Raw genomic sequence first — 144,179 nt, 5'->3', positions numbered from 1 at the left:
GATCTCATGATGCTTTTTTATGACAAGATATACTTATCATGAGCCCTCAAGACCAGTCTGCTTCACACCCACAAAAATATAAGACCACTTGTTTCAAATACAAAAACATTTCATACACATAAAAAAGAGCAATTTCTCGTTGAATATGGAACATTATTCCCCAATGGCACCGGGAAGTAAATGAAGGCTGCTCACTCAAGGCCAGAGAGAGGATTCTAATTAGAATTTCAGCCCCTGACACTGGGGAATCCATTCACTCCACTAGCTGCCCAAGGCTACAGAGTTGGATCTCCTCGCTGCTCTGCAGGACCCTGGAGAGAAAAGACCAAGTTGCTATCTGGACATTTAAGCAAGTCCCATTCTTCTACTGATCAAAGCAGCATGGGCTTCATTAACCAGTAAGCCACACTCCCAGCTGTTTTTGTTCGGGTGGTTGGATTTTCTCGGGTAGTTTTTACTAGGTTACCCCAAGCAAAAATATGAAGTTGCTTCAAGCCTTTCTCATCTGCAATTCCTTCATTAATGCCACCTTTATTCTCCTCCCTAAGTGCACAGGGTCTCTACACTGACCCCCACACTGGCCAGGGATCTCCTCAGAAGCCCCCCACTAAGACATTCCTTGGGCCTTCCCTTGTCTGTATTAATCATTCATTCCCGCTGGAACAGTATTAGGCTTTCTGAATCAATCTTAACACATGATCTTAATTGTACTACTTAAAACTACACTAGATATATAAGGGATCTTTGAGGACTTTCAATCGCTAGCTAGCACTTTGACCTCAATTTTCTTTTTTTTCTGTTTGGCCCACCCAGTGGTTCAGCATCTGACTGTTGGTTTTGGCTGTGGTCATGATCTCATGGATTGTGAGATCCAGCCCTGGGCCTGGCTTCCCACTCAGTGGGGAGTTTGCTTGAGATTCTCTCCCTCTACCCCTACCCCCACTCACACTCACGTGCTCTCTCTCTCTAAAACAGACAAATCTTAAAAAAAAAAGTGAGCAAGAACATGGAAAAGAGTCTTCTTTTCTCTTTGTGAAATATATTAAACATGCAGATAAGAAAAGAATATAATGAACTCTTATGTACTTAATACCTTGCTTTATCAAATATTAACATTATCCCACATTTGCTTCAGAATTACCTGTTTTAGAAAATATTACAGAAAGAGTTAAGCCCCACCCCCTTCGTCTACTTACTTTCCTCTAAAATAAATCTCGTCATGAATGGTTCTATGTATTTATTCCATATTTTAACCATAGACATTATTTGATAATGCTTTATGGTTAAATCTTCCTATAAGTGGAATCATACTGTATACATCATTCCACAAAGAGTATTTTCACTCAATGTTGTTTTTTAAATTTATCCATGCTTACAGATGTACCTCTAGTTTACTCATCTTAGTTGTGGTATAGCATTCATTCAGGTGACTAAACCATAATTTATTTATTCTTTCTCCACTTGGTAAACATTTAGATTGAATGTTACAAGGGACATTCTATATGTTTCTGTTTTCACACACATACAAGAGTTTTTCTGCCATATACAGAGCAGCAGACTTGCTGAGTCAGAGAGTCTGTTCCTCTTTATTTAATAGATATTACCAAATTGATGTCCACAGTGGTTGTATCAATTCACACTCCCACCAGTTTCAAGTTACCATTGCTCTGTAACCTTTTCATAGGACATAAGATTATATTAATCTTTGCTGATGAGCATAAAAGGGTACCTCACAGTATTTCTGAACCATGCTTCTTACAGAAAGTGATCATGACTATCTCAGCACAACTGTATGACATATATAAATTCTGCTTGTATTTTCCAACTACATCTTATATGTGTAATGACATACTTTGAGGAAAAAAAGGAGTAAATCATTTTAAATAGGGTGCGTACTCAAAATCCAGAATACGTGTTTGTTTGCAAACATGCATGCCATTCTGTAAAAACTGGCCACCTAGAAGGAATAAATAAATTGATGTTTCATCAACTCACAGTACGAGTTTATCCAAGCATAAGACCTACATGAAAATAAAACCTGGAAGGTCTTCGAGAATTAGCTTTCGTGGCCTGTAGACTCTTAATGGTAACATCAGATTAAGTCAACTTCCGTGGCACCTACATTTCAGTCATTAAGTCTAACTTCTGAGTTGGGACTTGGTTTCCTACTTACTGAGGTAAAACTATCCATATGGCTGGTATAAGAGGCAGGTGCTTTTTTTTTTCCTTTTTCTTACCACATCTCAATACGTTAAAAATATTTCACATATATTGGGCATGTAAAATGTGCCACACCCCAGGGCAAGCACTGCATCTGAATTATTTCCCTTAATCTTCATAACTATAAACATGGTACTATTATCATCCTTATTCTAGAATTAACAAAACTGAGAGTCTGAAAGATTAGGTGAAATCACAGAGCTTATAAATGACGTAAGTGTCTGGTTCTTCCTGATTGAGAAGTCTTAGATATATTCACAACTATACCAATCAGCCCAATTCAAAATTGAGACACCTATATAACTATTTTTGGAAAAGTGCTTCTTCATGTTAGAAATGCAAGCTTTTTCTCTTTCTATTCTACTTCTACCCTCAAAGACAAAACAATCCTATATGCATTCGAAGACAACTCTCATATCTCCCCGATCTTCTCTTCCCCAAGTAAGACACTCTTACATCTTTCCACTGTTTTTGTCTTTATGTTGCCCGCCTTTATATCCCAACTACGATCCTCTGGGTGAGCCTCAGATGTGGCCCCCCTCTGAAAGTATGATGCTCAGAACATATTGCGACAGCATATGTCCAAGGAATATCCAGTACAATGGATTCATCAGCTGCCTCATTCTGTACCTTTTACTCTCCTAAATGCTGCCCTAAATCATACTGGCCTTTTTGGCAATCATAGCACATTGTTGACTCATTCTGAGATCATGCCAACAATAATTCCCAAGGGATTTTTAACTGTGTATTTCTATAAACCCATGTCTTTCTTAACCTGCATTTTAACAGTTTTTTTTTTTATCCAAATGTAGGCTATTACAGTTGCACCCATTAAGCCTTATTTGGTGCAGTCTGCTGAGATTATTTTGGTTCCTGATTCTTTAGGTTTACTGGCATTCACTCTGACTGTACATGATCTGTATGCTATCTTTGTCTTCATCAAATTCGTGGATTAAAATCTACTCAGTGGTCTCAATAACAAGCTTTGTGCTGCATTCACAAAAATATTTCTTCAAACTCACACTGATCTCTTCTAAAAGTCATCCCGAGTCATAGGGTTTGATCCTTTGACTGTGTAAGTCATCTAAATGTATTAGCATCAACCTCACATTTCTTCCTCTTGACAACAAGGATATCATTAAAAACTCTGTCAAATGTCTTTCCAAATTTCAGATAAGCTGGATCTATTTTTCCTGTAACCTTGACAAGGAAAAAAAAAAGAAATGGAGCTATTTGGTGATAATATATTCTCGATGACCCTATATTAGATATATTTTATGGTGCCCCTTTATAATAACTCTTTCACCTGCCTTATAAGTAATAAGTTCTAGAGTTTTGCTTGGTATCTAAAATCAACTTACTGGTTAATAGATTATGGAATTCACTTCTCTTTTTCTCTTTGACAGAAAATGAATTTCACTTCCAGGACTGATGTAGTAAGTTGTGGCAGGTCAGTGATTCTTCTTGCAACTAGAGGAAAAAAAGCAAATAAATTACAGAAATTGTCCATTTAAAAATATCAGGAAGGAGTGGAACCAATGAGGACTAGAACTAAAATTTCAGAATCCAACGAGCTTTTCCTAGGAGAGTTGACAATCATCAGCCATTTTCTTTCCTGGGGTCATTTAACAATTCCAAAATAGACATGAGGATCGAGTCTGGCCCTTGGAGAGAGATTCTACCGAGGAAAAAAGAAAGAAGTTGTGAATTTAGAGGCTTTACAGGTGCTGGCTAACCTGTATTAAAAACTAGAGAAGCCCTCGATACAAGGTTAGTTTTTGCAAAGGGTCAGCTCTTGAGTTCTGAGAGAGCATGCGAAACTGGAGGGGCTAAGTTGGAAAGGCAAAGTAAAATCTTTCACAATTGCTTGATTCCTTGGATAAAAAATATCACAAGAGTGTATTTTATGACTTGTTTTGTTGCCTTTCAGACATTTACCAGATTTTGAAGCTATACAGGGCAAGAACCTAAAGAGCTATGCTCAAAACCTCCAATGGTCAGAATTGAATCCTCCTAATATGTTAACACCAAGGACACAAAGACCCACAAACAATCTAACTGGGGATAAACCAGAGGTAAACTAGATCTTAGAAAAACTCTAACCCAGTCCTAACACAGATCATCCATGACTAGATGCGCCCTTCAAACTATTTACCTAACAGAATAAAGTGAGAACCTTCTTTAATGGAAAACAGCATCATCTACAACCTCCATGGTTCTTTTACTCACGTTGTCATACTATAAAAATTTGCTAGGTACATAAGGAGTCAGAAAAACATAACCCCCATTCAAAAGAAAAAACATAAAACAGAAGATAATTCAGATATTAGCCACAATAAGCAAATTTAAAACACTTTTATGAGGCAATCAACAAAATGCAAAGGTGACCTACAGAAAGGGAGAAAATATTTGCAAACCACATTTCTGATAAGAGATCAATATGCAAAATATATAAAGAACTCAGAGAACTCAATAATAAAAAAGCAATCCAACTAAAAAATGGGCAGAGGAACTAAATAGATATTTTTTTTCCCAAAGAAGACATATAAATGGCCAACAGGTACATGAGAAGATGTTTGACATCACTGATCATCAGGGAAATGAAAATCAAAACCACAATGAGACCTCACCTCACACCTGTTAGGACTGCTGTCATCAAGAAGACAAGGGATAACAAGTGTTGATGAGGATGAGTAGAAAAAAGAATCCTAGTGCACTGCTGAAGGGAATGCAAATTGATGTAGTCACTATGGAACACAGTTTGGAAGTTTCTCAAAAATTTAAAAATATAACTACCATATGCTCCAGCAATCCTACCTCTGGGTATATATCCAATGGAAATGAAAGCAGCATCTCAAAGAGATATTTGTAGCATTATTCACAGTAGTTGAGATATGGAAACAAGGTGTCTGTCAATGGATGAATGGATAAAGAAAACATGAGATACACACACACACACACACACACACACACACACACACACAGGAATATTATTCAGCAATGAGAAAAAAAGGAAATCCTGCCATTTGTGACAATATGGATGGACAGTGAGGGCATTATACTAAGTGAACTAAGTCAAAGAAAGATAACTACTGTATGATCTCACTTATATGTGGAATCTAAAAATAATGAACTTACAGACATAGTAGAATGGTGGTTACTAGTGGCTGGGGGGAAGGAAGAGGGATGGAGAGATGTTTGTTAAAGGGTAAATATTTCCAACTGGATGAATAAGTTCTGGGAATGTAATGCACAGCACTGTGATTACAGTTAACAATAATGTATTATATACTTGAAAATTGTTAAGAGAGTAAATCTTAAATGTTTTTATCACAAAAAATAATGATATTTATATGATATGCTAGAGGTATTAGCTAGTGCTGTGGTGGCAGTCATTTTGCAATATATAAATAAATGTATCAAGGGGAACTTGGGTGGCTCAGTCAGTTATGCATCTGCCTTCAGCTCAGGTCATGATCCCAGGGTCCTGGGATGGAGCCCCATGTCAGGCTCCCTGCTCAGCGGGGAGTCTGCTTTTCCCTCCCCCTCTGCCCCTCCCCCCACTTATGCTCTTACTTGTGCTCTCTCTCAAATAAATAAAATCTTTAAAAAAATAATTAAAAAATAAATGTATCAAATCAACATGTTTTATATCTTAAACTTACAAAATGTTATGTGTCAATTACATCCCAATAAAGCTAGAAAAAAATTTTTAACCTTTCATGGAAATGTGAAAGAATATAAAGAAGAGACAGATAAAACTGAGAAAAATATGAAGAATTTGAATAATTAGGCACAACTGAATTAAATCGCCAAAGAGACAAGTAGACACATTTTTCTAGAACTAAAAAATACCCTACCTGATATTTATATCTCGTTGGTGCTGAATACCACATGAGGAAGATATTAATGAATTACAAGACAAATCAATAGAAAAAATCCAAAGTGAAAAGAGAAAGAAAGAAAATAGCAGAAAGAAAACAGGGGAAGAGGAACATAAAAGTAAGAGTGGGAATCAGTAAAAAAAAAAAAAAAAGAGAGAGAGAGAGAAAGCAAGCAAAAGTCCCAAAAAGAGAGGAGAGCAAGAATGGGGGGGGGGGAATAGCTGTAAACATTGAAAACTGATGAAAAATATCACCCACAGATTCCAAAAAAACCACACTAAATCCAAAGCAGGATAAATGCTTTAAAAATCCATAATTAGGCACAACTGAATTAAATCGCCAAAAATCAAAGACAAAGAAAAATTCTAAAAGCAGGCAGAGAATTGATCTATAAATTCAATGGTATTCTCATTAAAATTCCAGTAGGATTTTGGTGCTAAATTTTATATGAAGATGTAAAAGACATATAATAACCAACCTAAGTGTTGGTTTTTTTTTTAAAGGACAAAGTTTGAGGACTTACACTACCCAATTTTAAAGCTTGCTATTAAAGCTATATTAAGACAGTGTGGCACTGGCAAAAAAGAGACATATAGACCAATGGAACAGAACTGAGAATTCAATAATAAACACTTGCATTTATGGCCAATTGCTTTTCAACAATAGGAAAAGGATAATATTTTCAACAAATGACACTAGGATAACTGGATATTCATATGCAAAAAAATTAAAAGAACTTAGACCTTAGACATTTACACAGAAAGGAGAAAATACAGGAAAAAAATTAAATACCAGTGACCTTAGGGTAGGCAATGAATTTTTTGATATGACACCAGAACATGAGCCAAAAAGAAAAAATTGAAAAACTTGACTTTATAAAGTTAAAAAAAAATTTTGCACTTCAAAAAATACCATCAATAAAATGAAAATATCAAACACAGACTCAGAGGAAATATTTCTAAATTATATATCTGATAAACAGCTTGTATGTAGAAAAATATGAAGACCATCTGCAACTAAGTAATAAGACATACAATCCAATTTTAAAAGGAGCAAAACCATGAATTAACATTTAACCAAGAGAGACATACAAATGACCGGTAATAATATGAAAACGTTTTCAAGATCAATAGTTATTAGGAAAATTCAAACTATAACCACAATGAGACACTATAATACACTCACTAGAGTAGTTATACTCAAAAGGAGATCATACCAAGTGTTGCTGAGGATATAGAGAAACTGGCAGCCTCATACAGTGCTAGTAGGAGTGCAAAATTGTACAGCTCCTTCAGAAAACTGTTTGGCAATTTCTTAAAAAGCTAAAATTGTTTGGTAGTTTCTTAAAAAGCTGAACATAAACTTACCATATGACTCAGCAATTCCACTCTTAGAAATCTACCCAAGAGAAATGAAAACATGTCCACAAAGAAACCTGTATGTGAATGTTCATAACAACATTATTTATAATAGCACGAACTAGAATATCCATCAAGTAGTGAATGGATAGAAGGAGGAGTTAAGATGGCGGAGGAGTAGGAGACTCCTTTTTCAGCCGGTCCCCCAAGTCGAGCTGGATAGGTACCAGACCAGCCTAAACAACCATGGAACCAGCCTGGGACGCAGGAAGACGCATCTGGATCTCTACAAATGAACATCTCCAGCGCTGAGTACTGAGATACGAAGCGGGGAGCCCTGAAACTGCGCACAGATATCGGAAGATAAACGGAAGGGGGAGGGAGCCGCCGCGTTCGGGCGCCGGGAAGCGGTAGCCACCTGCACGGGGGAGCGGGTGAACTCGCACGGGGGAGCGGGTGAACCCGGCACCCGCAAGAAAACAGACTGGGACCGTGAGCGGGGAGCGCGCGCCACCAGACTTCTCACGGAACACCGGTGTGCTCACTGGAAGCAGACTGAGACCGGTAGCTCCAGAGCGCGGGGGTGGCTGGCGGTGTTAGAGACACAAAGGACAGAGGCGCGCCGGCCCTGGAAGTGAGGGCTGGGACGCCGGGTGTCTCGCAGAACTCCGAACTCCAGTGTGCTCAGTGGAAGCAGACTGAGACTGGGAGCTCCGGAGCGCTCCGGGGCGGGTGGCGGCTGGCGGTGTTAGAAACACAAAGGACAGAGAAGCGCCAGCCCTGGAAGTGAGGGCTGGGACGCCGGGTGTGGGGCACACATCCCAGGACGCTGCAGGGTTGAGCAGCACCAACAAAAACAGAGTTAAAGTGGCCAGAACATCAGTGGAGAACGGTCCACGAGCCCTCTGTTCTGAGACAGAGGCTGAGATTCGGCCGCTGCTGCTCTGACTCTCAGAAGAGGCACAGTAAGCCGCCAGGGAAAGCCGCCAGAGAACAAAAGCCTGGAAATACCGGCTCAGGGAGTGCCCATCCCCATCCCCCCTCGCAGGGGACACAGAGACTCTACCCACACAGGGTTGCCTGAGTATTGGCGCGGCAGGCCCCTCCCCCAGAACACACAAGGCAGGCTGAAAAATCAAGAAGCCCACATCCGGGGGCGCCTGGGTGGCGTAGTCATTAAGTGTCTGTCTTCGGCTCAGGGCGTGATCCCAGCGTTCCGGAAAGGAGTCCCTCATCGGGCTCCTCCACTGGGAGCCTGCTTCTTCCTCTCCCACTCACCTGCTTGTGTTCCATCTCTCGCTGGTTGTCTCTCTGCCACATAAATAAATAAAATCTTTAAAGAAGAAGCCCACATCCCTAAGATCACTATAAAACAAGGGCGCACGGCCTGGGTCCCGGTCAATAATTTGGGCTCTGGACAACCCCACAACCTCTCCTCATCAGAATGACGAGAAGGAGAAGTCCCCCCCAGCAAAGAAAAGACAATGAGTCTGTGGCCTCTGCCACAGAACTAATGGATATGGATGTAACCAAATTATCAGAAATGGAAGTCAGAGTAACAATGGTCAAGAAGATCTGTAGACTTGAAAAAAGTATTAACAAAAATATTAATGAGAATATAGAAACTCTAAGGGTGGAAATGAGAGCGAATCTGGCAGAAATTAAAAATTCTATGAGCCAACTGCAGTCAAAACTAGAGGCTCTGACGGCCAGGGTAAATGAGGCAGAGGAACATATTAGCGAATTGGAGGATGGGTTAGTAGAAGAAAAAACTAAAATAGAAGCTGGACTTAAAAGAATCCATGCCCACGGGGCGACTGGGTGGCACAGCTGTTAAGCGTCTGCCTTCAGCTCAGGGCGTGATCCCGGCATTCTGGGATCAAGCCCCACATCAAGCTCCTCCGCTATGAGCCTGCTTCTTCCTCTCCCACTCCCCCTGCTTGTGTTCTCTCTCTCGTTGGCTGTCTCTCTCTCTTTTAAATAAATAAATAAATAAAATCTTTAAAAAAAAGAAAAAAAAAATCCACGCCCACGAATGTAGGTTATGGGAGATTACTAACTCAATGAAATGATCCAATGTCAGAATCATCGGCATCCCCGAGGGGGTGGAGAAAAACAGAGGTGTAGAAGAGATATTTGAACAAATTGTAGCTGAAAACTTCCCTAGTCTAGCAAGGGAAACAAACATTCGTATCCAAGAGGCAGAGAGGACCCCTCCCAAGCTCAACCATGACAAACCTACACCACGTCACGTCATAGGGCAATTCGCAAATATTAGATCCAAGGATACAGTATTGAAAGCAGCCAGGACTGGAGGAGATAATGCTAAGTGAAATAAGTCAAGCAGAGAAAGACAACTATCATATGATTTCTCTCATCTATGGAACATAAGAACTAGAATGATCACTAGGGGAAGAAAGGGATAAAGAAATGGGGGGGGTAATCAGAAGGGGGAATGAAACATGAGAGACTATGGACTATGAGAAACAAACTGAGGGCTACAGAGGGGAGGGGGGTGGGGGAATGGGATAGGCCGGTGATGGGTAGTAAGGAGGGCACATATTGCATGGTGCACTGGGTGTTATACACAACTAATGAATCATCGAGCCTTACATCGAAAACCGGGGATGTACTGTATGGTGACTAACATAATATAATAAAAAATCATTATAAAAAAAAAAAAAATGAAAGCGGCCAGGGCAAAGAAATTTCTCACATACCAGGGCAAAGGTATCACAATTACGTCAGACCTGTCTACGCAGACCTGGAATGAAAGAAAGGGTTGGGGGGCATTTTTAAAGCTCTTTCAGAGAAAAACATGCAGCCAAGGATCCTTTATGAAGCAAGGCTGTCATTCAGAATTGATGGAGAAATAAAAACCTTCCAGAATCGCCAGTCATTAACCAATTTCGTAACCACGAAACCAGCCCTACAGCAGATATTAAGGGGGGTTCTATAAAGGTAAAAAGGCCCCAAGAGTGATAAAGAACAGAAAGTCACAACCGATACAAACAAAGACTTTACTGGCAACATGACATCATTAAAATCATATCTCTCAATAATCACTCTCAATGCAAATGGCTTGAATGCTCCCATAAAACACCACAGGGTTGCAGATTGGATAAAAAGAAATGACCCATCTATTTGCTGTCTACAAGAGACTCATTTTGAACCCAAAGATACATTCAGACTGACAGTAAAGGGATGGAGTACCATCTTTCACACAAATGGACCTCAAAAGAAAGCTGGGGTAGCAATTCTCGTACCAGATAGATTGGATTTTAAACTAAAGCTTATAGTTAGAGACACAGAAGGGCACTATATTATTCTTAAAGGATGTATCCAACAAGTGGAGATGACAATTATAAATATATATGCCCCCAACAGGGGAGCAGCAAGATACACAAGCCAACTCTTAACCAGCATAAAGAGACATATAAATAAAAATACATTAATAGTAGGGGACCTCAACACCCCACTATCAGAAATAGACAGAACACCCTGGCAAAAACTAAGCAAAGAATCAAAGGCTTTAAATGCCATACTCGACGAGTTGGACCTCATAGATATATATAGAACACTACACCCCAGAACCACAGAATACTCATTCTATTCTAATGCCCATGGAACATTCTCAAGAATAGACCATGTTCTGGGACACAAAACAGGTCTCAACCGATACCAAAAGATTGAAATTATCCCCTGCATATTCTCAGACCACAATGCTCTGAAATTGGAACTCAACCACAAGGAAAAATTTGGAAGAAACTCAAACACTTGGAGACTAAGAACCATCCTGCTCAGGAATGACTCGATAAACCAGGAAATCAAAAATCAAATTAAACAATTTATGGAGACCAACGAGAATGAAAACACAACTGTCCAAAACCTATGGGATACTGCAAAGGCAGTCCTAAGGGGGAAGTACATAGCCATCCAAGCCTCACTCAAAAGAATAGAAAAATCTAAAATGCAGTTTTTATATTCTCACCTCAAGAAGCTGGAACAGCAACAGAGGGACAGGCCTAATCCACGCACGAGGAAGCAGTTGACCAAGATTAGAGCAGAAATCAATGAATTAGAAACCAGAAGTACAGTAGAGCAGATCAACAGGACTAGAAGCTGGTTCTTTGAGAGAATCAATAAAATTGACAGACCACTGGCAAGACTTATCCAAAAGAAAAGAGAAAGGACCCAAATCAATGAAATTATGAATGAAAAAGGAGAGGTCACAACCAACACCAAGGAAATTGGAAGGATTATTAGAAACTTTTATCAACAGCTATATGTCAATAAATTAAGCAATCTGGACGAGATGGAGGCCTTCCTGGAAACCTATAAACTACCAAGACTGAAACAGGAAGAAATTGATTTTAATCTTAAACAGGCCAATTAATTATGAAGAGATTGAGTCAGTGATAAACAACCTTCCAAATAACAAAACTCCAGGCCCGGACGGTTTTCCTGGGGAATTCTACCAAACATTCAAAGAAGAAATAATACCTATTCTCCTAAAGCTATTTCAAAATATAGAAACAGAAGGAAAGCTACCAAACTCATTCTATGAGGCCAATATTACCTTGATCCCCAAACCAGGCAAAGACCCCCTCAAAAAGGAGAATTACAGACCGATTTCCCTAATGAATATGGACGCCAAAATCCTCAACAAGATCCTGGCTAATAGAATCCAACAGTACATTAAAAGGATTATCCATCATGACCAAGTGGGATGCATCCCTGGGATGCAAGCGTGGTTCAGTATTCGCAAATCGATCAGCGTGATAAATCATATCAACAAGAAAAGTCTCAGGAACCATATGATCCTCTAAATTGATGCAGAAAAAGCATTTGACAAAATACAGCATCCTTTCCTGATTAAAACCATTCAAAGTGTAGGAATAGAGGGTACATTTCTCAATCTCATAAAAGCCATCTATGAAAAGCCTACTGCAAATATTATTCTCAATGGGGTAAAGCTAGAAGACTTTCCCTTAAGATCAGGAACACGACAAGGATGCCCACTCTCGCCACTATTATTCAACATAGTACTAGAAGTCCTTGCAACAGCAATCAGACAACAAAAAGGGATAAAAGGTATCCAAATCAGCAAGGAAGAAGTCAAAATGTCTCTCTTCACAGATGACATGATACTCTATATGGAAAACCCAAAAGAAGCCACTCCCAAACTATTAGAAGTTATAGAGCAATTCAGTAATGTGGCGGGATACAAAATCAATGCTCAGAAATCAGTTGCATTTCTATACACGAATAATGAGACTGAAGAAAGAGAAATTAGGGAATCCATCCCATTTACAATAGCACCAAAAACCATACGTTACCTTGGAATTAACTTAACCAGAGACGTAAAGGACCTATATTCTAGAAACTATAAATCACTCTTGAAAAACATTGAGGAAGACATAAAAAGATGGAAAGATATTCCATGCTCATGGATCGGAAGAATTAACATAGTTAAAATGTCCATGCTACCCAGAGCAATCTACACTTTCAATGCTATCCCGATCAAAATACCGATGACATTTTTCAAAGAACTGGAACAAATAGTCCTTAAATATGTATGGAACCAGAAAAGGCCCCGAATCGCCAAGGAACTGTTGAAAAAGAAAAACAAAGCTGGGGGCATCACAATGCCGGATTTCGAGCTGTACTACAAAGCTGTGATCACAAAGACAGCATGGTACTGGCACAAAAACAGACACATAGACCAATGGAACAGAACAGAGAACCCAGAAATGGACCCTCGGCTCTTCGGGCAACTAATCTTTGATAAAGCAGGAAAAAACATCCAGTGGAAAAAAGACAGTCTCTTCAATAAATGGTGCTGGGAAAATGGACAGCTACATGCAAAAGAATGAAACTTGACCACTCTCTCACACCATACACAAAAATAAACTCCAAATGATGAAAGACCTCGATGTGAGACAGGAATCCGTCAAAATCCATCAAAATCCTCGATGTGAGACAGGAATCCGTCAAAATCAAAAAGAACATAGGCAGCAACCTCTACGACATCGGCCAAAGCAACCTTTTTCATGACACATCTCCAAAGGCAAGAGAAACAAAAGATAAAATGAACTTATGGGACTTCATCAAGATAAAAAGCTTCTACAAAGCCAAGGAAACAGTCAAAAAAACTAAGAGGCAGCCCACGGAATGGGAGAATATATTTGCAAATGACACTACAGATAAAAGACTGGTATCCAAGATCTATAAAGAACTTCTAAAACTCAATACACGAGAAACAAATAAACAAATCAAAAAATGGGCAAAAGATATGAACAGACACTTTTCCAATGAAGACATACAAAGGGCTAACAGACACATGAAAAAATGTTCAAAATCATTAGCCATCAGGGAAATTCAAATCAAAACCACACTAAGATACCACCTTAAGCCAGTTAGAATGGCAAAAATAGACAAGGCAAGAAACAACAATTGTTGGAGAGGATGTGGAGAAAGGGGATCCCTCCTACATTGTTAGTGGGAATGCAAGTTGGTACAGCCACTCTGGAAAACAGTGTGGAGGTCCTTTAAAAAGTTAAAAATTGAGCTACCCTATGACCCAGCCATTGCACTACTGGGTATTTACACCAAGGATACAGACGTAGTGAAGAGAAGGGCCATATGCACCCCAATGTTCATAGCAGCATTGTCCACAATAGCTAAATCGTGGAAGGAACCGAGATGCCCTTCAACAGATGATTGGATTAAGAAGATGTGGTCCATATATACAATGGAATATTACTCAGCTATCAGAAAGAACAAATTCTCAATATTTGCTGCAACATGGACGGCACTAGAGGAGATAATGCTAAGTGAAATAAGTCAAGCAGAGAAAGACAAATATCATATGATTTCTCTCATCTATGGAACATAAGAACTAGGATGATCGGTAGGGGAAGAAAGGGATAAGGAAAGGGGGGGTAATCAGAAGGGGGAATGAAACATGAGAGACTATGGACTATGAGAAACAAACTGAGGGCCTCGGAGGGGAGGGGGGTGGGGCAATGGGATAGACTGGTGATGGGTAGTAAGGAGGGCACATATTGCATGGTGCACTGGGTGTTATACGCAACTAATGAATCATCGAACTTTATATCAGAAACCGGGGATGTACTGTATGGAGACTAACATAATATAATAAAAAATCATTAAAAAAAAAAAGTAGTGAATGGATAAACAAACCCTGGTATATCCACGCAATGGAATATTATTCAGTCCTAAAAAGGAATGAAATACTGTTACATGGATGAACCTCAAAAACATTATGCTAAGTGAAAGGAGCATGACATAAAAAAACTACATGTATAATTCTATTTACATGAAATATCCACCAAAAGCAAACAAACAAACAAATTATACAGACAAAAAGTAGCTCTGCAATTGCCTGGAACAGGAAGCAGGGATGAACTATATAAAATGGGACTTGACAGCAAAGGGCCTTAAAGGAAAATTTTTAAATAACAGAAAAGTTCTAAAACTGGATTGTGGTGATTAAGTGAATTCCGTAAATTGACTAAACCTACTGAACTGTAAACTTACAATTGGCGAATTTTGTAGTTATACCTCAATAATGCTGTAAAACAAAAGTGGTGAGTGTATTTGATAACTTTTGTTTTTTCTGAACTACTTACTGTATAATACAGGACCAAGCTAACAAGAAAACTCATTAGACGTAAAATCCTTCTTGTATAAAAAAGTAGGTATGTTTAAAATAGAAAACAAAGAGAAAGTTCTAAAAACAGAGAATAAAAAATGTATTACTTTTAAGTGAGCAAGAGAAAGGCTTCAGTTGACGTTGTAACAGGATCCATGGAAGCCAAGAGTTGATAGAATGACCTCTCAATATACAAGGAGGTGGGGAGGAAGGCAACCAGTCACCTTAAACTTTATGCATGCAAAAATGTAATTCAAAAATAAAGGTTAAAGAGTCAAAACTAATTTATATTGACAAAAATCAGACCAGTCCCCTATTCATAGAGAAGGAGAGAGAGAAGTGTGACATTAAGGGGCCATCAGAGAACTTTTTGGAGTGATGAAATTATTCTATTTTTTTATTAGGATGGTAGTTACATGGGTGTATATATTTTTCAAATTTATTGAACTATTCACCTTAAATGGATACAGTTTATTGTCCACAAATTATATATCAAAGAAGGTGACTAAAAGAGGGAAAAAATGAAGGTAAAATAAAGACATCAAAAGACAAACAAAAGCTGGGAAAAATCACCACCAATGGATTAGCACTGCAAAAACCCACTGAAAAGTTCTTCATGGTGGGAAAAAAAATTGATTCAAATAAAATCATGAAACTATAATCGGACATGAAGAGAATCATAAAGTTTAAATCTATAGGGTCAATATAAAATACATTGATCATTTAAACACAATAGTAATAGTTTTATGTAAATTTTTCATACATGTAGAAATAAAATATATGAGAACAATGCAAAAAGTATGGGAAGAGAATAGAGAAAAACTAATGTTAAAGCTCTTTCATGGTTTGAGGTACAAGGTACTATAATAAGCAAGAAAGCACATGGAAATTGCTAAGGTAGCCACTAAAAAGTACAAAGAATCGTAAAACTAATAAACTAAGAGAGGTAAAAAATGAAATGGTAAAAATAATAGCTGATTAGTACAGAAGAAGTTAGAGAGAATAAAAGGACAAAGAACAGATGGCAAAAACAGACATAAAATATCAAGACGATAGTCCTAAACATATCTTATCAGTGATTACAACAGTAAATGCAGTAAACAAACTGAGTTTAAAAGGAAAAATAAAAAATAAAACAACGTCCAAATACACGTTGTTATCAAGAGACACACTTAAAACATAAGGGTACAATTATACTGAAAGGAAAGAATGGGAACAAAATAAGCCACACAAGAACCAATCAGAAGAAAGTTGGTGTAGCTACCTTAATATCAAAATAGATTTTAAGAAATAAGTAACACTTTGCTATTTTAGATGAGATTTTTAAAAATCTACTAAGCTTGTTCTTTGTATATAGCAGTTATCTATGGACTTTTTGAATTAGGGGTCAGATGGTAAATGTTTTTAGGTTGGGGAGTCACATAGACTCTGCTGCAACTACTCAACTCTGCTATAAAACAGCCACAGAGACACAGAGAAAAATGGGTATGGCTGTGTTCCAATAAAACTTTATTGGCAAAAATTGGTGGCAGGCCAGATTTGGCCAACCCATGGGTTATAGTTTGTTAATCCCTACTATGTAAGAAGGCTATGGGTTTTAGTTCATTAAAGTTACATTTTTTGTCAGTCAAAAAAGAAGAAAAGAAAGAAGTAATGCTAGAGAAAAAGGGAGACTTTCATGATACAAGAAAATTAAAAAGGAAAGCATAATCCTCAATTTGTACACAGCTAACAGCACAGCTTACATGTATATTATTTAGCTTCAAAATACATAAAGACAAAAATTCAGCAAGAACATAAAAGATTTAAACAATATAATGAGCCAATTTGACCTAAGATAAGAAACAGATAATCTAACAATTAAAGAATAAATACTTTTCAAGTGACATCATCAAGGTGGTAGAGACCCCAGCCCCCACAACACACACACTAAGATCAACAATTAAACAGCTAACAATGAGCAAAAACGGAGCTCTGGACTCTACTCAAGAAACTTAGAGGACACAGTTGAATGAAAAATCTGAGAATAACCACGTAAAAAGAGGAGGACAGCTGCATTTTGCCTACAATAGCCCTTCCCCCAAGCCAGCATTGCTTAGCACCAAAAAGGAACTCCCCAGCTAAAAAAAAAAAAAAAAAAAAAAATCCTTTAACTGGGAGAGGAAGAGTAGAATGAACAATGAGCTTCCCCAGCCCTTTGGGGCACCATGCTTCAGTTTCACCCACCCAGACCAGAAAACCTGAGATGTATAGAACTATCTAAGAACCAGGAAGAAAGCAGAGACTACCAGTAGCAGCCATGAAGCAGGAGCAATCAAGGTTCACAGTGACCTGCTCTATAAACAAACACAGCAACTTTTGCCACTGAAAATCAACTGCCAGCACAGCTACCATGGACCCTCTGCAGATTTCACCAGCCAGGTATTCTCTTTTACTGATGTCAGCCTTCCTTATTCCCTCCCCACTCCCTCCCTCCAGCCCTCACTATAAATTCAGAACTGCCCCAGCAGCCAGCCCAGCCTCCTGTGGCTGCACAAGTACAGGAGATCATCCTAGACCCTGCAGCAACCCCCATCACTGTGCACACACTCAGCGCTAGCTGGCTGTGCATTTGCAAGTCACTGTCCTGATGCTCCTCACAGTGTTATGCCCAGCTATCAGTGCACCCATAGTTGGCCCCTGGCCCCTGCCTCCAGATAGGCACCTGTAGCTGGCCTCCACAGCACAGTATGTGCTGACCATAGGATCTGGCCATCACTGCTACTTGTTCTGGTCCCTACCTATGACCTGAAGGCACCACTAAGGAGCCCACAGCACTTATAGCCATGGCAGACACCACAGAACACTCACAAAGGACTACAGAGCTATTGATGCTGCAGACCCCAGTGGCCAGAGCTAAAGAGACATCATGCCTCCCAGACCCAGGGCCACCACAAACCCCCACACTGAATGTCCTGTGCCACTAGACCCCATATCACCACATGATCCCACGTGTTTCCACATATAAGTGAAAAATCTTCCCTTACCTAAGTGAGTCCTTGAGGTCTGGAAGACATGACTGCTTCTTCAAATGTGTAAAACACCTAAGCAAGACTGTAGGAATTATTAAGAATCAGAGAAGCATGACTTCACCAAAAAGAAGAGTATTAACTTACAGGAGCTGACCCCAAAGAAATGAAGCTGCAGGAAATGCCTGGTAAATAATTCAAAATAATTGTTCTACAGATGCTCAAAGAGCCACAAGAAAACAATTTAATGATATCAGGAAAATAATACAAGAACAAAATGAAAAGTTCAACAAAGATAGAGAAAACAGTGAAAAAAACAAATCTTGGAGCTAAAGAATACAGTGACTGAACAGAAGAATTCAATAGAGAGCTTCAAAAGAAGACCTGAAGAAGCAGAGGAAAAACAAGTGGGCTCAAAGACAGATCAATTGAAATTATCTAATCAGAGCAAAAAGTACAACAACAAAAACAAACAAACAAAGAACGAAAAAGAGTGAAGAAAGCCTACATGATCTATGGGATAACATCAGAACAAACATGTACAAATTATTGGACTTCCAGAAGGAAGAACAAGGCAAAAGGGGGCAGAAAGTCTATTTGAAGAAATATGACGGAGAACTTCCCCAAACTGGAAAAGGCACTAATACTTGACAGCACTAATCATCAGGGAAATGCAAATCAAAACCACCGTAAGAAATCACCTCACACATGTTAGAATGGCTATCATCAAAAAGACAAGGAGTAAGGGATGCTTTGGTGGCTCAGTTGGTTAAGCATCTGACTCCTGATTTCAGCTCAAGTGGCGATCTCAGGGTCCTGGGATCGAGCCCTGCATTGTCCTCCCCACTCAGCAGGGAGTCTGCTTGTTTTCCTCTCCTTATGCATCCCCCCACACAAATGCACACTCTCTAAATAAACAAATATATAAATAAATAAAATCTTCTTAAAAAGACAAGAAATAACATGTGCTTGAGAGGATGTGGAGAAAAGAAAACCCCTGTGAACTGTTGGTGGGAATGTAAATTCGTGCAGCCACTAGGGAAAACAGTGTAGAGATTCTTCAAAAATTTAAGAATAGAGCTACCATAAGATCCAGCAATCCCACTTCTAGGCATATAGCCAAAGAAAATCAAAACACAGTCTAGAAGAGATATCAGTATCCCCATGTTCACTGCAGCATTATTCATAATAGCCAAGAAAGATATCAGAACAACCTGTATCTATCAACCGGTAAATGGATAAAGAAGATGTGATATATACACAACGGAATATTAGCCATGAGAAAGAAGAAAATCCTGCCATTTGTGATAAGGATGGGCCTTGAGGGCATTATGCCAAGTGACAGAGTTAGACAAAGAAAGACAGATATTGCATGATATAACTCATACGTGGAATCTAAAAAAGCCAAATTTGTAGAAACAGGTAATAGAATGGTGGTTAGCAGGAGCTGTAGCATGGTGGAAATGGGGAGATCAAAGGGTTGGTCAAAGGGTACAAACTTCCGGTTATAAGATGCATAAGTTCTGGGGAACTAATATATAGCACGGTGATTATAGTTAATAATACTGTATTATATACTTGAAAGTTGCTAAGAGACCAGATCTTAAATGTTCTCACCACAAAAAAGAAGTGGTAATTATGTGACGTGATGCGGGCGTTTTAGCTAACACCATGCAGTATACAAGTGTAGCAAATCAGCAAGTTGGATACCTTAATTCACACGTTATGTGTCAGTTATACCTCAACAAAGCTGGATAAGGAATGAATGCTTTTCAAATGCACATGAATATTACCAAAATAGATACTGGGGCCAAAAGTGAGCCTTGACAAATCTGCAAAAAAATGAAATCATACCAAATATATTCTCTGAGCACAATGGAATTAAACTGAATGAAAATGAAATAGGGGCAAGTAGCATGTGTCATGCAGCTAAAGCAGTACTTATGGGAAAATTTTTGTTTTTAAATGGACATTTCTGGGGGAAAATTGAGAATGAATGATCTAAGCATCTAACTCAAGAATCTGGCTAAAGAATAGCAGTATTAAATGTATAAGAAGTAGAGGGAAGCAAATTAAAAAAAAAAAGCCACCAAAATCAGTAAGTGAAAGTAGACATACAACAGAGAAAACCAACAAAGTTGCTTCTTCGTAAAGATTAATAAAAGTAATACACACGTAGCAAGATCAGATTAGGAAAAAGAGAATACAAATCACCAATAGCAGTAATTAAAGAAGGGACGACTTCACTACAAATATCAGACATTAAAAGTGTAATAAGGAAATACTGAGAGCAACCTCATGTTAATAAATTTGACAATATAGATTAAATGGGCAAATTCTTTCAAAAATAATATCTACCAAAACTTATATAAATAATAAGAACTCTATTAGTTTGATATCTATTAACAAAATTGGTTACTTAGTAACCAAAAGTATACCCACAAAGAAAATTCCAGGCCCATAAGACATCACTGATTAATTCCATATTACATTTAAGGAAGAAATAATAATATTCCAATACATGCTTTCCAAAATCAGGAGGATAAACTCCCCAACCCAATTTATGAAACCAGCTTAACCCGATTCAAAATCTAACAAGAATCGGAAATGACAAGCTAATATCCCTCAGGAATATCAGTGAAATACCCTCTGTAAATTATTAGCAAAGTGAATCCAGCAACATATAAAACAGATAACACATCAGTATCAAGGGGGCCTTCCAAACTGTAGCCCTCTCTGTATGCTCTAGTCTCTGGCTTACTTCACTCTTTCCTACCAACCTTAGAGGTTGCAATTTCTAATTCTGGATTACCTCAATGTCACATTTTTTGCTTCTTTAGAACTCTAACACCTATGAAACCAGTTCTCTATGCTACACATCCTTTGTTTAAAATACTCATTATGGTCTGTTTCCTAACTAAATCCTGACGGATAAACAGTTAAAGAAGATATACTTTGTCTTTGACACTTGGCATATAATTCTCCCTCTACCCCAAATACTGTTTATTCTCTGTTCCCCAGCCGCCTCGTACACAGAGCTCATCAGCTAATACCTCCATCTCCCTTTGAACTCAGCCCCAATGGCATGTTCCCAGGGAGTCCTTCCTTCCTATACTCCCCAGCCCCCTGCGTGTGCCCCTATCATAACACTTACCAGACTGAATTACTCTTGGTTATTAACTTGTTAGTATGGAGTTTGTCTTTCTATAGATAAATAATAGATGGACAGACAGATATAGATATGGACAACCCTATATGTAATGTACATCTATAGAAAACATATTTAACAATATCATATGTTTATGTTACACATATTTACATATTATGTTATACATACATTATATAGAGATATATATCATGTATATAAAATAATTCTATTTATAATACTATATGCCAGGACACTTCAAAGTCCTTCAAGTACCCTGGCATTTAGTAGGGGACATGCTGTTGAATAAATAAATGTGTAGAAGGAAGAAAGGAAGACTTGGCCCCAATGCTAATCCTCAGCCCAGCGGAAATGGGATTCCCAAGCTGTAATAGTGAATACCTGGATTTATGAGTCATATGCTTTATAGAGCTAATTCTAACAGATAGCTGGCTTCTGGAGACACAGAATTATTAATTCATTAAAAACTGTATGTTAGCATTTGAAATGTGCCCATTCATTTCATGGAGTTTTGTGATAATGTTAAAATACCTACAAATATAAATTCTTAAAGTCCACAGTCACTGCCATGATTTCACAAGCAATAAAGTGAATGAGGTCGAAATTAATTTCTCCTCACCCAGCATAAATTGTTAATCCGTCTGGACAAATGGAGGGGCACTGGCTATTTCCCAGGCTGAGCTAATCCTCTCCTGTAGCACATGCGTTGACTTACCACTGCGAAATGTGATTCAGTGTAGTACATTGCCATGCACCTGCCAGGGATCATCAGATGAGTTCTCGGTCAGTGCCAGTAGCCAGACCACCCTCAACACATTTGCCTTGCCGCAGTGAGAGTACAGCTAGAAGGGCTTGGCAGCTGCTGGCTCAAAGCATGAAGCAAAAGAAATTTCTTGGCCCAGGCCAAATCCTTCTCTCCATGAAGTCCTCCATAGCCACCTCAACCCACTGACCCCACATACCCTTACCATCTGTACTGTTCCTTTAATGTGCAGATGCCCTTGGATTGTTATTTTCTTGTGGGTGCCTATTTGCTGCTCCCAAACCCACCCCACTCATCTCACCTTCCTCAAAGAGGAGTCTATTAAGCCATTAAAGACAAAAACTGATAAACGAATACAAAAGGGCCACCCACCATAAAGATGCTCCATAGAGATGACAGCAAAGGCAGAAAGTGAGAAAAGGTGGGGAAAGGCCCCAAACCAGGAGACATCACCTCTCCAATCCATCCCACCTACACATTTCAGACTCAGTACTTGTATCTTGGGCGTAGAAAATAAGTCCTATGAATCTTATGCCCAGTGCAAATCCGGTCTCACCCCTATTGTCTTTCACAGAAATCTCATAATACTTACTCATAATACATAATTCTTACTTAGTCATAATACTTACTGACATTATTGTGTCATGAGTTGTGCGTCTGCCCGTACTAGCTTTCTCCACTAAACTCAAAGCTTCATGAAGGCAGACTATGTGGGTATGCTACACTCCACAGGTCCGCACTACTTCCTGAATAAATGAATGGATGGGGGATCTAAATGAAAGTACTGTAAAATCTAAAATCTAAAAAAATCTGTAGGGGCGCCTGGGTGGTGCAATTGTTAAGCGTCTGCCTTCAGCTCAGGGCGTGATCCCAGCGTTCTGGGATCAAGCCCCACATCAGGCTCCTCTGCTAGGAGCCTGCTTCTTCCTCTCCCACTCCCCCTGCTGTGTTCCCTCTCTCACTGGCTGTCTCTGTCAAATAAATAAATAAAATCTTAAAAAAAAAAAAAAACTACTTTCTAAAAAAAAAAATAATAATAAATAAATAAATAAATCTGTAAATCTATTGAGGAGTTCTGAGAGGCTCATCAGGGCAGAGACGTGTTTGAGGGGCACGTTGAAGGAAACAGTTTTCCTTCCTAGCAACAAGACTGCCCAGGTTAAGGATGAGAGGGGAGAAGTCAAAGATTCAGCCACTTAAGGATTTTCCCAAACTTGAGACACATAAGGACTTAAAGCAGGGATATTTACATTTCTTTCTAGTTTACACAGCCCGGTTCACAGTATAACAAAAAAGGTAAGGAGATTCAGGACAGAAGCTCAAGTCAGGAATAAAGTGCATGTGGTTAGAACATTCCTGTATATTTTAAGGTCCTATATTTTGAGCAGGGAATATAGGAAACTTGACTATCTGAATGCATTTTAAGTTTCTTGAGGGCAGTAGCTCCATTTTACACTATATGGCCTTCCTTCAATCATTTTTTTCTTCAATTCACTTATTCCCATAAAAAGTTACATATTTATATAACATGTATAATATATATGTTTATATATACTATTATACATACACACACACACACACACACACACACACACACACACACACTCATTTCAACATAACTGAAGTACTTCAACTATCTAAAGCTCAAGGTATCTCTCCAGGTTCAGAAGTCACTTGTGCCTAAATGACCAAAGATGCTAGAGGAAGAAGTTGGCCAGCACTCAGACAGGAGATCCCCCAGGTTATTAGAAGCGCCTGACAACTCAGGGGCTGCCTGCCACTGTTGTTCCCATGGAAACAGACACTGGATCTCAGAAACCCAGAGTGTGAGAGCCTAATCATTGTAGCAAAAAATAAATAAATAAATAAATAAATAAATAAATAAATAAATAAATAAATAAAATACAATAAAATAATTTTAAAATAATGGCCTATTTTCTTCTTGCAGTGTGGAAATGGTGATTAGGTTAATAGACCCTGATCCTTTTTCCTGGGGGTATGTTTTTATAGAAATAAAGATAGAAATCCATCCTCTTAAAACTTTTTCTGCACCTGTTCATTCCAGGCTGTCTCAATACCATTTCCCCATCAATACTTTAAAATCCAATAGGACCTCAACCCAATAGTTAAGTAAGAACTAGAATATTAAACGACACAGTCTGGATATGTATCCATTTATTTTGAATCACTTCACTATAACCATTGTTCAAAAAAGCAGTCTGATATCTAACGAGCCAAGTCTTTATGCTGTTTGCACTCAGCATATCAGAACTCTTTTGGAATGTTCATTTTTATAAAGCACACAGAATTTCTCAATATCTGTATGTGCTTCAACCAAGCCATTAAGATACAGATAAACTCTGATCAGGCTAAAAATTGAAACCAGCCTAGATTTAATGCATATTAAGAGTTTAACTGTTTCTTACTCTAAATAGAATATGCTGGAGTTTGTGGATAAAGTATGATTTATAGGCAAGCTTAACTAGCCAACATCTGCAGTGCACAAAATGAAAGGCTAAGCATCCATTTCTGTTAATGCTACTTGTGTAACGAGTAAAATAAGTCATGCTGACCACCTGGCTGACCCTAATTTCATAAGAAGAACAAGGGAGAAATCATAAGTGTGTTTCCCGACCAAGGAAATAGAATTCTCTAGAATAAAGATACTGCAAATCTAAGCATTATTCTTCAATGAATTGTGGAAAACAAACCAACTTCTGCTGTCTTGAGTGCAACAAGAGAAAACTGATCACAAAGTTTCTGGAATTTAGATAAGAAGAAAACTCATATATTTACTGTTTTACTCACCCCATGTCCACTTCATTCACATGTCATATCCCTTAACCACCAACAACCAACTCTTCACCAGCAAGCCTCAGGTGACTATGGTCTCCATCTCACTTTACCACTCAACCCCATTCAGAGAGTCTTTCAACTGACAATTATGTAGTTTGTAAAAAATTGCCTTGTTGGTTTCTTTCATTTTACCAAGTATCATTTTCAATCCTATGTATCCTTAACATATTTAATTATTTGATTTACATTATAGTACAGGTTCTTTGCAATATAGGAGAAATATTTTCTCTTTATCCAACACTCTCCAGCATTGTTTCATAAAACATACAAATATACCCACTTACGATTTTATCAAGTATTAAATAAGTAGTTAGTGCTTTAAATACCTTAAAATTCTGGCCTGTTTCTCTATAGTTGTTTAAGAATATGTTAGTATATTTGAGTAATTGCTTGGGGCTTTTCTATAGGATAAGAATATGTTCCTACTTTCCCATTTAAAATAATGGGATGTGTACCCCTGGCACTCAAAAATTTACTATCTAAACCATTTTTAAGAATGAGAAATATTTCATAATGTTCACATTGATAATATATAGGTTGTCAGATTATAAATAATTTTTGTTCCTTTTGACTTTTCTATTTTACAACTCTTCTAAATTAAATATGCATTTCCTTTAGAATTAGAAAAATCAAATTTTTAAATACATAGACCAAAATCTCTTAAATAATTTTCACTTTCCAAACTGTTGGTAGTACATATGGCATTGTTAGTTTCAAAATATTGTATGTATGAAGGAAAGGAGTTGGAAATGTAAGTTTAACACATTTGCGTAAAAATTCTAGCCCTAAATTTAAATTTGAAGCACAAGTATAAACTCTAGTCTGTTCACGAAAAGGCCTAGAAACAAGCATAAACAAGGAGGTATGAGTGCCCGTAGGACCAATATGACAGTCTCCAAATATTCCAATAAATCAATTAGAAAAAGACAACCCACAAACAGAAATAGTTCAAAGATATGAACAGGAAACTTGGACAAGCCATACAGCTAATAAACATAAAAAGATGCTCAACCTTAATAACAATTAGGAATGTACAAAAGTATCACACACAAGTTTTGTGTGGACATATTTTCATTTCTGTTAGTATGTATCTAGGAGTAGAACTGGTAGGTATCTCTATGTTTAATCACTTGAGGAACTGTCACACTACGTACCAGAGGCTGCAATGTTTTATATCCTTACCAACAATATAAGGATTCCAATTTGTCTACATCCTTGTTAACACTTGATATTATCTGACTCTTTGATTCTAGCCAATCCTAATGCATGTGTAGTGGTATCTCATTGTTTTGGTTTGTATTTCTCTAATGATTATTGATGTTGAGCACTTTTTCATGTGTTTATTGGCCACTTGTATATTTTCTTTGGAGAAGTGTCTATTCATAGCCTTTATCCATTTTCAGTTGGGTTATTTTTCTTTTTATTTTGGAGTTGTAAAAGCCCCTTATGTATTCTGCATAGAAGTTCCTTACCAGATACATGATTTTCAAATATGTTCCCCTGTTCAGTGGATTTTCTTTTTGCTCTCTTGATGGTGTACTTTGAAGTACAAGTTTTTGATGACATCCAATTTATCTAATTTTTCTTTTGTTGCTCATGCTTCTGGCCATATCTAAAAATCCTTTGCTAAATCCAACATTATGAAGATATACTCCTATGTTTTCTTCTAAGAGTTTTATAGTTTTACGTTTAGGTCTTTGATCCAATTTGAGTTAACTTATATACATGCTGTGAAGTAAGGGTCCAATTTCATTATTTTACATCTGGATATGCAGTTGCCCCAACACCATTTGTTGAAAAGACCTTTCTTTCCCCCACTGAATGATCCTGACACCTTTGTCTTAAATCAGATGACCATGGATATATGGGTTTACTTTTTTTTGCACTCTCAATTGTATTCCATTGATCTATATAACTATCCTTGTGCCAATACCAATTCTATTACATTGATCTATATTTCTATTCTTATGTCAGTACCATACTATCTTGATTACTGTTGCTTTGTAATAAATTTTGAAATCAGGAAGTGTGAGTCCTCCTACTTTGTTCTTTTTCAGAATTGTTTTGGCTATTCTGACTCCCTTGTACTCAGATGAGTTTTAGAATCAGCTTATCATTACCATTCTACCAATGTTAAGGCCTCTGATCCACGAACATGAGATATTTTTCCATTTATTTAGATCCTCTTTAACTTCTTTCAACAATGCTTTAAAGTTTTCAGAGTATACATTTTGTACTTCTCTTATTAAATTTACTTCTCAGTATTTTATGATTTTTGATATTATCGTGAATTGGAATTGTTTTCATAATTTTATTTGTTTGTTCATTGCATGTGCATATAAATATAATTGATATTTTTATACTGATTTTCTATCCTGCAACATTGCTGACTCATTTATAGTTTTAATAGTTTTTTAGTGGCTCCGTTAGGATTTTCTATATGTGACATGATGTCATCTACATATTGGGGGAAAAAAACATCTATGATGTACGTACACCTATATGATGAGAACTCACCTCACAGGTCCCAGCATCTACCTGTTATAATATTTAGCCTGGCTAAAATTCAGCATGCTAATGCTTAAGAGTAAGGCTTAATTATAAAAATAAATAATTATGACTACATTAAAATAAAAAGCTTCTGCACAGCAAAGAAAACACTCACCATGGTGAGCACTGAGTAATGTACAGAATTACTGAATCACCGCTGTATTGTACACCTGAAACTAATATTATACTGGAATTAAAATTAAAACACCCACAAAAAGAGAGTAAGGCTTCATTGCTGCAACTACTGTCTGGAAGGTGGGAGCTAAGTGAACAACTGTTAGGTGCAACTGCTCGGCACTGAGGCAACGTAATAACAAATCATTTAAAATGAAGAGATATAGTCGTGCGTCTTTTTCTGAGAAAGAGATCAGAGTCCCTATCACTGACACACAGGTTTCTTTTGCTCGGACCTTTTTATAGGTTTAACACTGACCAGCTTTTCTATTAGTTAAATTAATATTGCCCAGCTCTTATGCAGACATTGTTTTGAGAGATAAACCATTATTGATTACCATTTGTCATTTCAGCTGATTGGCTTGAACTTGAGTCTCTCTCCTGCAGTGACGGAGGAAAACTGGATTTCTGCATTCTTCATCCATAGAACTGTTTTTTGGGCTGCAGTTGAAGTCTCTGAGGCAGCACCAATAAATGCCACCCTTCTTCAGAAACAGGGTTCTGAACAATATGGAAAATAAAAATAAAAGCCTACAGATAGAAATGAAAATAACAGCTGGGTAGGAAGACACGCTCACTGAATCCCAGCATCGGACACACATCTGACGCCATCACAGTCAACAATGGACAACAGGGTAGGCATATCCTGCTGGAAAGAAAGAAGAGGGGGAACATTTGCCCTACCCAGGCAGTCTCCCGCCCAAGAGGAAGATGAGCTGAAAAGAGGATATACAATTAATCTAGTTACTAATTACAATTAATCTAATTTGCTGGTCACCTGCTAGCCTATGTACCACCAGGACAGAATGAGGGAAGGGGCAAAGTGAACCTAATTGCACTCTACAGGAAAAACAAACAAACTAAACAAAACAAAAAACAACTTCAGAGTCAAGAAGAAGCACTCCCCTCTACCAGTTACGAACAGGAAGAATGAGAAAAGTTCCCTGCTATAAAAGCTACCTCTCAGAAAGTGAATACACACACACACACACACACCTTGATTTTTCTCTGCCTACTTCCAAACATGATTCAATGTATCTAATAAGATAGATCAAACATAGGGTAGCAAGCATAAATATGTTTTCTGTCTTATTGTCACTTGTTTTGACCCAAAATTGGGAGAATGAATCCCGTTGCTGCTATCCAGGACCTCCTCCCCACACCTGCATAGAATCTCCATTCCCGGTTCCGTTTTTTTCTCATGAGTTTTAAATGCTCAGTAATAAAAGCGAGGCGTCCTCCTGACTGCATTCAGCAAAAATCTGAAAGCTATGAGTTTTGGCAATCTCTACACAGCCAAATAAAGCATTGAAGGGATTGCCATACATTTTCAAAAACACTCACAAGGGAATGTCCTATTTGCAGCTAAATTGTGACAAATAAATCCTTTTCTAAATGTCACAAGCCTAGACTTAATGGAGTGAAACACATGCAAAATGGGTAGGAAAAACGACCAATTCTGCTGCCTTCCAAACCAGTACTTTTCCCCTCAACAACTGAAACAAACATTTGGAAACTTTGTGGTATAAATAAATGCTTTGCAAAGATTATTGAGAAAGCTCAGATGCACAGATAAAATGTGGTTTGTCATGCAAAGTGCTCGTTGGCAAACTTGCCACTGGGTAACACAAAACAGCCAGAAGTTGTTGTATGGTTGAATGGTCAGTGATTCATCACAAAAGACAGACCAAAATTTGCCCAGCCATGAAATATTCGAAATTTAATTCTTGAGGGGATGGTCCAAGTTGGCAATGTAGGAAGATCCTAAACTTACCTTCTCCCACGGACACACCAAATCGACAGCTACAGATGGAACAATTCTCTCTGCAAAAGACTTGACAATATCTGAACAGCGCCTCCACAACAAAGGACAAAGGGCCACGCTGAGATGGACAGGAAAGGCAAATATGCAATCTTGCCAAAATCCCCATCCCCGATGCAGGGACCCATGGTCGGGAGGGATCTCACAAAGTGGGAGCTTCTTCCTGAGGAACAAGGGATTTATGCCAACAACCAGGCATCCCAACCCTTGGGATCTGAGCCAGGAAGATGAGTCCCCAAAACATCCACCTCTGCAAAACAATGGAGCTTACATCCAGGAAGCCCAAACTACTGTAGGGAAATGATATACCTCTCTTAAAGGGCTTACCTGCAGACTTACTTGCCTTGGGGCTCAGCACAAAGCAGTGGTTTGAAAAATATCTAGCCTATTTGTGAAAGAGATCCATTTGCTAATCCTAAAGTGTCTGCCAGAGGGGCAAGAGCACGTTAGGACTCTCCAGGATGGAGGCATGGTTGACATCATTCCTGCACTCTTTCTGTACCTTATTAGAACAAGCAGGTACACACAATTCAGGCACTCTCCCACTGATCTGCTCAAGCTGTAGCGTACACACAGTTCCTGCACTCTCCGTCTACCTCACTAAAGCTTGCAGGTGTGCACAAACCACAAAAGGGACTCTCCTAACTCACCCGGCTCTGGTGGTCAGGGAGGCTTGTGTTCCTGCATCCCACAGCACTATAACAATCAGAGAGACAGCTCTTGGCAGGCTACTATTTCCGGGACACTGTGCAAATAGCAGACTGCACATACCCCCAGTCTCCCTGGGAAAAAGGACTACTTACATGTCCTGGACCTTTATCTTGAGAACCAGGCCTCAGGTTTGTCACATCTCTAGAAGCTATGGAGGTTCTCTTAGGGAATGTAGGCCAGGGTATACCATCTTTGTGTTTTCCCTCAGCCTCTCTGCAGCTTGCTCGTACCTCCCAGAAATGAGCTCATCCATTCCTCTGGAGCCCTGATTTTTGCAACTGTCACCTAGGGGACACCTCCAGATAACCTGGTCTGGAGGCCAACAAGGTTATGATTGCAGTCCTATAGGGCTATATATACTGGCATACTTTAAAAACTGCAACCTGAGGGTATGGCTTAGAGTATGGCTTCCAATCAGCCTGAAACTAGGTGCTGACTAAGACCCTCCCTTTGAAACACTGACAGGTCCTGGTGCACTCGTAACACCCAGGACAGATTAAAAATAAATCAGGCTGCTTAGACAACCACAAAGGTTCAAGAAACAACCAAAAATGTTGAAACACAAGCTTCACCTCCTACACAAAGCCACTCCCTCCAGACTAGGAGAGGTAGGTGTTCCACTTAATATATAGAAACAAACACAGAGAGTCAAGCAAAATGAAGAAACAGAGGAATATGTTCCAAATGAAAGAGTAAGATAAAAAGTCAGGAAAAAACTTAATGAAACAGATAATTTACCTGATAAAGAGTTCAAAGTAATGGTCATAAAGATGCTCAGCAAACTTGGGAGAAGAACTAACATAGTGAGAATCCCAACAATGAGAAAACATTAAAAAGTATCAAAGAGAAGTCACAAAGACTGAAAGTGAAGGGATGGAAAAAGATATTCCATGCAAATGGAAACCAAAAGACAACTAAAGTAGCTACACTTGTATCAGACAAAACCGACTTTAAAACAAAGACTGTAATAAAAGACGAGGAAGGGTATTGCATAAGTATAAAGGGGTTAATCCAACAGGACAATATAACATTTATAAATATTTATACACCCAACATAAGTACACCTAAATATTTAAAGCAAATATGAACTGAGCAAAAGTGAGAAACTGACAGTAATATAATAATAGTAGGGGACTAGAGTACCCACTTACATCAAAGGATAAGTCATCCAGACAGAAAATCAACAAGAGAACACTGGCTCTTAAAGGACAATTAAACCATATGTATTTAATGGATACATACAGAATATTCCATCCAAAAGCAGAATACACATACTTCTCAAGTGCAGATAGAGAATTTTCCAGGATAGATCGTATGTTAGACCACAAAATAAGTCTCAATAAGTTTAAGAAGACTGAAATCACATCAAGCATCTTCACCAATCACAATGATCTGAAACTAGAAATCAATTATGAAAGAAACCACAATGAGATAACGCTTTATAACTGGCAGGATGGCTAGAAGCAAAATATATAAAATAACAAGGGTTGATGAGGATGTGGAGAAAATGAACCCTCCTGCACTGTTGATGGGAATGCAAACTGGTACAGACACTGTGTAAACAGTATAAGTTTCCTCAAACAATCAAAAACAGAATTACCATATGATCCACTAATTTCACTACCAGGTATTTAGCTAAAGAATATGAAAACACTAACTCAAAAAGATATATGCACCCCTATGTTTATTGTAGCATTATTTACAAGAGCCAAGATACGGAAGCAACCTAAGTGGGCTTCCATAGATGAACGAATAAAGATGTGAGATAGATAAATATAGATATATAGATAGATATATATAGATATATACACACACACACACAATGGAATATTACTCAGCCATAAAAAAGAATGTCTTGGCATTTGCAAGACCATGGATGCACCTAGAGGGTATAATGCTAAGTGAAATAGTCAGTCACAGAAAGATACCATATGGGGGTGCCTGGGTGGCTCCGTCATTAAGCATCTGCGTTTGGCTCAGGTCATGATCCCAGAGTCCTGGGAGTGAGCCCCACATCGGGCTCTCTGCTCAGCAGGAAGTCTGCTTCTCCCTCTCCCGTTCCCTCTGCTTGTGTTCCGTGTTCCTTCTCTCACTGTCTCTCTCTCTGTCAAATAAATAAAATCTTAAAAAAAAAAAAAGAAAGATACCATATGACTTCACTCATATATGGAATTTATGCAACAACACAAAGAAAAAAGAAACAAAAAAAATATTTTTTTAAGTTTTTTTTTTTTAATTTGAGAGCAAGAGAGAGAGCATACACACCTATGTGAGTGGATGGAGAGGGACAAGGAGACTCTGCTCTGAGCACAGAGTCCTACATGGGGCTCGATCTCACAACCCTGAGATCATGACCTGAGCCAAAATCTAAAGTCAGACGCTTAGCTGACTGAGCCACCCAGGCATCCCCAAAAAAGACTCTTAAATACAGAAAACAAGTCAGTGGTTGCTAGGGGGGAGCTGGAGGAAGGGGGATGCTGAATTAGATAAAACAGATTAAAAGTACACTTATCATGATGAACACTGAGTAATGTACAGAACTGTTGAATTGTTATTTTGTATACCTGAAACTAATATAGCACTGTATATTAATTATACTTCAATAAAAAAACTGGAAAAATCACAAATACATAGAAATTAAACAACATGCTACCAAATAACCAATTGATCAATGAAGAAATAAAAAAGTACCTAAGACAAATGAAAATGGAAATGCAACATACCAAAATCTAGAGACAACAGCAAAAGCAGTTCTAAAGGGAAGTCTGTAGTAATAAACACCTACCTCAAGAAAAGAGTCTCAAATAGTTTAACTTTACACCTCAAGGAACTACAAAAAGAAGAACAAATGAAGCCCAAAGTTAGTAGAAGGAAGGAAATAACAAAGATCAGAGTAGGAAAAAACAGAAACTGAGACTCAAAAGCATAGAAAAATGAATAAAACTAAGAGGATTTTTTGAAAAGATGAACAAAATTGACAAACTTTTAGCTAGACTTAACAAGAGAAAAAATACAAGACTCAAAATCAGAAATAAAAGACAAGTAACATCTGATAGCACAGAAATACTAAGGATCATAAGAGAACTATTATAAACAATTATACGCCAACAATATGAACAACCTAGAAAAAATGGATAAATTCCTAGAAACATTATAAGACTGAATTCATAACAAATAGGAAATCTGAACAGACTTACTAATAGTCAGGAGACTGATCAGTAATCAAAAATCTATCAATAAATAAAAGCCCACGACCAGACACTTTCACTGGTGAATTCTATCAAAGATTTAATGTCTATCCTTCTCAACTCTTCCAAAAAACTGAAGAGGAAGGAACACTTTCAGACTCATTTTATAAGGCCAGCATTACCATAATATAAAAACTAGACAGAATACCATTAAAAAAAGAAATTATAGGCCAAATCCCTGATGAACAACAAGATGTAAAAATCCCCAACAAAATATTAGCAAACTAAATTCAACAATACATTAAAAGAATCATTTATCATGATCAAGTGTACTTTGTTCCAGGGATGCAAGCATAGTCCATCATCCTCCAATCAACGTGACAACCACATTAACAAAATGAAGGATAAAAATCATATGATCATCTCAGCAGATGATCATAGTTGTTTTCATGGCCCTAGGTGAGCTTGAGCAAACCTGCCATCTTCAAAGAGCAAGCTAGTGTTACGCTTTTGTGACTGTGATATTTCATAGAAGATTCAGCAAAAGATCCAAGAAAGCAAGACCCATATCTGTCCTCTACATTCTGTATTTCCACAACTACTTACTGGGTGCCAAGTGTGGTACAAAATAGACAATAAAGATATTCCTCCATCCATTTCCTTTTTCACTTAAAGCTCTACATGATCTGTCCCTGCCTCTCTGTCTCCCCATGCCTCCTCCTCTGCCCTCTCTCTGCTTCTGCCACATGACCCACCTGCCGCTCCTCAAGCACACAAAGCATAATCCCATCTCCTGGTCTCTGCGTTCGCTCTGCTCTCAGATACCCACATGGCTCATTCTCTCAACCTATTCAGGTCCCATTTTCTCACAGAGGCATCCCTGAACAGCCCATCTGAAAGGTCAGGGCCCTTACACTACCAAACTACTCCATATCTCTTTATTCCGTTTTATGCTTAGTAGTACTTTTCACTCTGTAACATAGTATCTGGCTTATCTGTTTATTATCAACACCCCCCACTATAACATGAACTTCATCAGGGCAGGGACTTTGATTTGCTCCCTAAGAAGTCTTTAGAAACTATCTGTCACAAACATTAGTTCAATAAATTAGTGGATAAACCTTTCTCGAACACTATATTTCAGGAGTGCTCTTTAAACTGCATGTAGTTGGACTGCATTCTTTTATCCTATTGGTAGCAGGTTTAATAATAAACATTGTGGTGTTATTGATAGACAGGAATTTATTTCTACCATATTATTTTATTTTTTTAACCATGCAATTTACTTCCCATTTTCTCCCTCTCTAACTTTTTGGATGTATTGAACTTCAAAATGTTCTTTCCTCTACTTATTTGGATGCTTAAAGTCTCTGGCTTATTTTTTCTTTCTAAATCTTATTCTTTCAAAGCTGGTCTTTGGGCAACGCGTGATTAGGTAATCAGATAATATAATATAATACAAATATGAGGAGGTGAGCAGCATTCTAAGACAACTCTCAGATTCACACCCCTCGGTATATATGCCCTGCTTAATCCCCTCATCTTGAGTGTGGGCAGGAACTGTGAATATGACGGGACAGTTACTCCTCTGATTACATTCATTAAATGAGAAAGGTAATTGGGTAGTCACTACAGTAATCACGTGACATTATATAAAAGTCCATCTTAGCACACTGCAAAATATCAGGCAACTGGCTCCAAGAAGTAAGCTGCCGTGTCGTGCGAAGGGCACACAGTTAGGACCTGAGAAAAGCCTCTAAGAGCTAAGAGGGAGTAAACTACAGCAAATATCCAACAAGAAAATGGGGACTTCAGTTCTATAACCACAAGTAACTATATTCTGCCAATCACCTCAATGAGCCTGGGAAAAAACCCCAAGCTCTGGATGAGAATGTAACTTGATTTTGGCCTTGTGAGACTCAGTCCATATACACCATGCCCAGACTTCTTTTTTTTTTTTTTTAAAGATTTTATTTTTTTATTCGACAGAGATAGAGACAGCCAGCAAGAGAGGGAACACAAGCAGGGGGAGTGGGAGAGGAAGAAGCAGGCTCATAGTGGAGGAGCCTGATGTGGGGCTCGATCCCATAACGCTGGGATCACGCCCTGAGCCGAAGGCAGACGCTTAACCGCTGTGCCACTCAGGCGCCCCCCCATGCCCAGACTTCTAATCTACAGAACTCTGAGTTAATCAATGGGTCTTGTTTTAATTCAGTAAGACTGGGGTGATTTTTTATGCAGCAATAATAACTAACACAGATTTCTGTAAGATTTTTGGTCAAAACCACCAGAAGGACAGAGCTGTGCTGAACCATGATGGGGAAGACTGCAGGAGATGGCATGGTGCACATCTTCTCATCTAACAGGAGAGATAAGTAGGCAACTCTAAGAGAGAAAACATAAAATCCTCGCAGAACTGGAAGAAACAACAAGAAATAAATGGGTCTCTACTGTAGAATTCTACCCAGAAAAGCTTTCAGAAACACACTTATCTGTTCCTTCACTGCCCACTCAGAAAGTTGACTGCTAGCTAAATAATGGAGGTGTTTTCTCAAACAAATGGAAATGTACTTAAGGGGAATGTAAAATTGATATTACTTTTTTCTTAATCCTTAAGCAAATATACTACTCGGTCCACAGAATTAATTTACTCTAATATGCTCTCATAAAGGTTTCTTTTATTGTCTTATAAATAATATATGCATGTTGTATGCTGTTGACTCTTGATGGCAACCACCCTAGTACTGGCCAAAGGATAAATGCTTCCTGATGGTTGTCTCAAAACTACCTACAGGTCCAAACAGCAGCTGACTCGTCTTAACCTACACACAAACCCACAGTCCTGTCACCTTCCTGAAATGAAAGATCACTCCTCCTACCCAAAATACACAGGAAGCATCCACTATCCACTGAAGTGCTTGAAAAGGTAGCTGCTAAATTTGTTACTGTGTAGTCAAAAATTTAACCTTGCCCAATGAGAGGTCTTGCCTTTGCCCTTGACTCCTGGGAAGCAAGCTCTAAGCCCTTGGCATGTCCTCTCTGATAAGAGTGCCTTTGTTTATCTGGGGCCCTGGGACACTGCCAATAGGCCAGCACTGTGACTTACGGTACAGGATTTGGGTCATGTGGTATCAGCTCAAACTCCACGTTAGCTGAAGACTGAGGTTAGCCAACCACATCTATATCACCAAGCCCCAATAAAAACCCTAGACACCGGGGCGCCTGGGTAGCGCAGTCGTTAAAGCGTCTGCCTTCGGCTCAGGGCGTGATCCTGGCGTTCCAGGATCGAGTCCCACATCAGGCTCCTCCGCTGGGAGCCTGCTTCTTCCTCTCCCACTCCCCCTGCTGTGTTCCCTCTCTCACTGGCTGTCTCTCTGTCACATAAATAAATAAAATCTTTAAAAAAAAAAAAAAAAAAAACCCTAGACACCAAGGCTCAATGTCACAGATCAACATGTAACAACATGCACACAGTGGACAGTACTACACGTGCATTATTACACATCATCCCAGGTGGGGTTCATGCTCTCCATACCTCTGTTGACAACCAGCAGCTCCACGCTGTGAGCTCTCCTGTACTCTGCCCCATGTGTCTCGTCCCTTCCCTGATTTTAGTATGTTTCTTTGTGCTGTGATAAACTCTAACCACGAGTTTAACAGCTTTCAGTAAGTTCTGTGACTCCTTCTAGCAAATTAGCAAACCTGCAGAGGCTCCTGGGTTCCCCCAAACGTATAGTTTATGTCAGAAGTGGGGGTAGTTTTGTGGGCAACTTCCCTAATCCTGCAGGTATGAAAATGTAAACCACAAATGTAAGCAGAGAAAACTTTAAGTCTTTATAAGGAAGAGTAAATGAATAAATTACCTGAGAATACTCCCTTGGGAAAGGTCAAAAACACAGACCTCTTGGGGCCGGATGGTTCAGTTGATTAAGCGTCTGGCTCTTGGTTTTGGCTCAAATCATGATCTCAGGTTCTGGGATGGAGCCCCACCTCAGGCTCCATGCTCAGTGGGGAGACTGCTTGAGGATTCTCTCCCTCTTCCTCTGTCCTTCTCCCCTAAAATAAATAAATAAATCTTTTAAATAAACACAGACCTTTTGCTTTTTTAATTTAGAACTTAACTTGTAAAGATATCACACTTCGGCTAGTTTTGAATCAGTGTTTATAAGGCGAATTCTTATAACACTTTTTTATTTCTAAAACCATTAAATATATACAATAGAAATAATAGTAGAAATGACTGGGATGTAAACAATAGCTTCTGAAGCTACATACCTGACTAGAGCATCTCAATTTTTAAAGTTCACCAATTTGAGACACAAATAGAGAGCTATTTTTTGACTAGCTTACTTCTTAACCTTAAGAAGTAAACAGACATAACCTAATAGGGCAAAAGCACAATGTAAGCTACATCTTTCTACTATTCGTTTCCATTTTCCCAGTATGATCTATACTTCTAGGCATTATATACCCAGAAAAGTGTGTTTGTTCAGAATGTTTTCAAGAAGTAGAATAAAATACCCAAGAAAAGACACTTCCTGGGATTTTCTGATTCCAAAGACGAATCCAAAGTCACTCGATAACCATCATTTAAGACTCAGGCAGGGATGACACGTTATGATCAGTACAGACAAATGAAGGGCATTGCTGAACTACACTCACAAGCCTGGTGTGCTGTTGAGTCCTTCAGTATTGTCAGTGTACACCTAGATTTGAAACTCACATGATACAAGGCTTTGATGTTCCCTTTTATGCTTCAAAACAGTGAGAAGCCTAGAGCAAAAAAGAATACCTTGCATAAATAGGGACAAGAGATATGAGAAATGCAAAGAAAACAATCTAAAAAGACAGGTAGGGAAAAAGGCAAAATCAATATTAACTTTGTAGCTGCCTTCATTTATGTTGGTTCTACTTCCTCCTAAAGCTTGCTTTCCAACAGCTGAAAAGAAAGATGAAAATACTCCCCTAGTATAATCCATAAACAGTTTGGGGGAAATTCGTTAGTTTAAGTAAGAACCAATATTGTGATTATAGGTACTAGTTTTTAAAACTGTTAACTGAGCCAACTTCACCCGTGGTATGAAAGAGAAGTCCTTACATGGCAATATATCTATCTGTGAAAACAGAATGAAATGTCAGTAAAAAAAAAAAAATCTTAATTTATCCTTAATGGTAATATAAACTATATTGGACTTGTTAAGCTGCTTTTCTTTATGAACATGAGTTTAAATATCGCTATGATAGCTAGGCTTAAGAAAAATAAGAAGAAAACAGGAAATTAGTTATTGAGATCTAAGTAAGTTGCCAAATTAAGTGATTCCAGCCCAAAAATATTTTTTTACTTTCTAATGGCATTTCAACCATGATGTCTAAGTAATTACCTCACTCATTAATGTCCCTGTCAAGTGAAAAGCTTACTGAGGTCTCATGGTCTCAGGAAAAAAACAAAAACAAAACAAAACAAAAACTTAAATACATGCAAGTTCACAGAATTATCCTTTAAAACTCAAAATATGTGTTAAAAATACAGAATTCTTGTAGGTACTATACAAGGGAGGGAAAAAAGGACAGGTCATCTTAAGAAATAAAATACATAGGGACAGAAAAATCCATATGAAAGATTAATTAAAGGAATTTCTAGTTTAAATAGCAATGCTTCCCGAACTTCATGCTAAAATACCAAAGAAGATACACTTCTGGTAGAAATATGAATTGGTAAGTATTTTCTGGAGTACAACTTAATGATTTTCAACTTAATCTTAAAATTACACTGACCATTAGTTCAAGATTTCCCGCTTCTAGGAATTTTTCTAAAGGAACAATTACAGAGATTTTTCTAAAATAATATAAAATGATGTACATGGCAGGTCATTATTTGAAAGAAAAAAATAGAAACAAATAAATGTACGAAAGGGGGATGTTGACTAAATACAGCATAATATCCAGATGACTGAATATGTTGGAGCAAATGGTAATACTGCTGTGAGAGGACATTTTAATGCACAAAAGTATATCCACAATATAGTAAGTCAATAAAAGCAAGCATTCTATAGAATAGTGCTATGGTTAAAAGCTCAGCCTTTGGGATCAGATAGCCTATGTTCAAATCCTGACTCCACACTTACTGACAATGTGACATTGGGAAAGCTTACAGTTTCCTAATCCGTAAAAGGGGGATAATAGTAGTATTTACTTCATTGGGTTATTTTGAGGAATGAATGATTCAAAGCATGTACAGTGGTTGGAAAAGTACCTGATACATAATAAAGGATCAGTAAATTTTAGATGCCATTCTTATTGATCTAGTCAGATGTTTAAAAAGGGTGATGCAGTCAGTTAAGCATCCAACTCTTAGTTACAGCTCAGGTCGTGATCTGAGGGTCATGAGATCGAGCCCCACAGTGGGCTCCACACTGAGCCCAGACTCTGCTTGAGTTTCTCTCTCCCTCTCCCTCTGCCCCTTCCCTCTGTGTTCTCTCTCTCAAAAAAATAAATCTAAAAAAAAAAGCAGCCAGGCAAGAATTTGATTAGAAGAGGAATGGGGAATTAGCAGTGCTATAAACTGTAACATGAGCATGTAACCCAACTAATATTCTGTATGTTAGGATGCCTTTGTTTGCAAGTGTCCAACAGAATACCATGTGTTAGATATCAATCCCAAGAGAGGACGCCAAACATTCCTGCACACTGCATCTGGTATCAGACTTCCTAAGGAAGACACAATGCAATCAAGCATTGGATGGAACAACCCTTTACTTTACAGAGAAGAGAGAGAGTAATACTAGGTTTAATTGTGGGTCTCTCACAGTAGCTAATATAGGGCAATTTACCTACATGTACCCCTCTCATGCTGCAACATACGGACCTCACCCTTTCCCTGTGGAGTCTGAAATACTGAAAGAAGCTGAGGGCACACCTGAAGGCCAGTGACATACATGCTTAAGGAGAACAAAGGAGCATACACTGAGCTGGAAACAGGGAAAGATATTCCCACATAAGGCTATAAGTCCACAGAGGCTGTATGGGCTCTTTATCTCTTGGTAAGGAACCGTTTCAAGGTCAAGGCCCATTCTTATGTGGACAAGTGTTGAAAGACTGCATGCAAAAGACTGCCTTTCCCAACAACAAGTAACAGAAAATTCAAAATGCTTTAAACAGTAGAGATAGGAAAATGACTACTGTAACTTCAAAAATCTAAAGAGTGTATGCATTTCAGGGTTAGTTTGATTCATCAGTGCAATGGTCTGATTTGATGAAATGTAAGCTCAATGTATTTTTTTCCTAGAAAAGTGTCTGATTGATAATAGGTACAAAATAAAGATTTATGTGTAAATTAAAATGGGATCCCATTTCTACTATCTCTACCATCATTCTACCTACTATCATGATTCCAAATTTGCCGGAGCAATATCAGATGTAACATCTTCAGATATTTTAGCCAGAAATAGAGAAAGGGAAAGTCTTACTTCAGAGCTTTCAAAGAAGAGCAATGAAATTTTCCCTCTGAATAAAAAGAGGATGATCCCTGACTGCAGGACATTCTGGGCCCTAAAGTGTTTCATACATGATTGATTCAGAATGCCAAAGATCTAGATCTGTGGATTATAATATTTCATGTAGTCAAGCTCAGCAATATTAGCTGCAAGACAAGTAATCACTGAGACCGTCACTAAGAATGGTGAAGTCCATTTGCTGTGCAACTATATATATGAGAAGAGGTTTCAACCATCCTTCAAAAGAACGAAGAGTGGTGCCACAACAAATCACTTGCCTGGACACTAAAAAAATATGGAAATGAATCATTTCTCTTCATTTTAAAATAATTAAATAAAAACTTGAATTTAAAAATACCTCCTGAAAAGATGACAATAAGGCTTTGCTTCCAGAGAGGATGAAGTACCGGTTCCAGACTAGGTTTCCTATCATAAACATCTAGAAGTCTGGACATAATATATGTAACAACTATTTTCAGACACTGGCTAACAAGCATCACAGGACTGTGATCTCTGGAGGAAGGGGAACAAACAAGGTGAGCCCTGTGACTCTGCAGCTTTCCACCTGGAGACATTTTTTTGGACGCTGGAAGCGGGAGAGGAATAGCATGCAGAGATGAGCAGCCTCTCGGAGCTAAGGAAATGGAGGTCAGAGTTGAAGGAGGTTGGGGCAGCTCATACTTGTGGTGTGGAGCAGCGAAGAGGAAGAATTTATGCAGGCAGGGAACTGTAGAACTCTGCAGAAAAGCTTCCCTGAGTTCTTTGACTTCATAATGACCTATGATGCCCAAGGAGGAGACTAGGAAGCTGGGTAAAGAACAGTTTCCAAGAAAAAAGAGCTACTGGGAAGGACAAAGCTGAACAACGGGAACATTCACAGAGACTCCAGAAAGTCCATACCTAGAGGTAAGGCTAAAATTGCCCAAGTTCGGACGCCTGGGTGGCTCAGTCGGTTAAATGCCTGCCTTCGGCTCAGGTCATGATCTTGGGGTCCTGGGATCAAGTCCTGCATTAGGCCCCTTGCTCAGCAGGGAGCCTGCTTCTCCCTCCCCCTGCTTGTGTGCTCTCTCTCACAAATAAATAAATAAAATCTTTAAAAAATAAAATAAAATAGCCCCAGAGTAAAGGTCACTCTGCATCTACACTAAAGAAACTGAGAAACAAATCTCAAAAGTATGAAGATGATCTAGAAAGTAAACTAACCTCCTGACATAGAAAAACTCCAAAATCTTTAAAGGAAGGCAGGGGGAAGGTGGGGGAGCCCAGACATTCAGCAATGTCCAACACCCAAATGAAAATTATGCTACATGCAGAACAGCAGAAAAATGTCACCCTATCCAAGAGACATATCAGTAAACAGAAATGGACAAAGAAAAGACAGAAATGACTGACTAAGCAGGCAGGGACTTTAAAACAATGATTATAAACACCTACAAGGACTTAAAAAGTAAACATGAACAAAAGGAGGCTGATGTATGAATGCTTGTAGCAGTTTTATTCATAACGGCTGCAAACTGGAAACAACTCAAGCATCCATCAACAGGAGAAATGTCTTAGTCTGCTCAGGCTGCTATGACATAATAGCATAGACTAGGTGGCCTAAACAACAGACATTTAGTTCTCAGCATTCTGGAGACCAGGAAGTCCAAATCCAGAATGCCAGCATGGTCCAGTTCTTTGTGAGGGCCCTCTTCCTCACTTACAGATAGCCACTTTCTGGCTGTAGCCTCACATGATAAAGAGAGCGCTCTGGTCTCTACCTCTTCTTACATCCTGGGAGCCCAACCCTAATGACCTCATCTAAACCTAATTTCCTGCCACAGGCCCCACCTCCAAATACCACCACCTTGGGGGTTAGGGTTTCAACACATGAATTTGGAGGGGGAACATGAACACTCTGTCCATAGCAAGAATGGATAAACATTGTATTACACGTATACAGTGAGTATTCAGTGATAAAAAGAAGCAAACTACTGATACGTGTAACAGTATGAATGAATTTCTTAAATGTTAGACTGGGCTAAAGCAGCTAGGAAGAAAAGTACATACAAGATTATTCAATTTTTATGAAATTCTTGAATAGACAAAGCTAATCTATAGTGATAGAAATCATATCAGTGATTGCATAAGACAGATGTTGGGAATACTGACTACAAAAAAACAAATACAGAGAACTTTTTAGGGAAGTGTAAGTATTCCACGTCTTAATTGTGGTGTTGGATATAGAGATGTATACAACAAAGACGCTGATTTAAAATGAATACATTTTAGCAAATGTAAATTATATCTCTATAAAGTTTATTTCTAACATACTGCAATGAAAGTAAAGACCACCCCCCAAAAATACAAGAATAACAAATCTCTGAAAATGATTTGCTAAAGAGAAAAAAAATTTCATATCAGTTTGTCATACTTAGCAGAATGCATGACCTCTATGAAATAGCAGCAGAAAGCCAAGATAAAGAAAAAGAACTAAGAATAAAAAATTAATACAAGTAGAAAAGAAAGAAAGAGACACAAAGTAGGATAATATAAGGGAAGACAAAATCCCAATATTAGGATTTAAGTGCAAATTGATTCAATGAAGCACAGGACTAAACTTGGAAAAATCAAGTCAAATAGAAATTATTGAATAAATTTTTCAAAATACTATACAAAGATCCAAAGTGGGGAAAAAAAGGTTGATGGAGAAGATAACAGATAAGAATAAAAGAAATAGGGATTGAAGATAAAAGTTGCAGGAATTCTTAGGAAGACATCACAACAACAGCAGCAACTAGAAAAGAAGGAAAAATCTAAAGCTTAATTGCAAAACACTCCTCTCAAAATACAAATCAAAACCACAATGAGATACCACTCCCATCGGTCAGAATGGCTAAAATTAACCACTCAGGAAATGACAAGTGTTGGCGAGGATGCAGAGAAACGGAAACCCTCTTACACTGTGGGTGGGAATACAAGCTGGTGCAGCCACTCTGGAAAACAGTATGGAGGTTCCTCAAAAAGTTGAAAATTGAGTTACCGTAAGATCCAGCAATTGCACTTTTTGCACAATTGCACAATTACACCTGCATCCCGATGTTTATAGCAGCAATGTCCACAATAGCCAAACTATGGAAAGAGCCCAGATGTCCACTGACAGATGAATGGATAAAGAAGATGTTGTATACGCACACACACACAAAGGAATATTACGCAGCCATCAAAAAATGAAATCTTGCCATCTGCAGCAACGTGGATGGGACTAGAGGGTATTATGCTAAGCGAAATAAGTCAATCAGAGAAAGACAATTATCATATGATCTCACTCATATGTGGAATTTGAGAAACAAAACAGAGGATCATAGAGGAAGGGAGGGAAAAATAGAAAAAATTGAAATCAGAGAGGGAATAAACCATAAGAGACTCTTATTCATAGGAAATAAACTGAGGGTTGCTGGAGGGGGGTGACAATGGGCTAACTGGGTGATAGACATTAAGGAGGGCACATGATGTAATGAGCACTGGGTATTATATAAGACTGATGAATCACTGACCTCTACCCCTGAAACTAATAATACACTACATGTTAATTAATTGAATTTAAATTTTAAAAAAACCTTGTAATCTCCCCCAAAAAAGAAAGACACCCCCCCCCAACTAGCAAGGGAACTTAGTATAAAGAGCTTATCAGAGACTGCTCAAAGTTGAAAGGAGAAGTCTGGAAAGAGACTCACATAAAAAGACATCTTAGAAAAGTGTATATGATTTTCACTAAGATAAATAAATCTTTAAAAACAGATTTTTTAAATGGGTTTATTCACAAAGGAATAAAAATCAGACTCTCATCAAACTCTAAATGCCAAAAAGGTAACAAAATGAGATTATATTTATAGTTTCAAAAATATTATGTCCCCAAAATTCCAAAATCAGCTGTTAGCAACTCATGCATGAATAAACAGAAAGATGTTCTACAATACGTACTATATAAAGACTCTTTCACGCTCATTGGTCCAAAGACGTGTGTGCCCATCTAGAGCTATAGAAGAGCCAGATGGAACATAAAAGCTATATTTTGAAAGCACAAGAGAGTTTCTGAGGCAACAAGAACTAAATGAACTAATACTTTAGAAAGAACAAAACAGAGAGGTTTCCTGGCTTCTGCAGTTGCTTTTACCCTGGGCGTACAGATGGATTTAAATATGGGCAACAAGTTGTGGATCTAGGGCGGATCCCAGTGCAAGACCCAGAGGAGGGCTACTGCAGAAGAAGAAACCAGAAGAGTTTTTAGTGGAAACTGGGCAAGTTTCAAGCACTTAACAGGCACTCTGTCCAGAGGAGAGAAAAGTGAGCCTCCCCAAGAATCTGAAGCCTCTACATATTTTTGTTAACAACGGCTGCCATTCATTCAAATATTCCTTTACTTGTCAAAGAATAATGAGAAAAAAGTGACCCATAGAAACAGACACACAGGTGATCCCAATTTATGAGTCAGACAAGAAGGACTTTTAAAATGACTATGATTAATATGTTCAAGGAACTAGAGGAACATGGAGACGTTTTAAAAAAATAGGTAATGCATCAACACACGTAAACTATAAAGAAAGATCAAATGGAAATTCTAGAACTAAATATACATAAAAATTAAAACATAAAAAGGATATCTAAAATTAAGAACTTATTAGTGAATTCTATAACACATTAGACAATGCAGAATATAAGATCTATCACATGGAAAACACATCAATAGAAAATAACCAAACTGAAGCAAAAACGGCAGGGGGCCTATGTTTGTGGGGAGCAGAAGAATGGAAAACACAGAAAAGAGCATTAGACACAGATGAGACTTAAAAAGATCTAATAAACATGTATGTATGTGAAGTCCCAGAAAAAAGAGAGAAAATGGGTTAAGAGCCATATTTAAACAGACATTAGCAAAAAAAAAAAATTCTCAAAACTGATGAAACATTTTTGATAACTTATGATTTCCCGATAGATTGAGCCTTTTATTATCACTGTAAAATCTCACCCTTAATCCCTAGTAACATTTTTTTGTCTTGAAGTCTATTCTGATATTAGTATAGCTATTCAACCTTTCTTATGGCTACTATTTGTAATAATATGTCTTTTTTTTAATCCATTTACTTTCCTTTAAAATTTTTTTTTATTTTTTCACTATATTTTAAAGTTATTTCTGGGGCACCTAGATGGTTCAGCTGGTTGAGCAACTGACTCTTGACTTCAGCTCAGATCACGATCTCACATGAGATCAAGCCCCATGTCAGGTTCCATGCTCAGCGGGGAGTCCGCTTGAGATTCTCTCCCTCTCCCTCTGCTCCCTCCATGCTCTCTCCCTCTCTAATAAATAAATAAATTTTTAAAAAAATAATAAATAAAGTTATTTCTTTAGTGGTTGCTATAGGGCTTACCATATATAACTTAGGAGAATCAGCTTCAGATTTATACTAATTTAATTTCGGTATAATATAGAAATGTTACTCTTATACAGCTCCTTCCATTTTCCCACTTTTTGCTGTATTACTGTTACACACATCTGTCAATATTATAAATTCAACAATACAATGTTACAATTACTACTTTATATGATTTGGGGTCTTTTAAAAGAGCTGAGAGAAGGAAAGCAAATCTATATTCTTTAGTCTTGTTTAATTACCTTTTTTATTTATCATTTCTGGTCTTCTTCATTGTATTTTGGGTTCAAGTTATCTTCTGAAATCCTAACCCAAAAGGTCTTTGTTCCCACTTAACCTCTTTTGTGTTATTACTGACAAATATATCACATTTCTGTATGCTGTAAGCCCAACAATACATTATACACATATTATTTCATACACCTGCCTTTTAAATCAGTGAATAAAAGAGAAGAAATAAACATTTACACTATATTTTATAATTACCTATTCACCTGTACTGGTGCTCTTTGTTTTTTCATGTGAATTCAAATTACTATCTAGAGTCACTTGCTTTCAGCCTAAAGAAATTCCTTCAGTGTATCTCCTAAGATGAGTGCGCCAGCATCAAATTCTCTCAGGTTTTGTTTATTTAGGAATGTACTTATTTCACAGGTTGTATCTTCATTGAATTTACCATTCTCTTCCCAACTGCCTTTCACCCCAACCTCCACTGTTTCTGAGAGCTCCTTTAGGCTCTGACTTCTCCATGTTCTACTTCAAATGAAATTAGTTCCTTTTGGAAATGACAAGGAGGTATGTTTCATGACCTGTTTCTCTCTTCAGGCAAAATCTTTGAGACAGGGACCTCAAACCGGGGGTGGGGTGAATGGCATGCTTCTCTCTGAGCCACTCAACTTTATTTGCTGAGCATTTGGCAGACCCGCTGTGCATGACTGCGCAGTAGACTGATCTCCTCAGCTTTCCCTCCGAGCACGGAACCGCTGCCTTACACACTAAGACGTGGGAAGATCAGGGCCCCAGTGCTTTCAACGGTGCCAAGCATGTGATAGAGCCTCTGTTCCATGAGTGAGGGCTGGCAGAAGAAAAGAGCTTCCATCTCTCTGCCACACTCATTAAGAACTCATTTCCAGCAACAGCCAGCTAGAGGCATGGTGAGAAATGCTGACCTTCTGCTCCTCACAGGAAAAATGCCCTCTCACTGGATGCTTGGAAAGAAGAAAGCCGTGTGTTCTTGGCTGCGCCAATCCAGAGTGGAGCATTCCTCTCACTGAGCTGGGAGGGGGAGGACAAGAGGAATCTTGGTTCAAATACAACCTTCACCTTTCTTACTGAATTTCTATAGATTTTATTGAATAGAGATTTCTAAATTTGCTGTATTTCCTTACGGTCATTTTCAGAACGTCTAAATGGTTATTTCATTTTTTAAATAATGTTCACCTAGTTACACAGGGGAGCAGGTCCATGGAACTTCTCATGGTGTTTGTCAAAAGTTGTTCTCCCTGGTAAAACCCTTTCTAAGCCACATCAAAATCTATCAAACCACAAACAGAATAATGTCCAAGAGCTCAGAAAATACACCACCCAATGTGATCATTTTATGGTTGTGTAGGAGAATTTCATTTCTCAGGAGATGCATGCTAAAGTATTTAGGAGTGAAGTATCATCATGACCCAATTTCCTTTCAAATAGCTCAGAAAAAATAAATGTGTGGGTATGTACATACTCACATAGAAAGAAATAATGCAAATATGGTAATTTGGTGAATCTAGGTGAAATTTACTTAGTTATTCGCTTGGAGCATGCTTTCAGTGTATCTGTGGGATTGAAATTTTCAAAAAATAAAAGTTGCAAAAGTGCGCTTCTTAAAAATAATTGCTTGAAGATCTATCTGTACTGACTGAAAGGTTAATTAAATGTACTGCTTGGAAAGAAAATTGTGTAATGAAATAATCACTGTATGCTCTGAAACCACTTAAACACTCAGAAACTCTGAAATTTGTTTTTAAAATTAATAGAAATATACAAATATATCCTTAAAGAAAATTAGTATTTAAAAAAAATAACAACTCAATAATAACTGTTTTTATTTTAAACCCAGATTTAGGAAATGAGACAAAATAAAGAACAGTAATAATTCATGTTCTTCATGTTTTATAGGGGAGACCAAAAATACTGTTTTGTTCCTAACTTTCATAAATAAAAGTAGTTGAATTTTTTAGATTTCCCAACAACTGAGCCATTTCTACTGTGCTTAGGAAATCCAAAGGTGGGAAGAAGGGGCCCACCTCCTACTGCAGAAGATGTGAGGGCAAGTTGTCTACTCTCTCAAACATGTAGCAGCTATATTGTGGACGTGCGGCCCAAACTGAGTTGATCATTTGCTCCTCCTCAGAACATTTTTTTAAAGTAGGCTCCATGCCCAGTGTGGAGATCAAGACCTGAGATCAAGACCTGAGTCAAAATCAAGAGTCAGATGCTTAATCAACTGACCCAATCCAGGCACCCCTCCTTCTCAGAATTTTAAATCTGCAGAAACTGATACAAAGAAGAAGGGACAGTTTAAAATGTCTTCTGATGGCACCTAATGAGTTCAAGAAAGAGAATGACAATCTTTAACTTTTTGGGTGAAACCCTTATGATTGTGTTAAAAGAATTTTTTCTTTCCCATAGCCGTGAAATAACACCATGGCTGATGTGATACTACTGATGTAGTGAAACACAAAATACAGTTTGCTCCCCAAAAGCTGTAAAGACAGACTTGTTAGGTTCACTATCTTTTATGTAAAAATTAAGGCATAGGTCAAGAAATCATGCAGTTTCAATAATTGTAATGGTGATGTGCAAAACTATTTGGCTAACCCTATACTCTGAACCCTCCACTTCCCGCAACCCTTCTTTGCCAGCCGAAAGAACCCTAACTCTCTGGTTTGATAGAGCTCTGCATACATTATTTGAAAAATGGCATAGTTCCCTTGCCTCAGTTTCCCCCAGCCTGTAATAAGAATCCTAGCGATCCAGTTACAAAGTCAAAATCAAGCTGAGGAGGAACTTGTTTGCTCACACATGCACGCACGCACACACTTGCAGGACGTCGCCTATTTAAATTCATTTTTTTTAAATTAGGAATATATGTGGGAACGGATTTGGATAGTATTTGGACAAAGAAAGAAGAAGACATCAGATAGGCTGCATTTATTACTATAGTTATCATTACTGGCATTCTGTATTCTTTGTAATAGCCTGAGCATCTAAATAGTTCTATAATTATTTGCCTAGTTTATCAACGAAATTCTAGACTCACACATGGCCCTCAACAAATGAATACTGAGGCCTCAAAAATTCTTTGGTATGATATAGAAGAAATCCAAGGACCTTGAAGAGTGGAAAGCTGAAATGCCTTTATAACGGGTGACCTGCCTTTTCACTGCCTCATCATATCTCCTGATGGCTCCCAGAAGACACCCCCTTCACAAAGACCCCCAAGAGATTCAAGAGCAAAGGGAATGGAAGCATCTCGGAGAAGCACATATGAGACATTCTTTTATGGGCAGGGAGACTGGTGGAAGATAATGCAGTAAAAATGGTTTCCTGATTTTAAAGAAAATTGGAAGATCTGAGGGTGACACAGGCCACATTGGGCACTTCAATGCCAGAGGCATGGTAGCAACATTAGGAAGCAAGAGAAAAAGAAGAACCTGGTAAAGACCTCTAGGACTTGGAAAATGAAAGGTGATTATCAAAACCTACAGAGATTTAACTCTAATTTCAGATGCCATGCTAGAGGGCTTTCAGGAAAGGCCCAGAGAGGGAAAATATTTGTGTTCGGCGTGAATGTCCACTGTCAAGGATCCTTTCAGTGATCGTGTAGACAGCCAGCCCTCTCCTTCCCAGCTAATACACCTCTAGCTTATGGTGGCACACATGAAACTACGTGTGGGTCCATCAACTTGGACTTCCCACTACATAGGCTTACCGACCTACCACCACTACTGTTTGCTCAGCTATCCTGCCTGAAGACCAAGCCTGAGCCCCTAATATAATAGTATACACGTGCCCCAGCCAAATGCCTACTACAAGGTTAACTGTATTGGTGCCTTTCCATCCTGGTAAAGGTAACAACTTGACCTCACGTATTAGGATTTGTGATTGCTTTCCCTCCTTACTATACTTGTACAAGTACCACCCCTACTGAACGCCTTACATATAGCCTGCTTCACACACAACATTGTTTCCACCAAGGAACTCACTCTACAGCGAAAGAAAAAAGCAATAAAACAACTACTGGTATCTCATCATCTGAGAACAGATGGACTTGCAGAACATTGTAATGAGCCATGGAAGACTGAGTCACTCCAGCTGCGAGACAATACTTTGCCAGGTTAGAAGGCAGTCCTTAGGAATTCATGAATGTTCTGTTTCTTCTAGAGTCAGAATATGGGTCCAGAATGGGTGGCAGGGGTTGTGAGGCCTCCAAGAATGATATCTAATAATATATTTGCAAAAACTTTACACGTTCTCATCTCATTAACGCCATTATCCACAAGCGCTGCAGGTTTGTTTGCAAGGAAGGAGATTACCTTCCTGTTAAATTGCCATCAGGCTATTTGTCCTCCCTACACCACTGGATAAATAGCTAGCGTAAGGTGTTAAAGCACTGCCTGGTAATTGGCACGGTGATAAAAAGCGAATAAGGATGCACTTTCTCCCTAAGGACAGAGAAGAATAGAGTTGGACTCTTTCCTAACATGTTCAATGGTCAGCTCTAAGTGGATGACTACTGAAGCCAAGATTAGCCAGACAAGATTAGCCAGCTTTCAGGGTTATCCTGAAACTGGGGAAAGAACTGGACTGGGAAAGAGCCCTATTAATTCACTCGAGTATAGCTGAAGGGAAAGGGTACATAATTTTATTTACAGCTATGTTATACAATATTGTAGCCATCAGTCATATATGGCTATTTAAATCAAAATGTAAATTAATTAGAATTCAATACAATTAAAATATTAGTTTCCTAGCTCCACTAGCCACATTTCAAGCATTCCTGGACCACATGTAGCTAGTGGCTCCTATAGTCGACACTGCAGGTCCAGAGCATTTCTGCTGTTCCAGAAACTTGTACTGGACAGTGCTGAGCTACAGCCATATGACAAACTGAAGAAATGAAAATCATAACCTTTATCCATACTTCCTTGCCATGAATATATTTTTACCAACATTCTTTTTCTTTCCTCTCTCTTTACCCCTGTACTACATGTTGTATTTATGAGCAGTAATTAACTTTTTAGTTTGGTCATCCTTTATAAAATATGGAGATGGTGATAAAACTAGAGAGGACTGTCCCGACATCTGGCACATGGTGAACGGTGCGAGTAGGACCTTGCCTTACTACAGAGCAGACAAGGCCAGAACTTTTCCCCCTCAAGCATCTTTCAGCTCTCTGATAGCCTGGAGACTTAAGCTCATCCATTGGGTGCTCCTGTTTGGGACATTAATGAGAAGCAAATGGTGCCCAGAAGCAGAGACCACCCAGAAATCATCTGCCAGGAGCAGCTGTAGAGTCCAGTGTCCGGAGAGGCAGCAGTGCAGGTGAGTGAGGACGTGTGTGGCAGCGGCGTCCAGGAAACACAGAGCATCCCAGCAGCAGAGGCCTTCAGAGAGCTGCGGATCCTGGGGCATGGCTCGCCCCGTGGGCTGCCTGCCAATGGATTCTCCCCATGTGTCCACCTGCCCTCCTTCCCATCAATTCTGTAAACACCTCCTTTTCCTTCTGAAAAAATTCCTTTTCTGCCTAATTTAACCAGCACCAGTTTCAACTTAAATAGATTAAAAAAACATTTTCCAAAAACCAACAGACAAAAATTGTAACAGGGAGGTTTATCTTTCAGAACACTGGAAAAGGGTGAAAGCAAACAAAGCATAATACTCAAAGTAGAAGACATAAGTCCAGAAAAAAAATGAGAAAGAATAAAATATAAAAATAATAAACAAGATGAAAGAGGCCAGGCCAAATGGACAAGTTATGATAAAAAAAATTTAAAATATTTCAATTCCCCATTTAAAAAGATTTAAAAAAAGATTTTAAAAATCTAGTCATATGCCGTTTAAGCTTAAAGAAACACATTAAGTTGATAAGAAATGTTTTTAAAGGATAAACAAAGGCTTATCAGATAAATGAAATAAAAAAGAGAGCAAGCATGGCCCTTTTTATTTCAAACAAAATTTAATATAAGGCAAAAAGGTTTCCATGGAAAAGAAGGTCATTTTATATTCATAAAAGACAAAATCTACATAAAGTTTGTAATAGCCATGAACCTTTATGTTTCGTATAAAAGCATCAAATTATATAAAACAAAAACAGAATCACTGTGCAAGACTGTAAAACATCTCTTTCCTCATTTTATAGATCTATTAGGGGGGAAAGACAAAGGGGGAATGAGACTGGAAGACGGAACACGTTTGATAGAATTGTGAGCACAGATCTGTCCATTCAGTCTTCCTCAAATCCACCAAAATGACAAGAAAAATAAATAATTTTTTAAAAAATTAACAACAGTACTGAAAAACACATAGTATAGTGTCAATTCGTGGACCAGAAATTTTGAATAATCTTGAGCATCACTGATAGCTGAGTAAGAGAAAAAGTAAAAATAGAGATACTCCAGCCCAAAGCAACTAAGAAAAAATAAAAACAGGTATGGACATAAAACAACTTTAAGTTAGGTTAAAGCCCACAGAAACAAAAGAAGAAGGGGCTGTGGGACCAACAAGATGATTAATTAGAGATGGGTTATGAAGTGCTGTACAGGTAGCTTCCTTTCTATCTGCTTCTCAATGAGCAACAGGTAAGAAAGTCTTCTGCCCTGGACTGCCTGGGTGGCTCAGTCTGTTGACTGACTCTTGATCTCAGCTCAGGTCTTGACCTCAGGGTCATGGGTTCAAGCCCCACACTGGACTACATGACTACATGCTGGGCATGCAGCCTACTTGGAAAAAAAAAAAAAAAAAAAAAAGGTTTCTGCCCCAAGATAAACATAAGAACTTTTTCTACACTTAGTGAGTTCCGCAGGACACCATTTCCTAGTACTGTGTTAGCAATCTTGGCTGTAAATTAGAATCAGCTGGGGAACTTTGAGACCATCCCAATGTCCATGCTGCTCTCCAGACCAAATAAATCAACATCTCTGGGGGTAGGACAGAGTCTTCTGTAGTTTATAAAGCTACCCAGATGATTCCAGTGTGCAAGCAAGGTTGAGAATCACAGTCTGAGTAGAAATGTTGGAACTGAAAACAGAAGAGCGGAGTCCAAAATAATGCTAAACTTCCACACAGACAACAATGGAAGAAGAAAATGGAAAGAAAGCTGATGGCTCTGGTTTAAGTGAAAGCAGTGAGCACAACTCACTCCGAGATCTGGGATCACCGCTGGCTCAGCGAGTACTACCTCACCCCATCGTAACTCACAATCCCTGAGTGACGACACCCAGAAGATTGTGGTCTCACACAACCTACCTGGCCACACACCCCATCTTCCCCCCCGCCCGCCCCGAACACCTGAGTACAGGCTTCTATTCTCAAAACCACCAACAGGCATAAAAAAAAGATAATCTCAAATAAAAATAAGAGCAACCAAATAAGAATCACTGAATATTTGAGGAAAATCAATACCCATGAAAGAAAAGAGCCAAACTCAGCAAACAGCCTAAAACACAAAGGAAAAGAACATTTTAAAATAAAGACAGTTAATATCCTCAGAGAAATAAGAAAAGGCTTCTATGAAACTTGTAACAAATGAAGATCCTAAAAATTAAAAATATGTTCACATTTTAGAACTCATCAGGTAGACAAATAGCATAATAGAGAGAATAAAGTCAAACTGAACTTAAAAACACTTCTGTAAAGCATTAAAAAATAAACACAACCATAAAGAGGTGAAAAATATGAGATAAGGCTTGAGTTCAATGGAAAACAGATCTACAAGTTCTACAATAGCAGGGAGGAAATAAATATATATAATATACACAGAATTTTGTAGGGGTATGAAAGGAGGTACATATTATATTTACATACACAGGAAGAAAATGATACACGTATGTGTGTATTATTATATATATATGTGTGTTATGTGGTTTATGTACACACAGAGAATGATATATATACATATATATGTGTATATTACTCTGTGTGTGTATGTGTGTGTCTACATATGGAAAACTTCCAAAACTGAAAAAATACAGAAGTCTTCAGAATGAAAAGCTTACTAAGTACCAAACAGGAAGAAAGAACAAGACTTGTATCTATAAAAAATTCTGTGCAATTCAGAACTAAAATAAAGAGAAGAATCTAAAAGCTACTAGGGGGCAAAATCAGGTTACCCCCTTAAGGATTAAGAATCATCTTGACTTGTCATTAGCAACACTAAAAGTGAAAAGACAATGAAACAATATCTTCAAATTCTGAAGAAATAATATTCTAGCAGAGGGAGACATACAATAAACAATAAATATAAATGAGTGAAGTGTATAGTATGTTAGAAGGGGAGAAGTACTGGGGAAATAAGAAAATAGAGCAGAATTAGGGAGATTTGGAAATGCAGGGAGACGAGGATGGAGGGCAGCTTGTATTATCAGAAAATGAGGTCATGTCACTGAGAAGGAGAGTCTGGGGCAGAAGAAAAGTAAATATGAGAGGATTCACCCAGTGGACACTCAAAGAGGAGAACTTCAAAGAATACACTTTTAAAAATGAACACTAAAAAATAATAGCAGAGAAATGTGGTGAGTTTGAGGATTTGGGGGCTGATCAAAGCAAAAATAGGACCACAAGATGCAGTGCTGCACAACGCAACAAGCTTTATTAGCTGCTGTTTGGACCAGATTACAGGAGAGGGTAAGTTTCTCACAGCAGGAGACCTTCCAAAGTCAGTGGAGTGGGGCCAATTCCCAGAAAGGGAAGCGGGCAAGGGAAACCCCAAGAGGAGGGAGAATCCATGAGGGGACAGATATGAGTAAGTGATGCCACCAGCAGCAAGGTGGGGGTTCTCTGGGTTAGAAGAGCTTGAAAGGGCATCAGGGGCTTGGGGTCTTTTGTAACTACACGGTTGGTCTTCTCTACGGCTAGCAGACGCTGAATTCAGTTTGCATGCTGTGCAAAGTCGGCAGGTTGTAAATGGCTAAAAATATGCTTATTTGGGCTACATTTAAAGCACTAAAATACATAAAAATTTGAGTTGGCTTTGAATTAATAGTCCAAACACACAGTGAAGAAGCAAAGAATACAGGGGCCAATATACAAGGGCCATCATGGACTCATTTCTAAAGAACAAAATATTCCCTCAGAGTCTCACATTATCAAACCTGAAGCATATTATACTACCCAATAAACTAAAATTGAAATAAATGTACTGTACCCAAATATGAGAAAAATACATTATCACAGAATAGAAAAACTATACCACAAAAATAGCTCTTTTTATATTCCTAAATAATTTGATGTATATCTATATATTAGCTTATACCTCTCTGCATTTTAACCACAGCATTTGCTTATGCATCCACCTCCCCTACTCGCCTGTAAGCCACTGAAAAGCAGCAACCATGTCTAGCTCAACTTCATACTGTAAGTATCTGGAACAAGTTACTGGCACATAACATGTACTATTAATATTTTTGACTGGTGAGTAAAGAAACATAAAGAATAGAATTATAACATATCTCCAAGTCCACAAAAGAACCAAGAATAATTACATTATAATCCATATTTCTTTTGAGGCTGTATACTCGCTTTTTGGCTTTACAGTTCTAAAATACAGAAACATCAGTCTTTTCCTAAACGTCAAATCTTTTAATGAGTAAATAAACTATCAACTCAAAATTGGTAATTTACGGTCCCACATAAATGTCTAAAGATAGGTGATTCCAGGTTCAGCTAATTTGCCCCTCAAAATGTCTGGGTTCCAATTTGGCTTCTGCATGATTTTTTGGCTTTTCTTTCAGAAGTGCGAGATAGCAGCCATGGTTCCAAGCATCATGTCATGATACAACAGCATCCAATGGCAGAAAAGAAAAGTGGAATTTCTCCCTGGATTTCTCTCTTTGTCAGGGAGAAATATCTCTCCCGGAAGACTCAAGCAGATGCCCCCTTATGTCTCCGTGTAGAGATCCTGGTGCTGGATCACACTTCAAACTAATCACCAGCAAAAGGAAACGGACTTCTTAGGTTTAAAAAAAAAAAAAAAAAAAGATGAGGGCAGAATTAATGGTTCCAATTCCACTGAGATGAGATAAGAACATTCTACCGTATCTGACAAATTATAATAAAGGTCCTTGGACAGGATATATAAAGCAAGCATCTTGGGACTTATAAGTAAATAATAGCAGGCATATCTGGGAGGGAAATCAAATCCTGAAGACCAATCCAGATGGCAGCAAATGTCCTGGCTTTTTCTATTCCATATTCCCCACCTCAGACTCTCAGGCAACCTGAATTCAATGACTGCACAGCAAGTGTAGAAAGAAAAAGCCCTAGGAGAAGCCCTCTCTCTCTGACCAGAAGACTGGGAAGAAGGCCCCCTCAGAATACCCAATTTTTTCCTCTTTTTATTCTCCCTGCCCCACACTAAAAAAGCAAGCCCCAGTCAGGAAGCTACACTCTCAGGACAGCCTGGACATGCCAGCAATGGTGTCTGAAAGAAAATACTGCCCTCTGACCAGAAAAATGGGAAGAAGGGGACCTGTGATCCTACATTTTCTTCTAAAACTTTCATAATTTTAAGTTTTACATTTAGATCCATGATCCATTTGACTTAATTCTGGTGTCAAATTTCCTTTTCTTGCATATGAATGATGATAAATGGTTCCAACACCCTGTGGTCAACAGACCATCCTTTCTCCACTGAAGTACTTTTACACTTTCACCAAAATCAAATGGCCATATTTGTGTAGGTCTATTTCCGGTGTCTAGTCTGTTTCATTGATTTATGTGTCTATCCCCTCACCAATGCCATGTCACTTCAATTACTGTTCACTTTATAAGAAGTCTTAAAATCTGGTCATGAGATTTCTCTAATTTTATTCTTCTTTTTCAAAATTGTTTTAGCTATTCTATATCTACTGCCTTTGCATATAAACTGTAGAATCAGCTGGTCTATATTTACCAAAAAAAAAAAAATCTCGCTAGGATTTTGATTGATATTGCATCAAATCTATAGATCATTTGAAGGAGAACTGACATTTTTACTATGTTGGATCTTCAAATCATGGGCATGGTATATCTCTCTATTTAGCTTTTCTTTGTTTCTTTCATCAGTGTTTTATAGACTTCAACAACAGATTTTATACATGTTTTCTTTTATTTATGCCTAAGTATTTCATTTTACTAGAGCTTTAGTAAGAGATTTGATTTATTTATTTATCTTCCAAGTTTTTATTTAAATTCCAGCTAGTTAACACACAGTGAAATATTAGTTTCAGGTGTAGAATTTAGTGATTCATCACTTACACACAACACCTGGTGCTCATCACAAGTGCCGTCCTTAATACCCATCACCTGTTTAACCCATTCCCCTGCCACCGCCTTCCTCCCCCCTCCAGTAACCCTCAGTTTGTTATCCATACTTAAGAATCTATTTCTTGGTTTGCCTCTCTCTTTTTCCCTTTGCTCATTTGTTTTTTAAATTCCACATATGAGTGAAATCACATGGCATGTGTCTTTCTCTGACTGACTTATTTCACTTAGCATAATACTCTCTAGCTCCATCCACGTCTTGGCAAATGACAAGATTTCATTCTTTTTATGCCCAAGTAATATTCCATTGTATATGTATACCACATCTTCTTTAGCCATTCATCATGATGGGCATTTGGGCTCTTTCCATAATTTGGCTATTGTAGATAATGTTGCTATAAACATAAGGATGTATGTATCCCTTCAAATCAGTATTTTTGTATCCTTTTTTAGGGCAAATACCTAGTAGTACAATTGCTGGGTAATATAGTAGCTCTATTTTTTAACTTTTTTGAGGAATTTCATACTGTTTCCCCAAGTGGCTGAACCAGTTTGCATTCCCCCCAAGGTGTAAGAGGGTTCCCCTTTCTCCACACCCTCATTAACACCTGTTGTTTCCTATGTTGTTGATTTTAGCCATTCTGACTAGTGTGAGGTGATATATCTTTATAGTTTTGAATTGCATTTCCCTGATGATGAGTGATGTTGAGCATCTTTTCATGTGTCTGTTAGCCATCTGGATGCCTTCTTTGGAAAAATGTCTACTCATGTCTCTACCCATTCTTCAACTGGATTGTTTTTTAGATGTTGAGTTTTAAAAGTTACTTACAGATTTTGAATACCAACCCTTTATCAGAATTGTCATTTGCAAATATCTTCTCCCATTCCATAGGTTGCCTTTTAGTTTTGCTGATTATTTCCTTTGCTGTGCAGAAGCTTTTTATTTTGATGTAGTCCTGATAGTTTATTTTTGCTTTTGTCTCCCTTGCCTCAGGAGCTATATCTAGTAAGAAGCTGCTATGGCCAATATCAAACAGGTTCTCCTCTGTGTTCCCTTCTAGGATTTCAATGCTTTCCTGTCTCACATTTAGGTCTTTAATCCATTTTGAATTTATTTTTGTGTATGATGTAAGAAAGTGGCACGGTTTCATTCTTTTTTTTTATGTTTTTTTATTATATTATGTTAGTCACCATACAGTACATCCCTGGTTTTTGATGTAAAGTTCGATGATTCATTAGTTGCGTATAACACCCAGTGCACCATGCAATACGTGCCCTCCTTACTACCCATCACCAGCCTATCCCATTCCCCCACGCCCCTCCCCTCTGAAGCCCTCAGTTTGTTTCTCAGAGTCCACAGTCTCTCTTGCTTCATTCCCCCTTCTGATTACCCCCCCCTTTCTTTATCCCTTTCTTCCCCTACAGATCTTCCTAGTTCTTATGTTCCATAGATGAGAGAAATCATATGATAGTTGTCTTTCTCTGCTTGACTTATTTCACTTAGCATTATCTCCTCCAGTGCCGTCCATGTTGCAACAAATGTTGAGAACTTGTTCTTTCTGATAGCTGAGTAATATTCCATTGTATATATGGACCACATCTTCTTAATCCAGTCATCTGTTGAAAGCATCTCGGCTCCCTCCACACTTTGGCTATTGTGGACAATGCTTCTATGAACATTGGGGTGCATATGGCCCTTCTCTTCACTACGTCTGTATCTTTGGGGTAAATACCCAGTAGTGCAATGGCTGGGTCATAGGGTAGCTCAATTTTTAACTTTTTAAGGGACCTCCACACTGTTTTCCAGAGTGGCTGTACCAACTTGCATTCCCACCAACAATGTAGGAGGGATCCCCTTTCTCCACATCCTCTCCAGCAATTGTTGTTTCTTGCCTTGTCAATTTTTGCCATTCTAACTGGCATAAGGTGGTTATCTTAGTGTGGTTTTGATTTGAATTTCCCTGATGGCTAATGATTTTGAACACTTTTTCATGTGTCTGTTAGCCATTTGTATGTCATCATTAGAAAAGTGTCTGTTCATATCTTCTGCCCATTTTATGATTTGTTTATTTGTTTCTCGCGTATTGAGTTTGAGAAGTTCTTTGTAGATTGTGGATACCAGTCTTTTATCTGTAGTATCATTTGCAAATAAATTCTCCCATTCCATGGGCTGCGTCTTAGTTTTTTTGACCGTTTCCTTGGCTGTGCAGAAGCTTTTTATCTTGATGAAGTCCCACAAGTTCATTTTATCTTTTGTTTCTCTTGCCTTTGGAGATGTGTCATGAAAAAGGTTGCTTTGGCCGATGTCGTAGAGGTTGCTGCCTATGTTCTTCTCTAGGATTTTGATGGATTCCTGTCTCACATCAAGGTCTTTCATCATTTGGAGTTTATCTTTGTGTTTGGTGTGAGAAAGTGGTCAAGTTTCATTCTTTTGCATGTAGCTGTCCATTTTCCCAGCACCATTTATTGAAGAGACTGTCTTTTTTCCACCGGATGTTTTTTCCTGCTTTATCAAAGATCAGTTGCCCATAGAGCCGAGGGTCCATTTCTGGGTTCTCTATTCTGTTCCACTGGTCTATGTGTCTGTTTTTGTGCCAGTACCATGCTGTCTTTGTGATCACAGCTTTATAGTACAGCTCGAAATCCGGCATTGTGATGCCCCCAGCTTTGTTTTTCCTTTTCAACAGTTCCTTGGAGATTCGGGGCCTTTTCTGTTTCCATACAAATTTAAGGACTATTTGTTCCAGTTCTTTGAAAAATGTCATCGGTATTTTGATCGGGATAGCATTGAAAGTGTAGATTGCTCTGGGTAGCATGGACATTTTAACTATGTTAATTCTTCCGATCCATGAGCATGGAATATTTTTCCCTCTTTTTGTGTCTTCTTCATTGTCTTTCAAGAGTGATTTATAGTTTCTAGAATATAGATCCTTTACGTCTCTGGTTAAGTTAATTTCAAGGTAACGTATGGTTTTTGGTGCTATTGTAAATGGGATGGATTCCCTAATTTCTCTTTCTTCAGTCTCATTATTCGTGTATAGAAATGCAACTGATTTCTGAGCATTGATTTTGTATCCCGCCACATTACTGAATAGCTCTATAACTTCTAATAGTTTGGGAGTGGCTTCTTTTGGGTTTTCCATATAGAGTATCATGTCATCTACAAAGAGAGACAGTTTGACTTCTTCTTTGCCGATTTGGATACCTTTTATTCCTTTTTGTTGTCTGACAAACTTCTAGTACTATGCTGAATCATTCTTTTTATCTTGTTGTCCAGTTTTCCCAACACCACTGTTGACGAGAATGTCTTTTATCCATTGGTAGTCTTTCCTGCTTTGTCAGAGATTAGTTGACCATCTAGTTGTGGGTTCATTTCTGGGTTTTCTATTCTGTTCCATGGATCTATGTCTGTTTTTGTGCCTGTACATACTGTCTTGAAGGTGATATCATTTTTAAATTACGGTCCCTAATTGATTGTTGCTACTGTATAGAAATACAGTTAATTTTTGTGTATTGACCTTGTATCCTGCAATTTTTATAAACTTATTAGTTCAGGAGTCTTTTTGCAAATTCCTTGAGATTTTAGAAACAAGCATGTTATCTGCAAATAGGGACAAGATTTCTTTCTTCCTTCAATCTGTATAAATTTATTTCTTTTTATTGCTTTATTGTACTGGCTAAGACATCTAGTACTATAAATTATAGGAGTGGTAAGAGTGACATTCTTGCTTTGTTCTTGGTTTTACAGGGTAAGAATTCAGTCTTTCATCATTAAGAATAATGTTAGCTATTGGGTTCTTATATATGTGCTTTTACCTATTACTAGCTTGCTGAGACTTTTTATCAAGAACAGATGATGAATTCTGTCTAATGTTTTTCTGCATCTAGTGATATAATCATGTGGTTTTTCTTCTTTAAACCATTAATATGAGTTACACAGATTTTTCAGTATTGAACCAGTATTACATACTCAGGATAAACCCCAGTTGAATATGCAGTATCATTTTTTAAAATATTGCTAGGTTCAATTTGCTAATATTTTGTTGAGGATAATTATTTCATGAAGGATTTAGTATAAAGTTCTTCTTTTCTTGTAACATCTTTGTTTGGTTTTGATATTAAGGTAATGAAAGACCCATAAAATGAGTTTTATGTTATTGCTGAAATGGCTGGATTCAAATCTACCATCTTGCAAGCAGTTTTATATTTGTCCCATCTGGTCTTTAGTTTCTCCTTTTCAGCTTTATCCTTTATTAATTGAGTGTATTTTGTTATTGTATTTATCTCCATTATTTTTGAGGGGTTGTCCTAGGTTTTAAAATAAACATCTTTTTTTTAAGATCTTTTATTTTAGGGAGAGAGAGAGAGAGAGAGAATGAGCAGGGGGAGGGGCAAAGGTTGAGGGAGAGACAGAATCATAAGCAGACTTCTGCTGAGCGTGGAGCCCAAGGCAGGGCTCCATCTCACAACCCTGAGGTCATGGCTTGAGCCAAAACCAAGAGTCAGACACTCAATTGACGCAGCCAGCCAGGAGTCCCTCAAGTATACATCCTTAATTAACAAGATTCTACCTTGAAATTCCTGTGTCTTGTAAGGACACTATAATACTATATATAGTCCCATTCCCTCTCTTTCTTTGAGCTATTACTGCTGTACCTTCTACACTTACATATGCTATAATCACACAGCACATTGTTACTTTTTTTGCCTTAGACAGTTCTCTTTCCGAACAAGGTTTCTCCACCTCAGCTACATTAACATTTTGGACTGGGTAGCTGTTATGTGAGGCTTTCCTGTGCACTGCAGGATGTTTAACAGTATTCTTGACCTCTACCCACGAGGTAGCAGTAGCACCACCCCGGTGTCACAACCAAAAATGTCTCCAGATACTGCCAGTGTCCCTGAGGGAAGAGAAAGGAAGGTGATTCCCTCAAATTGAAAATCACTGCTTTAGAGCAATTTTTAAATTTTAAAATAATAAATTTAAGTTTTCCATCATTACTTCCATTTTCAGTGTTCATTTCTTTGCGTAAGTCCCAAATTGCAGTCCTCTCTCATACTGTTTCTCCATAAAGAATATCTGTTACTATTTCTTATAGAGTAGGTCTTCTGGAAATGAATTCCCTCTTGTCTGGAAATAGAAATAGAAATAGAAATAGAAATAGAAATAGAAATAGAAATAGAAATAGAAATAGAAGAGAAAAAAGGAAAGGAAAGGAAAGGAAAGGAAAGGAAAGGAAAGGAAAGGAAAGGAAAGGAAAGGAAAGGAAGGGAAAGGAAGGGAAGGGAAGGGAAGGGAAGGGAAGGGAAGGGAAGGGAAGGGAAGGGAAGGGAAGGGAAGGGAAGGGAAAGGAAAGGAAAGGAAAGGAAAGGAAAGGAAAGGAAAGGAAAGGAAAGGAAAGGAAAGGAAAGGGAGGGAAAGGAAAGGGAGGGAAAGGAAAGGAAAGGAAAGGAAAGGAAAGGAAAGGAAAGGAAAGGAAAGGAAAGGAAAGGAACCTTCATTTTTCCTTTATTTTTGGAAACACATTTTCAGGGGTACAGAATTAACAGAGATTTTTCTTTCAACACTTTAAAGAAGTTCCTCTATTACTTTCTAGCTTGTATGGTTTCTGACAAAAAATTCACTGCCATTCTTTGTTCTTTGTATCTCTGTTCCTCTGTATGTGATGTTCCTTTTTGCTCTGACTTAAAAAAATTTATTTTTGTCTTCTGTTTTCAATAGTTTCATTATGATATGTGTGGGTGTGTATATTTGGAAAAATGGGTGCTATCGTGTGTGTGTGTGTCTGTGTCTGTGTCTGTGTCTGTGTCTGTGTGTGTTCTTGGAGACTCTTGGATCTGTGGTTTGGTTTCTGTCATTCATTTTGGAAAAGTCTCAGCTATTATTTCTTCAGCCATTTTTTCTGGACTATCTCTCTTCTCCTTCTTGGATTTCAATTCCACATATGTTAGAATACTTGATATTGTCCAACAGCTCTCGGATGCAACAGGGAACTGTGATGTGCAGGATACAATTCATACATCCCTCGCCACAACACACACATATTTCCTTAGGGAAATTCTTTCACATTATAATAAATATTAGTTATTTAGAAATACAAAGTAAGAGAAGAGCATGATCTTTGAGGAAGGAAGGACTTCTCTCTTTATGTCACTGGATTAGAGCTAGAAAATATTAAAAGGAGAGTTCAGGTAAGGAGCCGAGGATGAGGAAGCTTTAGGGCAGTCAATATTTTAATCCTAATCCTTTAGAAAGCAGAAACTGAAAAAAGAATTGAAAGGCTGATCCTTTAGCTGGGAAATGAAAAATCAGAACAGTGAGAGCAAGAGGAGAAAAAGTAGCACACCAGCCAGGCAGCAGCCATGTTTGCCCAACTCAGAGGACTTCTCAAGAAAATATGCAAACAGAAATGTCATCCTGGAGCAATCCTTGGAGGGAAGGAGGCAAAGAAGACTCCTATCTCCCATTTCTTTTTGGTCAGCTTTACATGCAGGAAGCTGACTACCCTCCTCACACACACTTCTGGGTTGTGTCATCCAATCCCCCCTTAAAAAACTAGGTCCTACACTCCAGAATGTGTCCTTCCATTCATATCTAGAAGTGGACAGGCTAAATAGCACAGGTGTGACAACAGACCATAAAGAGAAAGGAGGATGGGAGGCAATCTGAAAGGCAGACAAGGTATATATCTAACGATGTCTATCTGATACTTGCATTGGCTCCAGTCAGATGAAGTCCAGCCCCTGGCTTGACGGACCTGTTTGGTTCCCACTGTATTCTCCTTACCCATCTATACAAGCTGGCCCTTCCAAATAATATCCTTCCCCCAGCCCTACCATGAGGTTGCCTTGTGCCAGGCTCCAGTTATAAGCAACATATCACCAGTTACTTTTTTCAAGGCACTTAAGAGTTTTTTCCTCTAGCCAACCAAATTTCCTAGGAGTAAAAGTTCCTGTGTTCAGGTAAGACAAAGAACCCAGATTCTTATTCTGAATATTCAGGTTATATATTTAATTTGACAAACATTTATTGAGCATCTATTCTATGCCAGGAGCTACTCTGCATTCTAAAGAATGCAAAAGAAACAGATTTCTTTTATCTCCCAATCCCCTTCTTTCTCGTTTCTGCTGTTTCCATTTGGTGTGTTTCATTGCTCCTTAGCAGACCCAAAAGAAAAGGGGGAAAATGAAAGAAAGATTTATTTCAAAGCAATAAGACAGCTTTTAAGATAGTTCTGGAAAAAAAGTTGCAACTTTTGGTTAAAACGAGTATCTACATTACTGCTGTTTCATTGACCGTATCTCCCTTCACCAATGGGTAGTTGAAAATAGACTGCTATATATTGAAAGGAAATTATTTGTGTTAATGATCTAAAGAGACTTCATCTTCACTTTAGTGTAGAAATGATTTCAGATCCAGGACTGAAGAAGAAAGTAATCTCTTGAATTAAAATACAGCTGGTTGTTATTTGTTCATTCACATTAATTGTCCTTACGGAGTAGTCATCAAACTAAGAATGAGTTATATAGTTATTTCCCAGATTCCCTAGCTATGGAAAATGTAACCCAATGCTGAAAGGGTTGTCTTATTTGATTTTGACCAAGTCACATGTACAAAGCACGTCTTAGTTGTTTTAAGCCTGGCTGTCTAAATTCCTTTCCATCAAAGATCCAAATAACAACAGTGATTCACTTGTAAAAGGGCTTTGAAGTACAGGAGCTTGAAAGCAGTGAGACCAGATGTCAAATTAAGATAGCAGGTGGCTCACAGTTCCTGACTTTCCTGCTTACAAGTTGCTCAAGAAAGTTTTAAAAAATAAAAGGCATTAAATCACAACAGCATTGGAAACTAAGAATATCAAACAATACTCTGAAAAAGACTTATGTGCATATTTCTACATGAGCAGAGACCAGCAAAACAAGTAACTATCTTGGTGACTACTGATGTATAATGTAAATAGTTAAAAATAAGAGACAACAGGGGCGCCTGAGTGGCTCAGTCATTAAGCGTCTGTCTTCAGCTCAGGGCGTGATCCCGGTGTTGTGGGATTGAGCCCCGCATCAGGCTCCTCCGCTGGGAGCCTGCTTCTTCCTCTCCTACTTCCCCTGCTTGTGTTCCCTCTGTCTCTGGCTGTCTCTCTGTCAAATAAATAAATTTAAAAATCTTAAAAAAAAAAATTAAGAGACAACCAATCTTGTACCAGGTGAATGACTTATTGCTTTTACTATGAGCAGGTCAAAATTCCATACAGACTCACTAGGGGCAAGGAACTATCAGTTGAGATTCTAAAACTATAGAATTCAAAAGGAATTTTTTTACCAGCTCTCTGGCCAATGGAAATAACTGAAAAGCACCATCTGTAGCTCACCTGTCCTATGCCACTAGCAACCAAGGAGGCATGGCCTCTGGGCAACCTCTTCATGGGGTAAGTGGGGACCAGTCATATGAAACTAGTCAGGCTTGCATATCAGAATCCAGAGTTTGGGTGAGCACATTTTTTTACTTGATAACATCTGGCATGGGTGGGTTGTCAATATTCTAAATTCTCTCTTCCTCTATAATCTCTTTCTCAGATGCAGCTAAGAGAATGCCACGTTACCCAAAAGTAACAAGAACTAGACCCTTCTGGAAATAAGAAGGAGAAGGTCCTGCTCCATCAGACTAGCAACCTTCTCCAGGGTCTGGGGACTTGAGGTAGAAGAACAGTCAAGTTCTGAAAATGGCAGAAGAAATATCACTTCTTACAAGGCCCACAGGGGCATGCTCTTTGAGACACACAGAGAACAAAACCAGTGATAAGAACACCTTGCAAGTTTGCTGGTCTGAAGACATACAGAAACAAGAAGAAAATGTGGAGCAAGGAAATGCAAGGTCACAGCAAATGGGGGGTATTCTGCCACCTAGAGAGAGTTAAAATCTGTATCTCTGGAAGGAGCCCACAACTAATTGAAGACTGGGGGTCTGAGTACATAGGAGTTAGTAGAATTGGGGAGAAAGTTAGTTGGGAAGCTGTAAATGGACAAGGTGGTCAAAAACAGAAGGAAAAGCTCCTCAGAAAATTCCTTATGCTTATAGTTCCCTATCATGAATTGCAAGAGAGAAGGCAATTTGCATGGTAGGTGAATAAATGTTTTTCCAAAACACGGAAATTTTAGTGTCATGGTTAACCTACTGATGGGAGAGTTCTGTCCGTCGAGCTTAAAGGAGCAACAACATGGATTGCCTGGTATACTAGCAAAACTGAATTAAATTTTCTTTGCTCTCTTCGTTGGCTATTTTCTCTGCCCATTCCCTTCTCCAGATGACAGGAAGTCCTGACCATGGTCTCTGCCTGGTAACAGTAGAAAGGTTCCAAATCAGTAGTTCTCAACTTCGTTGTTTTTGTGGCACATTTTTGGAATTCTATAATTTTTGGCATTAAAAAAACACCAACACTAAACAAGCCAGGAATAATTATAACACAAATACTAGTAGAGAATAATATCTCGTGCTCTTTGAAAGCCTCTAGTTACTGCACTGTTCACATGGTCACACCTCAATACTGTGCTACTTTTTAAAAATAATCCTCTTTACAGCCAGGACCACTCAGTCAGAAGACAAAGTCCTCACATGTTCCACTAAATGCCTAATCCTTCTCTGGCACCAGCATGACAAGGGGTTAACATTCACGTCCCTAATTTCCAGCACGTAGCCCTATTCTACAGCCCATTATATGACCTGCTCAGCTCAGTGATTCACCCAATGAACAGCATCCTCAAGATGTACCTGCAGTCGTAGCCAAAACACATCAAAGGCTCATAAGGCAATAGTTAAAGCAGCCATGACTTGAGAACCTCTGTCCTAAATTCACGTATCTTGCTCAAGCAGAAACAAGTAAAGGACTCTGCAGAAAAGAAAGAGGCATGAGCTGGTTGACAGAGATCAAGAGCCGTAGGCATTAGGGAGAAATGTTCATTCACTTGATGCACGTCTTAAAGGATTCATCTTTCTGCGGTGTTGGCCTGTAATCAGAACAAAGGAGGACTGCTCCAGACATGGCCATAAGATGGGACAAAATAGGGTCCCAGGTCCATGTGGTCTAGTCTAGGGCCAAGATTCTCCTCAGGTATTAGAATGTGAAGCTTTAGAGTAATAATAGGGAGAGTTTCCCATGAGAACTTGCAAGAACACTGGGGACTGATTGAGGATGAAGAGATCCAGGATCCAAGCCAACTCTCTGTATTTCTACCTTGTGGAAACAATTAGTATAATGTGGAAAAATTGCCAATTTAAATCTTCTGTGACAAAATGCATGGCTTACATGCTTAATAATTTCCTATGTCCATATATCCATTTTTTAACAATAATCACAGCACCTAAAAGCCCTCAAAACCAAGCCTTTGTCATGAAGCGGTAGTGAAAGGAAGGATGTACTAAATTAATCTAATGTAGTTAAAACTAAAAATACAGTATTTCCTTCTTGACTTGGTAACTAGAAAAATAAGAGTTTTTTAAAATGTATTTAAAAAATTAGAAGTTAAAAACTGAAAAGATTGAAAGTAAATAAATATCTGCCAAATAATATAATACATAAATGCAGATAATACATGACGCAGGCAGTCAATAACATTAAACTGTGAGGAAGCAAAACCTATTTTTTAAGGAAAGGGGAAAGACTAAAGTAAAAAATTAGAATTTAAAAAACTATAATATGACTCAAAGTTTCCTCTTAAAAATATTATTTATGGATGTATATATGCATATATTTATACATATGTGCTCAGAAGAAAATAAACCAATTGTTACTCTCTAGTCAGTGGGATTGTAAGTTTTATTTTCTTTCATTTTTTTCCTATTGTTTACTATAAGGATACATTGTATTTATAATTCAAAAAATTCTTGTGCAATTTTTTAAATGATAAAGGCTACAGTTAGAAGTTAGTATTCCCAGGATTGGGTGAGGGTGTATTCAGCTTTGTGGCAGACTAGATCGAAGACTGACTTGGTGTTACAGACTGAGTATCTGTATCTCCCCCAAATCCATACGTTGAAGCCCTCAACCCCAGTATGATAGTTTGTGGAGGTGGGGCCTCTGGAAGGGAATTAGGTTTAGATGAGGTCATGAGGGTGGAGCCCCCATGATGGGATCAGGGTGCTTCTCTGGGGAGGAGGAGACCAGGGCCCTCTCTTTCTCTCTTCATGTGAGAACCCAGCGGGGAGACTAGAAGCCAGGGGAGGGCCCTCGCCAGAAGCTGACTGCGCTGGAATCCTGATCTCAGACTGCCCAGCCTCCAGAACCATGAGAAATGAATACCCGTTGCTTCAGCCACTCAGGCTGTGGAATCTTGGTATAGCAGCCTGAGCTAAGACACTTGGCACTGGACAATCTGATACAGAGTTGAAATCGCTGCTAACTAGCTGTGTGACCTTCACATTTCACTTTCTCTGAAAAACGCTGCAGCGGAGCCCACAGTCTCCAAGTGCAGCCTGTCTGAACAGCTGAACTTTAAATTACCCTGAAGCAAATGTGGTAAATGGTGTCCAGGGCCACGCTGTGAAGTAGATGAAATTGGTCTTCCAGAATGACATCTGCCGGAACTGTGGTTAAGCTACAAGCCTCGCACTTGAGGTGTGCTAGTCCTCCCGTCTTTGCCACTCTGCCTCCAGTTAGGCTGAGCTGCGACAGACAGCCATCAGAGGTCCAGGATGTGGCTTCACGGGGAGTGGGATCTTCGTGCTCAAATGAAGATAGGGCACAGTTTTAACAAGAACAAAGGTCTGTCCTTAACACTAAACAAAATTTCCTACAAAATGACAAGTCACAGATGAAATAAAGTGTCCTGCAGTATGACTGTCATACCATGAAACAGTTTTTGAGTAGTTCAGCCCTTGGACCTAAAAAGAGCTGATGTGGTGGGCCCTTCCCCTGGGGCCGTCTGCTTTAGAGGCTGCCACCTACTACAAAGTCCGACACACCAGGTCATGGTTATATGCTTTGTCTGGTTTGGGTTGGTCTTCTAAGAAAATGTTCTTGGAGTTCGGTCATTGGCTGAGCAAAAGGACTTATAGGAGAAGAACAAGGCACGAGCTGAAGGACGTCTGGCAGTCCGGAGGAGGGTGGACTGACAGCTGATGACTGTGTGCTGGGGTAGGGATGCACAAGGGAGCAAAGAAAAGGCAGCCCCTGCCCCAGGGAAATGAGAGAAGGTGGCGTTCCCAATCACCCTGAAGTGGGTGGCTGGCTGGGCAGCTGTGTTTCCAACATAAGAAGTTTGCTGCCTTCCATTTACTCCAAGTGCATTATTTGAAAGCTGCCTAGAACTATCTGGAAGCCCTTAATCAGAAAAGTGGCATGTAGTGGTAGGGAGCTGCACTGGCTCCTTGAGGCGCTTGACTGAATCAGTCCATCCCAGACTGAGGATCTGGTCACCTCCAAGGATCACAGGCTAGGCCCAGCTCCCCCCTGCTCTGACCCAGCAGATGTGGACGACTTCGACTCTTGGGCAGCAGAGCTGGTTTGGAGGGTGAAGCTGCTCTCACCGCAGATCTCCAAGGAGCCACACCTGGCCCAGGTGGGACCATGGTTCAGGCCTTGGGCATCTTCATTGGTAACTCTGGAATATTTAGACACTAATATTCTAAATATTAGAATATTTAGGGGAATGAGACTGCACTTAGAGTCTTGCCCCAGGTCCCACAGATCAGTGGGCCTGATTTTATGTACAGCTTATAGAAACTAGTCTAATGTCTTTATAATTGCATTATAAGGGCTCTGCAGTCTGGTGATAAGAGCTTATGCTTTATAAACCTACAAGCTCCATCTTAAATCACACCCCTGGGAAAGGGTCTGCTCCCAACAATTACAAGACCCAAGTGCCAGGGTGACGCACCTCATTGCCCGCTCTGGGACCGTGTACTTCCAAGGCCCATGTCACTGTGGAAGAGCAGCCTGGGGGAGTCTCTTTCCCCCATTTTTTTCTCCAGCCTGTGATAAAGTATTCCCTATCTGTCAATCTATCCTCATATTTATGTCATGGGTACATAGTTCCCTTTGGCAAAGGAGCCTTTAAAAGCCCCCCTAAAAGATCAAGTGCTAGAGTTGCAAGGTTATTTCTTTGATGGGGAAATTTACAACTCAAATTGTGACAACAGAAATGATTGTTCTGTGTTCCAACAGCTTGAGAAATGGCTTTACACCAAATTACGCATTATCTGGGCTTCTACATTAGGATGAGTATGAGGGTCCCCGTACTGGGATGCAGGTACCCCTAGTTCCAGTACTGGCTATGTAACCTTGTACTGTCTGGGTGATCTTTACTGCCAGCTGCTCAAACTTTCTTGGCCTCAGTTTTCCCTTGAAATAGTATTAGACTCTCAGACTACGCCAAAAGGCAGAAATGGGAGTTAAATAATGTACTGAAAGTGAGAGTGTATTGAAAATTAATATAAAGTACTTAAAGATTATGCAGGTTTATTACTATTACCATATACACCAGTACTGTCCAAAAGAGCTTTCTTTGTCTATATATGTGTGTCCAATAGAAGCCTGTAGCCACAAGGTATTAGAACATTTGAAATGTGTCTAGTACAAAGGAGGAATTGAATTTTTTATTTTCTTTACTTTTACTTAATCTTAACTTAAATTGCAATAGCCATACATAGCTAGTGGGTCGTGCAGACATAGAGTGTAGTGGACATCTGTTGTCTGGACCCACTAGCATCTATTTCACATTTCTCTACTGACAGCATTATCATGGTACTATGTATCAATCTGACTGGATTAAGGGATGTCCAGATAGCTGATAGAACAGTATTACTGACTGTATCTGTGGAGGATGTTTCTGGAAGAGATGAGCACTTGAACTGGTGAACTGAGTAAGCAGAGGGCCCATACTAGCGTAGGCAGGCACCACCTAATCCGTTGAGGGCCCAAAAAGAACAAAAAGGCAAAGGAAGGGTGAATTTGCTCTCTCTGCTTCAGCGGAGAAGTCCATCTTCTCCTGCCTCCAGACACCATCATTCTTGGTTCTCAGGCCTTCAGATAAGACCAGGACTCACAGCATCAGCCCCCTAATTCTCCCCCTAATTATATCACTAGCTGTCCTTGTTCTTCAGCTTGCACATAGCAGATTGTGGGACTTCTTGACCCCCAGAACCATATGAGCCAATTCGTAGAGTAAACTTCCTCATATGGATCTACGTATTTCTCTCTGTGTCTGTCCTACTGGTTCTGCTTCTCTAGAGAACCCTAAGTATCTAGGAATCCTTTGGAGGGATTATCCTCCATTCACTGCATGGGGCCCATCATCCCATCTTGCTCTACCCACTGCACGTGGCCCAAATGAAGCCAGAGATCATCTGTCAGGACTTGGAATTTTGAGAGAAGTTTTGCAAGGATGGGTAGAAAAACAAAAGTGATTAGAGTTGATTCACCCCAGTAGCAGGTTACCTCTGACACTCTTAATTCACTCCCACTACCTGGTTCTCCGGTACTTCCCATTGCCCTCTAAGGCCAATTCTTCAACTACTGCTTCTCTGTGGGCCACTGTGTCAGTGAAGTTAGTTCCCATTGCTTACAACCTAACCAATATGTATGACAACATAATTTCAAACTATTGATTTCCGGGCAAAGATCAGGTGAATTCAAAGAGCATGTTTCACAGCTCTTCCAAGATTCTTTGAAGGTGAGAAATCTCTGGATTTATTCCACTGTGTCCAAATAACTATTGAAGATGTTTGTTTTGTCTTTGAATATGAAAAATGCCTCTTGAAGTAAAAATGTTTAGAGAAGCTGGTGGGAGAAATGCACACCCAGGTATCTTTGGGTCCTCCATCCAGGCAGGAAGTGGGTGTGCGAGCCAGGTATAAAATGTTCCCTCATGGACAGTGGTGTGAAGAGGCCAAGACAGGAGGTGCTAACAAATGCTATCATGTCCACATAATCACTTGTCCTTTCCCTGTGAGGGCCAATGACTTCAGCCCTTCCCCCTTTTTTCCTTTAATCTCAACACATCTTTGTTCAAAACCTCCCAATGGTATCCCATTATACTCAGAGTAAAAATGTAAATTTTTAAAAAGGCATAGGAGGCCCTGTCAGTTTGACGCTGGCTCACCATATCTATTCTGAGATTTCCTCTTTGACCCCAGCCCCTTTTACTCTGACTCTAGCTCAGCTGCTTCAGCCACATGGGCCTCCTCTGCTACTCACCTAACTTGTCAGAAGGGTAGTAGAATATGCCACCCCCAAAATACGATATCTCAGGATATGCCACCCCATAACATGCTGCACTGGTAAATTGAGCTGTAGGCTCCTGAAAAACAGTGAAGGCAGGAAGAGGCTTTCTCTGAACTTCCCTTACGTGCCTAGAGATAGAGCTTCCAAAAGGAACTCACTTACCAAAAATCCCCTCCTGGGGAGTTTCATCACAGGTAAGGAGACTACAGGTCAACACTATACCCAGAAAAGCTTTGTCACACTCTCATACCTCCCACCTATTTTCTTCCAAGATCCCATTCATCTTGCCTAAAAATCACTGACTCTCCCCTAGGAGGTCTATATTCCCCCTTCCCTTTCCCTATTAAGTGGTATTTAAGCCTGAATTCTAAAGTCATCTCTTTGGGTTACTCCTTTTTTCCTGGGTTTTGCTTGTTTTTCTCTTGTTAATCTGCTTTATTATAGAAGTTTCAGCCAAGAACTCAGAAGGGTAGAGGGGAAAGTTATTTCTCCTCCCCACAGGCATGTTCCTGCCTCACGGACTCATACCTGCGGCTCCTCTGCCTGGAATGCTTCCCCCTAGATACCTGCAGGGCTCCCTCGCCCACCTCAGTCACCTTCTTAGTGAGCCCACCCTGCCCAGACTTTTTAAAATTGGAAACTTTCCCCAGCCCCACACCTCCTAGTCCCCCTCTCTGCCATATTGGTCTCCTTAGTACTCACGGCCGTCAGGCACACTGTAAACTTGTATATCCTATAAACAATCTCCCTGCATTAGAATAGAAATTTCACACGGATGGAACCAGAGGGGATTATGCTAAGCGAAATAAGTCAAGCAGAGAAAGACAATTATCGTATGGTTTCACTTATTTGTAAACATAAGGAATAGCATGGAGGACATTAGGAGAAGGAAGGGAAAAATGAAGGGGGGACATCAGAGGGGGAGATGAATCATGACAGACTATGGACTCCAGGAAACAAACTGAGGGTTTCAGAGGGGAGGGAGGTGGGGGGGGTGGATTAGCCCGGTGATGCGTATTGAGGAGGGCACGTATTGCATGGAGCACTGGGTGTTACACGCAAACAATGAATCATGGAACACTACATCAAAAACTAATGAGGTACTCTATGGTGACTAACATAATAAAAAAAATTAAAACTTCACGAGGGCATAGAAGTTTGTCATGTTTATGCACTGCAACTCAGAGCAGTGCCTGGAACGTAACAGGTTTTCAATAAATACATTTGGAATGAACAAACCTTTTCAACCTATAGAAATATACTTTCTGTTCTTATTTTCCTCTTTCTCAGAGCTTTTCTCTGCTTTCTCTCTTCAACAACTTTTGTCCAATCAATTGATCACCTAGTTTTAAGCTGCTTTAGTCTGGATTATAATAAAATATCTTTATGTTGTTCAACATAATAAATATCTCTTGATTCCCCTATTATTTAGGTAATAGTAGTAGGCCCTCATCTAGGTGCAAGGCTGTTCCAGCCACTGTTAGAGCCTCAGCCCATACCCTTTGAAACTCAGCCGAGTTCAGCTGCAGGTGTGGGTAGACAATTCCTCACCTGCTAACAGCTTCTGATCTCATTTAGCCAAAGGGTCTCCTCAGCCAAAGGGCTTTCTCCGACATCAAGAGAACTTGCCCAGATCCACTCAGTTACAACCAGAAGTGTGGGGTCATCACTACTGGCGGCAACCTCCACCCAAGAGGAGGCAGAAATGAGTAGATCAATGTCCCAGCCTCCAATTCATGGGACACACTATTTGAGGGCCCCAGAAGGATTGAGCCCCAACCACCTACAGTAGTAATCCACCTATTACTACACCCTTAATGGACTTTCTGCCTTTTCTATCTCACGCTGTCATTCTCTCACTTGTGTTTTTTAGGTTCATCTTTGAACTCAACTACCCGCACATAACACCTGGTTTCAGGTTCTCAGGAGTAGAGAAGGAGGAAGGTAAAACCTGGTCGTTCACTGTCTTCAGTTAAACTGGAAGATCCATAGGTCCTAAGAGGTCCCCAGGCCCCTGTTTCTGAGCAGGACACTCATATTTCCTGCACTGGAATGCAGCTTGGGACCTGAAAAGCAGCCAAACATAGTACTGGGGAGGTTTCCTGGGTAGCCCTGCAGCAAATTTGCCAGATACTTTGTGCATTTATCCTATTAGCTGAATGGGAAGTTCTGGGCCAGAGAGAAGAATCCAAAATGTCTATTTGTAGCTGTCCTTAGCAAATGCTGTGGCTCCAGACATGCCTAATATCCCACCACGGCCTTCTCCCCCTCCTCCCTCACACTGTCAGTCTCTCCTTTGCTCATTCTCACACTCTCATTCTTCCCCTAGAAAAGTAGGATCAGAAGGGACGAACAGACTGAGAATATTTCCCTAACTTCTCATGGCCGCAGAGGATGATGATACCCAAAAGGGTCAGTAGCTTGATCATGACTCGTGCCTGAAGTGGACCACACGTCAGCTTAGCGAAGAGAAGAACAACAAAATCATTCAAAGCACATACAAGTGGAGTTTGCCAGAAATGACATAACACTGGGTGACGTCAAGCCCAGCATCCATGTGTGCGGTGGCTACCATCTAAAAATGCAGTTAAAACTGATGGGTCATCCTATCACAGATCATAAATCCAAGTTGTAATTAACATGCAAAAGAGAAGAAGCTATCTTACTTATAATCTCAACAGAAAACTGCTTTTACTTAGGGTTTATGCTTTTATCTTTTTTGGGCCACTGCCATTCTGAACAGATAAAAACACAGGTTTGAGTTGTGCTTTTTGATTTGTTTCAGATTCCTTGACGTTTGCTTTTTTCTCTTTATTTTTTAGCTTCATCCAGCACAAGTTGGAGGTAAAGGGAGGGAGTTAAAAGGCTCAATGCATCAGAAATCCAAGGTCTGACTCAAAAAAGTCATCCTGATGAGTAATTTTCAAACAATGGCCCAGGAGTCCTAGGGCTCTGACAAGGCATGTCATGGCCACTGGCAACCAGGAAGGGAAGAATATGGACCCCCTGACTGCTTCACCAGACCCTTTCTATTTGATGCATCAGAGCTCTGGAAAGGATTCTGAGAAAAAAAAAAAAAAATCCCACTGCTAACAATAAATGTGAAAAACAGTTATCTTATATTGTCATACCACCCTTATATATTCATATTGCTCCCCATTTGCTGTATTAGGGAGTTAAGCTTTTCACATATATCCTGGTTTGCTAAGAAAAGTAGGCATTCGTTGGCAGGTTTTTTTTGTTTCCAGTTAGTTGGCTTTGCTTATGAAGACATCTCTTCCCATTTTCAGGAAATTCTCCCACTCCATTGCATGCACAATTGGTGGGACATAGCGCCCTACTTTCCTCTATGCGAGATAAAGGAAGGAATCCTCCTTTTTCCCCACCCCTGGTGACCACACATGACGTGGGTTCACCCGATTAGGCGCAGACATAGTTCTGCTGCTCACAATCAGGAACGAAACTGAAGTACCCTCCATATAAAAATAAACACACCCATGTCTGGTTTTCCCTATTCTAAAAACTTGATCTAGATAACAATAGCATTTATAACATATAATCAATCAATAGCTATATGTTTTATGCTTGTTAAATGTAAGTAAATTATAAATATTAAACCTGTAAGTCACGCCTCATGGTCAAGAGGCTTTGTTTCTGAAATGCACAAGAGAGACGAAATATCTCTTTTGCAGAATTTAAGTGGACAGCTGCTTAACTTTTTCAGTGCAATAACCTTCCACTTGGAACTTCGAATTTGTGCAACTTTCCTGAGGCTTCTAAAATTTACTTGTAACATGACTGTAAAATGTCTCCCAACATACTTATCTTGAAAGAGCACAACAAACGACAAATGTTTTTTGACTAGAGACAACCTGGCAGTGGCATCTCCAGTGATTAGCTTGTGAGAAAAATTAACAGCAGAGATATGAGTGATGTATGTTAGTCAGGATCGGTTCTACCACACTAATGTAACAAACAAAACCCAAAACCTCCGTGGCCTAACACAACACACACTTCTTTCTTACTCATGCAGTTCTGATGTAGCTGGGGTAACTCTCCAAAGCAGCTGTCCCTGTCTTTCTGTCTGCCCTTCAAGAAGCACCCCTCTCATTACTGCCTGTCAAGTCCTTGGGGCCAAGTGCTACCATGTGATCCAAAACTCTTACAAGTCTCCTTAGCTACTTTTTTTTTTTAATCTTTAAATAAGAGGCTGAGCAGCATGAACCCCAGCTGCTGCAGTGCTATTGTTTTCTATTATTTATGACTGCTATTATTATTATGAAAATTTATAGCAATCATTAGGCAACAGCCACTCTGACAGTCTCAGCCAGCAATCTGTCACTCTTCTCCTTGGTTGAAGGGAGTGGAAAGGATGTGAGCAGTTACAGAATATCCAAAGCTCTGGGTAGTCTTCTGGTAAGGATGATGCAATCCTCCTCCCGGAGAACTGATGAGACCTTGATAATGGAGAAAGAGAGAGAGCACGCAAACGTGTGCGTGCGAGGAGAGAGAAACAAGAACTAATGAAGGAGATCTGGCACCCCGTCAGAACTCTCGAAGCCAAAACATCAAAGATGAAAGGCAGCCGAGTACAGCAGAGCCAGGGTCGGCAGAGAGGCTGGTTGCACCTTGAGCAGCCGTAAAGGGTGCTTTCGTTCACAATAAACAGCAAAAATAGATATGCCAGAAAGGTTTTGTTGTGGTTGTTTTTTTTCAAGGCCAGAAGCAACTCCAGCTCCTTGATCCTCATTTAGCATTCAGAGTACAACACCCATGCTTTGCCCTGTGACTCATAAACTAATAAAAGGAAGACCTCATCTGGTCAAGAACATAACTGCATAAAGCCGAAAGCCATCCATGTCAGACACCGTAATTAACTTCACGGGTTAATTTTAATGACTGTCAATTTATGGGAAACATTCTTTAGGAATACAAATGCTCCAATCTTACCTGAATCACATCTTCCTCTTAGCCCAAATGCCAATGAATAAAAAATTCAGAAGTTAATTGCCATCCCAGGGTTGTGACAACAGTGATACCGATATTAGTACAACCCCTTACATTTGAAGAGTGATTTTTCATCTTTTTCAAAGCGCTTATAATCCATTATCTCATTTGATCTTTATGAGAACTCTCTACAATAGGACATTACATTTCATTTGCAGGACCACGAGCTAGCTCCCCGAGGAGAAGGAGAAGGTCTTACGTAGGCTACACATCTCCAGCCCCAGCACAGTGGCTGGCACAAAGTAAGCACTCAAAAAATGTTGACAGAAAGAATTAGTAAACAAATAAGTGAAAGTGTGAAAGTTACTTCTACTTGAATAATGAGAAAACTGAATTCCATAGGTAGTGTTACTTATTAGGATCATGATGCTATTTGGTGGCAGAACCCATGTATTGTGTCTCCTAGCTTAGTGTTCTTTTCACTATTGCAAATCTAAGTGTAGAAGTGGTGCATTTTATATATAACTTCAGACGAGATCGGCGCATTCAGGGTGGTATGGCCGTAGGCTTATATATAACTTCAAATAAGAAAACCTGATCCAAAGTATATACAGCAGAGACAAACTAATCTCCTAATGTCAAGACATCATTCTATTTTGTTAGCCCTATTTCCCATCAGCTGATAAAAGAGAAGCTAACTACAAGCCAACTCTACTCTTCATAGTAGAAACTAACATTTTAATATGCACATAGGAAACTGACGAACAAACTGCCATGGCCAGACTCACAGAACTGTTCTTAACCTTCTGAAGAAACTGCCTTTGGTTAAAGGAGTACAGAGGAGTCAGGCAAGAAAAGAGAAGAGAAATGGGCTGGGGTGGGGTGGGGAACGGATGGATGGATGGATGGATGGATGGATAGATGGATGGGTGGATGGATGGGTGGATAGAAGGAAGGAAGGATGGATGGATGGGTAGATGGATGGATGGATGGATGGTTGGAAGGAAGGAAGGAAGGAAGGAAGGAAGGAAGGAAGGAAGGAAGGAAGGCAGGCAACAGGCTCTTGTGGGCTTGCACCTGTAGCATGCAGTGGCCACGAACACGTGGGACACCCAGTGGTGTTCACTCCCTGCAAGTTTCAGTGGGACCTCTCCAAGAACACCTCTCTCTAATAAACTAGAGGGCCACTTCCCAGTGCACCTGTGGGCAGCTTTCCAGTAGGTTCCAGGGTACAGAACCTCCCTGGGTATGTCTTCCCCAGGTACACTGGAGGGGGGTTTCTCAGCATATACTACCAGTACAGCATCTCCCCACAAAGGGCTTTTCCCAGTGCCAACAGGGCAGCTTCCCAGGAACTTCTGCCAGTATGGCATCTGAGAAAGTTTTTCTGCCATTCCGTGGCCCATACCCACACCTTCTCCTATGATCTCAGCCTGGGGGAGGGCGTGTGTTTCAAAATGTTTGTCCTTCCTCAGATGCTCTAACTCAGCCCTAGGGGTAGTAGCTGTTCCCTACACGTACTATTCCTGTATTCCTTAGAGTATCTTTTTATCCTTTTGTAGGTAATCTCTTGTTGTAATTAATAATCCTTTATATTTAACTTTCCCTGCTGCAGTTGCTGTGTTTCCTAAGGGGACAATGACAGACACAGCCCCAGGAGACAGACCTTTAAAGTTGGGATTTGGGCATTAGTTTTAAGCACAGTGCTGAACAGCTTGCCAAAGGGAAACGAGACACGAGCAGTCCACGGCATGCAATGGCACCACAATTAGTCACGTTAGTATCTGTGGTTGACTATGTTGAAGTGTCAACTGAAGCAGGGGACAGAGAAGCCCAAATGGCTGTGGCACTTGACTGCTACTGACTGCTGCAGTTATGGTGACTGCCATACCTGTGGTGTGGGGTGGACTGTTAACTCCTGAGTGGACCGCAGTGATCATATAAATCACCTGACCAGAAGAACGTCCAGGGAGTCCCTATCCTTTAAAACTGTCACTATTATCTGCTGGCAAAGACACAGTATCACCTGCGTCCTCTCCGCTAGTCCCTTCACTTTCTCTTGCAACTCCTCCCCATTGGCTGTTACTATGCAGTTCCAAAAACTTAGCATATGAAAAAATTTTTGTCCAAATCTTTCACAAATGCACCATATCTCTCTTTTTACCAAAGTAAATTGACAAAGGAATTATTTACTCCTGGATAAATGATACAGACCTTATAAGAAAGGAAATAACTATCACCATGCACTAAACACCTTTAAGTTCAAGTAATAAGCTGTCACATAAAATATCTCCTAGGGATGAAGGAAACATAGAGATTGTAAAGTCCAAACTATTACTAAGGGCTAAAGCTGCTCTTCTTATGGCAATAGTTACCCGACAACTTTGAGATGTTTCAGACTCTCGAAGAATGGTTAAACTTAAACTTCTTTATCTTTAAATTTGCCCTTGCTTTTCTCCAGTATAAAACACTGTTATCCTAATATTTTATTATCATACAGATGGGAAGGATGAATATCCAAGTGCATCATCTAACTATTGAGTGTTGTTCTGGATATTTCCATTGCCCTCCAAATCCATTCTCCACCCTTCTCCACCTTGCTGTACCTTGGAGCAATTGACCACCATGGACCATATAAACAGATTTTCTTTGTCCTCTGGCTTCCAGTTGTATTGAGTCAATGGGAGATAAAGAAAAAAAAAAAAAAGGAAATTACAGGTCAGGAGACACAAGTCATTCCCTGGCTCTCTCACTGCTATACCACAGGTTGATGATAGTAGCTGTTTTCCTCTACTAAAGTTCAGAAGTGAAGGCAGGAAGTGAAGGTCCCAACTTCCTGTCATGAAGCACTTTTCTATGGTCACAGCTAGAACCAAAGCTTTTTCTGGTTCCTCATACCCATTCCCTTTCCTTGCCTCTTCACATGTAGTAGTGGTAATGGCTCTAAGCTATTGCTTGCCTCAGGATCCTTTGCCTTCTCTAACTAGTATTCTTCAATCACCTCTATAATTGCCAGGACCCTCATAGATATAGAGGTAGAATGAGATTTGAATCCAGGAGGTTTAACAGTACTTAGACCAGTGCTCTTTCTACCGAATTATGCTGTTCCCACATGCATCCTATGTTCTAGCAGAGTTACAAGTATGTGCCCTACTCCTTTCACACTGTCTTTATTCATAGTAATTCCCTTTTGTATTCTCTATTCACTACTCCCACTTGTCCAAATTGTATGCAAACTCAAAGACTGTACTCAGTTTTCATCTTCACCATGAGGTTTTCTTTAACCTTTTATCCTTTATGGGTCTATCTTTACTGATAATCACAGTTTACAATACTTATTTAGACATTTAGTTATGTATTATCGTGCAGAGTTTCTATTCATTCATATGTGTCATTCTCATACCCGAGCTACTTTATATGAAACATGAGCATGTATTTTAAATGAATTCGCTAGGGGCGCCTGGGTGGCACAGCGGTTAAGCGCCTGCCTTCGGCTCAGGGCGTGATCCTGGCGTTCCGGGATCGAGCCCCACATCAGGCTCCTCCGCTATGAGCCTGCTTCTTCCTTTCCCACTTCCCCTGCTTGTGTTCCCTCTCTCACTGGCTGTCTCTATCTCTGTCGAATAAATAAATAAAATCTTTTAAAAAAAAAAATAATAAATAAATAAATAAATTCGCTATTACCCTCAATTTGCCTAGCAAAATCAAGAACACATAGGATGTAGTTTATAATAAAAAAAAAAAAAGTTACTGAGAGGTCACTTCTGGAATGGTGATAGAAGGAGTCCACAGACCAACTTCCCAGTGAAACAAAACATATCTGGTACCCAAAAAATCTTTAAAAACAATAATAAACATTTAAAATCTTTTGAAATTGCTCTAAGGTGCATGGCAACATTTTTTTTTTCATATTTAGAAATTGGAACTTTATTTTAAGGAATTGTCTCATGTGGGGACAGGCAAGTCCAAAACACATAGGGCAGGACAACAGGCTGGAGACCCAGCAAAAAGTTGACTGCAGTCTTTTCTCTGAATGTCAGCAGCTGATTGGATGAGGCCCACCCATATCATGAAGGGTAGTAGCTTTACTCAAAATCTACTGATTTAAATGTTGATCTCCTCTAAAATATGAGTTCACAGCAGCATCTAGACTGGTGTTTGACAAAAACCTGGGCACCATAGCCTAGCCAAGCTGACATATAAAATTAACTATTACATTAATAACAAAAAAAGCAAATATAATTGACAATAAGATATTTTTCACTCAGCGGGTGTCCAGAGATTGAAAAGAACTACACCTCTTTGTTGAGAGATAACACCACTGCTACACTGTTACACCACTGTTACCACGTACACCGCTGTTGGAGGCACAGACACCAAAGCCTTTCTGCAGGGCAGTTTGGCATTTGACCCCACAGTTCTACTTCTAGGAGCTTACTCTAAGAGAATATTCAAGCAAGTACAAAGTGGTAGGTATATGTAGATGGGCCAGCAATGTTACATAAAAAATCTACTTCAAAAGTCTATTAAATCTCAGTAAGAACAAGAAGAATCCGAGGCACTTGCACTGCTGCATCCCTCCCTGTGTGCCAGTTCAGCTTGATAGCTTCATGATGGGTAACTATGGCCAAAAAGACAAACTGCTTCTCCCTCAGTTTCCAATAAAGAGATATAGTATCCCATTAGGAGGAGCATTTCTCATCACCTCCAACTCTAAGTTGCAGAGGCTAAATTCCTTGTCAGTGCAGACAAGAGGCCAAGGGCTTCCTTCCTCCATCCAGCCCCTATTCACACTCCCAGACCAGGCAGGTCCAAAGACTGTGTCCCCAGTCATCCTTAGCCCAGCTCATTCATAGCGCAGCGGCCAGCAAAGAAGACCAGAGGCTAATGTCCCAACCAGCACCCTGTGGGCCTCACACCACTGCCCCTACCCCCTGCTCTGGAGCAATGACTTAAGAGATTCTTCCCAAGGACAAAGGCAGTCAACAAGAACAGGGACTCTGAAGCTGTCCCCAAAGTAACTGATTTCATTTGAAGCAGAGTGGGGAATTCAAGCCTAAGGGTCTCAAAAACTACGGATATTTTGGTAATAAGCAATTAAGAAGAGGCTTGTAGCTCTATGTAAGCAACAAACTGAGCTGGAGGTCCAGCCAGTTTACCAGGGAGAACCACGAAAAGAAACAGCTAAAAAGAGCCACCATGGGAACAGAACAAATCTCAAATCTGGCCTCAAAAAATACCCCAACCCATATTTAACTGGATCAGATCACAGAGCAATTCATGCCCCAGAGCACTGACTAAAACAATAAAGAAATCAGCCATAAGTCAGTGGAAACTAACAGCTGCTTGTGATACCAACCGAGACAGATATATTAACAGAGAAATCAGAAGAGAAAGTCAAAGAGAGTCCTAATAAACCACTGTCATCCCAGGATGACTGTGCTCGTGCCAAAACGACACCTCTCTGCAGGGCAACATCAAAGGCTTCATAGTACATGGGGGAAAATGCCACTCAAAGAGTCTAGCCAAGTCACAAAACAAATGAGCAAACAACAAAAAGAAGCCCCACAACTGGAAAGGAAATCAGTGTTCAGATGTTACATGTTACTTAAAATGTCCAGTTTTCAACAAAAAATTATGAGACCTGCAAAGAAACAGAAAAATGTGACCCACAGAACAGGAAATGGGCAACAGAAATCGCCTGTCAGGATTCTAGATGTCAGATTTAACAGATTTCAAAGCAACCATTCCAAATATGTTCAAAGAACTAAAAGAAACCATGCTTGAAGTAATGGAAGCTGTGATAACAATATATTATTTAATAAGTTAAAAAAAATTTAAAGAGAAGAACCAAATAGAAATTCTGGATTGAAAAAATACAATTGAGATTTTTTAAAAATCAATAGAGTGCAACGGTATATTTGAACTGGCAGAAGGAAGGATCTGTAAACTTGAAGATAGGACAATAGAAATAGTAAATCCCCCCAATAAAGAAAGGAAAAAAGAATAAAGACAAATGAACAGAGATGCAGAGAAATGTAAAGCACCATTAAGCATATTAACATACACCTAATGGGAGTACTAAAGAAGAAAGAGAGAGAGAAAGGAGGAGAAAAAAATATTAGAAGAAATAAAGGCTGAAAACATCCTAAATTCGATGGAAAACATTAATCTATACATCCAAGAAGAACAACAAACTCCAAGTAGCATAATCACAAAGAGAGTCACGCCTAGACACATTATTAGAAAAATACTGATTCCAATACACACACACACACACACACACCCCACATCTTCTTTATCCATTCATCTGTGGATGGGTATTTGGGTTGCTCCCATATCTTGGCTATTGTAAATGATTCTGCAATAAACATACAGGTGTATGTATCTTTTCAAATTAGTGTTTTTGTTTTCTTTGGGTAAATACCCAGTACTGGAATTCCTGGATGATATGGTAATTATATTTTTAATTTTTTGAAAACCTCCATACTGTTTCCCACAGTGGCTGCACCAATTTGCATTCCCCTAACAGTGCATGAGGGTAATGGATAAAGAAGATGTGGTATATATATACAATGAACTATTACTCAGCCAAAATAAAAAATGAGATCTTGCCATTTGCAACAACATGGATGGACCTAGAGGGTATAATGCTAAATGAAATCAGTCATCAGAAAAAGACAAATACCATATTATTTCAGTCATATGTGGAATTTAAGAAACAAAGCAAATGAAAAAGAAAAAAAGAGACAAACCAAAAAAAAAAACAAAAACAAAAACAACCAGACTCTTAAATACACAGAGCTGGTTGCCAGAGGTGAGGGGGGTGGGGGGAAGACTGAAATAAAGAGGATTAAGAGTATACTTAACGATGAGCACAGAGTAATGTATAGAATTACTGAGCCATTATAATGTACAAGTGAAACTCATATAACCTGTATGTTAACTGTACTTCAACAAAACAAAAAGAAAAAAACCTGAAAGACAAACAGAATGTTTTGAAAGCAAGAGGAAAATGACTCATCACATAATTACATACAAAGGAGTCCTCAAAATCTGAACAGCTGACTTAACATCAGGAGCACCAGAGGCCAAGGAAGTGGCATAACATACTTGAAGTGCTCAAAGAAAAAGAAGAATCTTATATCCAGCAAAAGTATTTTTCAAAAATGAAGGTGACTTTTGAAAGTTTCCTGTTGGGGTAATGAAAATGTTCTAAAATTGACAGTGATGAGGGTTACACAACTCTGTATATACTAAAAACCATTAAATATACATTTTGGGGGCATACTGTATGTATGTGAAATTATATCTCAATAAAACTGCTATAAAAATACTTAATGATCCATTAGCTCAGATACCTGACAGTGCTAGGATGCAATCTTTCAGATAAAGCCCTACTTAAAATACAGTTGAGGAGTTTGGGCTCCACTGTAAAAAACTACTACCACTCAACCCTTCTGATAATTACAACTAAAAATTCTTGACAACATATGAACAACTACTTAGAGACTCTAAAAAGTAACATAAGTAAAAATAAGACAATTGTGGAGGGGACTCAAAAACTTGAGGAAACAACCTTCATGTGAGTAAGTTTCCTTTTTTTTTTTTTTTTTTTTGCTTGTTTATTCTAATAACTTTGTCTTAAAGAGTAGATTCATGTCACAGAGTAGCACAGTGACAACAGTGGCAGCAGCAAGGGTGGCTAATACTCTAAGAGAAATTCCATCTTTCTAGCAAGAAGAACCAGAAAAAAGAAGCACCCAAAGGCCATATAACATGGAGAGGATTCTAAAAGGGAGAGCTGGAGTAAAGGATCCCCTAATTCTGTATATGTACTCACAGAAGTCAGGGCCTAAAGGTGAAATATGCATACAAAACCAAAATACAAATTAAAATGGAATCCAAAAAAAAGCACAATAAGAGAAGCAGAGAACAAGAACAAAAAAAGCAAAGATCATATCAAATCAATGATTATATTAAATGTTAATGGTCTAAACAACCCCAAATAAAAGACAGATTGATGGAATGGATTAAAAAAATCAACACCTAGCATATGCTTCCTATAAGACATAATTTTTAAATACTAAGAAATATATCAATTAAACATAAATTGATTTTTTACAAGAATACTAAGAACATGGCATAAGAAGGGTGGTATGGCTATTTTAATAATGTCTTTTCTTCTAATGAAGATAGACTGCAAGACAAAGAGTATTGCCAGGCATATAAACACTCCATAATGATAGGAAGATAGACTTTATCAAAAAGACATAACAATTATTAATGCATATGCAACTAATAATAGTGTCTCAAAATAACATGAAGCAAAAATTGGCAGCATTAAGGGAAAAAATTTCTGAAATCATAGTAGTAAATTTTGACAGCCCTTTCTCAGCAATTGATACAAAAACTAGTCCAAAAAGAAAAAAAATCATGAAAGAATAGATCTAAACAATATGATCAGCCATCATGATATAATTGGCAATTATAAAAACACTACAACTAATAACTGCAAAAAATGCACATTATCACAAGGGTAGATTTACATTTGTATAATAGATCATATTCTCAGCCATAAAATAATTCTTGATAAATTTTAAAAGATCAAAGTAATATAGAGTGTATTCTGTGACCAAAGTGGGTTGAAATTAGAAAAGAATACCAATGCTGAGAATATCCCATATATCTATAAATTAAATAACACTTCTAAATAATTAATGGATTAAAGATAAAATCACTAAACAAATTAGAATTTTTTAACTCATTAAAACATATCAAAATTAGTGAGTTGTAGCTAAAGACAAAATTTATAACTTTATATGCTTATATTAGAAAAGAAGAAATCTAAAATCAATGACCTAAGTATCCACCTTAAGGAGCTAAAAAAGGAAAAGCAAGGTAAACTAAAGGTAAACAGAAGGAAGGAAATAATTTTTAAAAAGAACAAATGAAATAAAAAACAAAGACAGGGAACCTAGCCAAACCCAAAGCTGTTTCTTTAGAAGGATCAAGGGAGAATAAAAATCACAAATACCAGAAATATTTTATCACCACAGATCCTACAAATGTTAAAAGGATACAGAATTTTATGAATAAAATATGCCAACAAATATGACAATTTACAAGAAATGGACAAACTTCCTGAAAAGTACAACTCACAAAATTGGTATATGAAGAAACGGAAAAACTGAATGTATCTGTAACCATTAGAGAGATTGAATTTGCTATCAAAAACATTCATAAAAAAGAAAACTACAAGGCCAGATGATTTCACTGGTAAATGATACCAAATGTTCAAGAAATAAATAATATCAATCTTACAGAAACTTTTTCAGATGTTAAAGAAGAACCACTGCCCAGCAAATTTTGTGAAACTAGCATACTCCTAATACCAAAGCCAAAAGAAAACATTACCACAACACCGCTCATAAATACAGATGCAAACATCCTTAACAAAATATTAGCTAATCAAATCCATCACTATATGAAAATAATGCAGCATTATCAATTAAGTTTTATCCAGAGTGGAAAGATGGTTTAACCGTAAAAATCAATGGATGCAATTAATCAAATTAATGGCATAAAGGAAAAAAAAACCCTATATCATCATTTTAATAGATGCCACTTACAATTAGGCAAACACAAGGTCAAGGGTGCAGTCCTCCAAACTAGCAAGTCTTCCCAAGACTTCTAACACCAACTGCAGTTAAGTTTGGCAAACTGCAAAGTCTGAGAAGGCAGTCCCTCCAAGACTGCCCTCACTTCAGACACCAGCCACAAGTTCCAGGGTCTCCAGGGTTGCTTTTACTTCAGACTATCCAAATGCAAAATTAAGGGTCCCCATGGGCTCCTTCAGGTTTCATAATTCACTATAATGGCTCACAGAACTCAGTAAACCACTATATTTACTATTACAATTTTATTACAGCAAAAAGAAACATATTAGAATCAGGCGAAGGAAGAGAAGCACAGGACAAAGTCTGGGAGGATTCCAAATGCAGAACTTCCATCACCCTCAGGCATACATTACATTCCCAGCAGTGATGTATAGTAATAAGGATGAAAATACTGCCAACCCAGGAAGCTCACCTGAACTTTAGTGTCTAGAGTTTTTATGGGGTTTCATTACACAGGTATAACTGATGAAGTCATTGCCCATGTGGGTGATGGGCAATGCTCCCATCCCTTCCCCAGAGGTTGGACTGATATCACATACCTCAAAATCCCAGCCCCCTAATCACATGTTTGATCTTTCTGGCCAGCCCCTACCCTGAGTCACCTCATTAACATAAACTATTAAGTGTGGCCCAAAAGGCCCACCATCCACGACAAAGACATTCCAATCACTCAGAACACTTCAAGGATTTAGAGACGACTTTGCAAGAGCTGGGACAAAGGATCTCTTTTTAGAAAAAGCAAAAACCTTAATAAACAGATGTAGAAAAACTGTTTGAAAAAATTCAACACTCATTCATGAAATTTTTCTATAAACAGAATTACAGAAATTTCCAAGTTGTTAAGGACACCTACAAAAATCTACAGCCAAAATCACATTTAATAGTAAAAGACTGAATTATTTCCCTACAAGATTAAAAACAAGGCTAGGATACTGGTTTCACCACATCTATTCTACAGTGTACTAGAGGTCTTAGCCATTGGAATTAGCAAGAAAAAATAATAAAAGGCATAAATCTCAGAAAAAAGGACATAAAATTTTCCCTATTTGTAGATGATACAATTAATTGTGGAGAAAATACCAGGGAACCTATAAAACAACTGGGTAAATGATTTGAACAGTCATTTTACAAAAGAAAATACACAAAAGGCCAACAAACACATGAAAGAATGCTAAATATATATTTTCATATATAATAATCTTTTGATTCCAAACGAAAGTATTTCTTTGTGATCCAGAAGTGTGATATTTATTTGTGTTTTCTCTTGTTTTTTATGCCTTTTAAAAAACATTTAACTCTTTACTCACTTTAGAATTTAAATGAGAACTTAATGAAAATAAACTAGTACAGTGGGAAAATACAGGAACTACTGGGTTGCACTCATTTTTCATCCAGCATTTGGAAATAAAATGCCCAGTAACCTAAAAATGGTCAATGAAAGAATGCACCTTTGACCGACTAATTAGAAATGCAGTCAACATGTTTCACACTCAACATGAGAGAGAAGTGTCTCAACTACCTGGCAAGTGCCTTGAGTGTGCCACAATTAACTAATTATTGAGGACATTATTTTGGTGCTTGATTATTCAGGCAGTCACTATGAAAGACAATGCTAGCCTCAAAAATCCAAATCCAGAATTTCTAGAAGTTAATTTAAGTTTTCACTGTTAAGTAAAGGAAAAAAATACAGATGCTGGGAAAGGTATATATTTCTAGTCACCAATCACACTTGGTTTAGGAAACTTTTGCTTGAATTAGGAACAAAAATCATGGATTTTGTGATCTTTATTTCATATATTCTGTTCTATGTCATTCGTAAACCATCAAAACTTTTCCACATTTTAAATTCTATTCCCCAACTTTTTCTAGCACTAAAAAGGGCACAAAAATATAAGTAAAAAAGGGGCGCCTGGGTGACACAGCGGTTAAGCATCTGCCTTTGGCTCAGGGCGTGATCCCAGCGTTATGGGATCAAGCCCCACATCAGGCTCCTCCGCTATGAGCCTGCTTCTTCCTCTCCCACTCCCCCTGCTTGTGTTCCCTCTCTCGCTAGCTGTCTCTCTGTCAAATAAATAAATAAAATCTTTAAAATATATATATAAGTAAAAAAGATAACACTAAATGTAATTCCTACATTAAAAAAATAAGGCAAAATAGTTTAAGTTCTGTTAGAAAATCCCTTAACAACAATATATTATGACATTTCTTAGAGCTATGATGTCCCCAAGCTTATCCCTGGTCATTACTCCTGGTGATAGTATTGGATCTTGAAATATTGGAATTAGAGGTAGTTTGTGACCTTTCCATGGTAAATTCAGTCTCCCACTGAATTGCACTATCAAAACAAATGGAATCAAAAAGACCCATGACATACCATAATGGGAACATTTTAGGATTTGGCATTAGACAAAACAATTAAGTTCACGATTAAGTCCTTTGCCTTTCAAAATAAATGCACTTGATCAACTTTCAGAACTACAATTTTCTCATCATGAAATGGATATAGTAATGTCTGTTTTGCAGTGTAAGCATTCAAACTATAATAGTTGTCCATCAATGAAGGTTTACTATATTGAGTTTCATGGACAGATACCATAGTTTTGTATGTCTTACATCATCCAGCATTTGGGGATCACTGACTACTTTACTATTAAAAAAAATTGACTCAGGGGGTGGCTGGGTGGCTCAGTCATTAAGCATCTGCCTTTGACCCAGGGCATGATCCCGGGGTCCTGGGATCAAGCCCCGCATCGGGCTCCCTGCTCCGCTGGGAGCCTGCTTCTTCCTCTCCCACTCCCCCTGCTTGTGTTCCCTCTCTCACTGGCTGTCCCTCTCTCTGCCAAATAAATAAAGAAAATCTTAAAAAAAAAAAATTGACTCAAGATCTTATCCTATGTGTGGTGACTAACACAATATAATAAAAAATCATTATAAAAAAAATTTTAAAAAAAAATATCTTATCCTATGTGAATATAAAAAGCCCAGACCCATATCAAGTATTTCTGATAATTCCCTAGTGGGAAGGGTTTCCATTACCTCTCCTGCTGCCTACAGTCCATTCTTTTCAGTGCACACTCCAAGCTTCCTCTTGACCACTTCCCTCTTTCTCACTTCCTATAGTTAATGTCTTTCCCTCCAGCCTTAACCTTTCATTCAACCATGGAAACACTCCCTTCTCAACCACTGCCACCAAGAGGCTGCTACTGTTGTATATTAATAAACTTTCATTCAAGTTTTAAGTTTTCCAGTATTAAGTTGTTATATTTATGAAAATATTTCTCATTTGCAAAACCATTAACTTCTTATTCATAATCATTATCAGAAAAATACTCCTGGTTGTTATTGACCTTGAACTAGCATTTTTGCCCAAAGACTCAATTATAATAGATTAATTTTCACCCCATGCCTGCCCTGTGGTGTTACTTTGGTAGCATTACTCCCTTCCCTTTTATATTGAGGAACAAAAAAATCCTAAGACATAAGCCCAAGTCATAAAAATCCACTTCATAGTAACAATAATAACCCGGTCTATGGTTCCCTTCATTAGATGGACTTCAGTGCAACTATGCTATTCATTTATGTAACAAATATTTACGGAAGGTCTACAAAGTGCTGGGTACTATGCTAGTTTTTAAGAAATAATGGTAAGCAAAAGTTATGATTCCTCCCCCCATAGGGAGGAGTCCAGTGAATACAGTCATAGAAAAATAAAGCTGGAAAGGACCTTGGAAATCATATCATAAAAGCCCTTCATTTTGCCAACAAAGCCCACAGAAATGAAATTACTTGCTACAGGCCAGACAAATTGGTGGCTAAACCCAGATTTCATTATGATGGACTTAACTTCTTCTTTGATGTTGTAAAACTGCATTTATATGACCTCCAAGTTGCACAAAGTGATCTTTCTAGAACTCTTTCATGCATTTACATGGGACATGAGCCAAAAAGCCTCTAGTAGTAGTAGTAGTAGCAGTAAAAACAATAGACACTGACATGTACTGAGAGTTTGCTAAGTTCTGAGCACTTTTAGTGCATTAACTCATTCCATCATCACAGCTCAAGGTAGAAACTATTATCATCTGCACTTACAGACGAAGAATCTGAAGTTTGGAGAGGTAAAGTAACTTGCCAAGGTGCCTCAAAGACAGTAGTTCTCAGAGGGCTCACTCAAACTTACTCAGGTCTTCCTTATGACAAAATCAATGCTCCAACCTCTACACAAACATTATACAAAAAATAAGTTAATGAAAAATTTCTTTGAACTTCTGATCAGATATGGAAAATGTGTAGTGTAATTGAAAAGAAGAGCGATACCACAGATGACACAGTAGAACAAGCTTTGTTACAAGCTCCCAAATGCTTTGGAAGGTTGAAAACCATGACATTTCTATAGGTATCTGAGTAGCTCTGGAGTTTGATAAACACATTATGACACTCATAATTTTTTTGTACTTTGTCAATTAATATGTTGTTAGACCATCTGAAAGTAGATTTCAATGGTTTTAGTTCTTCAGATTGAGCACAAAGATCTACGTGACTCCTTCATAAATGATTCACTCATTCTACAAATCTTTATTGAGTGCATACTATGTATTAAGCAATGCCTGTGGTGCTTGGAATGTACTGAGGAAGAAAATCAACACGATCCCTATTCACATGATTATGTTTGAGCAGGAAGTAATGATTTAGTCTCTCCCTCCAGTGAAAGCCATACTGGCTCCTTCTCTTCTGTCTACAGACTGACTCTGGTTTTCCTCAGCCTGAAATGGCTACTCTTCCTTCCCTATCTATTCACCATCCTCCCAAAAAATGGTTTCCTTGAGATCACCTCTTACTCAACTTCAAACTTCTTCCCACTTTTACCTCCAAACATTCTGCTGAGCTGTTCTTTCAATGACCTTTTTGTTACAAGAGTAAACTGGGCAAAGGAGAATATGGTATACTGAAGAAGGTCCCCCCAAAATATCCAGGTCCTAATCCCTAGCACTTGTCACTGCTAACCTACATGGTAACAAGAACTTTGCACATGTGATTAAAGGATCTTGAGATACTGTAATTATCCTGGATTATCCAGGTCAGCCCTAAACATAATTATAAGTATTGTTATAAGAGGGAGACGGAGGAAGATCTGAAGATGGAAGAGAATAAGGCAATGTGAAAATGGAACAAGAGAGAGATTTGAAGACACCACACTACTGACTTTGAAGATAGAGGTAGGGGCCACAAGACAAGGAATGAAGCTCTAGAAGATGGAAGGAACAGATTCCCTCCTAGAGCCTCTGGAAGGAACATGGCCCTGCTGACATCTTATTTTGACCCCACAAAACCCATTTCAGATTTCTGACTTTCAGAACAGTAAGAAAATGAATGTGTGTCCTTTTAGGTTACCAAATTTGTGGTCATTTTTTTTTTACAGCAGGCATTGGAAACTAACACAGAGGGTGAGTCCAAGAGTCTTCACCCAAAATCTATGGTCTCTTGGTCTTCCTGATCACACAGCTAGATGATGTTTCTCAAGATCTCTTGCAGTTTCTCTTCCTCTGCTTTGTTAATACTCTCTACAGACCTTAATAAAGATGTCACATGTCTTGAAATTCTCTCTTGTGGATTCCTTGATTCTTCACTACTCTGCTAACTCACTTATCTCTAGAACCACATGATCTCTACCGCCTCCTACATGGTCCTCATCCCTCCCTTTCTCCATGGTTTCTACTCCATTCTTTGTACATCTCCTCCTTGACAATCTCATTCTCTCTGAGAGTTTTACCTATCACAGTGACGCACATAACAATCAACTCTATGGACCCAGCCCTAGACTTTCGCTTGTCCAACTAACCTATCTGAGCCTACACCTATCTGACTGACAGAAATTCACAAATTTTATTTATTGAAAAAATTCAACTCTCTCCTTCTTCCCTATGTTTGTACCTGGCCCCATCATTCTCTCAGTCAGCTGGAATCAAGACTTAGAGTCTTCTTTGTGGAAGGATGAGGCTTTGCATTAATTTTTGATATAATATCTGTTACAGTCATTCAATATAGTCATTAAATTAATATTTACTGAATGTTTACCATATTCCATGTACCCTACTGGGCTACAGATACATTGATGTACTGAATAAAGTTATCTGCCCTTCCAGAAGTTATATTTTAGTAAAGAGGGCACACAATAAACAAATTAACAAGGCAATATGTACGTTTGGTGGTGCTAAGTACCACAGAGAGATATAAGCAAGGGAAGAGGATATGGCAGAGACTGCTAGCTGTTTTCCTAACATTTCCCAGCCTCCCTTGCAGTTAGATTTATCCATGTGACTAAATGCTAGTAAACGGAATGTGAAAAGAAGTGGAATGTGTCATTTTTAGGCCAAAGCTTTTAAAAACAGATGTACCCTTATGTTTGCTGCAGGTTTTCTATATATAGTTACTCTTGAAGGGATCCAGAATATACCACTGTGCATAAGGATTTTTTTGAGCTGATGACATTTTAGAATCAACAGATGCAGGAAGAGCTTTCGGGTTTTTTTGTGTGGTTTTGTTTTTGGTTTTTTTTCTGAGCTCCTCTTAACAGCCTAAAAGCAGAGTCTCCTGAAAGAAGTCAACTGTCATAAAGCCCTTCCCCAGGAATTTTGCAAGCAGTGAAGTTTAATTCCCATCACCAGAGATAAGAAAGCAGCACTGAGATAAGAAATTGCCTAAATAGGCAATTATCACAAAACTATATCTCCCATCTATTCTCCAAAAGGCCTATTTATCGTTCCTCAAAGTCATTTGTTTTCTCACGCCCTTCTCTTTCCCCTATCAAGATGGGATATCAGCCCCAAATTCTAACCATCATTTTGAGCTACATTTTCTATGGGCTTCTATTTATATGGATACATGGATAACTTTGTTTTTTCTCTTGCTAATCTGTCTTTCCTCAGTTTAATTTGCAGGCCCTCAATTACTGAAGCTAAGAGAGTAGAAGAAAAGTTTTTCCTCCTCAAAACTCTCTACCAAGATTCTTGTTCCTGTTTGCTAACCAAATCTATCATACATGTGCATTAAATTTTATCAGGTACATTTTCTTCATCTATTGTGATAACCACATGTAATTCATTACATTAATTTAATCTATCATTTTAAGAGATCTTTCTATGTAGGTCATTATTTAGTGGATATTTATCTACCTTTGCATTTTTAGAATAAAACCTAGTTGGTCATTGTACCAGAAGCTGCTAATTGTCCACCGAAATTTATTTATTGATCTCCCCTCCATCCACTGTAATAGAGTTGAAACTGAATGTGGTGACTGAATTATAAACGGTAGGGTCTGGTAAATGTTTGGCAACCAGCCTCTGCACTGGGGGGAGCCCTCATTTGTAACATTTGCCAGTTTCTTTGCTGTATTTACACTATAGCAAATTTCAACCTACCAGTGTGATATCAATAAACACAGAATTGGAAGAGATTTTCCCAGCACCCCACAGTCTAAAGACCACATTTTCCAGACCAACTCGCAACTAGATGTAGTTAGATATAACTGGGTGACTAGGTTCTTACCAGTAAAATGAGAAGGAAATTGACATGTGTAACTCCTTTTACTTTAAGATAGTAATGGGACATAACTATATTATTTTTTTACCTTTTCTGTGACCCACAACCCATGGTGACCCATTCTGTAAACCATGCAGATGATAATGATGTTTCAGGAAAAATAAGGTCCCAGATTAGTAGCATCATCATCACCTGGGAATTTTTTTTAAAGAGGCAAATTTTCAGGCCCCACTCATAACCTACAAAATCAAAAAGCCTGCGGGAGAAGGCAGCAGGCTGAATTTTTTTAAAGCTCTCTAGGTGATTCCAATTTGCACTAAAGTTTGAAACTCACTGTCCTAAGAGATAATGAAGCAACACCATTGATGAAACGCTGATGGAATGTAGCCAGCTCACCTGGAGCACCCCGCCTGCATCATTCACATAAAACAGGAACAAGTCTCAATGCTCTCTGAATCACTGAGGTCTTCTTTGTCTAACAGATTAACTTCACTTTAATTACTACAGCTCTGATTTTTTTTATTAGCACTGAATTTGATTTAAGAATAGCTTATTTAGGATTTAATTTTCTAAGATTTCACTTAGGATTTTTGCATTTACATTCATGACTGAGGCTGATGTATATTTTTCATTTTTATCTGCCCAAGTCCCTATATTAAGCTTATACTGGCCTTGGTAGATTCTTTTTTATTTTTTCTTTCTCACTCTCTAGGCATTCCAATCCCTGTACAGGATACCCCTGGTGACTGTCTCCACCTCCAAGTCTTACCACAGTGGGGTGGGGTCTTTGCTCTGTGACTACATGTGAATTGGACAGACCTCTTCACCTGCCAGCGGCCATCTTGGTTCAGTTGCTGGTGATGGGCCCAGGCCACCACTGTGGCTTTCTGCCTCTGGGGTCCCCTGCTTGCCCTAAGCTAACAGTAGCTGGCAGCACTTTTTTCATGAGAAACATTATAATAACTTTAAAGTGAACAATCATAATTCCCTATAGCAACCATGATTTAGAAATGTCAGTAGTTAACTGTACATGTGTATACACACACCTGATTCTCCTTAACTATCACCAACTTACTTTTTTTTTTAAGAGAGGGAAAGAGAGAGAGAGAGAGAGAAGGGGAAGGAGGGTGGAGGGGCAGGGGGAGAGGGAGATAGAGAATCTTAAGCAGGCTCCACACCCAGAACAGGGCCTGATGTGGGGCTCAATCTCACATGAGATCATGACCTGAGCTGAAATCAAGAGTCGGATATTTAACCAACTGAGCCACCCCGGTGCCCCAAACTTAGAGACTTTTAAGCTAAGGTAGCAGAATACGCTTAATCTTCATCAAGGAAATTCAAATCAAAACCACACTGAGATACCACCTTACGCCAGTTAGAATGGCAAAAATAGACAAGGCAAGAAACAACAATTGTTGGAGAGGATGTGGAGAAAGGGGATCCCTCCTACATTGTTGGTGGGAATGCAAGTTGGTACAGCCACTCTGGAAAACCGTGTGGAGGTCCCTTAAAAAGTTAAAAATTGAGCTACCCTATGATCCAGCCATTGCACTACTGGGTGTTTACCCCAAAGATACAGACGTAGTGAAGAGAAGGGTCATATGCACCCCAATGTTCATAGCAGCAATGTCCACAATAGCTAAATCATGGAAGGAGCCGAGATGCCCTGCAACAGATGACTGGATTAAGAAGTTGTGGTCCATATATACAATGGAATATTACTCAGCAATCAGAAAGAATGAGCTCTCAACATTTGCTACAACATGGACGGCACTGGAGGAGATAATGCTTAGTGAAATAAGTCAAACAGAGAAAGACAACTATCATATGATTTCTCTCATCTATGGAACATAAGAACTAGGAAGATCGGTAGGGGAAGAAAGGGATAAAGAAAGGGGGGGTAATCAGAAGGGGGAATGAAACATGAGAGACTATGGACTATGAGAAACAAACTGAGGACTACAGAGGGGAGGGGGGTGGGGGAATGGGATAGACCGGTGATGGGTAGTAAGGAGGGCACATATTGCATGGTGCACTGGGTGTTATACACAACTAATGAATCATCGAGCCTTACATCGAAAACCGGGGATGTACTGTATGGTGACTAACATAATATAATAAAAAATCATTATAAAAAAAAAAAAAACATAAAAAAAAAAATATGTTAGTAACCCTAAAAAAAAAAAAAAAAAAAGAATACACTTAATCTTGAGATGTTTGCCCTATCTGGCTCCTTTGTTATAGTGCCTCTGTATTTCTTTTAACATTTTATTCTTTATCTTAACTGAGAGAGGTTATGACCAGTTCAGTACTTTGGATTTCACAAAATTCTTACAAAATACAATGTATCCTTACTTTTCCATATGAATGGACAGACTGAGAAATCAAGGCTCACCAATTTTTCTTCCTACATCTTGAACTTATCCTCTGTCTCCCATATTCAGGCACTTCCTGAGCCAGTCTCTTCTGTTATCTGTCCATCTTTGGCCTTCCCACCGCCAAGACTATTGTGATGATCTGCAAAACTGGTCTTCTTTCTCCATTTTATTCTCTCTACAAATGGTGTTACATTCTGCTCCCCTAATCCCAACCATACTCCTAATATACACAATATTACAATTGCTGCTAATATCGGGAAGTCCCCACATCGACATATGCCTGAAGAACACATTCTCAGTGTCCAATCCAAGGTCCTCTACTGTCTGTGTCAGCCCAAGAGACACTTCCCAATGTCGCACCTTTCACCCTGCCTTGCTGCTCACCTACACTGTCTTGCCCACCACTACTGATAGGTATCAAAGTCCTACCCGTCCTTTGAAACCCCCAACAAATGCTCTGCCTGGTATGAGTCTTTTATAAATGTTCCAGCTGCCAGTTGGTTCAGCTCCTGAAATCCTGTAACATTTTTTCTCTCTCTCTTTTGGCAGTTCTTAATGTTTTACTTTGTATTTTGGCTCTGTGTCACTTCTGCTTTTGTACACCAGATTTGGGTCTCATTATGGTTACACCAGACTTACAGGAAGTGCTCGATAACTGAGTGTGTAACTCATGTATTATTTTGGTAAAGTGAGGGGGAAAAATCACCACCATCACCACCCCTCACCACCACTGCGGTTTGCTTAGTCATATGGGGGACTCTGCCTAAGAATTTGATCTAAGATGTGTTTTTATGAAATTCAGATTTCAGAGCTTCTGGCAGTTCTTTATACCACTAAAGGTATCTCAAGGTTAATAATCAATTTAGTTAAATTTAGCATAGCACATCAGTGAGTTTTTAGATATGCAAATGATGGCTATTATTGAAAGAATTTTTACCTAAGGCTGATTTTTAATGGATCTCCATTACTCAAAACATTTCTACCTTACTTTTACTGTTTCAGGGTCCAGCAGAGTGAAATTTTTCAGCTTTCTAAGGTGTTTGATTTCTGGGCTTTCTCCATTCCCTTCTATCTCTCCTTCCAACCAGCCATCTTTCCTGGGCTCATTTCTTTCTTGCAATGTCTTGCCAGTGGCAGCCAATTACAACCAATACACACTCCTAACATATTACTTCTCAGTCTTGTACCCTGGCTAGAGTCTCGGTAGTCACAAGATCTGACGTCAAGTTTTCTCGCTCATGATTTCACCAAAAACATTGTCTTTGTGTAAGACAGAACCCCAGCGTTTCTGTTCTGATATTTAACTGCTAAGCCAATGTCACATATTTGAAGTTTCTGTCACAATAGCACACCACTTAATACAGGAATTAGCACTGTGAAATCAGCACTAGCTATTCTAGCCTACAAATTCCAAAATCTCACAATAAAGGCTTATTTCTCACTCACATAAAATTCAGCTGTTGCCAGGAGAGAACTCCACTCCATGTAGTCATGCAGGGACCCAGACAGACAGAGGCTCTGCCATCTTCCAAACAGCACAGCTTCCAAGGTGGCCCTGGGTGTTGCCATCCCCTGGAATATGGGGGAAGAAAATGTGGAGAACCATATAGAAGATTTTATGGACCAGGCCTGGAAATTACATACATAAACACACACACACACACACACACACACACACACACACACACACACAGAACTACTCTCTATATAGTCTATCAACCAGAACTGTATTACCTGCCATAAGTAACTCCTTGGCACACTTAGAAATGTATTCCTGCCATAGCCCAGAAGGAAGACGAGCCAGATTCACTGAATCCATCACTCGTTTCATTCAAGTCTTGATTCGTGGACTTGTAAGAAAATGTGGACTTGAAAAGCAATGTCTTAAAATGGAAAGAGCTTGGTCTTGGACATCAGACAGATCTAGGCTTAGATCTAGGCTCAGCCACGTATTACATATGTGACCTTAATTGCTTTTATTAACCTCTCTGTGACTGATTTCCTCATCTGTAAAATGGAGCTAAAGTACCTACTTCATATAGGGCTATGATGAAAAGCAAGTGAAGTAATATATTTAAGAACTTAAAGTACCTGCCAAAAATGTTAATATTTATATCAAAATTATTGAAAGAATTTTGCTGAGAAATCAGAATGTAACCTGATATTAGTTTTATTTTCCTTATTCAAACAAAAAAAATTAACTTCGAGCTGGTATTTGTGAAACTTCTAATTGTTAAATAATTCCTTTCCACTCTGAAGAAATAATTAAGCCTCCAAAAGTCAGTTAAAAGGAATCTGAAAGAGCTTATATAAAGATAAATGCTGCTTCACAGATGTTCCAAGCAGAACAAAACAAACCACTAAAAAACATCTGCATCGGGGTCAGACTTTGTAACTCGGCAATGGTGTACCCCAAGGGAGCAAGCCAGTTTCTTCTTGGGCAGAATTGGCAGGGTTTGGTATCTTGCTTATGTCAAGACAAGATTGCTTTCAGAACCTAAAAGTAAAATATTTTCCACCTTCCATTTGCAAATAGAAAATTGCTCCCTATGAGCAAGAACAAGCCCCAAACCATGCATTCAGTGTAACTAAAGCTTTGGGTATCTTCATGAGTCACACACAGAAAAAGGTTCATGGCACAAAACCTGCCTGTGACCACATCCTGTCCAGGAATGTCTGCCTCTTCACACCAAAGCAATAAGCCATCAATATTTTTCCTCCTCATTTTGACACATTTCACCCAAAAATTCTCATTTTGTTAAACATATCCTTAAAAAATCCAAATTCCATAAAGCTGGGGAAAATGCTAGAAAGTTTTAAGCAATCAAATGGAATGTGATATGTATGGTGGGGGGCGGGGGCAGGAAAAGACAGTAAGTGAATTTCCTGGAAAATAAATCCAAATTATCCATTTAAAAGTATGCTCACTTGTGGGGTGCCTGAGTGGCGCAGTCAGTTAAGTGTCCAACTCTTGATTCTGGCTCAGGTTGGGATCTCAGGGTCATGAGACCGAGCCCCACGTTGGGCTCCATGCTCAGAGAGGAGCCTGCTTGAGTTTCTCTTTACTTTTCCTTCTCTCTCTCTCTCAAATAAATAAATAAGTCTTTAAAAAAGAATAAAAGTGTACTCATTTGGAATGTGGAATTACATGCATTCCAGATGTTGTCACTATGCATCGATTTTATTACTCATATTGAGATTAACGGAAGATCATTTTCCAGAATCCACTGTATCTCTTTTTGTCTGTAGTCTGAGCCCACATTTAAGTCTTGATTTTTCTTAAGAATTGTCTCATGCCCAGATGCTGGCTTTATTCCATTCACAGAAGTAGAGAGATAAAGAAGGGTACTTAGGCATAAGGCAAGCAGAAGATGTGGTAGTATTTGCTTTCTTTCTCAATTTTGGTGGTGATGTTGACATGAGGTTACTAAATTTATGCAACTACTATTTTGACTCATGAAAATCATAGTTTTTTTCTGCCTCCTGCTTCTTTCTCATTGTTCTAAGAATGAAAATTTAAGGGATAATTGGGATTATCTACTGACAATAACTAACTGTCCTTAAATAATCTTAAAATATCAAACGTCCACCTAAAAGTTGAGGACTGATATCTAAGCAGTGTCCTGGCCAGAGTGGGAAATGAACCCCAACTGGAAGTGAACACAAATCATGACAGAACTGAGAAGCAAGGTATCATGTCATGTGTCCTAATTATGGGCATGTGGTTTTTTGTAGAGCCTTTAGGAATCCCACACATTCACTTGGGTTGGTTTCAAGAAATATGTAAGAAAAAATAGTCATTCATCCTAACACTCAACCTAGTCAGGCACTACATAGATAAGTATATACAGAAGAGAGGAAATCTTAGGAAATAATATTGTTTGTAAGCCATCTGTGGCTTTCCAGAGATGACCATAATATCTCCATCCCACATGCTCTTCTTACCAGGTCTTATGGACTGAATGTTTATGTCCCCCCACACACACACAAATTCACATGTTGAAGCCCTAACGCTTAATGTGATGGTATTAGGAAATGGAAACTTTGGGACCTAATTAGGTTTGGATGAGGTTATGAGGGTAGAGCCCCATGATGGGATTAGTGCCCTTATAAGAAGAGGAAGAGACACCAGAGCTTCCGCTCTCTGCCATGTGAGGACCCAGCAAGACGGTGGCCACCTGTAAGCCAGGAAGAGTACCTTAACCAAGAACCTGCTGATATCTCGACCTTGGACTTCCCAACCCCCAAAACTGTGAGGAACAAATTTCTACTGTTTAAGCCACCCAGTCAATGGTATTTTGTTATAGCAACTGAGATGATTAAGACACGATGTAACCTACACAGTTCTCCCATCAAGTGGTGGTCTGTAGGTTACCATCCCCTTGAATATGGGTGAAACTTTGGCTTCTACCAATACATATGACAAAAGTGAAGTTATATGGCATTTGATGCTAGATCATAAAAATGCCATACACATCTGCCTTGCTCTCTTGGGATACTCACAAAACCCAGCCTCTGTTCTGGGGGGAAGCCCAAACTATCACGAAAAGAGACTCAATAACGAGGCCATGTATATGTGTTCTGGTCAGACCAACTGAGGGTCCAACGACAGTAAGCATCAACTACAGATCTGCAAGTGGGACGACTCCAGATAATTCTAGCCTTCAGCTATTGAACCACCCCGGCTTTGAGTTTTGCCAGCTTAGACCCCAGAAAATGTGGAGCAGAGACAAGCTCTGTCCAAATTATTGACCCACAAAATCCATTAATGTAATGTTTTACACCAGTGAGTTTGGGGGTGGTTGTTATAGCACTTGTAGCAGGAACACTGTCCCTAAGGTGTGACTAGAAAATGGCTCTCCCACCTACCTATCCGTGGCATGCCCATATGTGGGTAGGTGAGTTTGGCGAGACAGTGCTTACTACACAGGAGAAGATTGTGTCCCCTGCTTGATGACATCACATACCTTGTTTCTGCCCATAAGTCAAACTGTACATTATTTTAACCAATTCCTCCCATTTCAGCCTTTCCTCCATTGATCAATGACCAAGGAAACCTTTACTCTTCTCCAGAGCCGTGACTTAGGAGCAGTCCTCTTGAGTAAATGCTGTAGGAGCAGCATTTTTCTTTTTTTTTTTTTTTAGATTTTATTTATTTATTTGACAGAGAGAGAGACAGCCAGAGAGAGAGGGAACACAAGCAGGGGGAGTGGGAGAGGAAGAAGCAGGCTCCCAGTGGAGCAGGGAGCCTGATGCGGGGCTCGATCCCAGGACCCGAGGATCATGCCCTGAACCGAAGGCAGACGCTTAACGACTAAGCCACCTAGGCGCCCCAGGAGCAGCATTTCTTCACACCTCAGGGGCAGTTGTACTCGCTCATTATTTGCCAAATAACTAATGAATCTTGAGAATATGAGGGAAAAACATTGTCAGGGACAATTTTGAATCTTTTTCCTACAAAATGAGATAATGCATGTAAACCATTAAAATGTGTTAGATTGGGTTCTCTGGATACAGAATCTGAGATGGAAACATGCATGCAGGTTTACTGGGAAGTGATCTCAAGAGAGATGCCAAAGGCAGGCAAGAATGGGCCCAAGGAGAAGCTGACCCAGACTGGGAATGCAACTAATGCCTTAGCTGATCTTATGCAGAGACGGGGAACTAGGATGGCCTTACAGATTTGTCTCAAATAGAAGCAAAGAACCTCGTCTTTTGTCACCCTGCAACCACCAGTACTTTCTTGCTCGTCTACACTGATAGGGAGCATAAACCTTGATGAGGCAGATACTTGTGGCTGAGAACAACTCCCAGTAAGAGATGAGCTGTGAGCTGTCAGCAGCTGCCATCTCCAGCACCTGAAGGATAAATATCTCGGTCCCAAAGAGGGGATCTGCACAGAACACTACAGTATCCACCACCGTGCATGCTTTCTACCCCCTCATCCCCTTCTCCTTGTGAGTCCACCTCATCTGGGAATGCCATCTCCAGGGCTCTGGTTGGTCTTCCTTACTGGGGAAGACTACAAGAGAAGGTTTACGGGGACAAACTCTGATGCTGCAGTTGATCTTGAAGCCACAACCAACAGCTATTGTCCCTCTCCTCTTTCATCCAGTCTGGGCTCCACGCCACCTTCTGCCAGTGGAAATGCTGGTCAAGGCAGGCTCTTTCCCGAGGAGTCTGAGAACCTGGTTACCAGGCAGTTCTCTGGCCATAGTTACTCTACTTGTCCATTTACTACTGAAACTGGACACAGGAGCTTCAAGAGACGACCCAACAGACTGTCCGAACGCTGAGTGTAATCCTCTCTGCCCCACTTGTGTAGCAGCAGCCTTGCCTTCTACTAAGGATAAGAGTCCAGTCAGAAGGCAGAAAAACAGGAGCAATTTTAATTAAAAAAAAAAAGTTTAACATAATTATCAAATACTAGGATTGAACCAGAGTAACCGATTGGCTTCTAAGGGCTAAAAAGAACTTCAAAAAAATGCAGAAATAGCTGATACGCTGAGTAACCGCTACCTCTAGGACTGAGGCAGAGCACCCAAAGAATGAAAACCTTAGGGAAGTGATGCCCCTGTCTCCGAGGCAGAGGTTGAGAGGGCAGCGGAGTTGGTGTGGCTCGAGCCCATGAGATGGGATGAAGTTCACTGAGGTGCTGCAGGCTAACCAAGCAAGAACCTCCTACTCCTGTGGTAACAATGATAGTGCTGGGAAGCTGCCTGCAGGGGGTGCTATTGAACTCATTGGGGAGCCAGCTGGAGAACCAGCAGAACTTACCACTAAGATACCTATGGGGAGAATCTCAGGGTGGGATGTCCAGAAAACTTTCCCAGGAACACACTGTTGAACTTACTAGGGATTAGTGCTACTGGGTGCCCACCAGGAGAGCATAGGCCACAGGCCAGGATCAAGATGAAAGGGAAATCACATCGGAACTAGAAAAAACAAAACAAAAAAAAGCCCTTTCCTTCTATAGGGTTCCTCCAGCACCCTCTACTGACAAACTTGGCCAGCAGAGGAGAAATATTTACTGTCCATCTCCACTATAACAAAGCAGGGTACAAAAGCATGGATTTGGTGCTAAGAAGCAATAAATTGATAACTAGTACAGTTAGTCTGCCAGTATGGTGACTCTCATCCCTGCCTAATGGTCTCCAGGCATAAGGAACCCAACAAACAAAACATAGCTTAGACACCAGTGGAAATCTTATGGCCTGCCCCTTGGTAGTAAGCATTCCTCTTCTGAGAACCAAGATCTCTAGAAGCACCTGGATGGCTCAGTTGGTAAAGCATCCAACTCTTGATCTCAGGGTCATGAGTTCCAGCTCCACAGTGGATGCAGAGAGTACTTTAAAAAAAAAAAAAAAAATCTCTATACCTGCACAGCCATAGTTCTGGAAGCAGGAAATGCAAATTTTCCAAGTGAATTGGGGATGGTGAGACCACTCCTACTTCCACCCCATGATTCTGACTCATGTATTATCCCTTCTGGGAGCATGATACCAGATAATTGCCTTTATTTAGGGTATATACCATATCCTAGGAAATGGTGCCCTATCCTCTAAAAGAGTCATCTCCAAACAGGCACCTCACCTATGCCTCTAAGAGACCATTCTGTGACTCAATTAAGTAAAAAGCTTCTAAGGGACACAGTGTGTGATATAGCCAGTGGATTTCCATGGTCATAAACCCACTTCCATACCTCCTTTGCTCTAAATTTGGTCTCTCGGTCTAAGGCAATCTCATGTGGATCCCATGTCAGTGGATTAAATACTCTGTGAGACCCTGGACAGCAGTGCTGTCTGCAGCTCTGCAGCAAGGAAAGGCAAAGATACACCCAAAATGTGTGTTAATCCCAATCAAGATGAATCACTGCCTCTTCTGAGATAGAAATCCAAAATAGCGAACTTGCAACCTAATGCCTGATTAATTTTCTTGAGGGTCGATGCTACAGAACAGCCATGTCTCTGTTGCTGGCAGGTTGGGCACTGTGAAAACTGTGAATAGTTTTCACACTTTATGCCTATTTCAATCAACCCATTCACATTCCTCTTCCTCAGTTATTCCCTATTCTCCCAATACTTTTTCCTTTCAGGGTCATATTCAACTAGCCAGATGATTTGTTTCTGCCCATGACTCCATGTACAGTCTTCCCTTGGACTATCTCTTTCAACACAAAGTGAATGACCACCTACACAACCCAGGACTTTGCCCACTGGGAAGATTTTCCTCACTGACATCTATCAAAGTCACTCCTCATTGGGTTGTAGAGTAGCATCAGTCCATTTTCAGCTCATACTGACACATAAAGCTGAACCAACAGTAAACCAAACTCAGCCTCCATCATCATCTACGATTGCCTCCAAAGGTACACACCAAATAGCTATGGGTCTGAGCTGAAGGAGAAGCATCAGTACAACGGGAGCAGACGGCATTCAGGGCTCTAGGCCATCTACCCGTGCAGCTAACTCATGTCTACTAGCCCTTCTCATGCCCCGTCTGGGATGGGCCACTTCCACTACCTTATAACGGAGCACTATTGAGCCCACCCAAATTTATGACTCAACAGGTGAGAAAACCCAGCTCATTAAGATTAGTTCTGGCCACACATGACTTACCCGCCCAGAGTCAGATACTCTTATCTCTACCAGATCCAAGCAGCAAGCAGGAACCACCTTGTGAATGGTATAAATCTGTGCTACGGATAAAATGGACTTGCTCTAGAACTGCACTGTCTTAATATGATAGCCACTGACGACATGACGCTATTTAAGCATAAATTTAAATTAATTAAGATTCAGTAAAATGCGTCCACACCTTCTATGCCGGTCTCACGCGCTCAGGGCAAGTCCCAGCAGACAAGGCGCAGGAGGCAGGGAAGATGGCGGACGCAGTTGCCGCAGAGACAAGTGCGGGGAGCAGCAGCGCATGTCCCACATCCGGGTCATCATAAAGAGCTTCTGAACCACCCTCCCCCACCCCCGGCGTTCGCCATCAACCAGGAGGTGCGGGTGCCGGTAACCAAGGCTGCGGAACTCTCTGTTGAATATTTAACCACCTATTCCTAGAGACATGGCAGTGGAAAAGAAAAGGAAGCACTCGGTGATTTGCAAAATACTGCAGAGGAATCGGAAACTTTTTAGTTCCTTGCAGATTTATTACCCAAGATAATTTTAGCTAGTAAATATCTGAAAAAACACTTAAAGACGGGAGAAGACAAGGAAGAGAATGACAACAATGATGACAGTGATGGGATTGAAGCAGAATCCTAAACCAAAAAGGAGGTACTTTAAAAATCAGCCCGCTGAGGACCCTCCTGGATTGGCACCATTGCTTTGAAGTAAGCACAGCACGGTGCGACTTTAGACTCCTCAATTTTCAGAGACTTGAAATACGTTGTATTCCTTGCTGGCTGAGAGCAAGCACCTGATATGCCCACACCATAAATGGCCAGAAGGCAAGGAACCCAGACAGCAGCCTCTCTCTGACGAGCCCATGCTGCAGCTGGGAGCACCAGGAAAGCTGCCTCTACGGTCAGGCACCACCAGATGATCCGCGGCAGCCGCAAGCTGTAAAGGCAAAGACGGTGTTGCTTAACTTTTTAATTTACAGAGATTTTTGAAGAGCCGCTAAATACCAGTGTGTAAATTCATAGATATATATTTGGAAATTAGTTCTTGTTAAACAACCACATCTAGTTTGAGCTAAATATGTAGCTTATGGGTAGTATGTTACATTTTAATTTTTCTCTTTCAAGAAAACTTGACTATTTTGTTCAAGTACTTACTGCATGTTTTTAACCGTAAAGAAATAAGTTTTTCTTTTTTTATTACAAGTGTTTTTACAGTAAATGCTTTATGGAACGAGTTTTCGAGCCCTCTTATGTTCTAACGCCTTGCTTATTACCTGAAACTTTCGTGAAATTTAAAAATAACCATTTCTAACATTTTTATTCCCAGAAAAGAAGCGCGAGTTAATTAAATCTAATACAAAAAGAAGTATTACCTCTGCATATGCATAGTTTTCTTTAAAATATTTTTTAAATTTTGTATATGGAAGATCTCTTATTTTACTGTTCCTTTGTTTATGCCCAAAGTCATTGTTTTTACTGTTCATGAGAGAAAACCATAAGCCCTATTTTTTTTTCTCAATTTTTGGCTGTCTTGTCAGTCTCTTTTTTAAAAGGTTGAGTTATAATTTACATCCAATAGAATCATCCTTTAATGTCTGACCTGTTGGTTGTGTAAGCAATCAATATACAGTACAGTTCCATCACCCCAGGTACTCCTCTGTACCCTCTGGAGCCCCTTTCCTTAGCCCTGGGCAACCACTAATGTTTTCTGTTCCTCTTGTTTTAAAATTTTATTTTAAAATAAAATATTTTTAAATCCCCCAAAATTAAATTAAATAAAATGTTAGACAGATAGATAGGTAGACAGGTAGGTTGGTAGATAGGTAGGTAAGTAGGTAGGTAGGTAGGTAGATAGATAGATAGATAGATAGATAGATAGATAGATAGATAGATAGACAGATAGATAGATAGACAGATGAAATAACGCTAGCCACACTTCAAGTGCTTGGCAGTATATGTGGCTAGTAGCTACCATATTGCATAGAACGTTTCAACAATGCAGTAAGTTCTGTTACATAGTGCTGTTCTAGAACCCTAGAGTTCCATATAACAACTCTTCTTTGGAGTTTGCTATAAACTCTATACAGTGTCCTCTCCCACTACAGATAACTGTAGTACTATGGGATCTGCCAGGTTGTGTGGTCTAGGTGCAGGACTGTTTACTTCATAGCCTAGACCTGCTGCAGACTCTCCTATATTTAAAACCGTCAGTTTATGTTCTTTATTAAAAGCAATGAGCAGCATTCTCAAATATGGAATGTACTGCCTCCAGAAGTCAAAGAGGTTTACCAAGCATTGTGCTTGGTATCCATAGTAGTGGGGGTGTGAGAATATGTCTTATTTTGAATTGGATGTTATAGTATGCCCCCAAACTTCAGATCCCTACCAATTTCACTGAAGGCCCCTGGATTTTCACAGGTTTAGCACCTACCCATGTGTCCTAGGTACTTGTTGCTTCCTGCTTATCCGGTTCAGTTACCATGTCATCAGTACAGTGGAAGAATGTGATGTTGTACAGATGCCCAAAGGATGCGGGTCCCTTCAGACTATATCAGGACTGAAGGTGGAAGAGTGAACATTGACCAGAAAAAGATCCTAACTAAATGTATACTCTACTCTGTCTCCTGGGAATGCAAACTGCTTATTGGCCTCCTTTCCAAGAGAGATGGAAAATAATACATCTGCAGATAAATGGCTGCGTGCGGCATGCCAGAGGCTGTGTCATTCTGCAGAAAGAAAGGAAGAAGGGAGGGGGGAAGGAGGGAGGGAGGGGAAGGAGGGAAGGAAGAAACAAAGTACATCCAGCAGAGCGTCTGCCACTGAGGCTCCTATTGGGTTGTTTACAGTTAGTTGATTGCTATTCAGTGTGAAACCTCTAGCTTCTGTAGGGGTCAGACTAGTGAAAGAAACGGATTGGGGACGGACCACCATCCCTGCAGTAAGTGTTTGAAAGAATGGCATGAATCTTCCCCATAGGACGTGGTATTTATTTTGATTTACTATCTGGGCCAGGGATAGGGAGTTTGGAGGAAGGGCAAGATTTAGAGACTTAGAATTGAACTTCCTTTATTAAAAAAAAAAAAAAAAAAAGATTTATTTCAGAGAGAGAGAAATAGAGCACAAGCGGGAGGGGCAGAGAGAGGGAGAGATAATCTTAAGTAGACTCTGCACTGAGCATGGAGCCTGACTCGGGGTTTGATCTCATGACCTTGAGATCACGAACTGAGCTGAAACCAAGAACTGGATGCTTAACCGACTGCACCACCCAAGTGCCCCCAAGCTTCCCTTTCTATGAGATCTCTTACCTCACAGGTCCAGGAACCAATGTGAGTGTTCTGCCAACTGCCAAGTCTGTCCCTTCCAATTATATATTGGAGGATCAAGGAAATAACATCCATGGAGGCCCACGGTGCCCACCAGGTGGATTCACAGTAAGCCAGTCCTGAGGCAAGACTCCTTTTACCACCCACCAGGAAACATGGTGGCACTCTGGGTCCCCAGATACCAATGAAAATCAGTCTCTGTGCCCACCAATCCCCAAAAACCTGGGTGTTCTCCTTTCCCCCAATGCAAGATATCCCAGTAAATGTCTTTGCATCCATTTGGGGAAAGATGTAGAGAATTACTACTGATTAAATGTAGCATGGTGTTGCAGGATCCTTCCTCATAGGTCCCTGGCCTCTCCTTCAATCAATGAGTCTGGAGTCCGAGAACTGGCCTAGGTCCAAAAGCTAAGCAGTGGCTTATGCCTTTTGTTGGGGCTATTTATTGCCCTTAGCTTCCCAAGGACTTAGCTTGTCCTTGGTTTATTTTCATTGTGTAAATCAAGTAGTATCCTTATTGACTGCCCACCCATCTGCTTGCCTCCAGGAATACTGTATCCCATTCAGTATCTCCACAGCTCTCTGAGATTGAGACCCCCGGCTGCCACTCTGATTTTGTCACTTATTGTGACAATGTCTGTATCTTTCTCCCAGTGGTTATACTGTTTGCCACGTAGATTATAATATTTCAGAGTTTTCATCACCCCTTTTGCTATCAGGAGCTCAGTTCTATAACAGCATCTTCTATTAGCCTGTTCTACAGAAATTTTGAGCTTCTCAGTGATTCTGGTGCCCCTCCCACCAGCACATTCATTATCATCTGAGAAAACTGTCTTCCATACTCCCATGCAAAATCCTATCACGTTGGGGTTTCTGGCCCACTATATCACGTTTCCACTCCTCTGAACGTTTTGACCCCTTCCTCCACCATCTGCCAGTTAAGTCTTAACTTTTATTATCATTAAGCAGCTCAGCATGTCTTCTACCTAATCCTAACTTCCATTAGGAATTGAGATGAGAGGACAGTGAAATAAAGGTAAATACGTTGGGAGATAAGCTGGGAGTACTAGTAGACACAATCAAATTTCCTAAGAGAATTTCCTTTCTATTTCAACTCATATTGCTTGTCCCTGTAGCTACAGTTGGAATATGCCTACCCTCCCTGCAATCATGCAAATCAGATTTAATATAAACAAACTGGTAAAGAATCTTCAGGTCCTCAGAGAGCAAGAATATAGCAGTCTTGGGAATTTTACCAAATGGGTCCTTTTTATTGGGAAATTGTTTCATTATTTACTGATGCCACAATGATAACCTAATAGAACTCTATCTGCCATCTAGAGATTACCCTCCAGTAATCAGAGACTTTATAGATATGCAGCTAAAGTTAGAAATTTGCTGTAAAAACTGGAAAAATTATGGAATATCACCTCCACTCTGCAAAAGTCAATGAAATAAAAGTTTATTTTTATCCTGGAGCGAAACTGGAAATAATTTACTTCCTTGTCTCCATTAAACCTACTACTGAAATGGGACCTGATTTCACCCTCATGACTCACCCACTCCATTCTGGCATTTGATTAAATACTGTGAAATGAATTTCATTTTTAATCTTCATGGGCTAACAGTCTACAATGTACACAGAATAGTCTACCACCACCCCCTAAGCCTAAACAGAGACTACCCAAAATTGCAAATGTTTCATTCTACTTTAACCAAGCGGAAAAACAGACTCTCTTAGGAATGTGCTGCTTAGGCATGTAAATCAGATTTTAAAATTCAGTCATTGTTAACTTTTCCTGAAAAGTAAGCTAGTGAAAGATGGATTGAGAGAAACTTTGGGCAAAAAAAGGCTGCATCCTCCATGACCAGATCTGAAAAATTTTAGGCACGTACATCCATTCTTTTAGCGCAAATTTCATGGAAAAATAGGCCATTTGCTGAACTGAACTTCCTTCCCTAGGGAAATAAACTATGTACCTAAATTAAAGTACTTTTCTTGCCAAAAATGTAGAAACATCTCTCCTATTGTACTCTCATCTAGCCTTCAGGTAAAAAAAAAAAAAAAAAAGACAAAAATATGAGTTCTGTTTTGCTGTTTGGTCTGTTTTACTGACCAATCATCAAAGCCAGAATCCAGCTGTCTGATGTAAATGGAAAGACACGGTTATCTATTCTCACAGATGGATTCTGGAAACCTTTTGGCTTAATTTTGGCAGGGACTGGTAGGAGCAGAACCAGACTCAGGAAAAGCACTGATAATTTCCTTTGAGGTTCTCAATGTAGTAAGAGATGGAGGAAACCCTTTGGAAAAACATAGGATAAACAGATTTTTTTAAACTACCACCCTGGTGGACTCAGTGGAAATGTGAACCTTGGGAAGGCAAAGGAAAAACTTCCGAAGGATTGTCTGTTTCCCAAATTACTTTTCTCTACCTTTAAGCTTCAAGGAAATGACATTCTGATTTCTGGGAAGGTTCAAGTGGATTCTATTTGGGGTTAGTTTGCAATATTCAAATTGCTTCAGGGCCTGCTCTGATTGGGATTCTGTTTCCTCAGTAGCACCGCAATAAAATACCTATCCCCTTAAAGTAGTTATTATCAGAGAACCAGGACCTTGCTGTCTAGCCAGCACGTTGGGGGTACTGTACAAATATCTTAGCCCTCTTCTACCATTTTCATTAACACAAGGTAATCTGGGGTCTTTTGACTGCAAGGGGAATAAAAAAAGACATCTTTGGGTAGTCTGTTTATCTCCTATGCCAAGACATCCAAGTGGGTCTTTGGAGAGGACTTAATTAGTAACTGTGGCCCTCAGCTCCATATGTATCCTGATGACATTCAGATTTATCTTTTCCCTCCCTTAAGACATTAGTGGGGAAGATGAAAAATAAATAGACCTTGCCAAATGCACAGTTCTTAGAGTTCTCAGAAAATAAATGCTATATTTCCAAAATAAGAGCTCCTTCTGATGAAAGGAGACAAACTTGTTGCTTTCTCCCAGTTCCTGCAGCCTCACTCTAAACACTCTCTCTTTTTGTGTTTCAGCACTTGCATATAGTACCCATGAATGAGAAATATTAAACAGATTGACTTGCCGTCACCAAAGGGCAGTAAGCTGCATGCCAAAAACAGGCTGATACCCAGGCCTAGCACAACTGACTAATCCAAAATTTAAGAAAAGAAAATAACCTAGTGTGCATATTGGGAATGATTTTAGCTTCAAGTAAGACAAAGCCAACTAAAAGACATTAAAACAAACAGAGCTATAATTTGTTCTCAGATTTGCTGATTGCTGGTGTAGGATCAGTGGGGCCAATACTGTCAGAGCTTAGTGTCTGAGATATTCTTGGCATTTCACTCAGTGTCAAGGTGACTCTTCAACCCCAGGTATTATGTACACACTCAAAATAGGAAGAAGAGAAAATGTCAATACCAATAGATTTTTGAACTTTCCCAGAAAGTTTTCGTTGGCCAAAACTGTGTAACATGGCCAATCCTAGCTGCAAGAAGGCTAGGTGAGTATTTCACTTTCCTGGCCTCTGTAATGGAAGATGGTAAAAGAGAAGATGGTTGAGAATGACTGTTTTGCAAACCAATCAATACTCCACCATATCCACTATTATGTTTTACCCAACAGTTCAGCCTTAAGAAGAATGCCAAATAGTTGATCTTTTAGGATACTTTGAGAGTGAAAGAGGGGACTATTAACAATTATGCCAAGAAAATAGCATCTAACTAGGACTGTCCTGAGAAAATTGAAATATATGATTCACTCTAGTCATATAGACAGAGCATTCTGAGAAATCGGCCCCACTTCCTTCAACAGTTTGACCAGGGAACTGAAAATCTGCTTCTCAACCAACTAGAATCTCCGAGGCTGGACCCGGGATCTTTCCTGTTTATGCCATACCCGCCTCACTTTGCAGTAGACCAGACCCCTTTTCTATGGGAGGCTTTGTTAAGACCATTTGGCAAATAATACTTAGAGGCCCTTTCCTCTTTTACTTCCGTACAGGCAAAGTCTTTTTAGAGCACATATTATTCATGTCTTTCTCCCACCTGCCATCCTGCCTGTGTGACGACTTTGTTCCATAAGTCAAAGAGATTCTCAGAAATCAGATGGTACTGACCATTTACAGAAGGTCAGGATAGTACCCACTTGCCATCAAGAGAAAAAAGAAGTTTACCAGTAGTATAAATTGAAACCTCTCCAAGCATTTGACTTTTCTATACCGACTTTATACCTTTATTCATTCATAAGGACAACAAAATAATCTGGGAGCAAAATTTGAGCCTGGCACCATGATTATAAGGTGGTATAAGGTTATTTCTAATCTTATAGCTAGAAATGGTTTTTGACGCCAGAGTATGTCACTGGAATACTAATAAATGTATGACCCTACTACCTTGAATTCTAGTTATTTTTATGTCACATCTTCCCAACTTAAGATTTCTGTTTTCTTCTCTGTAACTTCCAGCTTTCCAAACTTTCTACTATAAACAAAATGCAATATATTACTTTTATTTTTATTTTTTTTTGAATTAGTGTCTTTTCCTTGACTTTTGAGGGAATACACACTTATTGGAAAAAATCAAATATCACAGAAATAAAAGAGTGAAAAGCACATCTTCAGTCATTAACCTCTACCACCAACTTGGCCAACTCTCAGAGAAAACCACTATTATCATTTTGATGTGTGTATATATATTTATATTTTTTATTCTATGAATTAATATATACATAAAATTAGTGAGCATACATATAACTTCATTTTTTTCATGTAAGAGTCTATTGGTATATTTCACTACCTCTTTCTTTTCAGGCTATATTGTGTGCCGTAATATCTAATGGTGTGAGAAGTACTTAAGAGATATGGAAGCCATTGTGAATTGTGGCAGGTTTTTTGGATAGAAAAAATAGAGAAATTATATATAGCTATACTGGGAAAAGTATTAGAAAACTATACTATGGTGCAGAGTATAAAATAGGCTGCAGTACTCTCACAGAAAACATTATGATATAAGACTTTTCTAAACATATCTTCTATTTTCAGAATAAGGGTAGAGATAACTTTGTATGAATGTCACACTCCATGGTTTGGGGAAGTTCTAAAAATAAATTTAATTGACTGTTTTAATAGGGTAGATGTCACTTCAAGGATCTTTTCTCTAAAAAACAAAAAAAAATGATCATTTTTGAAGTCTAGACTCAATACAAACATTAAAATAAGTCCTTCTTTTAAACAGAATTTCAACATTCTCCACATATTTGACATTTTTCCTAATGAATACACTGCTGTATTGGCATGTTCTCATAATGTGTTATTTAAAAGCCTTCTTTTCTTGCCAACATTGTGAATTTAAGCAGCATGCACTAATTAATGAGCTTCAGTCAATCTTCCTTTCCTTCCAAACCTTAACTACCCATCCAGATTTTTCTAGTTCATTCTTAAGATTTAAGAACTCATAAAATTTAGGGCCCTTTTTTTCCTTCACTGAACTGTTATTTACCTACTTATTTTTTTAAGTTTTTATTTAAATTCCAGTTAGTTAACATACAGTGCAGTATTAGTATCAGGAGTACAATACAATACAGTGGTTCAACACTTCTAAACAACACCCAGTGCTCATCAGAGCAAGTGCCCTCCTTAATCCCCATCACCTACTTAACCCATCCCCCACCCACCTTCCTTCTGGTAACTATCATCAGTTTGTTCTCTAAAGTTAAGAGTCTGTTTCTTGGGGCGCCTGGGTGACGCAGTCATTAAGCGTCTGCCTTCGGCTCAGGGCGTGATCTCAGCGTTCCGGGATCGAGCCCCACATCAGGCTCCTCCGCTAGGAGCCTGCTTCTTCCTCTCCCACTCCCCCTGATTGTGTTCCCTCTCTGCTGGCTTTCCCTGTCAAATAAATAAATAAAATCTTTAAAAAAAAAAAAAAAGAGTCTGTTTCTTGGTTTACCTCTCTTTCTTTTTTTCCCTTTGCTCATTTGTATTGTTTCTTAAATTACACATATGCGGGCTCCTGGGTGGCTCAGTCAATTAAGTGTCTGCCTTCAGCTCAGGTCATGATCTCAGGATCCTGGGATCAATCAGCCCCCAGTCGGGCTCCCTGCTCAGTGGGCAGTCTGCTTCTCCCTCTCCTTCTACCCCCATACCCCCCACCCAACCCCGGGTTGTGAGCTTTCTCTCCCAGATAAATAAATAAAATATTTTTTTACAAAATTCTACATATGAGTGAAATCATAAGGTGTTTGTCTTTCTCTGACTTATTTCACTTGACATAATACTCTCTAACTCCATCCATATCATTGCAAATGGCAAGATTTCATTCTTTTTGATGGCTGAGTAATATTCCATTATATATGTACACCACATATTCCCTATCCATTTGTCAATCGATACACACTTGGGCTGTTTCCATAATTTGGCTATTGTAAATAATGCTGCTATAAACATCGGGGTGCATATATCCCTTCGAATTAGTATTTTTGTATTCTTTGGGTAAATACCTGGTAGTGCCATTGCTGGATCATAGGGTAGCTCTATTTTTAACTTTTTGAGAAACCTCCATACTGTTTTCCAGAGTGGCTGCACCAGTTTGCATTTCCCCCTTTCTCCACATCCTCACCAACTTCCAACATCTGCCGTTCCTTGTACTGTTGATTTTAGCCATTCTGACAGTGTGAGCTGATATCTCATTGTAGTTTCAATTTGCATTTCCCTGATGATGAGTGATGCTGAGCATCTTTTCATATATGTGTTGGCCATCTGTATGTCTTCCTTGGGAAAAGGTCTATTTATGTCTTCTACCCATTTTTATGGATTATTTGCTTTTGGGGTGTTGAGCTTTATAAGTTCCTTATATATTTTGGATACTTACCCTTTATCAGGTATGTCATTTTCAAATACCTTCTCCCATTCTGTAGGTTGCCTTTTAGTTTTGTTGGCTATTTCCTTCAATGTGCAGAAGTTTTTTATTGTGACGTAGTCCCAATACATTATTTTTGCTTTTATTTCCCTTGCCTCAGAAGACCTATCTAGAAAGAAGTTGCTATGGTTGAGGTCAAAGAGGCTACTGCCTGTGTTCTCTTCTTGGATTTTTATGGTTTTAAGTCTCACATTTAGGTCCTTAATCAACTTTGAGTTTATTTTTGTGTATTGTGTAAGAAAGTGGTCCAGTTTCATTCTTTTGCATGTTGCTGTCTAGTTTTCCCAACACCACTTGCTGAAGAAACATTCTTTTACCAATTGCATATCCCTTCCTGCTTGTCAAAGATTAATTGGCCATACAATTGTGGGTTCATTTCTGGGTTTTCTATTCTGTACATTGATCTATGTGTCTATTTTTGTGCCAGTGCCATACTGCCTTGATCACTACAGCTTTGTAATATAACATGAAGTCCAGAATTGTGAAGCCTCAGCTTTGCTTTTCTTTCTCAAGACTGCTTTGGCTATTCGGGATCTTTTGTGGTTCCATACAAATTTTAGGATCGTTTGTTCTAGCTCTGTGAAAAATGCTGGTGGTGTTTTAATAGAGATTGCATTAAATGTGTACATTGCTTTGGGTAGTATAGACATTTTAACAATATTTGTTCTTGCAATTCATGAGCATGGAATGTCTTCCCATTTCTTTGTGTCATCTTCAATTTCTTTCATTAATGTTTTATAGTTTTCAGAGTACAGGTCTTTCACCTCTTTGGTTAGGCCTATTCCTAGGTATCTTATTGGTTTTGGTGCAATTATAAATGGGATTGATTCCTTGATTTCTCTTTCTGCTGCTTCATTATTGGTGTATAGAAATACAACAGATTTCTGTATATTGATTTTGTATCCTGTGATTTCACTGAATTCATTATCAATTCTAGTAGTTTTGGGGTGGAGTCTTTTGGGTTTTCTATGTTCTGCAATCTGCAAACAGTGAAAGTTTTATTTCTTCCTTGATAATTTTTATGCCTTTTATTTCTTTATGTTGTCTGATTGGGGTGGCTAGGACTTCCAGTGCTATGTTGAGTGAAAGTGGTGAGAGTGGACATCTTTGTCTTATTCCTGACTATAGAGGAAAAGCTCTCAGTTTTTCCCCATTGAGGATGGTATTAGCTGTGGGTTTTTCATAGACAGCCTTTATTATATTGAGGTATATTCCCTCTAAACCTACTCTGTTGAATGTGTTCATCATGAATGGATGTTGTACTTTATCAAATGCTTTTTCTGCATCTAAAATGATCATATGGGGGCACCTGGGTGGCTCAGTTAAGCATCTGCCTTTGGCTCAGGTCATGATCCCAGGGTCCTGGGATCAAGCCCCATGTTGGGCTCCCTGCTTCATGGAGAGCCTGCTTCTCCCTCTTCCTCTTCCCTTCCCCCCTACCGCCTGTGTGCTCTCTCTCTCTCTCACTTGATCACTTGCTCACTCTCAATCTCAAATAAATCAATAAAATCTTTTAAAACAAAAAGAAATGGGAGTGGCTGGGTGCTCAGTCACTTAAGTGTCTGCCTTCATCTCAGGTCGTGATCCTAGAGTTCCAGATCGAGCCCCGCACTGGGCTCCCTGCTCAGAGGGGAATCTGCTCCTCCCTCTGCCCCTCCCCCTCCCCCTGCTCATGCTCCCTCTCTCTCTCTCTCTCAAATAATAAAATCTTTAAAAAACATTTATATATATATATATATATATCAATTATATTATTATATATATTAATATATATTAATTATATATATAATTAATATATAATTGATAGATTTGTGATTATGGAACCATGCTGGCAACCCAGGAATAAATCCCACTTGATCGTGGTGAATGATATTTTTAACATATTTGCATTCAGTTTGCTAGTATATTATTGAGGATTTTGGCATCTATGTTCATGAGACATATTGGCCTGTAGTTCTCTCTCTCTCTCTCTTTTGTGTGTGTGTGTGTGTGTGTGTGTGTGTGTGTGTGTGTGTGTGTGTGTGGTGCCTGTATCTGGTTTGGTATCAGGATAATGCTGGCCTCACAGAATGAATTTGAAAGATTTGCTTCCTTTTCTATTTTTTGGAAAGTTTTCCTTCCTTTTATATTTCCTTCCTTTCTATTTTGGAATAGTATGAGAAGAATAGGTATTAACTCTTCCTTAAATGTTTGGTAGAATTCCCCTGTGAAGCCATCTGGCCCTGGATTTTTGTTTGCAGAGAGTTTTTTATTACTGATTCAATTTCTTTGCTGGTTATAGGTCTGTTCAAGTACTCTACTTCCTCCTGTTTCAGTTTGGGTGATTTATGTTTCTAGGAATTTATCCATTTCTTCCAGATTGTCCAGCTTGTTGGCATATCATTTTTCATAATATTCTCTTACACATACTTGTATTTCTGTGGTGTTGGTTGTTACTTCTCTCTCATTTGTGATTTTATTTATTTGGGTCCTTTCTCTTTTTGATAAATCAGACTAGAGGTTTAACAATTTTATTAATTTTTTCAGAGAACTAGCTCCTGGTTTCATTGATCTGTTCTATTGTTTTTTTAGTTTCCATCTCATTTATTTCTGCTCTAATGTTTGATTTCCTTCCTTTTGCTGGCTTTAGGCTTTGCTTGTTGTTCTTCTAACTCCTTTATGTGTAAGGTTAGGTTGCTTAGTTGAGCTTTTTCTTGCTTCTTGAGGTAGGCCTATATTCCTATATACTTCCTTTTTAAGGCCACTTTTGCTATATCCCAAAGGTTTTGGATCATTGTGTTTCCATTTTCATTTGTTTCCATGTAATCTTTTATTTCTTCTTTTGCTTCGTGGTTGACCCTTTCATTGTTAAGTATGATGTTCTTTAACCTCCATGTATTCGTGGTCTTTCCAGGCTTTTTCTTGTGGTTGACCTCTGGTTTCATAGCATTGTGGTCAGAAAAGGTGTATGGTATGACTTCAATCTTTTTGTATTTGTTAAGGCCTGTTTTGTGGCATATAATATGTGACCTATTCTGGAGAATGTTCCACGTGCACTTGAAAAGAATGTATATTTTGCTGTTTTAGGATGGAATGTTCTGAATATATCTATTAAGCCTATCTTGTCCAGTGTGTCATTCAAAGCCATTGTTTCCTTGTTTATTTTCTGTTTAGATGATCTGTCCATTGATGTAAGTGGGGTCTTAAAGTCTCCTACTATTATTGCATTACTATTGATTAGTTCCGTTTTGTTTGTTATTGTTTTATATATTTGGATGCATAAATATTTAAAATTGTTGTACCTTGTTGGATTGTCCCCTTTATTATTATATAGTGTCCCTTCTTTATCTGTTACAGTCTTTGTTTTAAAGTCTAATTTGTCTGACAAACTATGAGAGACTCTTAACTATAGGAAACAAACAATGGGGTAACTGTGTGATGGCCATTAAGGAGAGCACATGATGTGATTAGCACTGGGTGTTATATGCAACTGATGAATTACTGAACTCCACATCTGAAACTAATGATGTACCATATGTTACCTAGTTTAATTTAAATAAAGAAAAAGATTGATGCACATAAAAAATAAATAAAGATAAAGTCTAGTTTGTCTAATAATAATTATTGATACTCTGGCATTCTTTTGACATTTAATTGCATGATAAGTATTTCTCCATCCCCTCACTTTCATTCTGCAGGTGTCTTTAGTCCTAAATTGAGAATCTTATAGGCAGCATATAGATGGGTCTTGTTTTTTCATTCATTCTGACACCCTGTCTTTTGATTGGAGTATTCAGTCCATTTACATTCAAAGTACTTATTGATAGATACGTATTATTGCCATTTTATTACTTGTTTTGTGGTTGTTTCTGGAGATTTTCTCTGATCCTTTCTTGTCTTTCTCTCATGTTTTGTTGGTGCTGTACGTGGATTTCTTTCTCTTTATTCTTTGCATGTTTATTAGTAGTTTTTTATATATGGTTACCATTAGGTTTGTATATAACCTCTTCTGTATATAGCAGTCTATACTAAGTTGATGGTCATTTAATTTTGAACCCATTCTTTTCCCCTCTCCTCCCCACATTTTAGGTATATGTTATTATATTTTACATCCTTTTTTTGTGAATTTCTTGACTGATTTTTTTACAGAAATATTCATTTTTATTGCTTTTGTGTTTCCTGCCTTTATACTGTCACTTTTGGTCTCTCTTTTCCACTCAAAGAGTCCCCTTTAATATTTCTTGCAGGACTGGTTTGGTGGTCGTGAACAACTTTGGTTTCTGTTTGTCTGGGAAACTCTTTATCCCTCCTTCTATTGGAATGGCCTTGCTGGATATTCTTGGCTGCAGATTTTTCCCATTCAGCACTCTGAATATTTCCTGCCACTCCATTCTGGCTTGCAAAGTTCCTGTTGAAAAATCTCCTGCTAGCCTTATGGGTCTTCCCTTGTAAGTTAAGGACTTCTTTTGTCTTGCTACTGTTAATTTTTTGTTTATCATTATATTTTTCTAATTTAATTAAATAGGTCTTGGTGTGGGTCTGCCTTTGTTGACTTTAATGGAAGGCCTCTGTGTCTCCTGGATCTGGATGTCTGTTTCCTTCCCCAGGTTACAGAAGTTTTCTGCTATTACTTCTTCAAATAAATTTTCTGCTCCCTTTTCTCTCTCTTCTTCTTCTAAGACTCCTATAATACAAATGTTATTACATTTGATAGTCACTGAGTTCCCCAAGTCTATTCTCATTTTGCAGAATTCTTTCTCTCTTTTGTTCAGCTTTATTACTTTCCATTACATTGTCTTCTAGGTCATTAATTCATTCCTCTGCTTCTTCCAGCCTACTGTTCATTGCATCAAGCATGTTTCTAATCTCATTTATTGCACTCTTTGTCTCTGAATGATTTTTTAAACTCTGTTATCTCTGTGGTTAAGGTCTCCCTGATGTCTTTTATTTCTTCTAAAGGCCAGTGAGTATCCTTATGATTGTTGCTTTAAATTCTCCATCAGGTATGTTACTTATATCTGTTTCACTTAGATCTCTGGCCATGGCCTAATCTTGTTCTTTCATTTGGGATAAATTCCTTTGTCTTGGCATCTTGGCATTTTGTCTAAGTCTCTGTTTTCTTCCGTATGCTAGAAAAGCCAGTTATCTCTCCTGCTCCTGAAAGTAATGGCCTTATGAAGAAGAGATCATATAGTGCCCAGGGCCTGGTGCTTCAGTGAGTATCTCCAGTGTGTGCTGCATGCACTCTGCTATTGTGTTCTATCTGTGTTATCCTTCAGGCCAGTTGTCTGCAGAGGCTCTCCTTGCCTGCTGTGGGCTCTGTTTGGTCCCTGGCCTGAATGAGAGGAGTTTTAACTAGGCATGCTCTGGTCTGCTTGTGAAATGAGACCTGTCACCACTTCCACCAGAATTGAGACCGTGCAAAACTCTTTGGTCAAGAGATGCAGTGTGGGCAAGGGTTTGTGCTGGTCTTCTAGGGGATATGCGCACCATGCCGGGACTGAGGTAAGTGTGACTGAGAAAGACAGTTCCACCAAAGCACGGTGGGGTGGGGCTTATTTAAGCAAATTAGGCAGATAGTACCAGTGCTGCACTGCTATCCACAAGTGGCTCTGGATTTATGTAGAGGAGTGGACAAGGAAAATGGTGCTGGCAAGCTCCTTTGCTCCCAGAGATGCATCTCCATGAACACTGTCTCTCAGGGATATGCTCTCAGAGGAGAAAATACTCTTCTTACTGTGTACTCCAGGCATTCTTCAAATCACTGTTTCCATGCTATATGCCCCAGGGTTGTTTGCCTGCCTTTTCTCCAAGAGCAGCACAGTGCCCTCTAGGCTCTATCCCAGCCAAGCCCACTGACCTTTAAAACTCCAGGCTTTAAGCCCCACTCACAGTGAGAACTTATGAAATTCAGGCCCTCTTGTTTTCCCAGCTAATGGCTATGGAGAAACATTCTCCTTGTGTATTCCCCTGGGTGCGCCTCTCTCCTGCCTTTCTCCATGACCATGGCTCCCTCCCCTCCACAGTTGCCAGGATCTCTTTCTCCCCTAAACTGTGTCTTCATATTGTCTCCCTTCTTCGATGTGGCCTCTTCTCTCTCTTTAGTTGTGGAGTTCGTTCTGTCAGTCTTTAGGTCTATTTCTGGGGTATTTAGGATGATTTGATAGTTATCTAGTTGTACTGGTGGGATGCTGCCATCTTCCTCCTCCACTCCCTATTTACCTACTAATCTAATCATCTAATCTTTCTCCTTAGTTCATTATGCCATATTCCTTAACCATGGAACACTTGACATGATACTGACTTAACATTATACAGTAAGAGTCTAGGGTAAAGACCAAAACCAAATCCTCAGGGAAGTCTATTTAGCCTCTTAGCATCTCTTTTAATTTTTCAATAAAATGTTTTCAAAAAAACCAGTGTTCACTTTTTAATCTCTTCACTTCTGCTATCCATTCCCTAGTAATTGAAAGTGTGATAAAACACAAAAGCTTAAGGACCAGTGTACTAAAACTATAGGCTAACAGTTCTTGAAGTATGGCCCACAGAACCCAAGGGTCCCCAGGAAACTTTCATGGACTCTGTGAAATAGTTTCAGGGAATCCACAGAGTCAAAACTATTTTCACAGTAACACTAAGGCATTATTTGCCTTTCTCATTTTGTTGATATTTGCACTGAGGGTGCAGTGGTAGATAACAGTGCTGGTGTTTTACAATCAAAGCAGTGAGTACCACCAAATGATACCAGTGTCATTGTATTTTCATCAACATGCATTTGTGGAGAAAAAAAAAGTCAATTGCACTTAAGAATGTCCTTGATGAAGCAATGCTCTCAATTTTATTAAATCTCAACCCTTGAGTACATTCTTTAATACTCTGTGCCAAAATGGGAGATACCTATAAAGCTCTTCTGCTGCGTATCTAATTCACTGGTTGTCTTGAGGAAAAGCCAATTGAGCTACTGACTACCTACTTCTTTTGGAACATATTTACCAGAAATAACTGACAGACAAACAATGATTACTTAAACTTAAGTAGAGGATTAGAGAAAGGAGAACTCTCTTGCACTGTTGGTGGGAATGCAAACAGATGCAGCCTCTCTGGAAAACAGTATGGAGGCTCATCAAAAAGTTAAAAATAGAAATACCCTATGATCCAACAATTGCACTACTAGGTATTTACCCAAAAGATACAAAAATACGGATTTGAGGGATACATGCACCCCCACGCTTATAGCAACATTATCAACAATAGCCAAATTATGGAAAGAGCCCATTATGTCCATTGACTGATTAACGGATAAAGAAGTTATGGTATATATATACAATGGAATATTATTCAGCCATAAAAAAAGAATGAAATCTTGCCATTTGACAATATGGATTATGTATTACGCTAAGAGAGTATTATGCTAAGTGAAATAAGTCAGTCAGAGAAGATAAATACCATATGATTTCACTCATATGTGGAATTTAAGAAACAAAACAGATGAAATGGCGGGGGGGAAGAGAGGCAAACCATAAAACAGTTTCTTAACTACAGAAGACAACCTGAGAATTGACAGAAGGGAGGTTGGTGTGGAATAGGTTAAATGGGTGATGGATATTAAGGAGGGCAGTTGTGATGAGCACTGGGTGTTGTATGTAAGTGATGAATCACTAAATCCTACACCTGAAACTAATTACACTGTACATTAGCTAAATGGAATTTAAATAAACACTTGGAAGAAAAAAAGTGTTCTGCAAACCTTTTTTTCGAACATGAATAAAGTAAACCTATCACTTTGAGGAAAACAGACTATTGCTAATAATAAAATTTTAGCTTTTCAGCAAAAGTGGAATTATGGAAAATATGTCCAACATAATAACCTTGACAACTTCCCAATATTTAAAGACTTTTCTGTTGATATTAATAAATGTGACTTTTTGTATTTTAGAATGAAACATGCCAGCATTTTGAAGATATGAATAACTCAATACCAACACTTTCCAAATGACCAAGACATAAGGTTACAAAATTATGTATAGAGAAAAGGTCTATTCAAAGCATAATATAGACTAATGGATTTGAATATAACAGAGTACCAAAAGTCCACTGATAGCAATTTTACAGTCTATTCTGCAACTAATTTTAATTAACTTGTCAAACTTTGGTCTAATATCAGAGGAGAATATCTACAACTATCTGAAAAAAAATTGTTAAAATTCTTTTTTTCCACCTTTGAGCAATGCAAAGCTGGATTTTCTTCACATACTTCAATCAAAGAACATATGGTAACAGACTGAATATATATGTGAGAATCTAGTTGTCTCCTATTATCAGACATTCAAAAGATTTGCAAAAATAAAATGATGGTGCTCTACTCACTACTTTTCTGTTCTAGAAAGTATGGATTTTTGCATAAAGAAAATGTTTTTTATATTAACATATAATGGGTTTATTGTTTATAATACATTAATAAGAAAACATTTGTATATTATCAGTTTTAATTTCATAGATATATTGATAGATATAACTTATATAAACAAAAGTCCTTTGGGGCCCTCAATAACTTTGAGTATAAAGAAGTCCTGTGATCAAAAATATTAAGAAATGCTGCTCTAGGGAATACTCCATAAAGGGGGAAAAACAATTTCATTAACCATCACGAGAACCAAAGGATAAGAAATCAAATCAATTTTTACTATATCTTTACATTGCTTAATCTAGATTAGGTTCTTTTAATTTCAAAAAACCATCTCAAGGAAAGACCATAGCAGCATGACCACCAGCCGTTGCAGCTCCATCAACCATTATCAATGAACAACTTCCCTGTGGATTAATTGGTACAGATTTTTAAGAGATCAAGCCTACTTGTCTCAGGTAACAATTGTCATCTCTGAGAAGATCCCTCCAACTGAAAGCTTGCCACAGGTCACTGGTCAGCCTAGGGATACTCCTAAGTGGTTCAGTCAGGGCCACTCCAATAGAGTGAACCTCCTAACACTGCTTTGGAAAGCACAGGACTTTGAGTGAGGCCAGTTTAAAGCCAGAAGGAAAAATCAAGTGCTAGCAGGAAAATGGAGTAGCATGTCCAAAAACTCTATTTCACAGCCTAATGCACCAGAGACGTGTCAAGTTACTGCGACTCAGACCAGGCCCACAGAATTAATCCTAGGACTGAGAATAGAATCCAACTCTCAACTTGCTTTCCAGAACCTTTGCAACTAATTCCTATTTTTACTTTTTTTTTTCCCAGTCTTTAATGCATGAGGGGTCAACCCCCTACTACTGCCCACCATAGCATCTACCAACACTGCTACATGTTGACCCAAAACCAATCACCTCAATCTACTTTGAATTATACTACTCTGTATCTTTATGTAGAAGCAAGCCAGTGCTTTGCATTCCTCTCTCCATCATAACTGGGAGAGGGAATTTAAGGAAATACAGGGCATCTCAAGTCACCAAAGCTAGAAGGTGCTGAGGTTATACAGAACAAAGCCAGGGACTTCATTGCAACCCCTTTCTTTTAGAGGCCATTTGAGCTGCACTCTTCTGCTCCCTACTTCTATCTTCTTATAAATAACCTTTACTCTCTCTCGAGGGTGCTGAAGAGTAAACACATGGATCCACTGACAAATCAATATTGGCAAAGAAAAATGTATTAGTTAGCAAGACTGTTATTTCCCTTTTCCAGAAAAAAAATAATCGTACTGTATCCAAATTCTTTCCAAAGAGCCTTAATGGTGCCATTAACTGGCAGCACAGAAAAAGCTATGTCAAAGCAGAACTTTTCAAATATTCAAAGATCGACAGTCCATGCCATGGTGGTTGGGAGGGGAGACTGGACTGGCTGACCTTTTAGAGTCTCCTTTCCTTTCATTCACTCCTTCCTTGAAACATAAAATTGCTTCAATTTGATGCTAAGGCTTACCAAGGCAAGAATAGCAAAACATAAAATAAAGGTCTTCTGAGGACTTAAAAATAACACCCAAGCTTTCCAATTGCACTTCAGAGTAGTGCATTAGCTCTGCTGTGACTACGAGCTCCTCTCCAGATTCTCTCACACTTTATTCTCTTTCCACAAGAGAAATTACTTCTGTCGAGTGTAAATCCATTCTCAGTTTTTGCAGTGCTGTCTCGCCGAAGGGCATCTCTTCCCCTGACCCACACCTAGCCCAGTGCCTGGCATGTAGTAGATCCCTGTGTGGATGATGTAAGAATTCGATGTATCACTCATTCTGATTTATCCAAGATCCTACTCTTACAAAAGAAATATTGAAGCCACAAGACATAATTATAAAGAGGAGGAGGTGAAGGAGTACTGAAGAAGATTTTATGCGTGTTGCTTGTGGAAGGTCTCAAAAATGACAGAAATCAATTTTTAATTAAAAATAAATGACTGTAAGGGCACCTGGGTAGCTCAGTTGGTTAAACATCTGACTCTTGATTTTGGTTTAGGTCATGATCTCAGGGTTGTGAGATCGAGCCCCTCGTTGGGCTCCACACTGGGCATGGAGACTGCTTAAGATTCTCTCTCTCCCTCTGCCCCTTCTCTCGCTTTCTCTCCCCCCACCTTCCCCACTCTCCTCCATAAATAAATAAATAAATAAATAAATAAATAAATAAATAAAGGAGCACCTGGCTCCATCGGTTAAGCATCAACTCTTAATTTTGGTTCAGGTCACATGAGATTGAGCCCTGCATAGGGCTCCATGCTGAGCACAGAGTCTGCTTGAGATTCTCTCTCTCCCTCTCCCTCTTCCCATCCCCCCATGCTCTCTCTCTCACTCTCTCTCAGATGAATAAATAAATAAAATCTTTTTGAAAAATAAAATAAAAATAAATTATTGTAATCTGCTGGAACTCAGCATGGCTCCTTAGGCAGGCCACCTACATTTTTGTGCATATCAACTTCTCTAAGGCAAAAACTATTTCAGTGCATATAAAAACCATGTCCCAGATTTTCTGGGGCTTTCCAAATTTCTTCTAACTGAATTCTTTTCCACAAAGTCAATATACTTATTACATAAATGTTAACTTTTATCTTTGTTGGGGCTTTATGTTAACTGAAAAATCCCTAAAAAGTATCCTTCACACCGCACATCTATCACTTTATCCCCTTTTTCTCTTCCAGAATAACTAGCAGAGACCTGCATAAAGCAAAAACTCACCATGTTTATTGATTACTAAACTAATCAATTAATCAATTAGTGGCTTGATTTGTTATAAAGTGACTTCCCTAAAAACTCATTCCTGACATGGAAAACACAGAAATTCAAATTTTCTTTCATTTTTAAAATATCCTTAAGGAAGATAAGACTGTAAAATGACTAAGAAGCTAAGCTCTGACCTAAGACTTTGAAAGTATTTCTTCTATATGTGCCACCCTACCCAGCTGCCATAAAAAACTCAACACTCATTTTCCTATACATAATAAAATTTGGTTCCCAAAGGGCCCAAAATAGAAGGAAGTAGGAGAAAAAGTGATTTTCAAATTTTGGCTTAAGGATTGGTACCACTGTTTACAAACTGATAGCAAGCAGACAGGCAGAAAGGGAAAAAAGGGAGAAGAATACGGTAGACTTATGCTCTAAAATGGTATTTAACAATTCTCCATGCAGTGATTCCCAAACTTCCCACCAAAATAACCATATATGAAGACCCAGGAAGTGACAGAACTTCCCAATATCAAATAACAAGGCTTACAGTCAATCTACCGCCAACTCTGCTTAGGAAACCGAGGGTATTAGAGTTGACCCCACAGCCTCCATGGCCCCCTTCCTAGTCAGGGGAAGCCTCTCGGGAGCACATCGCTCAATACTGGAGCCACTATTTGAATGCGGCTATTAAAATTAAATAAAATTTAAAATCAAGTTCCTTCGTACTCGATAGCCACATGAGTAGTTGCTACCATATTAAATAGTACAGAAACAAAACATTTCCATCATCATATAAGGCTCTACTGGCCACATATACTTTTAATCCAGGATTGGTGTGGGTTCTGCCTTTCTAATATGATTATTCCCTCTTTCTTACTTTTTATGCAAAACTTTTTCTTTAGATCTCATTTTTGGCCTCCACTGGTTCCCTTGATCTGCCCCTATCTGGGAAACTAATTTTCTGCATTCATGCCCTGTCCATTCCCACTGCCTGCCCGCTACCTCCTGGGTGAAGGAAGGTTAGACAAATAATTCATAGAGGATTCAGGGTCTGAGACTTCCACTGGACCCTGCCTCAGTTTCCTTCTCTGTCCAGGTACCCCCCCCACCCCCGTCCGCTTGGGAAACATGTCCTTGAAAGCTTTCAGGTGAAGTTTCCTGTACAAACAGGTAGCTTCAACTAGGTATTACAATCCTGGAATAGAAACTCCCAGAAACTTGCTCTGAAAAGAGAATTAGAGGGGTGTCTGGGTGGCTCAGTTGGTTAAGCCTCCAACTCTTGATTTTGGCTCAGGTTGTGGGATCTATCCCTGTGTCGGGCTCTGGGCTCAGCAGGGAGTCTGCTGGAGATTCTCTCGTTCCTTCTCCCTGTGCCCCTTCCCTCACTCACTCTCTTTCTCTCTCTAAAAATAAATTAATCTTTTTTTTTTTTAAGTGAGAATTAGAGATATCAGAAAGACTCAACACATCCCATAAGCCAACAGGGGGCATAAAAAGTTCTGAAAGAAAACATATTGGCAGGAAAAGCCCACCACATACTAAGAAAAATTAATGAGTAAATAAACTATATCCAGATATTTCATGATTATTGGTTGATAGGGGAAAATATTTCAAGCACCCAGATTTTCAGAAAAAAAGTAATCTGAAAAGAAATAAAATCAAATTGGCCTCAGACTTCCCTAAAATAAACACTGGATTTCAACAGAGCAATGTCGACATGATTTTGGCAGGAAAACATTTTAATCTATGAAATTTTTCCCTCGCCAAGTTCTTATTCATAGGCAAAGAAAATGAAAAGACAGAAAATAAACTCTCCATGTTCCCATTTTAAACAAGTTTAAATAACTAATGGTTCTAAAGCTTTTTTGGAAATGAACATTGTCAATAATGTCTATGTTTGCATGTATATATATAGTATGTGTGCGTAAATATATACATTTTATATATGCAAACATCTATATGTTAATGTATACTTTCTATATCATATCTAAAATACAAGGAAAATAGTGATAAAAATAAAATTGACAAAAACCTATGTTATAGAAATGAATTCCACATTTGGCTTAAGAAAACAAGAGTAGTATAATCTTGCCTTGAGGGGAGAGGTCTCAAAAGGTAACATTTTATGGTTTATCAACAAAAAATATAGAGCAAAATATGCTTTTGAAAAGTTAAAACTAATCACTAAATTTAAACACTAATAAAAATATAAACTGTGTATATAAAATAAAAAACACTGGAGAAAACACAAGCAAGGAGTTAGAGTCCATACACATACAAAAAACCCCTACATAAAAGAGAACAGCACTAAGAAAAACATGTAAGTAAAACAATAAATAGCTAGATTGCCTAAAATATTTCTTGAAAAACCTTTCTTCAGTGATCTGAAATGTCAAATCATCTTAGACTACATTTCTATACATAATGAGATTTATGTGTCTATTCTTAATGATGCCACATTTCTATTGTTTCTTTAATATACACTTGAAAAGTTCTTTCTCAACAACAAAATGTGTGTTTTTTTAAATTTGGAGTTAAATAAAGACAAATATTTAAGTGATCATCAGACACAGAATAAATTTACATATATATGCCTGAGAAAATACCACAAGGGAAAAAAGTTTGGACTATGTGAAAATAAAAAAAAAAACCTGTATCTTGAAAAAAAAATTAAAAGACCACTACAAACTGGAAAAAAAAATCGCAATACATCCATCAGTCAATGGGTTATTACTATAAATATAAATCACAAATCAAAAATAAAAGTAGCATTGCATTAATATTTAAAGAGCCAAAGTAAATTGAGAAAAATTGTTCATCCCCATTATGAACCAAGGATGTATACATTTTTATTTTTATTTTTTAAAAATATTTATTTATTTGACAGAGAGAGAGAGAGAGCGCACAAGCAGAGGGAGCAGCAGAGGGAGAGGGAGAAGCAGGCTCCCCGCTGAGCAGGGAGCCCGATGAGGGGCTCGATCCCAGGACCCTGGGATCATGACCTGAGCCAAAAGCAGATGCTTAACCCAGGCGCCCCAGGATATATACATTTTTAGATACTACTTTTCATTTACCAAATCGCCAATTTAAAAATACTAATTATACTTTCATGGGCGCCTGGGTGGCTCAGTCAGTTAAGGGACCGACTCTTGATTTTGGCTCAGGCCATGATCTCAGGGTGGAGGATCCAGCCCATGTTCAGCACGGAGTCTGCTTGTCCCTCTCCCTCTGCTCCTCCCTCTGCTCCTCCCCCTGCTCACACACACACACTCCCTTTCTCTAATAAGTAAATAAATAAAATCTTAAAAAATAAGTAAATAAAAAATTAAAATAGTAATTATACTTTTGTATGAGGGTGTGTGAGATGGACTTACTCATGAATTGTGCCTGATAGAAATACACTGGTGCAACTTTTCTGGAAAGGAATTTGGAAATTCGTATCAAGAACCTTACAATGTTCATGCACTTCGACTTCCTCATTCAATTCCACCTCTAGGACTCTGTTCTAAGGAAATGATCTTAAATACCGCCAAAGATTGAATTTCAGAGATGCTAATTGAAAATAAAAGAGAAAAGAAACCTTTCTAATATACCAAGAGAATGATTAAAACAAAGTAGTACATACAGAAATGAAATATTGTACTTCAGATCTATTAAAAACATAGTGTTCCAAGAATTTTTTTCAATGAGAAATTTCTCACCACAGAATGTAAGTCAAACATAAGCAGGATATAAAAAAGCAAGATACATAGAGAGTATGTACACATTTTTTAAATATTAATAAGGTTATCTCTAGAAAGGAGTTTTTTTTTAAAGATTTTATTTATTTATTTGATAGAGAGAGACAGCATGAGAGGGAACACAAGCAGGGGGAGTGGGAGAGGGGGAAGAAGGCCTCCTGCTGAGCAGGGAGCCAGATGAGGGGCTCAATCCCAGGACCCTGGGATCATGACCTGAGCCGAAGGCAGACGCTTAACGACTGAGCCACCCAGGTGCCCTAGAAATGAGTTTTATAGTTGATTTGATTTTAAACATTTCTATATTGCTCATATTTTTCTACAGTGTGTCTATATTGTTTTTAAGAGCAGGAAAAAAAAATGTAAATACTTTCCATCTGATGTAAAACTAAAGTTACGGATTCAGAACCTACATGGCTGCATCCTGTGACCGAATCCACGTGAAATTCATTACCCCAATGTGACAGCTAATTTTTCATCAAGCCCACTTGTGAATAAGCCTCCATGACTTCCTCCATTGTGTTCCACACAATTTAGCACTTGATTATACGCTGTTTTGTGTGCTCTTTAGGGTTCTTCACTATTAATGCATATGCATTAGTCCTACTCAATTTGGTAAACATCTATGAAGGATCAGTCCCGTTCCAGGCTCCGTGTTGTGCTCTGTTAGTTTGCTTTTTATTTAATTACCACAACTCTAAAATATTCTTAGTATTTTCCAATTTTTAAAGATGTTAAAAGGTTAAGTGACTTACTCACACTCAGAGGGGCAGAACTGAAATTTAATCAGAGATCTCCTGTTTCCAGTACTACACGGCTGTTCCACTAAATAGTTTCTGCACTCCAAGAGCGCAAAACTCTTTTCACTTGAGGTGACTGGAACACCTCATGAATACTCTGTAAGGTTATTTAATTTCCTAATGAAGGTTAGGAAGGAGCGCCAAAATCTACTTTTCTTTTTTTTTTTTTAAGATTTTATTTATTTATTTGTCAGAGAGAGAGAGCACAAGCCGGGGAAGTCTCAGGCAGAGGGAGAAGCAGACTCCCCGCTGAGCAAAGAGCCCGATGCAGGACTTGATCCCAGGACCCTGAGACCATGACCTGAGCTGAAGGCAGACGCTTAACCAACTGAGCCACCCAGGCGTCCCTACTGTTCAATAGCTGTATGACAGTGAACAGTGCTTATCAAATTCTGGATGTGCGCTGGTTTTTTAGGCACCAATTCAGAGGTTTATTCTGAACATTTGCCCATGTGTTGAATCCATGGCAGACACAAATGGAAGTCTGACAGGATGGAGGAAAGCAAACAGCACGACATTCCACAGGGCAGGCATGAAGTGCCTCTTGGGGAAACTGATAAGCAGGAGGTGTGTAAGGTGAGGCATACAGCCCTCCAGTGTCAAAACCCCATGGAGAAGTATGTGGAGGCCAGAACATGTCATGGGATGTGCTCCAGGAGGGGCTGGCCACAACCCTGGAACTCTGCCATCTTATACAGGGCAAGCAAGACAGCAGCCTTGCAAGTGGAGCCATGATCAGAGCTCACATGGCAGCCACTCCTGTGGCTATGCTCATAACACCCTGAGTCTTGAGAGGAGGTGAGACTACGTACAGCCCCACCGAGGTAGAGGAAGACGTGGGATCACTGGTACCTAGCATCACCTAGAGGATAACGTTTTGCCAGCAAAGACATAAGACTTGATGTTTTAGGTGACACAAAATAATTTCCTTCATCTTTTCTCCCTCCCACTGTACAATGAGATGGTTATACTAGCTGAAAGCCCTTCTAGCCTAGATTCATTGGGTGCTCCTCCAATGTACTTCTACACCCTCTCTGACTCTCCTATCCCAGCTCCATGAATGTCTGTGTATTTGTTTGATTCCTCTTTCAAAAACGCAACTCTTCCTTCAACTTGCTCTAATTTTTTCAGCACTGTACCCCCAGCACCCAACACAGGCAAATAATTGAGAATGAAAACATACTTACTGATTAAAAATGAACATGTAAATAAATGAATCCCTTCCAGCTCTTATATTCATACTTCAATAGAACATTCTGGTGAAACAAAGTTTCTGTTGGCTGTAGGCAGCCCCTAAGTCAATTTAATAAAGTCGCACTTGGGCAGGCAGCTATGCCCCTAATGCTAAGTACCTGCTTGTACCTTCCCCGCCCCTCCAAGTTCTCCCCAGCTGAAGGCTCACCCAGTGCCGGGGTCCAGACAACCTGCCTTCGAACATGGTAGAGAATGTTCTGTTAGCTGGGGCACAAACCACCCACTAGGCTCCCTCGGTCTTTACAGCCTCTGATGTCTCCAGTGTTAGGAGCCCCACTGAACGTCACTGGGCTCCCAAGTAGTCTCTTGGATGATAGCTTTTCTGCACCCATAAACCCATTCCAGGATCAAACTTCTGTTGAGGCATATGATTTCTTCTCACTCCTGCTGGTCTCTGAACCCTGCCCTGTTACCCTAAGGCCAGACATCTGGCTGCTGAAGAGCTGTCCACCTGGCCAGTCTTCCTTCTCCTTGTCTCCATGTCCTCTCCCCTGGGCTTCCTCTAAACCTGTGGGAATACAGCCACCACCCCCTTAGGAATTTCAAAGCTGGCTGTCACCTGAATCATCACTGTCTTGGGATATACCTTTGAGACACTGGCCGGCCTGACATGCTGGTCCCTGTCACTGGCTCTCAGACCCTCCCGGACACTACAGTGGCCCATCTCAGGCTGCCTGCCTCATGCTAACAAGAGCTATCATACCCATACCCAGGATAAGCTACCTGGGCTTCCTTCAACGGCCCAAAATCGAGCATGGCTTTAGTAATCTGCTGATAGTTTTCATTTCTATCCTCCTTTCTTAATCCAACCTCCAACATTACCATAACATAAACCAAATGGATATTGCTTTAACACATTTGTATGTCCAAGTTTGAGATTTATTTCAGGACTTAGATTAAAAGTTATTTTGCAGTAAGATATTCTCCTGAATGACTCCAATTGCTCAAAACATGGAATATGATTAGTTTTCTGGACCAAAAATTTCTACAATGAGAGGGAAGTTTTTCCAAGTGTGGCAGCCACTTAACTTTCAACAGATCTGTTTCTGGCAAGTTTCTAATTCTGCAGTGACACCAGCTCCTTTTCAACAAATTAGTTGCTAGGTGTAATAGAAACAAACTTTCTACCATTATTTCTGCAGTGAAGAAAAATAATTTGTAGTTCTGTACTTTCACATGTGGTTTCCTTCTAAGTCATCTATTTTTTCCTTCCCCTAAAGCTCTTTGGCCACTAAAGCTTGGCCACGAAGTTCATTTATCACAGGTAGGGTATGCAACCATCAGTGTTTGCCCAGGATCAAGGGGTTTCCTAGGATACAGGACTTGCAGTTCTAAAACCATTTCAGTCCCAGGCGCACCAGGACTGTTGGTCACTCTAGGTCCACAGGACATGGGAGGATAGGTGCGACAAGAACAATAGTCTGCTGTGATGTGCAGAAGGAGGACATAGGGCAGCCCCAACGTAGGAGCTAGTAGGAGCAACAGAAATCCCCTCAGTAGGAAGAGATCTGTCAGGGTGGACGTAAGGACTAGGACTATGCCAGGGTCCCTCAAGGATCTAATATCCCCAACCCCAGAGCCTATGCTCTAAGACCTGAATCAAGAAGGCATTTAAGAATACAGAATCTCCAAAGAGCTTGGGAGAGGTCAAGTAGAGGAGCTTGTGCCCTACTTCACACTGGGTTTCTCAGGAAGAGACCACCTTTCAGGGTGCTTCTAGGTCGACATGCGGCAGCTGCATCAGAACAGAAATAGCAACTTGGCACATCCAGGCAAGGCCTGGAAAGGGTACCCCCCTGTTGAAGCAGCGAGGAGAGGGCCTACATGTCAGGTGCTAAAGATTGGACTTGTGAGGACTCAGAGGCTTTATCCTCACAAGAACCAAGATGGGCTCGTAATGACAGCTGCATGGGGCAGGGTAGGGTGTTTCTAGCCACACAGAGAGTCCAGACCTCAAGCAAGAAGAGCCCCAGTCACTTCGGCAGGGGTTGACATAAAGACAGATGCCAAAACTGAGAGACCAGAGGTCAACCGGGCATCAGCAGAATTCAGCAGGGAAGGAGTCCTCCCTCTATGGGCCAAAAGGCTTCTCTGCATCTGATGCCCAATAGGAAAAGCAGATGAGGGGAGACTTTTTGAAGAAGAGAAACAAAGGAGAAATTGATTTGAAACTGGCTAAAGACCATTAGGGATAGCTTTAAATTTTTTTTTTCTACCAGCAGCAAAAATAAAGATTCTGGTGGCCTTTTCTCACCATCCCCAAATGTAGACATATAAAGGACAGTACGTTTGGGCACATCTGAGTTGCGATGTAAAAAACTGAATTTCCATGGCGTTCAATTCCCTCTACCTCCTTTACTATTTATTTTTCTCTATGTTCGTTCCAAATAGATCTCTCACTTCAAATCAGGATATAAATTTTTATTTCATAACTGTGAATTATTGAGATTGGAAAGACAATGCCATGAAAATCATAACACTGAAGACTTGCATATCAGATTCATCATGAAATTGAAGTCGTCCCCCTTTCAAAAAGAATCTTAGCGTCTTTCATAGCCATATCATGGTTCCCATTCTCTCTACTAAATCCAGAAAAAAAAATTTCCTAAAGCATCTTTCTTTACCTTCCTTTTTATTCAATGTCTTTGTTTTGCACATTTGAGATACAGTGCTCTAAAGACTATGTATAATTTTGGAAAGTTCAAGAACTTAAGTAAATTTTAGAGGAATAAGTTCTTCAATAGGTGAGCCTACGTTGCTCAAATCTCATAACACAGGACCTTACCGATTTGGCTTACACTTAGGCCAAAATGTACGATTATCTTGGCAGGAAACTAGAATTTCCTTTTGACTAGGAATGGATTAAAGTTTCCTTTCTAGAAAGTACGCTCACAATGGCACTCTGTTCAGAGTCAAGCCTGTGCAGGTGTGACTTGGCAGGATTTGGGAGGCATAATAATAGAAGATATTGTAATTGGAGTCATTTCATTCAGGTTGTACAGGATGAGTTTCTAATCTACTCAAGCAATAAAGATTGAATAAACTGCATAAAATATCATTCTCAAGAGGCACTGATCCTATGAAAAATATCATACTTTTGAAGCTCCTAAGTTATCCCACTGTTAATTTTCTTCATCCTGCTGTCTCGGTTTAGTCGTACCTTGGGGCTTGCATTCCTTCCCAACTAGACCTAATTTTATGCTCTGACAGTTCCCCCAGAAATTTGCTTCCAATGTAGCCAAGGTTGTACACTTGCATCTCAAGTTGTGCTGCCTAAAGACTTCCTTTGAGAAATACATCAGTGTTTACTGTAACACAGCTTTCTTCCTCTGCAGCATTTACCCTTGAGAAAGTATGTTGTCAGACAATCTCAGTGGAAGCAAGATAGATTCTATAGTGGGTGACGTGTTCACATGAGGATGAGAGTGTCTGGAGGAATATAATGGCATTACCTGGGAGCTAGCAACTCTCACTCAGGTTAGGTCTTGGTTAATAGTCTACAGAAGAGGCATCAGCAACTACTGCTCATAGGTTAAACCTGGCCCGCTGCCTGCTTTTCTAAATAAAGTTTTATTGGAACACAGCCACTCTCAATTGTTTTCATTTTCATTTTGTCTATGACTGCTTTCACACTACGTGGCAGGCTGACTGAGTGACTGTATGCCCTGCAAAATCTAAAATATTTACTCTCTGGCCTTCTATAGGAAAAGTTTGCCAATCTCTCATCTAGAACCTGAATAATGGACACATCACACTGCCATTACCCTTCCCTCCTGGCCTCACTAATCAATGAAAGCCTTTCTTCCCATTGAAACTGACCTCAGAAATCTCCCCGATGTAGGCAAACACCAATATTTACTCCAAGTTGCCACCTTCAGCTTGGATAAATATAACGTTTAGCATCATGTAGGGCAGCAAATAGGAAATCCCATTCCTCATAAACTATATAACCTGAAGAGGAAACCCAGGTTGTTCTTTAATTATCCTTTTTTCTAGACTTGTATAAAGTTAGTTATACTATCTTCTTATGTCTGCTTTCCTAACTAGATCACTGGGCTGGTAGAAACCGCGAGGGATCATTTAGCTCTCCTTCTGTGTCTTTGAGATTCCCTAGAGCACGGTAACCATACCATCAATAACTGAACTGAACCATTTCAAAGAATTGCTAAGAATTTTTTTAATCATTGGGAAAGGATAAAGTCACCTTCTATAGCAACCTCAGACTGTCTAATGAATCTATTTATTTTTTCTTTTTCTTTTTTTTAACTTCAAACCAATTTCATCTTTCTCTGTCATTGTACAAAGGTCATCATCCTCTGCATTTTCCTTCTTAATCAATTGCCTTGCCACAAAGCTCTTCTGTGTTTAAGAACCGGGCTTACCAGAAAGCATTCACACTGGTGCTTCCCAGCCAAGGAAAGAGAATATAATTATATTTTTCATTAGCCATCTCCCTTTCCCTAAGCATATGCCCAGAAAAGCTACAGGGGAGCAATAACTTATAGCCAGGCCTTAAGACGAGGATTCTTCAGCAGCTACTTTACTCTTCCGTAACTAAATGAGAAAGCACTTAACAAAAGCACTTAAAAGTATCATGGAATACCCATGATATGGAAGGAATTATTTATCCTCCACTTAAGGACCACATAATGAGATATTATTAATAAATGAAAATTGATCTTCCTTGGAAACCATAAAGCTCAAATCTCTTTCCCACCAATGGTGAAGTCTCTTTCTCCATGCAGCCCACAAAGGAAAAGCAATTTCACTCCAGATAGCCCCAAGATGTAAATCAAAGGTTTTATGGCCTTGCTGCTGGTTTCTCTAGTGATGCACTTTGCTGGTATCAAATTATAAGCATCTGAATCAGTAAGCATTGAAGGTTATTAAAGGTCCTCAGAGTTCCCAGCATATGTGAACAGTAAAATAATCACCGAGGAATCGATGTTGCTTCATTTAGCTTATTTCCACAAACATAATGTTAACAGTAGTTATCAGGACAAGCTATTCTCATTTCTTTATGTTCTTTATGTCTTTGTTCTTTAATCGGAACTTCTAAGCTTCAAGCTTAAGAACGCAAGATGGGCTCCTAAGAGTTAGAAAATAGCACCAGGAAATGGCTAAGGCTCTGAGGCTTTGAGATGCTTAAACTGAGCACAGTATGGAAATTAGGATTTATTCTTTAAAAGCTCCAAAATACCTATTTCCAGGCATTTCCTACACACATGGTCACTGAACAGCCACTCTTCCATAGTTGAAATCTCAACCTGAAGTCGTTTTTCTTTTGAAGAGGAGGGGAAGAGAAAAAGCAGGAAATCTCCACACCCACGCAAAAATATTCTTAAAATAGCTGTGAGGCTTTTTACATTTTATCAAATGACCCAAACACTAGCCATCCTATACCCAAAGTCCTGCCATGATTCCAAGACAATAGTGTCCCAGGAGGGCAAAGAGTCAAGAACCATTAATGTGGGAAATCAAACAGGAATGTGAAAGCATAGATAACTCAAATCTAAGAGTGAATTTGATGGACTGTTAGGCATGAAGGTTAGATGACTCGTTGAAGGTCACAGGAGAGGCTCTAAAGAAGGGACTGTCTTAGAATATTTAGGCATTTGTCTCCACTCTCTGGCATTTCCTACAGAGTGTCAATTCCATCTCCAGCTTCTGGTAACTAAAGGCCACAGAAACCACCAGCATTGAAGGTGACTTCTCCACTACCACCAATTACTGTTCTACATTTAACCAAAGAAGGCAGACTCTTCTGGGTCCTTCCAAACCTCCCTAGAACATCAGAGAATATAGCCTTGTTATTTTCATATTTTCTTTCTAGAATTTTATAGTAAACTCCAAACTCTAAATCCTTAAAAAGTATGCATTCATGTTTAATCAAAATTTGACTGCTAAAATCTGAAGAGCTTCATCCATTACCTGCTGTCGGTTTTTCCTAGAGTCTTCTTTTTACAATTTAAATCATTTTTGCTCTATTATGAACAGAGGTGCTGATGGGTGACGTTCCAAACTCTGTGTCGGCCAGATAGGCCAAGCAACAAATGCATTTTATGGAGAATGAGCTGAAGAAATAAGAGAATGAAATTCATGGTAGATAAAGAAACTGAAGAATGCATGGAATATTCTTTTCTTTCTTCTCCATCCTCAAATCCTGTCCCTCTCTGTTGGATTATTCTCTTTGCCTACTCTTATTTCTCTCTTCTTAATAACAAACAAAAATAGCCCCCAGATTTTCCCCTGCCAGCTAAACATATTTCTTTGCAGAACTCTTCAGAGTGGTCTATACTTCTAGCTATTTCACTAGAAATGACCCCATTCTCAGTCCTCTTACATACGTGACTTCTCAGCAGCTTTTAAAACAATGGAGTTCTCCCTCCACCTTGATATACTTGCTTCATTTGGCTACCAGATCCCCCACATTCTCTTGAATTCTGACTCAGTCTCCATCTCCTCTACTCATTGCCCTCCATCACCCTGACCTCCTGACCTCATAGTGCCCCAGGCACTCTGTCACCTCTTCTCTCTCCTTACCCACTCCCTTGGCCATCTTAATCAGACTCCCTGCTTTAAATATAAGCAGTTTGTGTCAGGATTTCCATACATGTCTCCAGCCCACGCCTCTCTCTTCAACTCTGCCTAAATTTCTAAAAGCACAAGATTTAAATAGCTAAAACCAAACTCTTGGTCTTCTCCCATCCCCCGAAACCCACTCTGCATGCAGTCATCACTATTTCTGTCCATAACAAGATTCTTGCACTGCTCAGACCCAACACCTTGATGTCATGCTTGACTTCTGTCTTTCTCTTAAATCCTACATCCTATCTGTCAGGAAATGCTGTCTACCTCCATTCTTTCCACTGTTTGCCCCTGGCCTCAGTCAGAAACATCTCTGCTTGGCAACACAACAGCGTCCTAACTGGGCTGTCTCCTTGCTTAGCTGCTCCCTCGCAGTCTCACCCATTTAGGGCACCCGAGGCATACCTTTAACTTAGAGCAAAAGTGCATGTTCTGTCGATGGGCCACAAATCTCTAAGAGCCGCTTTCATCCAACGATTGACCCTCCCTCCACTCCCTGCCGTTCACTCTCAGAATTCATGTCCTATATCTTTTCCCCAGGCTCGCTCCACTCCAGCCACTCTGGCCTCTTTCCTGTCCCTCTGTGCACCAAGCATGCTATTGCCCTGGGCCTTTGCACTGACTGTTTCGTCTAAAACACTCTTTCTAAATATCAGTGTGACATACTCTCATGCTTCCTTGAATTTCTGCTCAGATGTTCCCTTCCTGTGGAAGCCTATCCCAAAAACCCTATTCAAGATTACAACCACTCCCTGTCAACAATCTCGTGTCCTTTATCCTACTCAGTTCCTTTCCTCTATGGGACACGGCAATTTCCAACATTCCATTTAATTCACTTATTCATTACATGGACTGTTTATTGCCAGCCTTTCACCATTGGAATTCAAGCCCCATGAAGACAAGAATTTTTGTTAGTTTCATTCACTCATGTACCACAAACACCCAGAGAAGACTTGGCATGTAATTTGTGCACAAAAATGTGTTGAAAACTGAATGAATGATGAATCAGGAAAAGAGCCAGAATACAGAATTCGTGAATGGCAGAAATCACAGGATATAAAACACAAAGAAAAACTAACCTATGTCCAACTTTGGCTATAAATCAAGCATTACGATGTTTTCCTCCTTTCACAACCTTCTCCATGACCTCACTGCACTTCCCCTTGAAAATAATCAAACATTAGCAGTATTCCTTTTGAGCATGGAGGTGACAACATACACCTTTACTCTGGAACTAAGAAATCTGTCGGGAGGCAGGGGATTTCCTCTATTCCAGGGTCCTCAAGCAAAAAAGATGAGGTACTCCAGTGAGCTTGAACTCCCTGAGTAAGCAAATATAGAAATATTATTTCTCCTCATAGCTAAGTCAAGATTTTTGCCCTTAACAATAAAGCTTACGTGTCTGTGATGGTGTCGGGCTTGTGTCAAAACTAAGTATTTGGGGGAAAGTGAACAGGTTATTCACATACAGAAAATGACAAATAGTAGCACGGAAAACTAGTTTCCAGCAATAATAACATAACTTGAGTGTATTAGAGGCCAGAGGCATGAATTAATAGACTAAGCCAAATAATTCTCTTAGCCTAAGTCTATTGTTAAAAATGAGGTAACTCAAGATGTACAATTATAAATTTGATGGTTTTTAAACAAAGAGATCAATTTCTTCTTTTTTTCTCCATTGAACTGAAAAACATGACTCATTCCATTGAGATAAAGGCAAAAATCAGGAAACTGACCCAAATAGTGTCTGAAGCAGCACTACACCTCAAGTAAGGAAGCAAACCCACTTGAGACTTTCAGAATTACATTTTACTTACCAGCCTGTCCTGCTAAGCAGTAGCTGAGAAAGATGAAGGTGGCTAATGAAGAATGAAAGGAGGATGATGGTGTGCAAGACTGAAAAAATAAACTTACTTATAAAAAGGAAGTTAAAATCTCACATTTCTGCTTTCTCCTGGGTTCTAACTATTGGTATAAACACGAGATTAAATTTTTTCATGTTGTCTATATTTACTCTGCTGTGAAATGCCTGGATAGGTCTTTTGCCCATTTTTCTAACAGACCATCTTTCCTTACCAAATCATAGATAACATCTATAAGCTGTGGACATTAACAAATTAGTTAGGTGTGCAGCAAATATCTTCTTTTGATTTATTATTTATATTTGAATCTCCATTAGGCATCTTTTGATGGACTGGGATTCTTTGTTTTAACCTGATTAACTTTATATAATTAGCCTTAATATTTAGCACTTATGTTTATTGCTTTTAAAACAAAATCCTTTCCTATTCTGACATCCTAGAGATACCCTCCTCTATATTCTTCTAAGCATTTTAAAGATTTGTCTTTCCTGATTGTATCTTTGATCTAATGGGATTGATCTCTGTGTATACATGGCAGTGTATACAAATCCATATCATGGTTTTCCCTCATGGGTAACTCTCCCAGCACCATATATGGCATAGTTCATCTTTGCTAAATATTATGCAGCCCCAGTTCTGCCATAAATCATGTTTCCAGACCTTCTATTCTACTCCATCAATCTGCTGTATGCCCTGTGCCAATACCACACTATTTTAATCAGTGCAGTTTTATGTCAATCCTTACTCTCTGCTAAACCAGTTCTCCCCCGACTCCACCATGCCAGCACCACCACCTGATTCATCTTCTTAAGGAGCATTTTTGCTCTTCTATACAAACATGAGGACCACCTTGCCAAATTCCACAAAAATTCCTGTTGGGACTTTGAATTACTTGCTCTGAATCTTTAGATCAATTTGGAGAGAACTGACATCTTTATGACACTGAATCTTCCTACCCATGAACATAGTATATCTTTCCACTTATTCAAGTCTTCTGTAAGTCTTCCCACAAATTGCATAACTTTTGTAGGAATTGTTCCTAATACTATATATTCTTGTCTCTATTGTGTGAAAATTTTCTAACTCTTTAATACTTTGCGTAAAAGTGCAGCTTGCTTTTTAAAATATTGATCTTAGGGGTTCCTGGGTGGCGCAGTCAGTTAAGTGTTTGACTCTTGGTTTCAGCTCAGGTCATGATCTCAGGATCATGAGATCAAGCCCCCAGTCAGGCTCCATGCTCAGCAGGGAGTCTGCCTGGGGATTCTCTCTCCTCCCTGGCCCCCCTGCTCACTATAAATAACTAAATACATACATACATACATACATACACAATTTTTTTTAAAAAAAATAAAATATTGATCTTATACTTGGATGAACTTATATTGCTCAGTCTTTCATGCAGTTAGGTATAGCCATATGTTTGAGCGCTGGCAAATGAAATAAGAATGGAAGCAAAATAAGCCACATTTAGGCTATCTTATATAAATTTTCCATGTGATCTTCCATGCTTTCTTTCCGGTTAAAGTTTGATACTCAGGGTGATCTTGGAGATGATGAGTTGAGACCATCCATTGTCCTGGGTACCTGAATGACCACACTGGACAGGGCCCCCACATGCCACTTACACCTTGTTACCAATTAAGCACACCTGTTAGACTATTTATTGAAATAAGAAATAAATTTATATTGTTTTAAGCCATTGAAATGTTAAAGCTTATAACAATTATGTTGTTCAAATTGTCTGCTTAACATTTACAAAAAGAGGTGTGTTTAAAAATCTCAATATGATGTGGGCTTTTCAACCTCTGCTTATAGTGTGTAAATTTGTTTTATATATTTCAAAACGATGTTATTAGAAGCATTCAAGCTAATAATGTTGCACTTTCCTGACGATTTGAAACTTTCATCAGTGGTGATCCTCTTTGTCTCTAAAACCGCTTTATACATTAAAACTCGACTTCTTCAGATACTAGAACAGTTATGTCGGAGGGAAGGTGTGTGTGCAGTTATCTGAGTGGCACTATCTTTTCCTAACTCTGACCTTCACCTGAATCTTTATATTTTTGCTGTTTTCATAAGGAGCATATACTTCAGTTTTCAATGTTTTCATCAAGCCCAAGGCCTTTTTTAAGTGTAGATTTTCCATTTATATGGATTGTGATAACAGATAACACATCTTATTTTTTACTTTCTATTTGCCATGCTTTCTTCCTCCCTCTTCTTGTCTTTTTTTGGATAGAGTAGGAGGGGCTTTTTTATTTCATGTTTCTTTTTTTTTATTTTGGGGGGGTTTTATTTAAAGTCCAGTTAGTTAACATACAGTGCATTATTAACTTCAGGTGTAAAATTAAGTGATTCAACACCTACAACACCCAGTGCTCATCACA

The 144,179-nt window shown here is 39.1% G+C and overlaps 1 pseudogene; it reads left to right on the top strand.

Annotated features, from left to right (window-relative positions):
• The first annotated feature begins 106,424 nt into the window (after positions 1 to 106,424).
• On the top strand, positions 106,425 to 106,815 carry LOC148107629 (chromatin accessibility complex protein 1 pseudogene; annotated as a pseudogene).
• Positions 106,816 to 144,179: the final 37,364 nt, after the last annotated feature.

The sequence above is a fragment of the Ursus americanus genome, chromosome 27 (assembly GCF_024610735.1).
Source record: "Ursus americanus isolate L20-20 chromosome 27, mUrsAme1.1.p, whole genome shotgun sequence".
NCBI classification, from domain to species: domain Eukaryota; kingdom Metazoa; phylum Chordata; class Mammalia; order Carnivora; family Ursidae; genus Ursus; species Ursus americanus.
This window is presented reverse-complemented; position numbering and strand designations above follow the sequence as displayed.